General features: G+C 32.3%; 5 protein-coding genes across 6 annotated transcripts; all 5 read right to left on the bottom strand.

Annotated features, from left to right (window-relative positions):
- Positions 1-72,076: 72,076 nt before the first annotated feature.
- Positions 72,077-73,986, bottom strand: LOC149536728 (uncharacterized). The gene is made up of 4 exons (XM_089804953.1): positions 73,555-73,986; positions 72,639-72,734; positions 72,478-72,526; positions 72,077-72,380 (listed from the first exon to the last, which is right to left on the bottom strand). The coding sequence occupies exons 1-4, from the start codon at positions 73,924-73,926 to the stop codon at positions 72,301-72,303; spliced, it is 597 nt and encodes a 198-aa protein (XP_089661079.1). The 5' UTR covers positions 73,927-73,986; the 3' UTR covers positions 72,077-72,300.
- A 2,574-nt stretch (positions 73,987-76,560) lies between these two features.
- Positions 76,561-79,096, bottom strand: LOC149536727 (glutathione S-transferase F13-like). The gene is made up of 3 exons (XM_089807794.1): positions 78,939-79,096; positions 78,718-78,766; positions 76,561-77,326 (listed from the first exon to the last, which is right to left on the bottom strand). The coding sequence occupies exons 1-3, from the start codon at positions 79,080-79,082 to the stop codon at positions 76,881-76,883; spliced, it is 639 nt and encodes a 212-aa protein (XP_089663920.1). The 5' UTR covers positions 79,083-79,096; the 3' UTR covers positions 76,561-76,880.
- A 13,810-nt stretch (positions 79,097-92,906) lies between these two features.
- LOC149536726 (glutathione S-transferase F13-like) lies at positions 92,907-95,901 on the bottom strand. The gene is made up of 3 exons (XM_089807793.1): positions 95,743-95,901; positions 95,522-95,570; positions 92,907-93,519 (listed from the first exon to the last, which is right to left on the bottom strand). The coding sequence occupies exons 1-3, from the start codon at positions 95,884-95,886 to the stop codon at positions 93,074-93,076; spliced, it is 639 nt and encodes a 212-aa protein (XP_089663919.1). The 5' UTR covers positions 95,887-95,901; the 3' UTR covers positions 92,907-93,073.
- A 1,890-nt stretch (positions 95,902-97,791) lies between these two features.
- Positions 97,792-106,962, bottom strand: LOC149536725 (glutathione S-transferase F13-like). 2 transcript variants are annotated; one of them, XM_089807792.1, is made up of 4 exons: positions 106,805-106,962; positions 106,618-106,666; positions 104,369-104,846; positions 97,792-97,952 (listed from the first exon to the last, which is right to left on the bottom strand). In XM_089807792.1, exons 1-3 carry the CDS (start codon positions 106,946-106,948, stop codon positions 104,398-104,400), a joined length of 642 nt encoding a protein of 213 aa, XP_089663918.1. In that variant the 5' UTR covers positions 106,949-106,962; the 3' UTR covers positions 97,792-97,952; positions 104,369-104,397. The 2 variants fall into 2 exon arrangements, with proteins under 2 accessions (XP_089663918.1, XP_089663917.1); XM_089807791.1 differs by lacking the exon at positions 97,792-97,952 and having other exon boundaries at positions 104,257-104,846.
- Positions 106,963-113,490: 6,528 nt separating this feature from the next.
- LOC149536724 (glutathione S-transferase F13-like) lies at positions 113,491-116,197 on the bottom strand. Its single transcript, XM_089806449.1, has 3 exons — positions 115,902-116,197; positions 115,717-115,765; positions 113,491-114,283 (listed from the first exon to the last, which is right to left on the bottom strand). The coding sequence occupies exons 1-3, from the start codon at positions 116,043-116,045 to the stop codon at positions 113,835-113,837; spliced, it is 642 nt and encodes a 213-aa protein (XP_089662575.1). The 5' UTR covers positions 116,046-116,197; the 3' UTR covers positions 113,491-113,834.
- Positions 116,198-144,179: the final 27,982 nt, after the last annotated feature.

Below are 144,179 nucleotides of genomic sequence, written 5' to 3'. Positions count from 1 at the left end.
ATTTATTTTTTTAAATCAAATATTTCAACTAAATTGGTAGAATTGACTAGTTCATTCATATAGTATAATTTTTATTGTTATTTATATATATTTTTAAATAATATATTCATTAATATTTTTAAAATTCTCTTCAACTCTCTCTATCATTCTACTTTTAATTGTCCATGTAATAACATATCATTATCTTTTTTTTAAGCTCTCTATTATTATTAGTTCTCAAAGTGAGAATACTATGGCATTCATTAATGCAATTTTTCAATTAGATTAACCAATCAAGTCAAATAATTTAAAAGTTTATATGGAACTTACAATGTGTATATCTATTTTTTATTTTTCCTTATTTTATAAATGACATTTTGTGTTCATTCTATTGGACCACACTATTTTTGATAGGGATAAAAACAATTTTCCTTATCAAAAATACACATATTTTTTCCAACAACAATGATGTTGTCATGCATTAATCATAGTTTTATCTTTTTCACAATTGTGACAAATTAATTAGAGTTCCAAAAAGTAATTATTTTATCTTCCAAACTCACTACCAAGACATAAATGCATGTCTAATCGATAATAAATAAATCAATTTTTTTACCAAAGATTGTAAATATATCAATCTATTATTTTTATTTTTATTAACATCTTTTGAGTTTAAGTTTATTTAAAATCTTACTTAAAAACTAATTATCATATCATTTTAAAATACATTTATTTGAATTTTTTCTTCATAATAATTTTAAATTATTTTTTTCTAATTTTAAAACTAGTATAGATATCTTAAATAAATCTATCTAAAGAAATGTCGATAGATATCCACTACAAAATTATTATAATTTAATTTACTACACCTAAAATTATTTATATTTTTTTTATCTACATTTATTTATTTATCTTGATCGGTAAACAGTTGAAGCCTAGATTCATTATTGTTATTTGTTGTGATTATTTATCTTATGTGTTAAGTGAATTCGAAGCCAAGACCTCTCACATTAGAGGCTCACAAGTTAATGTTGTGTTGTAGGCTCTTGCCTTCATTTATTTAATTTTTTACTAACTTAAGATTTTTATTTTTATTTCTTAAAAATGGATGATTTATATCTCTAAATATTATAATTTAAACAAATATTGTATGTGATATTTATTAAATTATTTTTAAAAGTATATTCTATTTATAATAAATTTTAAACTTTTGACATGTAGATGGTTGTCAAATTTAACTAATAAGAGTAAAGTTAACAATAGTACATTTACACCATCCCACTTCACCCATTCTACCATTGTAGAATGTCTATTGACATTAATTAATTTTTTTAATCCTAAATTATAATTAAATTAATAAATCACAAAAGTATATTTTTAAGAATATAATTATTTGATAAATTTTTACTGAAATATTTATAAATTTTGTTACAAAAAAATTAAAATTTAGTTTTTAATGTTTTATATTTTATATTTTAAATATATTTATTAATTTTAGATTGTTCCTTACTTTTGTCAATTGTAAAATGCTAACTTTTTCCACACTTTGTTTAACTAGCTATTTTCCTCCAATCTTGTTTTAATTCTTTTTCATGGTTTAAAATTTGTAAAACTAATATTGTTATTCAAACTTACTAACTCTTTTGTTGGTTTGGATCAAATAGTCAACAATTTTTAATTTTTTTAATTTGAGTTTATATTAGAAAAGGTATAAATGAACACTTCATTGATTTAACTCAGTTTTATAATTGTTATTTAAATATTTTTTTAAATAACATAATCCTTAATCTTTTGTTTTTTTTTAGTTCTCTTCCAACTATTTTTATTTAGTGTCCCTATTATAACATGTCACTCTCTCTTTTAAATCTCTTCATATCCTTCGTATCTTTCATTTCTATCTATAAATCTCTACTATCATTATCTCTCTCTTTAATATGTCTTCATATATATAAATTTCTATTTTCCTTCTTTTCTAAATATTACGAGGAATATATCTCTTTTAACTCTCTCTTCATATATTTTACTCTCTAATTTCCTTCTCTTCTAACTATTGGCAGGAACTTTGACACAGTGCGTCTCTTGTTTTCTCCTACATTTTTATGTCTTTAGTTTCTTTATTACCTATACAAGTTTATTACTATTTGCAGTAGGTATTATGGTTTATTCATTTAAATTAAAGATTTATTTTTTTATTTTTTTCTAATTACAATAGTTATTTTTTATTTTCTTTATAAAATTAATATAGATGCAAATTTAATATGTTTATAAATAAATAAAATTAATCTACACCTCTTGCATAATGAATTTAAGAGCACTTTTATAAGATTTAAATATATGTAATTAAAAATTAAATTACTTATTGTTACTAAAATGTAATAATATTTTATATTTTTTATAAGATTATAATTATATTTGTGCTCTTAAATTTTAACTTTCATTATAAATATTATTATTCTAAATAATTTTAAATTATATAGAAAAATTATTACTTATATTATCATTATAAAAAATATAATAAATTAGTTACATGCAAAATTAAAACAATAATTAATTAAGTTAAATAGTTATATTTAAAAATAATTTAAATTAAATATTAACATGACATTTATAATTTTAATTATGCTGATAGGCTTTGTGTCATATTTTTTATAGAAAAGTTGTAAGACTATTTTCCAACCAGTTTGAAAATTAGATTAAAAAAATAATTTTGAAATACTAAGTTACCTTTCTTTTTAATAGTTCTTTTTATTTTATGTTTTCCTTCTAATTGAAAATTATAAAAAACAAAAGCTTTCAAATCAAATATCACAACATTGGATAAATGAAAAATATAAATACAATCTTATGTATCACATCTATCATCTTATCATTTTGACAAAATGTCTAGGATTTTTAAGAGTTTTTCAAAAGCTAGATTGAGCATCAAGAAATAGATTCATCTAGGAACTCTTGCAACAGATTTTTCCCTCTATTTTTCATTGTTTTATTTTTCTATCTAATAAGTGTTTGTGTAAATCAAAGCCAAAAACCAAATGAATAAAGGATATTGTGTTTGGTTGATCAGTTTTAAAAGGTGCTTGCAAATCTATGCATACTATGAAAATGTTGACAGTTGATCCTTCATTAGATTGTGGTCATTCTTGATGTTAGGAAGTTGTAGTTATCATCTTGTGTTAGGATATTTAACACAAATTTTATAAATTTTAGATATTTCATCTTAGTTTCTTAATTCTTCTTCTTCTTCATTGATTGCTCTCTTTTGATGTTTTATTTTTTTATTTAATACGTGTTTGCGTAAATCAAAGCCAAAAACTAAAATGTAATAATAATTTATATTTTATAAGATTATAATTATATTTGTGCTCTTAAATTTTAACTCTCGTTATAAAAAAAATTGGTGAATCTTGATATTTATATTAATAATAACTGGTTCAAAAATGACTCCCAGAGAAAAGATCCAGAAAAGAAAAACTCTAGCAACTGCCTGATACAAAAATGATGTAGAAGAAGAAAGCTTGCATTTAGAGATAGTATTGTGATTACAAAGAGCCAAAAACTCACATGAATACAATTCATTGTTTGGTGTCGGAGACAACACCAAGAGCCAAGCCAAAAACTATCATAAAAGTTTTCATCATTGATCTTCATCCAAAAATCCAATTGAGACCGTGATATTAGAAAAAAGTCATCTAATGCAAGTGCAATCTAGGACCTTGAACTGCATACAATATCTCAAAAGAACAAGTGAGATCCATAAAAGTAAAACAAGTGAAATCACAGAGAAGTCGTGATTTAATATCAATTAATATTTGAGAAGGGCTCAACAAGATTCTAAACATATTATTTTGCCATAATATTAACCAAGTTGGAGAAATCAAGGAGATTAAGTGGGAAAAGTAAAGAGTTAATATAAACCCCATCAATACCCAAATTAGCCAAACAATAAGCTAATACATTGCATTCTCTATAAGTATGCATGATGAAACATTCAGAGATAGAATCAAGAAGAGACCATAGTTGATGTGATATGTACTATATGGACCAATTATAGGCATGACGTTTAATACATGCATTAATAATAATGGATGAATCCCCTTCAACATGTAACTTAGATATAGATAGTGATTTTGCAAGTTCCAAACCAAAAAGAAAGGCCAAGGCCTTAGCTTTGTTATTAGTACTCAGAGGGAGAGGAGATGATTTTGTTATAATCACATGACCTTTAAAGTCTCTAATGACTATGCCATAGCTAGAGTTACATGGAATTCCCCTAGAAGCCCCATCAAAATTGAGTTTGTAATAACCCTCACTTGGGGGAATCTACTTGGTTTATGCTCGGATAAGAGAAACCTTGGATGGACATAATGGAGCAAGAAGATGAGGAAAAAGTGAACCCTTCCACTGATGAATAGCATAGCCATCCAAGGAGAAAAAATATGTTACCCTTATATCTACTTATTGTAGCATTAACAAGCTCAACAATTGATCTTTCTAATCCTTCTAGAAATTGAGGGATTGGAGATGATGTCTGTCTAAAATTCTCTTGTTTCTCTCCCACCAAAGTGTTCATACTATTGATGTAGGGATGCACTTCCTAAGACATGAAAACATTGATTCAGAATGTAAGATTGGCCATGCCTAGAATAAATCCCACAAAGAGTTAGGTAATGACATATGGAAATTAAGCTTATTAAGAACAAAATGCCAACAATCTTGGGCAAAAGAGCAATTTAAGAGGAGGTGATCTATTGTTCCCATAACTTGTAGATAGAGCAGACAATTAAAGGGATTGGAAATGTTCAATCTATGAAGTTGGTCACTAGTTAAAACTCGGTTCTTTAATGCAAGCTATGCAAAACTTCCTACTTTTGGCAAAACTAAACTATTCCAAAAGAATTTAATAGCATGATATGTGATCTGATTAAACTTATTGTGTTGAAGAGCTAAGTATCCTTGTTTAATAAAGTATTTACCATCTTTAGCCGGAACCCAAAAGAGGCAATCTAGTTGATTAGACATTAAAGCATTCCTTTCAGCTAATACGTGTTTGAAAGAAGCAACCTAATTGTGCGATATAGGAATAATTGAGGGGTCTTTCCAAATAACTAGCCCTATGAATCTATGTATAGCTGAGACATAATTAGAAAAAGACATCCCCCAAGCTTGAATTGCTATGTTTGAGAAATCCTTTAAGGAATCAATAGTGACAAGGGTGGGGTGTGGGGGGAGGGGTGGGCATTGTTCACTTCCCAAGATATGAATGAAGTAATAACTTATTGAGAAGCCATCATGAAATCCCAAATAACAGAGCCCTTTAGTGGGTCTAGGATAGTAAAAACCTTAGGGTTCCAAGTTATCTAAATATTTCTCTTGTAAAAGGTGACACATTTGGCAGAGAATTTGTCATACATTTGCCAAACTAGCTTAGCACCAAAATCCATATTCCCATTAGTAATATTGGGAAGTCTGACCCCTCCTATTCTCAAAGAGGTTGACATGGCATGAATAGAAATTAGAGGTATTTTCTTTTGTCCATTCATATTTTCTGACCAAAGAAAGGTATAGATTAAAGCTTCAATTTGAGAAATGATACCTTTGGGGGCTTGTAAAATGGAGATATTATAATAATTAGGAATGGCAGAGAGAATAGTTTTGATAAGAAAAATTATACCTAAAAGTGATAACCAAAAAACCTTCTAAGCACAAATTCTACTTTTGATACGATCAACCATAGATTTCCAATAAGAGGCTTTGTTTAATCCCATAAAAAAGGGAACACCAAGATAAGTAGAAGGCAAATGATCAAGAGGAAAACCAAGCAGATGGATTATTCTTTGAGTAACCAATTGGGATGTATTAAAAACATAAATTTTAGATTTAGTTGCATTGATACATTATTCCAAAACTTGTGTATATAGATCAATGTCTTTCTTCATACTTTGTGCTTCTTGATATGTAGATGATCCAAATAGTAAAGTATCATCAATAAAAAGAGAATGAGTTATGGACAAGAATGTGCCCATAATGTTGATACCTTTCCACAATCCCTTTTGATTAAAAGAGTTAATAAGCCTTCTGAAGGCCTCCACCATAATGATAAACAAGAATGGAGAAAGAAGGTCACTTTGATGAACTCCTTGGGAAAAGGCAAAAAAACTTGCTAGTGCTCCATTAATGAGAATAGAAAAATGTGCACCTAAAATGCAAGCTTTAATCCATTTACACCAACTAAAGGAGAAACCAAACTAACAAAGGACTAGAAGAAGAAAAGACCAATTCAGTTTATCATATGCCTTCATCATATCTAGTTTGGCAAGAAAGGCCACAATATTATGTTCTTTGATGTTATGAAGGGTCTTGTGGGTTATTATGGCTCCCTTGATTGTTTCTTGATCAGAAACAAAAACCCCTTGTTCTATCGATATAATTTTAGGAATAATAGGCTTAAGTCACAAATAAATAGCTATTGTGATAATTTTATAGATGGTATTACACAAAGAAATAGGGCAAATATTAGCAAAAGAATAGGGATTATTGACCTTTGGGATGAGAGCAATATTTGTGGCATTAAAGTTCTTCAAAATGGAAACATTTTTCTTGGATTCTTCAAGCAACTCAAAATAAATGACATATCAATATTTTTGGAAAAAAAATAATGAGGTGAACTCATTAGGGCCTGGTGCCTTATTAGGAGACATAGAAAAAAACACAACAAATATTTGAAAAATGGTAAATGGGGCTATTAGAACCAAATTGTCTTGTTGTGTAATCAATGAGGGAATGGAATCCAAGATCTCATCCACAAGGTGAGAAGGGGGGGGTGGGGGGGGGAGTCCTGAGGTGGAGGGAAAGTAAATTAGAGAAGAACCATATACTCTCATTTTGGATACACTTAGTGTTAAAAATCAAATTCCTAGATGGTCATGAATTGTAAAAATTTTGTTGTTAGCCTTCTTTTGTTTGGTAGATTCATGAAAAAACTTAGTATTTTGATCTCCTTGTTGAAGCCACAATTCTTTGAATTTTTGTCTCCAATACTCTTCTTCTCTCTTACATAAGTCAAACCACTCATCTTGCAATATCTTCTATCTTGAATGCATATCAAAATTTAAACCATGAAGTAAAATATGTTGATTAATCTCAACTAGTTTTTCTTCTACTACCTTTTTCTCCTCAAAAATATCTTTAAAACATGTTTATTTCAGATCTTGATAAGCCCAACATACTACATTTTCTTGTGAAACTGAAACATTTTGGTTCCTCGCTCTAGTAGAGCATCCTTCCACCATTGTTTTAAAAAGCCATCAAAATGGGGATGATGATACCAAACATTTTCAAACTTAAAAGATGGTTTGATAAGACTAGTAAGAGGAGAATCTAATGGAAGAATAGACAATTGAATAGGAAAATGATTAGATTTAGAATATGGTAATATATCTAATTGGATATTATAATTCGCCAATTTCAAACATTGTGAACACAGAAATCTATCCAATCTAACTACAATCTAGTGGAACCAAACTCTTCTATTAGTCCAAGTGAAAGATCCAACTTGTGGGTGAACATCAAATAGGTCATTATTATCAAAAAAGTCATTAAATTCATGGGTAGCTCTAGAAGGGGAATAATACCTCCATTCCTATCCCTAGGGTGAAGAATGACATTAAAGCCACCAGTGATAATAAATTTGGCACCTACTGATTGCTGGATAAAACCTATAAGAGTAAGCCATAGACTTTGTTTATCTAACGTAGGGGTAGGGCCATAAATATTAATCATTTGGGATGAAAGTTCATAAATAATCTAAATGAAAGAAAAGAAAAGAATGTGTGGTAGTACAAGTGTTTCTTCAATTTTATACCACCCCAAAAGAACACTCGGAATATTTTGAGACTTCTTGTTGGAGTGAGTTACTATTGTATAAACATTTCTAAAAAAAATGATGAAGAAATCGAGAAAGTAAAAGAAGAAATCATCAACAATTTAAAGTAAATGGAAGCACAAAAATACACCACATGGAATGTTTATAGAATAAATGAAATTGAAGCTAATATGGATTATAATGCATCATCTGATGAAGAAATGAACAATCCAGATGATGGAGAAATGAATGAATAGGAACTACTATCTCAAATGAGACTTGTTGGTACTATCAACGTAAATGATATTGCAATGCTAGGTCAATGTAATTTTGAAAACAACAACAATTAGGAAAAATACAATGTCTCACTACCTTTGCATGAAATTGCACCCAACTTTTTAGGTATAAACAAGAGATGCAAACAACCATAGATGTGCACATTTATAACAACAATTTATCTTTAGAACAAGAACATGCACTTACTATCATTAGACATTAACTAGCCATCTCTTCTAGTAAACCATTATATATCATCATACAAGGAAAAAAGTGAGTTGGGAAATACTATCTCATCAACTACTAATACAGGAGCATCTTGGGTTTTCTCGATGGCTACTTTGAATTTCATGGGAGGAGACTTGGTAGTTGCTTGGACTAATACTCGGTTGAAGAAGAGATGCTTAGTAGAGGTGGTTACTTAGTCATCTCTTGACAATTCTTGGTTGAGAACTTGGCGGATGGGTGGGCTTGGTAATCTCAGAGGTGCATGGTTGTTGAAGGAGCTTGGCATAGCTTGGGGGCACTTGATCACCAAAGGAGCTTGATGATGCTTCTGAGATCTCGACACACACTAGGAGCTTAGTGTAGCTTGGTTGTAGTGTTGCTCAAGTTGCTTGATTATTGAAGGGACTTGGTCTATGAAGGAGGACTTGACATATACTTGGTATCTCAGTTGGTTTGACCGAGTGGCTTGGTTAATGAGGGGCTTGGTTATGCTTGGTGGGTTGTTGTTGCTCGATGGTGGTTTCTCATACTCAATTTGGTCTTCACTTTTGTGTTACCCAAGTTATCTGTGAGCCACCTTTTGACATTTAATTTGTATATAGGTATTTAATTTGTGTTGCAGATGACTTGTGGCTTGCATGGACATTTAATGTAAGGGTTTATTTTAATTTGTATTGGGCTAGGCTAACATATGGCTTAGTTGGGTATAAGTAAGGGGTCTTGTGGAGTCTTTAGGCATTCATTCATTTAGAGAAGTGAGTAAAATTAACGATCATCCAACTTGGAGAAGAGGATGTGGTAGAAAAGAAAATTTTGAGAAACTGTAGTGCCTACCCTCATTTACATATTTTCTGGACATATTATTGTTTTGAGATTATCAGATGTTATGTTATGAATTCAGTTGGTATATGATGAGATCATTTAGACTTTACATTTTATGTATGCATGATGATCATTACATTGCTTTCAGTTATTGTTGATGTTAATTAGATGGTTTATTATCTCATGTGTTTTTATTATGGATACTTACCCCATACTTGCATGTGTATGGTGTGCGTGCTTTCTTATTGTATGGCATTTCTAATGTGGTTAAGGAAGGGAGTCATAGTCACCTACTTAGTCGAGATCTACACGATGCACCACTTCCTGCCATTGCCTATTTAGCTTAGCATTATATTTATTGTATGTACATGCATGGTTTTTCTGCAGGTTGCAGGTATCGGGTATCAACTTCCCTGAATTTGCTAGGATGAGCGTACCCTATTATGTTATCTCAATGATAAGAGAAGGGAGATAAATTCTCAAGTCCAAATCTCAAACCCTTAAACCAATTGTCCTAGTGAGGTAGGACAAGTATCTAGATATTTTACCCACCGAATGTGTCGGATGACATATTTCGTGATTTTTAACCCTTTAGACTGATTTTTTGTGAATTGCTCTATGATGGGTTTTCATATTTTATCTTGGCGGTCTATGGTGAATTTTCTATTAATTAAGTCTTAATAAATAGATTTAATTAATAAATTAATTATTTGAGAAAATTAATATAAAATATCATGATCTTTGATATTTTGATTATAATTAATTAAATGAGAATTAATTGAGGAAAAAGAATTAAATAAAAGAAAATTAGAAATTAAAATTAATAATAATTATAAAATAATAATAAAGTAATAAATAAATAATAATAATAAAAGTTATAAAAATTAAAATGAAAGTTATAAAGATTTAAATAGAAATTATATAAAAAGTAAATTGGAGTTATAAGCTTGCCTAGGAGTTAACACACCTTTTCATTTCTCATATGTCAACAACACGAGGGTTAGTGCATCAATTAAGCACATGGTGTCTACAACCCTATGACTCATCTAGAAGGTTGGAAAAGACACATGCTTAGTTGGTGACAGCTTCTAGCTATTTCTAGAGACATTCTAGGTGTTTTTTGAGAGCTCTTTATATTCAGGCATTCCTAGAAGCTTAGACATAGTGTTTGGAGAGCAATTGGAGCATTGGAGGACTCGAGAACTCTGAAGAAGGGAGGAGCTTGCCTTGCGGGTTTTCTGAGGAAGAGCGAATTAGCATTAGAATCTGGGTAGATTCTTGTGATTTTACTTATGCTATTTCCACATCTTGCATTCCCTGTCTTCTTCGTGTCTTCGATATGTCTTCTAAAGATTTTCCTATTTTAATTGTATGCATTCTCAATTGATTGGAGAAAACTTTGTATGCATAGATCTGAAAAGAATATGGGGCTAGGGTTTTAATTGTAGCCAAAATCCATTAGAAAATTATTGAGTGAATTTAGAGAGAAAATATTTATGAGAAACTCTTTAAAATTGTATATATATATTCTTTGTGGAAAAATATATATTTTTTCAGATCTGCATGAGTATACATTTTTATATTTATGCAATATTTAAATTGAGTTATGTTATGTGTTTTTTAAAAACACTTTGTTGTATGAAATCGTTTTTCAATATTTCGTTTTCAAAAAAATATAAATAAAATGTTATTATTATAATTACATATATATATATACATATATATATACATATATACACACACACACACACACACACACACACACACACACACACACACACATATATATATATATGTATTTATGTATACATACATACATACATACATACATACATACATACATACATACATATATATATATATATATATATATATATATATATATATATATATATATATATTGTAGTGCCTGCCCCTAAGTCGCATTTCTGTTATCATTGCCAAACTCTTTTAGGCCAATTTATGTTTGATGATTAGTATTATTATTTTAGAGATTATCAGATGTTGTTTTACACTCAGTTTATTATATGATGAGATTACTTGGTACTCTATATTTCATGCATGTATGATGATTATTCAACGGTTTCAGTTATCGATGATGATTAGTTAGATGGTTTATTATTCCATGTGCTTCTTATGGATACTTACCCCATACTACATGTGTATGGTGTGTGTGTTTGTTTTATTTATGTATGGTGTTTCTGATGTGGTTAAGGAAGGGAGTCGTAGTCACTTGCTAGTCGGGATCTACACGATGCACCACTTCCTGCCATTGTCTGTTTAGCTTAGAATATTGTGTTTGTACATGCGTGGATTTTATGCAGGTTGCAGGTACCGGGTATCGACTTCCCTGAATTGCCAGGATGAGCGTACCCTATCGCATTGTCTCAATGGTAAGAGAGGGGAGATAAACTCTTAAGTCCAATTCCTAAACCCTTTAGCCAATTGTCCTAATTGATAATTAGGACAAGTATCTGAGTTAAGTACCCTCCGAATGCATCAAATGATGTAATTTCGGGATTATAACCCTTTTTGTTTTGGTTTAATATGTGTTTTTCTATGTAGGGTTTTCTTATGTTGCTTTATAAGTTCTTGGTGTATTTTCTATTAATTAAGTCTAATTAAAAAGATTAATTAAAGATTTAATTTAATGGAGAATTAATATGATATCTTTAATATTTAATTAATTGAGAAATTAATTAAATAAAAGAATTAAATTTGGAAATTAAAGTTCAAAGATAAATTTAGAACAGGATAATATTTATTTAATTTAATAATAATATATTTAGAGTTCATTTTTAAATAAATGTTAAATATTATTGTTAATTAAATTAATTAAATATGTTATCAATTAAGTTTCTAAAATTATTTTAAAAAGTTGAAAGATATTAAATTATTAAGAATTCTAGATCGCATGATCTAAGCATGAGTTTAAATATGAGAATTAAATTAAAAGATTAAATAATAGAAATTAATAATGTTATTTTAATTTCATGAAGTGCACATGAGATTAAAGTAATAAATTAATTTAAAATAGAAGTCAAGTAGAATATTAAATAAAGTTATTTAATAAATCAACTTAATGTGCATAAAAGATGAATGCAAAATAAAAGAAAAGATAATAAAGGTTAATTTGGAGTTAACTCAGTTGTGCAAAGAGTCTTCTCGGGTGAACGCACAATTAGTGCCCTGATTTGAGGAGAAAATTGCTTATCACAACTTTGGGGGTTCATTCTTGAAGGAGACGAATTGGGACACGTTTTTGGACGAAAATTTTTGGGAGACTACTTTTGGAAGCGAATTTCAGAAGGCTGATACCAAGAAAGTTTTCCAGAAGAAGGTTATTGAGAGGAGCGAATTCTCTTACAATTCCTGGAGATTGCATAATAGCATCAGGATCAGGTAGGGTCTTGTGTTTTTGTTTATCAATTAAATACGCAATTATCTTTCTTGTCTTCTTTGTGTCTGGGGTTTGTAAATCTGAATTCTCTGTGATGAATGTTTAAACATTACGATATTGGAATTTATCAGATGTTTGTCAATAAACTTCTGTATACATGAGATTTAAATGAGAAAGGGTTGAATCTAATACCGAAATTCTAAATTAGAAGTTCTGATTGACTATATTTCTATACCAATTTAATGAAAGAGGCAATTCTTTAATATATTTATATATTATATATTAAGGAGGAATTGAGTTAGTTTATATATATATATATATATATATATATATATATATATATATATATATATATATATATATATTTATTTATTTATTTATAGAAAACGATTTAAAAACAAATCGCTGTTTTTTTTTTTTTAAATAATAATAATAATAATATTCATAAATATATATATATATATATATAAATTAATGTTTTAAGTGGGGGGGAGGGAATCACCCGTACCCACCCCCACTGCCGACGGCCGACAGTACCTGCATCACAGGTACTACGACGATAGGTACAGAGTACCTGCCGCCGCAGGCCTGCGGCAGAGCCGACGGGCTTTAAACGTATGTATTAAAGTTTTGTTTATTTCATTTTTTTTATATATAATTTTATTATTTATAAAAAAAAAAAAATTATTATTATTTAAAATTTTTAATTAATAAATTTTTAATATATTTTAATTAATAAATATTTTAATCTTTAGTAATATTTAATTATTAAATAATAATACATTTAACATAGTTTGTGAATATTAATTTATTAATAATTTTGGTTAAATATTAATAAATTAACAATTAATGAATAGATTAAGATAAGTAGTAGAACAAGCAATTATTGATTAATTTAATTAAAATTAGTTTAATTAAGTTAATTAATAATGAATATTAATTGACTAAATTATAGATTTGGATTATTGATCTAATGAAAGTTATTATAGAAATGGGTTAATCATAAAGGGTAGTTGTGAAAACCTAGTTACTTGAATTCGACATTAAACTGAAACATAAACCTTACCTTAACTCAATTATATACTTTCAAATCCAATCTCTGAGACTTTGATGTTTTCTATGTGTTCTCTATATTTTGGGATTGTTCTAGTATTGACCAGTTTAGGTTGTTACCAGAGGCTCGGGGTTGTGAATGTGATGTCATGATGATTTGGTCTCGATCTTTCTTAACTCGACCATGGTAATGTGATGAAGTGCTCTATGACATGATTGTATTTACTGTTTGTTATTGCTTTCCAATTTCCTTGTGTGAAGCTGAGATGTATGTATTTAAGATACCTGACTTAACCATTTTCGAGTCTCGATCAGTTATATTTGATAACCATTTTTGAGTCTCGATCAGTTATACTTGGATTGCTTTTCGGTCGCTTGAGAGGACTGAAGTGGTGGTTATGTTCTTGATGATGTCATGTTTTGACTTGACCATTTTGGAGTCTTCGAACAGTATTGTAATTTACTATTGAGATACTTTCTGGTTGCTCATTGGAGAACCATTGGATTTTGTGATTTATCATTGATGCCTTCAGTTGCTGATAGAGAACTGTCATGATCATATGATTATTATTTGATGCTTATCTGTTGCTCATGAAGAACTGATGTAATTTTGTGGCTTATCTTTTTATGATGTTTTTCAGTTGCTTGTATAGGACTGAGGTGATTTTATTATGATTCTTGATTTGTAATTTCATGAGCCTAGGGTAGGTTATCTATGTGTAGTGTCGGGAAGTGGCTTGCAATGGGGATCGGGGCCCTAAGAGGCTGCTTGGAGTAACCCATTATAAGTTGATTTAATAAGTAAAAACATTTACATAAATGGGAGAAAATGAACCTAACAAGATAACTGTATGTTCTCTCCCATGCCTTGAGTGCTAGTACAGACTAGGATGGGGTAGAGAGAACGCTTAGTTACGACCTTTCATTCCATAGTGTGCCTCATCAGTACGAGAGGATACTAGTGGCCGCAGGGATCAGTAGGGACCCAGGATTCCTAAGGGATTGCTCGGGTAACTTCTACGTGACTTTTGCGATGACACTTTCCCGCTTGCATATTAGGTTTCCTACGTGTCTTTGTGGTGCCTCTGGCTCTAGATGTCTATCTATGTTGGAACCCTTGAGTTAGTATACTTTTAGGATTTCCCAGACTTAGAGAGTACTTGTGTTTTGTGTTTTGATACCTTGTTTGGGACTTGAGACTATCTCCTTAGCGCGGTGGGAGTGGACCATTTAGGTTCCACGCGGTCGAGTGGTAGTGCTTTTACTCTTACCATTGAGATCCGTTCCGTGGTCACCGTGGCTGGAGTTTTCATGATTGGCATTTACCTTCACTATGTTCTTGGATTATTATGATGGATGGTTAGATTTTATGATAGATGTTTTATCATTATGGATGTATGGATGTATCATGTATGGGGAATAGTTTCATATATTTTTACTGTACTTTGTATCATGGATTTGAGGATGTTGTATATTTATCTTTACATATGTATATTCTTTTAAGCCTTTCATACCCTGTGACTTGTACAGTGGATGATTGAGCATTCCGAATTAATTTGCCGAGAGGCATTCGGAACAAATGTATATTATGGACATGGAACTTTTTGATTATTCTTTCATATGTATGTGATAGTTGTTAGACTTAGAATTAATTAAATTTAAACGTGACTCAACGTCTTGGGATCTTTAAGAAATGTAACTTACAATGTATGTTGTCGATGATTACATGTTATTGCTTCTGCTACTATGTGTTTGATGTGTATGTTATACCTTCTTACTTTAAGAAAAAAAAATGTTTAGCAAACTTAGTGAAACTTTAAGTTAATTCTTTTGGATCCCTTGGCGGGGCGTTACAGACACACACACACACACACACACACACACACACACACACACACACACATATATATATGTATGTATATAAGCATATATGTATATATGTAATTTATAATAGATGATTATTGTATTAATAAAAGGGTTGTATTAATAGAGCATTACTTTTAATACTAATTATTTTTAAAAGTATTATAGTGGAATAATATAAGTTCAATTTAATGATTCTTAATTGGGAAGACGAATTGGTAAATTCTCGACAATTATTTAAAATTGATGGGGGTCTTTTTCAACTAGTGTTTATATAAACAATTCATCATTAGAATAATGGAAGTTAATTCTAAGGGTTTTAGGGAGAAACTTTTATCTATCAATACAATACATGGGTTAGGTGAAATGTGAAATTTCTCCACTTGATATCCAGATTGGAAAACGTAAACTGAAACCTCCACATTTAAATTCATGCATGTAAATTTAGCAAAACCAAAACATGTGTTTGCATTACGTATTCTTTATGCTATTTGCTTTGGGTTTTGGGTTGACTAGTGTTGACCACTTATAGGACATCTACCAGAGGCTTGGAGGTTATGTGATTGTGATGTCATGATGATGTTTTAATCTCGATCTTTATGAACCCAACCATGGTTATGTGATGGAATGCTCTATGTAATGTTTGTAATTACTGATTTTTATAGTTGAGATTCTTATGTATGAGACACTTGACTTAACCATTTTTGGTTCATCGATTAGTTTTCCTTGGTTATTTTCTAGTCGCCATGATGGGACTGAAATGTGGATTTATTCTTGATAATGTCATGTTGTGACATGTTTGAGTCAACCATCTTGGAGTCTTCGATCAGTATGAATGAGATATATTTTGGTTATTGAGAACCAATGGATACTTTTGATTATCAGCGATACTTCAATTGCCAATAGAGAGCTGTTGTGATCATGATTTTCTATGGATGCTTGCTCATGGAGATTTGATGCTTTTATGCATATTTGATGATTTTATTATGGATTATCTTTTGTGATTTTGAGATTTATGATTCCATGAGCTTAGGGTAGGATATCTGCATGTAGTGTCAGGAAGTGGCTTGCAATGGGGGCCGGGGCCCTAAGAGGCTGCCAGGGTAACTCATTGTAAGTTGGTTTAATAAGTGAAAGCATTCACACCTAATACTAACTAAATGAACCTAAAAAGATAAGTTTTTTGTTCTTGCCCATGCCTCGAGTGCTTGTACATACTAGGATGGGAGTAGAGAGAACGCATGGTTGTGACCTTGCATTCCATAGTATGCCTTGTCAGAATGAGAGGATACTAGTGGCCACATGAAATCAGTATGGACTCATGAAGTTTAGCTAACTTCCAGGGTAACTTGTACGTGATAAATGCAATGACACTTTTCCGCTTGCATAGTAGGTTCTTACATGTGATTGTGTGCCTCTAGGAATTAGATGTCGATTTTGTGATGGAACCTTTGAGTTAGTATACTTTTAGGATTCCTGGACTTATAGAGATTTATGCTATGTGTTTGGATAGCCTGTTTGGGACTTGAGATTATCTCCTCAGCACGGTGGGAGTGGACCACTTAGGTACCACACAGTCAGGTGGTAGTGTTTTTTCCACTCTTATAATTTGAGATTCATTGAGACATCGTGGCTGATGCGTCCTTCATGATGATGGATATGTATCCTTTCATTGATGATTAGCATATGTTAGATGTAGTATATGATAGGAGTGACATTCCTACTATGTTAATACCGATGATCTCTTCGGTGATTCAGAATGTTACGCATGGAGGGATGGCTAGGGCCCACGATGGTCTAATGATGATATTAACTGTTGAGAGGAACTGTGCACTTAGTTTATTATGTTTGATTTTTATGATGGATGTATATCTTCTATGATGATGTATCATGTATATCATGTGATTATCTTTACTTTGATGTATCATGGATTAGAATAGGATGATGTACTTTATTTTACATATGTATATTCTTTTAAGCTTTTCATACCCTGTGACATGTACAGTGGATGATTGAGCATTTAGAGATGTAATGTATAAACATTGGACTTATCATTATTATTTCATGTGGTTGTTATATTGGATGGATTCAATAATATTAATTGACTTAGATGTAATTGAACGTTAAGGGATCCATAAAGAATGTAATCTGTTATGTATGTTATATTTACTTTCAAATGGACATTGCTATTACTTCCGTTATTGTGTATAAGTTATATGTGTGATTTGCTTTCATGTTTAAAAAAAAAAAATGCTACCTAACTTAGTGAATTCTAGGTTAATTCTTTGGATCCCTTAGCGGGGCATTCCATTTGGTATCAGAGCCCGAGTTTCTACATTGGGAGCTCTGAGTATTTTGGAACAACTAGAAGTTTGAACTATTAAGTGTATCTCTTCAACTTGAAACTAGGTGAACTGAAATAGAACTTGAACTATTACTTGTATATTTTTTTTATACTTCAACACTTGGTTTCAAAATTGAAAATTTTACTTAAACCTAAACATAGAATTTAACTTAGTCTATTGCAAACATGTGTCTTTTGATTATAATAGTACTTTGTACTATTGTAGGATGGTATCTAGGACTAGGTCTTCTGTTAGAGGCCATGGTAGAGGCCGTGGTCATGGCAGAGCTTTTAGTGTCCATGAGTTTGCCCATGAGGGATCGGCTCATGAAGAGAGTAGAGGAGAGCACACTAGTAGGCAGCAGGAAGAGAGCCGTAGAGAGGACCAAGCTGAGTCTGAAGAGGTTGGTTTGAGACAGATGATGCAGACTATTCTAGAATGTCTACCTCTTGTTCAAGAACAACCCAAAGCACACCAGACAGAACAAGAGCATAGACCTAGATCTAGGAGTCCTCGGAAGGATCGTCAGAGGTCCATTGTGTCCACTCAAATAAAGGATCTTTCAAGATCCAAGGTTAAGCCTTTCAATGGGCAAGGTTCTGGTTATGTGGCCAAACAGTGGCTTATTTCCCTCGACAGGATTTTTGCCATGCAGGATTTTGACAAAAATGTTAAGGCAAGATTTGCGATCACTAATTTAGAGAATTTTGGGGCCACTTGATGGACAATTGAGGAGAAGAAGCTGGGAATCGATATGAGCAGTGTCACGTCGGAACTATTCCTAGAAAGTTTCTGTGAACGATTCCTACCAGAGGAATGGAAACAACAAAGGGCAGATGAATTTCATAATCTCAGACAATACACTATGTCAGTGACCGAGTATGAGCGTAAGTTTTATGAGCTCATGTCTTTTTTAGGATTCAGTGAAAATTCAGCTTAGTTTACACAACATTTTATTAGGGGTTTGAACAACCGTATAATTGGGGGTGTCAAGGTATTTGAGCCAAAAACCCTCAAGGATGCAATACGTCGAGCTATCCTTGTTGAGCAGAGTGTCAACCTTGGTCAAGGAGGTTTTTTAGGAGCACCAACAACATCAGGATCTAAAGGCAACTACAATTCAGGTGGTAACAGGAAGTCTTCTTTCTCTAAGGGGAAACAATATTAGCAACAGTCTTAGCAGACACAGCAATAGAAGGGATCGAATTCTTAGGCTCAAGGTGGTGGCAAAGGTTCTAATTCCAAGAACAACCACAATACTCAATGCAATAAACAAAATTAGCCCAATCAACCAGCTCAGAGTAGCCAGTCTTTCGTTAGCAAGAACAGTCGCCAGCAATCAAATGTACCACCTATGGGTAGGGGATCTGGCATAAATATAGAATGTTTTTCATGTGGTCAGATTGGACATTATGCAGCTCAGTGTCTATAGCGAGCACCTCAGTTTTTAGGACCTAGACCTACAGTTTTAGAGCCTACAGTTGGTGATGCAGGTAGAGCTCATAGAGTATTTGCAGCAGTTGATCACCGTCAAGCAGATCATCAGTGAACAGTGGTAGAGACCACAGGTGCTATTTGAGGTATATCTCTTTCAGTATTGTTTGATTCAGGAGCTACAGATTCATTTATTTCACCATCTATAGTTTCTAAGTGTAAGTTGGATGCAGTGAAGCAAGTTCATGGTTGGCAAGTGGAACTAGCCTCAGGCATTAAGGTCTCCACAGACTCTGTAGTTCATAAGTGTGGGCTTAGCTTGGGAAGCTTTGCTACTGCAGTGGATCTTCGAGTCATACCCCTTGGTTCCTATGATGTGGTTTTAGGCATGGACTGGCTTGGATCTCATAGAGCCAGTATAGATTGCAGGAAGAAGACTATTATGTGCCAAGATGATCAAGGGAATGATGTGAAGATAGTTGGGATACCAAGGCCTATATCTCTACGGATGATTTTTGCTATGCAATTGAAGCGGAGTTTCCATAAGGGATGTCAGATATTTGCTGTTATGATAAATGATCTTGATGAGGAAGATCCTGTGAGGAAAACTTTAGATCACCCAATTTTACAGGAGTACGCAGATGTCTTTCCAAGTGAGGTTCTAGGCATGCCTCCAAAGAGGGACATTGATTTTGGTATTGATCTGATTCTTGGAGCGGAGCCTATCTCTAAAGCTCCTTATCACATGACTACATAGGAATTGGGTGAGCTACGTCTTCAGCTAGAGGAACTTTTGGCCAAAGGGAGCATTCAACCTAGTGTATCACCATGGGGAGCTCCAGTGCTCTTTGTGAAGAAGAAAGACAGTTCTTTGCACCTTTGTATTGATTACAGACAGTTGAATAAGGTGACTATTAAGAATAGGAATCCTCTGCCTAGGATTGATGACTTATTTGATCAGATCAAGGGAGCTACAGTATTCTCCAAGATTGACCTTAAGTTAGGATACCACCAGCTTTGCATCAAGTAAGTCGATATTGACAAGACCGCTTTTCGAACGCGCTATGGGCATTATGAGTTCACAGTGGTACCTTTTGGGTTGACTAATGCTCCATCAATTTTTATGAGTTTGATGAATGGTGTGTTCCGATCTTATCTGGACAGGTTTGTACTTGTGTTCCTTGATGACATATTGATATATTCTAAGACTCAGAGGGAGCATGAGGAACACCTGCGGTTGGTATTGCAGTGTTTGAGAGACAATCAGCTTTATGCCAATGCAACTAAGTGTGAATTCTTCAAATTAGAGATTTAGTATTTAGGGCATGTCATTTCAGGTGATGATATTTCAGTGGATCCTGCAAAGATTCAGGTGATAATAGATTGGTCTACACCGACTAATGTGTCAAAGATCCATAGTTTCATGGGTCTAGCTGGTTATTATTGCATATTTGTCCAGAACTTCTCTAGGATAACACATCCTATCACTTCTCTTCAAAGGAAAGGAAAGAAGTTCGTGTGGACAGAGAAATGTGAGGAAGCTTTTCAGAAGCTCAAGGAGCTTTTGACGAGTGCAACGATTTTAGCTGTACCTGATCTAGAAGGTGATTACATGGTGTGTTTAGATGCTTCTCTTGAAGGGATTGGGGTAGTGTTGATGTAGAATGGATGGGTGATTGCGTATGAATCACGCAAGCTCAAGGATCACGTGCTAAACTACCCTACGCATGATCTTGAGTTAGTAGTAGTAGTTCATGCTTTGACAAGGTGGAGACATTTCTTGTTGGGGCATAGATTTGAGCTACATAGTGATCATCACAGTCTTCAGTACATTTTCATCCAGCCTAATTTGAATGCTCGCTAGAGGCGATGGATGGAGTTTCTATGTGAATATGATTTTGAGGTTAAGTACATTCAGGGTAAGGAGAATGTGGTGGCAGATGCTTTGAGTCGCAAGAGACATGTGGTATCATCTATGACTCTTAGTGTGGATTTGAGGAGTTGGATTCTTCAGGCACTTCCTATAGATTCTTGGTATCAGGAAGTGTGCAGAGAGATAGATTTAGGAAGACCTTTGGAAGGTAAGTTTGCAGGTTACGTTCGAGAATCAGATGGTCTTTTGAGAAATTTGGGGAGGATTTATGTGCCATTATTGGATGAGCTTCGCACCTTGATTTTAGCAGAAGCCCATCGTACACCTTACTCAGCACATCCAAGTGTCAAGAAGATGCATGCTAATTTGAGACGTTTGTTCTTTTGGTCTAGGATGAAGCAAGATATTTCTGATTTTGTGGCTAGGTGTCTTGAGTGTCAGAGAGTTAAGGCAGAACATCAGCACCCGACTGGACTTTTGCAGCCAAATCTCATTCCTTCTTAGAAGTGGGATATCATCTCCATGGACTTCATAGTAGGATTACCTATGACTGTTCTTCATCATGATGCTATCATGGTCACCGTTGATCGGTTGACTAAGGTGGCACATTTCTCACTGATCAGGTCTTCCTACATAGTAGCTTCTGTAGCTAATATCTTCATGCGTGACATTGTGAGATTACATGGTATTCCTAGAAAGATCATTTCTGACAGGGATCCTGTATTCACATCTGCATTCTGGACATCGTTGCAGCATGAGCTTGGAGCACAATTAAACTTCAGTTTGACATATCATCCAGAGACTGATGGTCAAACAGAGAGGGTGAATCAGGTTTTGGAGGATATGTTACAGATGTATGTGATGGATAGGCAGACACATTAGGAGGACTATCTCTACCTAGTGGAGTTTGCTTACAACAACGAGTATCATAGTTCTATTGGCATGGCACCATTTCAGGCATTATATGGACATCCTTGTCGTACACCATTGAGTTGGTATAGCCTTGAGGATCACATCTTGTTGGGTCTTGAGATGCTTCGTGATATGGAGCAATAGGTAGTGTGTATCTGTGAGCACTTGACTATTGCACAGGATAGGCAAAAGAAGTATGTTGATGCTCATAGGACTGATAAGCAGTTTGTTGTGGGTGATAAGGCTTTCTTGAGAGTGCATCTGTGAAAGAGTCCAATCCGATACGGAAAGGGTTCTAAGCTAGCACCTCGCTTTGTGGGACCATTCGAGATTCTAGAGAGGATTGGCCCGGTTGCTTACCGTCTTGCTCTACCACCCACCCTAGCTCGCATTCATGATATTTTCCTTGTTTCAGTGCTTCAATAGTATATTCCTGATATTGTACATTTTTTTGATTGGAATGCGTTGCAGGTAGAGGACTGGCAGCTGGCTTTGGAACCAGTTCATATTCTAGAGCAGCGAGAGTTGAACCTCAGGGGTCAAACCATCGAGCAGGTAAGGGTCCAATGGGAGCCTATTGATGATTCTTCAGCTACTTGGGAGGATGCAGCTAGATTATGGCAGCTATATCCCTACTTGTTTGTAGGCTTCCAGGAGTAAGCCTAATTCAAGGGGGGGTGGATGTAGTGCCTACCCTCGTTTACATCTTTTCTAGACATATTATTGTTTTGAGATTATCAGACATTATGTTATGGATTCAATTGGTATATGATGAGATCATTTAGACTTTACATTTTATGTATGCATGATGATCATTACATTGCTTTCAGTTATTTTTGATGTTAATTAGATGGTTTATTATCTCATGTGTTTTATTATGGATACTTACCCCATACTTGCATGTGTATGGTGTGTGTGTTTTCTTATTGTATGGCATTTCTGATGTGGTTAAGGAAGGGAGTCGTAGTCACCTGCTTAGTCGGGATCTACACGATGCACCAGTTCCTGCCATTGCCTGTTTAGCTTAGCATTATATTTATTGTATGTACATGCATGGTTTTTCTGCAGGTTGCAAGTACCGGGTATCGACTTTCCTGAATTTGCCAGGATGAGCGTACCCTATTATGCTATCTCAATGATAAGAGAAGGGAGATAAATTCTCAAGTCCAAATCCCAAACCCTTAAACCAATTGTCCTAGTGAGGTAAGACAAGTATTTGGATATTTTACCCACCGAATGTGTCGGATGACATATTTCGTGATTTTTAACCCTTTAGATTGATTTTGTGTGAATTGCTCTATGATAGGTTTTCATATTTTATCTTGGAGGTCTATGGTGAATTTTCTATTAATTAAGTCTTAATAAATAGATTTAATTAATAAATTAATTATTTGAGAAAATTAATATAAAATATCATGATCTTTGATATTTTGATTATAATTAATTAAATGAGAATTAATTGAGGAAAAAGAATTAAATAAAAAAAAATTAGAAATTAAAATTAATAATAATTATAAAATAATAATAAAGTAATTAATAAATAATAATAATAATAAAAGTTATAAAAATTAAAATGAAAGTTATAAAGATTTAAATAGAAATTATATAAAAAGTAAATTGGAGTTATAAGCTTGCCTAGGAGTTAACGCACCTTTTCATTTCTCATATGTCAACAACACGGGGGTTAGTGCATCAATTAAGCACATGGTGTCTACAACCCTATGACTCATCTAGAAGGTTGGAAAAGACACATGCTTAGTTGGTGACACCTTCTAGTTGTTTCTAGAGACATTCTAGGTGTTTCCTGAGAGCTATTTATATTCAGGCATTCCTAGAAGCTTAGACATAGCGTTTGGAGAGCAATTGGAGCATTGGAGGACTCGAGAACTTTGAAGAAGGGAGGAGCTTGCACTGCGGGTTTTCTGAGGAAGAGCAAATTAGCATTAGAATTCGGGTAGATTCTTGTGATTTTACTTATGCTATTTTCGCATCTTGCATTCCTTGTCTTCTTCGTGTCTTCCATATGTCTTCTGAAGATTTTCCTATTTTAATTGTATGCATTCTCAATTGATTGGAGAGAACTTTGTATGCATAGATTTGAAAAGAATACGGGGCTAGGGTTTTAATTGTAGCCAAAATCCATTAGAAATTATTGAGTGAATTTAGAGAGCAAATATTTATGAGAAACTCTTAAAAATTGTATATATATATTCTTTGTGGAAAAATATATATATTTTCAGATCTGCCTAAGTATACATTTTTATATTTATGTTGTATAAAGCTCTGCGTATATATATATATATATATATATATATATATATATATATATATATATATATATATATATATATATATATATATATATATATATAGATTTATTTAATTGAAAGTCGAATGTTATAAATGATATACTGCAGTGGGAACAAATAAAATTGCATCACAATTTAATTGAATACGTTTTTAAAAAAAACATTAATCGAAATGCATTATGAGAAAAGTAATAAAAGTATATATTTTGTTTATGCGCAGTGGGAAGGACGAAACCCGTGCCCCACGCGCTCTTCGGTGTGCGGAGTACCTACCATCACAGGTACAACGACATCAGCAGGAACTACGTACTCGCTGCCACCGCAGGCCCTACGACAACAGAGCTCTGCATGCCGCGGCAACAGTATTTAAATTGAGTTATGTTATGTGTTTTTTAAAAACACTTTATGTTATATGAAATCGTTTTTCAATATTTTGATTTTTATATATTTCGTTTTCAAAAAAATATAAATAAAATGTTATTATTATAATTACATATATATATATATATATATATGTGCATATAAGCATTTATGTATATATGTAATTTATAATAGTTGTATTAATAGAGCATTACTTTTAATACTAATTATTTTTAAAAGTATTATAGTGGAATAATATAAGTTCAATTTAATGATTTTTAATTGGGAAGACGAATTGGTAAATTCTCGATTATTATTTAAAATTGATGGGGGTCTTTTTCAACTAGTGTTTATATAAACAATTCATCATTAGAATAATGGAAGTTAATTCTAAGGGTTTTAGGGAGAAACTTTTATCTATCAATACAATACATGGGTTAGGTAAAACGTGAAATTTCTCCACTTGATATCTAGATTGGAAAACGTAAATTGAAACCTCCACATTTAAATTCATGTATGTAAATTTAGCAAAACCAAAACATGAGTTTGCATTACATATTCTTTATGCTATTTGTTTTGGGTTTTGGGTTGACTAGTGTTGACCAGTTATAGGATGTCTACCAGAGGCTTGGGGGTTATGTGATTGTGATGTCATGATGATGTTTTAATCTTGATCTTTATGAATCCAACCATGGTTATGTGATGGAATGCTCTATGTAATGTTTGTAATTACTGATTGTTATAGTTGAGATTCTTATGTATGAGACACTTGACTTAACCATTTTTGGTTCATTGATCAGTTTTCCTTGATTATTTTCTAGTCACCATGATGGGACTGAAATGTGGATTTATTCTTGATGATGTCATGTTGTGACATGTTTGAGTCAACCATCTTAGAGTCTTCGATCAGTATGAATGAGATATATTTTGGGTATTGAGAACCAATGGATACTTTTGATTATCAGTGATACTTCAGTTGCCAATAGAGAGCTATTGTGATCATGATTTTCTATGGATGCTTGCTCATGGAGATTTGATGCTTTTATGCATATTTGATGATTTTATTATGGATTATCTTTTGTGATTTTGAGATTTATGATTCCATGAGCTTAGGGTAGGATATCTGCATGTAGTGTCGGGAAGTGGCTTGCAATGGGGGCCGGGGCCCTAAGAGGCTGCCAGGGTAACTCATTGTAAGTTGGATTAATAAGTGAAAACATTCACACCTAATACTAACTAAATGAACCTAAAAAGATAAGTGTTTTGTTCTCGCCCATGCCTTGAGTGCTTGTACATACTAGGATGGGAGTAGAGAGAACGCATGGTTGCGACCTTGCATTCCATAGTATGCCTTGTCAGTATGAGAGGATACTAGTGGCCGCATGAAATCAGTATGGACCTGTGGAGTAGGGCTAACTGCCAGGGTAACTTGTACATGATAAATGCGATGACACTTTCCCACTTGCATAGTAGGTTCCTACATGTGATTGTGTGCCTCTGAGAATTAGATGTCAGTTTTGTGATGGAACCTTTGAGTTAGTATACTTTTAGGATTCCTGAACTTACAAAGATTTATGCTATGTGTTTGGATAGCCTTTTTGGGACTTGAGATTATCTCCTCAGCATAGTGGGAGTGGACCACTTAGGTACCACGCGGTTGGGTGGTAGTGTTTTTTCCACTCTTATCATTTGAGATTCATTGAGACATGGTGGCTGATGTGTCCTTCATGATGGTGGATATGTATCCTTTCATTGATGATTAGCATATGTTAGATGATGTTATCTTATGCTTATATTTGCATGTTAGATTTAGTATATGATAGGAGTGACATTCCTACTATGTTAATACTGATGATCTCTTCGGTGATTCGAAATGTTATGCACAGAGGGATGGCTAGGGCCCACGATGGTCTAATGATGCTATTAACGGTTGGGAGGAACCATGCACTTAGTTTATTATGTTTGATTTTTATGATGGATGTATATCTTCAATGATGATGTATCGTGTATATCATGTGATTATCTTTACTTTGATGTATCATGGATTAGAATAGGATGATGTACTTTATTTTACATATGTATATTCTTTTAAGCTTTTCATACCCTGTGACATGTATAGTGAATGATTGAGCATTTAGAGATGTAATGTATAAATATTGGACTTATCATTATTATTTCATGTGGTTGTTATATTGGATGGATTCAATAATATTAATTGACATAGATGTAATTCAACATTAAGGGATCCGTAAAGAATGTAACCTGTTATGTATGTTATATTTACTTTCAGATGGACATTGCTATTGCTTTCGTTATTGTGTATAAGTTATATGTGTGATTTACTTTCATGTTTAAAAAAAAAAAATGCTACCTAACTTATTGAATTCTAGGTTAATTCTTTGGATCCCTTGACGGGGCATTATAGAAACCTAGTAGCTAAGGGTTGGGAAACAAGAAGATTTCTTGGTGGGCTTGCAAGCACAAGTTGGGATCTTCCTTGGAGGTTTCTACTAGTGTGGATTTGGACTAGCTAGTGTTGGGATTGGATCTTGAGGGTTCTCGCAGAACTGTTTGTGTAATTGCTATTGTATTTGGCCAGAACTCGGAAGGCCTTATAGTCAAGCACATTGCATGTAAACAAATATAATTTTATGAATAAAGAGTTGAATTTGTTATTAAATCTTGTGTTGTTGTTGTGTTTCCACTGTGTGGTTATTTGTAGGAATCTAATTTACCTCCAATAGGGGTATCCTTAGATTCTCACTACATCAACTATATAAGAACACAATATAAAGAAAAGGATAATAATGAGTAAACCTAATCCTTGTTCTTGCTCCAATAGGAATATCTGCATTTAATATACAAGACTCAAAAATACATACATGCCTAAAGATTCTAATCAGAGACATGCAATCCCTCCATACACAACCATTAATATCTCTACAAGAAGAGATGAGCAATATAAGATATGTTCTCATCGAGGAGATGAGCTTCATTGGACAAAAGATGCTTTTAAAAATTGATAGTAGGCTTAAGGAAGCAATACCTCAAAATCAACATCTTTTCTTTGAGGGTATTAATATCATACTCATATGTAACTTTGTACAACTACCATTTATGATGGGAAAATCTATTTATGCATCTTAAATACAACTACAAAAAATCTATGTTGCAAATTTAATACAGTTGTAAAATTATAAAAAAATTACAGACAAGAGAGTGACAATAAAATACAAGTATAATTTCAAGAAACCTTAAAAAATATGTGCAACATAGAACCCAAAAAAATGGTTTGGGAATTTTTAATGACACACAAACAAGAACCTAACAAAAATTAAACAATAATGTTTTGACCTATTCATACACTTATTCCCAACAAATGAACTTGTAACAATACACAATAGAAAAAGGTTGCAACAACTATAATAGTCCACCATGGGATAACAAAAAAACCAAAACATCATACCAACACAACCAATAACATGATGGAATGACATGAAAATTCCTCTATCGATGACATATGCTACTAGTATACACAAATCACAAGGTTTGACACTCAAGAAGACAAAAATTGATATTGATAAAGTTGAATGCCAACACTAGATTGGGTAAAAAACATACAAGGTCTTTGGATACAACCACTATTCTCTTTTGATTGCTATTCCAAAATGAAAAATTATCCATAGAACATTAAAAGGATAAAAGAAGAAACTCATTTGTAATTTCTCTCAAAATAGAAAGGAAAGGTATGGCCAACTGTTGATTCCTATAGTTTGTTTTCTATTAGTGTCAAACACGTAGTTGTTTATTTGATAGAGTTGGTCAATCATCACTACAACTGAGCCATCTATTAAAGGTCGATCAATTTATTTAGAAGTGTTCATATTTCAGTTAAGGCTGAGCAATTGTTATTACTGAGCAATTTTATGGTCATTGAGTGCTCCTATACATGCCAAGTAAGACAAAAGTTAGTTTTTGTTGAGCAACACAACACCAGTTCATGTTGAGTTATATAGTGAGAGTCAAGCATTCAAAAGCTGAGGGACAACATGAAGATCAATCATGACCAAGAGTAAGAATGTTCATGTGTTGAGAAAGACAATATTGACATATTCATTTTGAATTGCACAAACACTGAGATAAATATTTTTTGGCTGACTTATTGTGTATTTTAATGATTGAGAAGTAATTTAAGGAGATTATTACACATTTTGGCATGGGTCATTAATCCCTATGCAAGGTGTTTAACCAATCAAAAAAATGGAATCTTTAAGCAACAAAAGGGAGAAAAATGGATTGTTGATCTTGATCTAGAACCTTCTCTAATTAGTTATATTAGGAGGATCCAAACCTTATTTTTAGTATGGTGAGAGTGTATGCACGTGTGCAAGGTTTGGATGCCTTGGAAAGAAAAGTTTGAAGGTGGAACAAGCCAAAGTGACCAAGAAAAGTAGCGAAGTGTAGAATTTTTTTATATCAAATCGGAGAAGGATCAGATAGTGGAAAAAGGAGATCCCTAATCAAGCATTATAGTACTAATCGTAGGATCGAGTATTGATACATTTTAGCAAGTGAATTAGGGCAAATCTCTTAATAGAGTGATCCTAACAAACCTTTGTAAATCTCCTAATAGAGTGCTTACTTTGTTGTAAGTTTTAAATCATTTAATCAAGGTAGAATGAAAAAGTATTGTAAGCTCTTAGCAGGGCATACCCCTCATAGGGTAGATCATCAGAAGTGATCAAAATTGCCACCCTAATAGGTGAACTTTCTTAATGCAGTAGTGAAGATCTGTGGGTATCATCCCCACCCCAGTTTTACCTTCACGTTAGAGGGTTTTTGGGTTACCAAATCTTTGTGTTATGTGTTGATCATTTACTTTCATGTTTATGGTTGTGATAAGTAGATGAGATTGGATACATCATTGTGTTCTATATGTTAATGTGATTTTTGATATTGATGAGATAAGAGTTAGTGGTGAAATATATCAATTTGATAATTTTTAAAAAAGTTAAAATTTTCATAGATCTTGATTAACACCCCCCCCTCCCCTTTAGTATCTTGCTTTCCCAATAGACTTCCAACACCAAAAACATCTACATTGTTCACACTATTAAAATCGTAATCGATACTTAATAAATACTTATTACTCACAACAATTTGACAGACACTACATTTTACCCTTTATACATCATTATTTGTTTAATGCTTCTAAAAATGAATTCCTCATTTTTCAATTTCAAATTCAATGTAGGAAATACTTTACAAAGTTTGCTAAGTATTTAGAAATAAATACTTACCAACTTGTTGCATTAATTTTTGCACTAGTAGAATTTTGACAAATAAATGACTATGCAACTAAAACTATTAGTCACAAGAATAAAAATTTTAGTCATGTGACTAAAAGTGATCAAATTCTACTAATATTTTATAATTTATAAGTGACTAAATTGGTCATAGGGTAAAATCCAAGGTTAGATAACTTGATAAGTGACTAAATAAATGACTAAAAAATTGGTCACCAATAATTAGTCACCTATATAAATGACTAAATGAATAATTGATTTTTTTTAATATTAAATTCTTTGTAGATTTATAAATTTGGGTTGTTTATTATTTATTTTAATGTTTATCGAGTAGCATTTTCATATTTTGGTTATTGGAGGCTTTTGATATCATGTATAGTGATTCAATTACATCCATGGTTTGATATCCTGATATATGAAGAGGAAAAAATTTGTGCTTTCATAGATTCAGAATCAAAATGTGAAACACAATCACAAATCTATGCTATGGATATCAGATTTGCATGCAAAATTCATAAGGAAATTGACTAAATAAAGGTTTAGAACATAATAGTAAATCAAATATCTCACAAATAAGTTCTAAACACATAAGAATAATAGAGAAGAAATCAACCTCTATATATGAATAATAAAAAATGTTACTATATTCTATATGTCCAAACAATCAAGCATGATTTGCAAGGTGCAAAATCATGACCAAAAGTCATAACATTCAACAACGAGGTGAAATATAATAAATAAGCCTCAAAACTCTTGGTGTTAGATTACAATGAAATCAAGAGATAAGAGGGGCAAATTGACATTAACATCTAGTTGGCTACCCTAAAACTCTCCTAGACCCAAGTGGAACTAATATAGTACCTTGAACTCATGTGAAATTGTTCAAAACTAGCCCAAAAACCTCAAAAATATGCAAAAATATGATGAATTGGTCATAAGTCATCTACAACCCTTAATATTATATTATATTATATTCTTTTAATGTTATAATATACTATATTCAAATTTTTGTATTATTATATTTCTAATTAATTTTGTTAACTTTATAAGCTCCTTCATATCATTATTAATTTATTAAATGTTTATAAACTCTCTTTATTTGTACACCCTTAGTTCATTGTAAAAAATTGCAATAAAATGGACTATTCAAATAAATTTATTCATTAAATTTATTTTTACATAAATCTAACTCTTTCAATATGTTCAATAATATATTTGATTTCAATCTTTCTAATTTTTTAAAATAATTTAAATATAGATGAAATCTCTTTAAAAAAATATGTTTTGTTTTTCTATAATTAAGTCGATAGGCTTTATGTGGCAAAAAAATTAATTATGATGAAAAAGTTGTTAGCCTAATCAATTTTCTATTCTATAGTAGCTTTCCTTGTTAGTCACTGTGTGAGAGCAACACCATTTTCCCACCCAATATCTTATTGACATGGTTTTTTTAATCATTTCTTAAATTTTTTTTAATCTTTTTGGCTTGAATATTGTCCCCTATTAGTTTTTGCATGGTAGGTGGAAAACAATTCCACCCATGGGTCTTGTAGTGGGTGCAGATTTTTCACCATTTCAAAGTCTATGTTTGGCACTTGTTTTACCTTGCCTATAATCAGATCATTTTACATTTTATGGGTAGATTAGTTTTACAAGGGTTCAAGAATTGTGTGATTCATATTACTAATTGTTTATTTTAATTCTAGTTTATTAAATTGAAATGTGAAACTTGTACAAATGAGAAAGAGAGATTGTATTTAATGTGTGAGGTCAGATCACATAGATTGTATTTAATGCATGATGCCAGATCACATAGGTTGTCTTTAATGTGTGAGGTCAGATCACATCTTAATTTGATTTCGTTGTTCTCATTATTTTTAAATAGGTCTCATTAATTTTAGTTCTGTACAGTATTGCTGGTGATTTTTTACTTTCTTATAATTATGATTTTATCTTTCTTAAAATAAAAAATCTTTTACAAATCATACTTATTTTTAAAATCAATTCTAGTTTTCTTAAATTGAAATTTAAAATTAAAATACAAAATATTTCAAGATGCTTATCTAATTTTTATTTCTATTTAGATTAGTTTTTCTATTTTTGTTATTAATCTTGTTCCTTGCCACAAAATAAAATCTTTATTAACATTAATATGTATGCTTTAATATACATAATCCACAATTTTTTTTTATTTTTAAAAATATATTTTAATATACATAAAATCTAAAGGAAATCATTTTGTTTCTTACAATTTATTAATTATTTTCTTAATAGATTTTGTTGATATATTTTAAAATATTTTGTTTAGCTTATTTCTTTCACGGTCTATCATAATTTAATATAATTTTACATTAAAATATTATTTAATATAATATTTTGAATATCCAATTGAAATAATATTTCACCCTTTCTATTTTAAACATTGACATAATGATCTTCATAATTATCCATAAAAAAACATTTATAGATAGATATCTACATAACTTAAAGTGTATCTATTTGAAAATATCAATTCAAATTCATCATAAGATAATTTATATAATTATATAATGTTTGTTTGGAGAACGAAGTATACTACAAAATATTTAAAATTAAAATTAGAATACAAAATACAAATAAATTATAAATAATTATATAATGTCTTTTGCAGATGAAATTTAAAATTAGAATACAACATATTTCAAGATGTTTATCTAATTTTTATTTCTATTTAGATTAGTTTTTATATATTTGTTATTAATCTTGTTCCTTGCCACAAAAGGGTTTTAAAAAATGAAATCATAATAAAATCTTTATTAACATTAATATGTATGCTTTAATATATATAATCCAAAGTAAAAAAATTTAATAAATTATTTTTTAATATACATAAAATCTAAAGAAAATAATATTGTTTCTTTTAGTTTATTAATTATTTTCTTAATAGAATTTGTTGATATTTAGCTTATTTCTTTCCTAGTCTATCATAATTTAATATAATTTCATATTAAAATATAATTTTATATAATTTGTTGATATATTTTAATATAAAAAAGATTAGACTGATAACTTTTCCTTAATATTATCTTATATGCTTGAAACTTTCTTTGTGTTGTACACACTCATAAAAATATACAAGAAGAGAAATCACCTATCTTGCACAACCAAATCACAAAATTTGGTATCCTCCTACCTCGCATGGAAGTTGCGCTACCTAAAAGTGTTAGTCTTATAAATGATTATTAGTGTAGGTATGAGTGCCAACAACAAGCTTCCACTCATATGCATGGTTTTCTATGGCTTCTAAATGCCCTAATGGACATGATCAGTGGGAACAACCAATACAAATTAGATCAGGCAAAGAAAATCATATTTTGAAGATCAATGGTTACACTTCCATTATTAGGTTGACCTTTTATTTGTTGATCTTATGTGCTAACTCTATTTGGAGCACTCAATTGTAGCATTTGAGAGATTCAAAGAGCTAGATTAGAAAAATTTCAATTGAAATTGTAAGCTTATTTTTCATCAAGTTTATACCATTATTTTGGTAGGATTGTAGTAAATATATAGGTTTTGATTTTAACTATTTGGTAACACTTTTTAGAGATTTAAATGGAAGATTATTAAATTACTTTCACTACAATAATTTTTTTAGTTTCTTGTTCCATTTATTGCATGAATGAATGCCATTTGTGTTGGTAACTTTATAATAAATACATGGGCCTTGATTTTGACTATTTCTTAACTCTTTTTTAAGTTTACATAGAATATTTATCTAAAATTTTAGTTTGTCTTTCCTATCGACTCATCATTGCATGCACAAAAGCATGCAATTGCTAGTTCTATTTTTTCCTTGAAAATAACATCAATATGCAATAGTATATAAGGCAAGAGCCTACAACACAATGGTGAATTGTGAGCCTCTTAATTGAGAGGTCTTGGGTTTGAATCTACTCTAACTAATAATCAATCAAAACAAATAATAATAATTAACCTTGGCTTCGGCCTCTTACGGATCGAAAAAACAAATGCAATGGTATATACATGTTAATTGATGGTTGTCTCATGCTAATACACAAATTTTGTACCAAAATAATTTTATATGATTATTTCTATAATATTAATGTACGTTTAATTCTTACTTTTACTATCATATCGACTTACACCTTGAACCCTTGAGGTGCAAATGCTACTTTATAAGATCATTGCCCAAGTAATATTAATTACAAAATATATGCAAAATAAAAAAATATCTTTTAAAATCTTAATATATAATATATTTATTATAATATTTAGATTATAATGGATATCACTATTAATAAATATTAAATATATTAGATATTTAAGCCCACATATTGATTTTTTGATGTTGCACTTAAAAAAATCTTAAAAAATTGAAACCTTATTCTTCTCATACTTTCCTTTTAGCATTGTAGTTTGTTTCTTTTTAAAAACTTGACTACGTGAGTAGGGAAAGAAAATAAAATCAATTACAATAATAGAAATATTTAATTATGATATAATATTTAATGTTATTGTTTATACAAACTAATAAAACTAACTAGGGCTCTGTGGAACAACAGTCCCTGTCTTGTGGGAAAAAATAGATGTATTAAAAGGTACATCATACTAAGGGAAAAGATGGTAAATTTTAGTGCTAGTTTAAAAGATAAAATTTATAATTTGTATGCAGATTTAGGACAAAAGATACATCACAAATCAAAGGAACTCAATGACACGACTATGGTATTTTAATTCTACCAATTGATTGGGCAAATCCTAGTGTGTAAATTAGCGTTTTCCTCTACTCACATTCAATTGAATGAAATATTTTTTTAATTTCAATTGCAAAATATATCAAATCAAAAATTGATATCTAACAAAGGAGAAATGCATATTTATATGTAAAAAATAAACACATTTTAGCTATGGTTATATTTGTGACAACATTGACTCAATTAGAAAACCTGAATTTTTTTATATTAATTTAAAGAAGATATTGAAGGTAATATTTAATAAAAACATTATTGCTATCACAAGACATGACCAAGCATTCCAATACATAGCCTTTATCTTTAACATGAAGCTTGATTTGAGGAAGTCACTTACTCTCACTATCATCATTTCTCAAAAAATTTCTTGAATGATTATATGTAAGTTAACATTTTTCATTGATGATTATATGTGATTACAAATATGTAAGTTAACATTTTTTTGCTTGTAGGAAGGCTACTTCTATTATGACTTGTTAGAAAAGGGTTTCAATTTGTTTGCAACCAAGCTTATGGAAGGAAGAAATTGTGAAATGATTGTTGTTTAATCAATTATCTACAAAGATTACAAAAGTACTTTTATAAAACTATATTCATCATCACCTCACCTTATTATTAAATATTATATTAAATCATCATACCACTGAACAATCCTAAATCTATTGGTTTTTAAAAATAATTAATATAAAGAAGATGTCAACTAATAAATATTAGATTAAATTATCATACCATCTACTAAATGAATTTAAAATCTTTGAACTTGAAATTTGAATTTTAGTATATTATTAATTTATTAATAAAAAAAAGACTATTCATCAAAAAAGATGGAAGTATAAATTGAAATTTAATTATTATCAATTATGAATGAGTTGGAAGAAAACACTTCTAAAATGTTTGTACATTGCGAACAATCTATTTCTTTATACAAATCTTTATAAAATGTGCCATTAGAGCTTCAAAATTCCAACTAGCCTACAAAAATCAAAACAAAATCTTAACAATATTCTCACTTATTATCACAATCAAATCAAGAAATCTGGAAATTTAGCACTTCAACACTGTTATCCAAGACAAATTTAGGAAATATGAAAATTTTGTGGTCCTCACCATTCACTTAATATCACAGTCCACATTCAGAAATCTTTGATGTTCTCACATATGATAAATATCACAATCAAATTAAGCAATTTCTAATGTTTTTACTCAATAATAAAAATCATAGTAAGAAATTGACAACGTTCTCACTTATGATAAATATGATAAATATCAAGCAAATTTAGAAATCTAAAATAATTTCACTTAATAATAAAATCATTGTTGAATTTAGAAATACGTAATATTATCTCTCAATATTATAGAGTCAAATTCAGAAATCTATAATGTTAACTGTCGATATAAACTCTAAAACTCTCATAACTTTTGACAGTGATACTAATTGTAATTACAGAATGTCTTTCAACTATTCTAAACTTTTGGATTTGCTGAATATAATTTTGGGAAAAGGTGAATCCCTAACCACTCATAAAAAAATATTGCAGTTCAACACATTGAACATTACCAGATCGAAGCAAGCCTAGAGGAGTTTCGAGAAGGCAGGTGAACTAGAGTAGATGATATTCGCAGTATCATTATTTATGGAAAAAACTGTGTAAAACCAGACAAATGAATTTGTTATCACAAAAAAGTTGCCATTAGAACAATATAAATTACACCTAGATAAAGCCCTGAAAAATATTTTCAGATTTACAAAAAATGAAGAGAAATGTAAACATCAGCATGTGAATAATTATATCTTCAAAATTGAGATTGTAATGAGGAAAATGGAGAGAAAATCATACATTTGCAAGCGAGCAGTGGTATTTAGTAGCAATAGGGCCAATAAGAGTATCAAGAGTTAGCTTGTCTCATCCCGTAACAATGGCTGAATCAATGAACAAAAACTCGTTTGCATGCATTGTTATTTAATTTTTTTAAGCTGGGGTCTCATGGGCACCTGCTTGCTTAAAAATAGAGCGGTTGCCGCTGAGCTTTTTTAGGAACATTTAAAGGGGAGCAGTCTCATGGGCATGACATTTAAATTTTCTTTAAAAAAATAGCTCCTAAATTGAAGGAAATATTAAAAATATAAATTGTTGTTTTTAGAATTTTTGGTAGGTTGATTTCAATTTAGAGGGAAAATGAAGGGTAGGTTCTTGCCAAGTGGCAGAATTCTTCCCTAAATAGTAGGGGCTATTTCCAGCCCCCCCCCCCCCCCCCCCCCCCGCACCTGTTTTGCATCTGCTCAACTAAAAAGTAGGGGCTCCTAGTTAATAGGAAAAGATTCGAAATTAAGCTTTAGCCCCCCCAAAATATTATCATGGAACCTCCAGCTCCTTAAATATAGAGCCCAAGCACCCCCCATGGGACCCCTGGGTCACAATTATAAAAATATATGAGTATCAAGAGTTTGATTACAAACATGGTAACCTATGGCACACCTTATGACCTTGCCATTTGTCTTCTGAGTTGTTGTAAGATATGCACATGCAGATACATGTCCTTCTCAGAAACCTCCAAGTTTACACATTAGAGCACCTTGATCAGAGTGCAATAAATTTGATATTTTTAATAAAATAAATAAATAAGACTACTAGGAAAAATCCAAATAACCAATCAAAAATCAGAAATTAGTTGTAAGAAAAGTCACTTTAATAAAAATATTGTTTAGGAACATAGGTTTAATAGATTTTGAACTATTTTCAACAACAAACTATGCTAGAAATGCAATTGAAAACTATAGTCTCTTGTCTTAACGACAAGGACTAACAAGTGAAATAACATGTTTTCTTATTATGTAGGAGATAATATTTTGTCAAAAGGTAATTTCTATTTAGTATCTTATTGTTGTATGTGCTTTGATTGAAGTCATTGCTTTAAATCTTTGTTGATTCAAATCTTCCTAATTGTAAATGATCATATATCTTGTGTTGTTTATTAATCATTTGTGGTTTCTCTCTTAGTTCATTTTCATCCTATAATTGTTGGAAGATTTGATTTGATTAACATATGTTTTCTGTCTTATTCTTCTTATTTCTTTCATGAATGAAGTCTTATGTATTTCTTTGATAGAATATAAATCCAAACATTTGGTTTGAACACTTACCTTATGTGAATGGTAGCAACATATGTGTTTTTCCAGTACCATTTAAAGGTGTGCATTTCACGTGGTGATGATTTTCTTGGTGCTTATTTTGTGTGGCTTTACATCTCATATTAATTTTATGAAATGATAGTACCATTAGCTTTCCTTCAATTCTAGTATTCTAGTGTTTGACTTTTTTAATATGCGATAATGTGTGAGTAAAATATATTGAGAAAGATAGAGAATATATAGAATGTAAGATAGACCCTTTTTTTTATTGTCTTATTTTTACATACATGTTTTTTAGTTTTATTCAAATACTTTTTTTATTGAAACAAAGTAATTAAATAAAAAATATGAGTGATTATAGAAGAGTTGTACATAACAACATTCTATAAGTACAATAATACTTGATGTGCTTTAATAAAACTAAATCCTTGTAGAATGAGTATTTAAGATAGTAATTAACTCTTTTTTTAATTTTTAAATGAAGGAAACCATATTAGAAAGGGATTTGATTATAGCTACTTTCTTTAAATTTAACATATGCCTTTTTTTTGTGTACTTTACTCTTATACATTTAAAAAAATATTTATTATCAACTAAGGAAGTTTCTTTATTAAATTTAAGAAAAATCATATTTCCATATTATAATATAAATTTGTGTTATAAAATATATAATAATTTCTTTGATATTTTACTAACACTAATTCACAATGTATGATCATATTATTTGTATTGCTATTATAAATGTCGTTAGAATGGTTTATTAGACCAACTTATCTTGATAATTTACTATGACCACTGTAAGATATATAACTCCAAAGACCATATTTTCCTTCATTGGAGATATTACACTAGTCTTTATTAGTGAAAAAGTTTATCATCATCTAAATGCATTATTTTACCTTCCCTTGAGTTCAAATATCTATTGAATGATTTTCCTATACCAAATTTTGTCTTGTATAGAGTACCCAAGTTTTAATAACTCATATATATTTGAATTAAGTAGATCACAATACATAAAGAATTATTTATGGAAGCAAACCTTACAAAGGGTTGCATACTTTCCTATCTACAATTGATATCTTTAATTTAATTTGTATATTTTTTCAATTAATTTCTATAATATATTTTATTGAGTATAATTTAGGTAATTTTTTTATTATAAATTTATATTGTACACAATTATAATGATCTACTTTGCATGTTTTATATATAACACATAAGATGCTATATATAATAATTATAATTAATATGAAAATTAAAGGGGACAAATTATATGTTATTAAAATATTTAACTCATGGATAAAAATCACCCTGAAATGATTTGAAAGCCTAAAATTCATTTTCATGGGATCATTTTTTACAGCTTAGTTTTCTAGAGGTATTTGATAGGACACCACTATTTCTAGGGTTTGCTAGAGACTGGAGGAATCTCTATGTGAATGGGAGATACCTTGGAGCTTTAATGGAGTTTTTTCACCTTCCTCTCGTAGAATATGCCCATTTCACAAGTATTTGGTGCTCTTTAATGGCTTTCGCGCTATTTATGGAAATCCTTTGCAAAAATAAATTTGTATATTTCAAAGATCTATGTCTCTCTATCATAATAGTTTTGAGGTTCTAAGAAATCTCTTGTACTTGAGTTGCATGTTGTTCTTTATTAAACATGTCTATTTCTTGCAGATTTTTATATATCATAAAACCCCAAATGGGTTTGTATATATATATATATATATATATATATATATATATATATATATATATTGGTTTGTATATATTTGACATTGATGTATGTGTGCCTAGTTAATATTTTTAGTTTGGAAAAAAATGATTTGAAGGTTGTCATACCTTGCATCTTATGCTAACTAATTTCTTCTTTCTATGCTACAACCTTTATATGTGTCCTTGTTGTAATCTATTCCCCTCTACCACATCGTTTAATAGTTCTAATGAACGTGTTGTGGGCTATGAATCAAATGGGGTTCTATAGCCTTTTTAAATAAAAATATCTGATGCATATTTCATTTCTATGGATCATTTTTGTAACATTCCTATGCTTCTTCTATTCATTTGTGTAAATGACATACTCACTCTATTATGAAAGCTTCTATGGGTGCTATTTGTTGTGTATATTGGGTATTCATTTTTATAATTATCATGTACACTAGGTATTTTCTCTTCTCAAAACCATCCTTTATTTTATACTAGCATGACTTTGAGGCTAAATCAGGGTTTCTTTGTAGGTAAAAAAAAAAAGGTTTATTTGTATCTAAAAATATGTAAGTTCTCTACTCTCTATTTTGGAATAGACATATGGTTTCTTTGTTGTGGTCTCCTCTTTCATATCATAGTACCTTTTGCATATTTTGAGGTTATTTAAGTCACACTATGATTTGAGATGAGAAGAGAGCTCTTAGAATAACACTATATTTAAAGCCTTTGCTAAAAATGTGTGAAATTTTGAAAGAATTGTGTAAGTACATTTGGATATTATTTTCTAAAAATGTGTGAAATTTTGAAAGAATTGTGTAAGTACATTTGAATATTATTTTCTTGATATAGAAAATATGCTTAAACCTATCGATTAATCATGCATTGCAAGGGTAATTTTGATGGTCCATTATATGTTGAAAGAGGGAGATTGTTGAAAATAGATTGATACAAGTATGATAAATGTGTTTCAATCATTGTTTTTTCATTGATGTCAAACCTACCTTTTTTCTATTAAGACAACTACTTATATGATTTAAGTACTATCACTTATTTGATTGATGAAGAGGATTTAATCAAAAGATGTAACAATAACACCTAGAGGAAAGGTTGAGTCATGATATAAAAATGGAGTACAAGAATCAACTAAGATAGTGATATCATAGTGCATTGATAATCTACTTAAGGTTGCAAAGGTTAGTTACACTAAGCAAGTTTAGAAGAACAACTAAAACAAAGTTTTTCTACCAAGCTTGACAGAATGGATAGTAGGTGCCAAGCAAAGTTAGTGCAAGCTGAGAAAAAAATTAGTTGGAGCTAAGAAAAAGTCTATTCTAGTGTATGCTGAGAAAAACAGTGGCTATCAAGTAAAGTTTAGTTGATGTCGAGCACCAGTAAACTTTAGTTTGTGTCGAGTAATTTTACAGAGGATGCCATGCAATGTAGTGTGTGCCAAGCATCAAAAGCAAGATAATGCCGAGTGTCAACATTATTAGAAAGATCATGAATTCAATGGATCTGAGCTAACAAGTTTATTTTCTTGGATTATGTGAACCTAGTAGAAGATAAGATTGATGAGCTGGTGGCACAGAATTAATGGAAATTTTTTTTGAGGTCAATTCAAAGAGGATTGAAGGAGAAGTTTCTAGAAATGAAATGAATGAGGGGTAGATTCATTGAATCCTACCTAATCTATCCTAACCCTAAATTGGACAATGGAGAATGAATGAAAAAATATCTTAATTCTCTATTTATAGGGATGGTTGATCAAGAGCAAGGGTTGTCATGTGCGAGAACCTAAGGAAGACAAGGAGTCTAGGGTATTGCTTCATCAAGTGACCTAATTGAAAGTCTGCATTGGCATATTAAGCAAGAAGGCTTAAGGGTATGGATGCTTGAAGGGTGAACAAGCTATTAGAGCTTAAATGTGTGAAAGCCAAGCAAAATGCAGGACTAAAATATAGATCTATAATCTACAAATGGGGTTGTAAGTTGTTATCAGATCAAGCCTTACTGTTACTCTTTAATAATTGTATTAGTTTAGGGTAAATCCTTTGGATTAAGGTTGATCTAATAGTCATTTGTAAATCCTTTAACTGGGTGAGATTCCAAGTGAGTGGTCTAAATTCCTCTAACGAGGTTCACTTCTAACATGGTGATTTAAATCCTTTAATAGGGTCACATTTAACAGTGTGTATTGTAACCTTTAACGGGATTGGCCTTTCATAGGGCATCACTTCAAAAGAGTGAAAAAGAGTAGCATGTTACTGGTGGTTTTTTCTAAATTGGGTTTTCACATAAATCATTGTGTCAAGTGTGTTGATTGAATATGTTATGTTTCATGTTTACATTTTTGTAAATTGATTTGACAGTAACCTACAAGTTTTAAGTGACTGCATAATCTTATGGATGCATGCATGATGATAAATGTTTTATGGGTTCACTAAGTTGTGAAAAGTTTTATTTATCCATTTGGACTTTGGATAACTAATTCACTCCCCCTCTTAGTTATTTTAAATAATTCCAACAATTGGTATCAAAGCCATTTGCTTAAGAGGACTAGTTTGAAGGTACTAGAAGCACAAAGATCAAGATGTCAAAAAGGGAAGTACCCAAGCTCAATAGAGATAACTTTCTTGCATGGAAAAGTTTAATGTAGCTACACCTTGGAGGACTCGGAGATCATGCACAATCTACCATTACTATTGAGCATGTTGATCCTATTGGAACCCTAACTACTAAGGATCTAAAAAAGAAGAAAGAACACAACTAGGAAATGTAGGAGATTGCCTCTACCCTAAGCTATGTTGAATTTGATGATATCAATGTGACATATATCAGTCAAGTTTGTTATTAGTGACACAAACTTATTCAAATTCTATATAGCTACTGAGCTTATTGAACAATTTGTAGTGTTTGCCATGTAATTCAGTAGCCACTGAGTTCTATAGTTGCTACCAAGTCTTTTGGACCAATCCCAGTGGTTACCGAGCAGATTTAGTCAGTGTGAAGTTCAACAGTTCAAACTGTGTATTTTAGTGTATACTAAGTTTATCAGTCATTATCGATTTCATAGTTCATATGATGTGAAGCCAATGTTAATCGAGCATTGCAGTATCTACCAAGTTCACAGTTCATGTGATGTGAAGCCAGTGTTAACCAACTTACTTTATGCTAACCAAGTGATTTAGTGTTTGCTAAGTTGCACAATATCTACCGGGTCACCAGTGTAGACTGAGTTCAAAACTACCTAAAAGTGATCAGTATGGACTAAGCTTCTACATCTATTGAGTACATGATGATGCCAGGCATTGAAAGTGGATGCTGAGTATCAGAACCTCACTGAGTCAATCTTCAAAAATTGAGTATCTTCATGTGAGTCGACTTTGTAATTTTGTAATTTGGATTGGTATATATATGTAATGTATTGTATCATATCCAATGAGTAAGAATGTGAATGTGATCATATGTATTGTAATGTGAATGTGGATGCAAAAAGTTCAAGATATGAATGTAGTATATAAAGGAGTAGCAGAGAAGGTGATCAATACACCTAGGAATCTCTATTAGAAAACTCAATTGCAAGTTAGAGATCTACTACTTCACTCTAACAAATGAACCAGTCAAAATCCTTTAACAAGGTAGACCTAACAGTCTTTCATAATTCTCTTTACCGAGTGCATACTTCATTGTATGTTTGTAAATCCTCTCACAAGGTGGACCTAGCAATCCTATTTACTCCTAACAGGGTAGATCATCAAAAGTGATCAATGTAAGCCTTAAAAGGCTAACTTTATGCTACAGTACTAAAGTTTGTGGGTATCATCCCCACCCCAGTTTTACTTTCTATTTGGAAGGTTTCTGGATCAACAAATCTATGTGTTCAAGTGTTATGGATGCTTTCATGTTCTCAGTTTCTCATGCATGCAATTAGATCAGATGTGATGAATTAAGTGCTAATTGATTCATTGGATTAATTATTGAAATTGTTAAAGTTTTAGAAGTTATTGATTTACCCCTCCCCTCTTAGTAACTTAGCATAGTCTTGAATATTTACAACAACTGGTATCAAAGCTTTATGGTTCTCAGGAGAAAGTTTAACAACTTGTGCAAAGATCAAGGATATGGAGATATTCAGACTTGACAAAGCTATTGACAATGAAAAATTGGATTTGGAAATAGCCATTGCCCAACTCAAGGAAGCTAAGGAGAAACTTTCCCAATCCCTGAAAAGAAGAAAGGAACTTGCAAATCAAATGAATGATCATCTCTACATTGAAGAAAGAATTGAATACTTTCACCCTTCAAGCAGATCAAATGAAGCAAATGATGTAATCAAAGAACTCCTAGAGAAGAATGGTTCCCTACAAGAAGAAGTAAGAAAACTAAAAAGAGAACAAGAATTTCAGTCAGTAAGGTTATGTGAAGTCCTGGAATAGAGAAACAAGATAAAAGAAGAGATGGATGGAAGGAACAATGAAATCCAAAACCAATCTCTTCAGCAAGTAGACCTTATTGATCAACTCTCCAATGCAAATGAAGAAATCACGAGTCTAAGATTTGAAAATGAAAGAATGAGGAATGATCTAAATTCTAAAAGGCAAATCAATGAAAGAATAAAAAATGATCTGAGATCTGAAAGAAAAATAAATGAAAGATTGAGAAATGACCTAAACACTGAGAAGCAAATCAATGAAATATTGAGAAATGACCTAAACATTGAGAAGTAAATCAATGAAAGAATGATGAAATCTCAAGCAGACATGGATCAACTGAATGAGCAAAACTTCTATAGGAAAAAAGGTAAAGCAAGAATTGGATACAAAGAAGAAGTTGAATCCTCCAAAAAATGTGCTCAAAAGAATCAAAGACCTACTAGCAATCACTGTGGTAAGATAGGTCATGCATCAAACAAATGTTGGAGCAATGGAAAAGAAAAATTCAATAGAAAATGCTATAATTGCAATCAGCATGGTCATAGGGCTCATGAATGCTAAGAAAAACCAAGATTTGAAGGCAACTATCATAACTGTATGAAACATGGACACAAGTCATCAAAATGCAAAAAAAAGACATTGAATCTTGCAGAATAGATTGTGAGAGCAATATTTGGTTGGGATTACAATACTTGGTGTAGATGTCATTACTATGGAGAATTTGGACACATTGGTATGAATTGTGTTAAACATCATATGAGGAAAAGAGATACCACTAAAAGATGTTTCATTTCTATAGAACTTGGTCATCTTGCCAAGAACTATATGAATAGTAGTAGAATTGAAGATGAGAAGAAAGAAAAGGCTAATAACATATTAAAGTAGATGAGACAACAATAGATTCCTAAGTCTACCAAGGATACTAGTCCGAACAATGATGGTCAAGTCACTCAAGAATTGGGTGACTCTACCATTCCTAATTAAGTTCTCAAGGAAGAACTTGAACTAGGCTATCAAAGAAGACATCCAAATCAGTTCTAGTTGAAAGGTGGAAAAGATCCAAATTCGTATACAAGATACAAAGGGATCACTAAGCAAGATCAATATCAGTTATTATCGAGTTACCTTCTCTACCGAGTAAGGTTGGGTCATAGACTCTATCGAGCAAGGTTGGGAGTAAAAAAGACACTTATGGTTATCGAATTATGGAGATGTTGCCGAGTAATCAATGTCATATATTGGATGATAGTCTGTCAACTTATCTACCTCTATACTGAGCATTAATGGTGAAGTTTTATCAAAAGGCATGGAATCAAATTCATTTCTTACTATGATTTTTTGAGTGCTATAAAGAAGAGCTATTTTTAGTGTGATCAAAGCGACTTGAGAAAATTTCTTGCAAAAGTTTTTTGAAGTTCTCTCAAGCTACCGAGAAAAAATGGCATCTAGTAGTAGCAAGGTCAAGAAAGGGTCTAACATGTTGGTTCGAGGAGTTGAATGGAAAGTGTTAGATTTCAAATTAGCGCCTGCGGTTGCTAAAACCCTAGACCCAAATGGAGCACAATCCCAAATCCATCCTAAGGTACTTCTTGTTAATGACATTCATACTCATTTTAAATGTGCTATTCAAGAAATTGGTACTTTGGAGATAGATGATGCCCTAGGTCAGTTATGTGTTGATGGAACCTTGAAACCCGAGCATCAATATTTGGAAGAAAAAGGATTGACACATATTCCCCATATGCCCTAAGAATTTCAAATTAAATGGATTAGGTTTATCCTTAGCGGGATGCATAACAAATAGTTGTGGTTAGAGTAGCCAATTCTGATAACAAAAAAGATGCTTCATCGAATCACTGGCCTTCCTGTGCTTGTCAAAGCCAAAACAATGAAAACCCTAGGTCGAGCAAAGTTGGAGAAGAAAACCCTAGCCAAGTGGGATGGCAGAGGTATGAAAATAAGTAATGTTATAGATGCAGAATTGTAATTTGGAATTCATGTTATTACGAATAAGATATATAGTTCAAGTCATTTTAATAGCATGTCATGTAAAGCCGTGGATTTGGCATATAAAGTGGTTAAAAACAACCTATCTTATGACCTTGTCGACCTATTGTTGAGGTAGTTCAATAAAAACATGGAAAGTATTAGAACATCAAAGAACAACCCATGCAAATTTGGTTCATTATTAACCTATTTATTCTTTTATGTTTAGAAGTTCTTCCCTTCTAAAGGCACTATAGTCTGGAGAAAAGATGTGCTTGTACTTTATCAAATAAATGAATATATTATAGAAATGGGTGAGAACTATGCCAATATCATGAACAACTACTTCAATGTGTTCACAGAGAAAATGAACAATAGGTTCAGGATATAAAAGAAGTTAGTTGAAGACTACAAGGATGATGTGTGCTTCATGGTGGACAGTGAAAAGGTATATATCCAAGTAGTGAAGCCTAGAATTGTGTGGGTGAAACCTCTTGGCTATGAGGTGAATATTGATGAGACAAAGGACATCATTGAAGCCCTTGTGAATGAACATGTTGATCCCAAGGCCCCTTATTTTGGAACTTATGAAGAAGCTAAGGCCATAATTGAGCTAGAAATAAAGCTCCCACAGGTGGTTAACAAAGAGAAGAGAAGGATAGCAAAGCTGAAATCAAGTGCACCTCTCTTGTTAACCAAGGGAAAAGGTGAGGATGTGGAAGAAGTAGAGGATGTAGAAGAATCTAAGAAAGAAGAACCTTTGGAGAAAAAGGGCAAGGTGATTATCACCAAGCCTGTAAAGTCATCTACTACAATCTCACAAGGAGGTCACGAAAGAAAGGAAGTGATATTGTATTCAACAAATCTCCACCCACCTTCTAGGACAAGTTGAAGCAATTGGAAGGAGAAGCAAGAATAGAAAACTTTAAATCTTTGAAATATGAGATTAGGACTAAGGAAGAGTAGAAGAATTTGAAGGCCTAGTGCTTAACAAAATGGTTAAGTGGAAGTACTCACCAGACCAGATTGCTTCTCAAGTCTCCAATGAATTTCTAGAGAAGATAAAGCCAAGATGGGATTTTTCTATTCAAATAGTCAAAGACATATATGCACAAACCTTGAGGAAATTACTACCAAGCATATCAGATGCTGAGGTGAAAGAGTCTTTAAAGAAAAATGAAGAAAAATTGACTCTAAGGTTTAATACTTGTTTGATTTTGATCAAGGACATAGAGCATGTTGTTAAAAATGCTACAAATACTTGGAAAAATATTTATCATCTTCATAAACAAAGTGAATTTCCAATTGAAGTAAAGGATATTGATGATGAAGAAGGTAAGGAGAAGGATGAGGAAGAAAATGTTGAAGAAGTGACTCATTTTGATAATGAGGAAGATGAAGAGGATCAAGGTCTAGAAGCTACCGAGGAAGAAAAACAAGATGATGAGGAGACTGACCTAGTCAAGATAGTTGTAGTAGTCATTGCTTCACTTCCTTACTCCCCAAGAAAATGATTGACTACATCAAGTATGGAGGTAGCTTCAACAAGTGCAGTTGTGACTACTACTGATACATCAAATGTCCAATCACTCTTTTCCCCAACTCAACTTAGCATATCATTGAAAAAATGACTTCCACTTCATCTACTGAGCTGCAAACTCCTTCATCTATTAAATTGATTTCTTTAGTCTTTACTTCTACTATTTTGACTTCTTCAGTTTTGAATACATCTATGGTAAGTTCTCTAGTTTTGTCTACTTCAGTTTTGGATTCTACAATTTTGACTTCATCAATTTTGGATTCTTCAAGCATCTCTAAAATTATTCCATCAGTCAGTATAGTATCAGTTTTTACTACAAGTCCAAGTATGTCTACTATTGTTTCCATTTTGGGTACAAAAGAAATAAGTGCAAGGACAGTTGAGCCTAAGGTTCAACCAAGTACAATTTTTTTGGGGAAAGGAAAGGAGATAGAGGATAACATAGATTTGGATGAGGAAATAATAATTCCCAAATGAGATATTTACAATCTTTCTATAGACCAAATGCACATATTTGGTGAACTCAAGAAAAAGGCTAAACAAAAAAGATTAAGAGAGGAGAGAGACAAAAAGTATAAGATAATAGATGATGCCAAGAATATTTTGACTGAGGCAATAGGAATTGAGGTTGATTCTTCTCAACCTATATTATATCAGCTAGGAGAAGTAGTCCAAAAATTCAATGAGGAAACTGAAGGTCAAGATAAGCTAGCTAAAAAGGCTGAAAATAAATTTAACAATAAAGTACTGGAGCACATTGCTCAGCAAATAGTCATTTATCAAGTTGAGCTTTGAACAATTTTGGTCAATCTTGAGGTGTCCTATTCAAATGTGTCATCACTTTTTGGGAAACTATGTGATGTCACTAAGTATACAAAGGAAGTAAATGACAAATTGTCCAAAAGTGATATAGATCTTAAAGAAAGTGCTTAGCAGCTACAACTTGACCTTAGTTCAAGCTTTGCACATTTCAAGAAGATCAGATTTTTGTCAGACATGTAAGCTGAATTGATAAGAGAAGAAGCAAGGATCCGTTCAACATTGATTGACACACAATATATGATCCTTCCAATCATGGATGCTATGTAGAAACACATTGTATATTTAAAGACTCTAATCCATGATAACAACTTCTCTATTATGGATCACATGATTGAACTATCAATAGAGGTGAAAATTGCAATTCATACATGCAAGGACTTGCAAGAAAATTGGGATAAAACCTTGGCAATCACCCTCAAGGTACACTCTAAATTCTTATCTCATTTTGGTGTCTCTATGTAAATAAGTTATAATAAATATTTGGTATTACTATCAAAAAGGGGGAGAAATGTCATATGTATATAAGAGAAAAGTTATATTGAAGAAAAGCAAGACATGTACATAGAGAGACACATAGTATGGCAGAGAAATTTTCCATGGTGGAGAACTTCTATCAATAAGACATGTTGTATATAGAAAAAGATGTATAGATACTGTATATACTTACAAAGATCAATTTTGAAAAATATCAAAAATATATAGTATACTCTACTGAGCTAGTATTACGTGGTGATGTATATAAGGTATTCAATTTTGGGCTAATAAGTGTTTTTGTCACTAATGCCAAAGGGGGAGATTGTTGACATATCAGTCAATTTTGTTATTAGTGACACACACTTATTCAGACTCTGTATAGCTACTAAGCTCATTGAAGATTTTGTAGTGTTTGCCATGTAATTTAGTAGCCACCGAGTTCTACAATTGCTATCGAGTCTTTTGGACCAATCCTAGTGGTTATCGAGTAGATTCGGTGAGTGTGAAGTTCAACAGTTCAAACCATGCATTTTAGTGTATACCAAGTTTATCAGTGGTTACTGAGTTCACAGTTCATGTGATGTGAAGCCAATGTTAACCGAGCATTGTAGTATCTACCAAGTTTGCAATTCATGTGATGTGAAGCTAGTGTTAATTGAGTTACTTTATGCTAACCAAGTGATTCAGTGTTTGTCAAGTTGCACAATATCTAACTAGTCACCAGTGTAGACTAAGTTCAAGACTACTTGAAAGTGATCAGTATGGACCAAGCTTCTACATCTACTGAGTGCATGACGATGCCAAGTATTGATAGTGGATGCTGAGTATTAGAACCTCACCAAGTTAGTCTTCAAAACCTGAGTATCTTCATGTGGGCCGACTTTGTAATATTTGTGTTAACTTTTGTCATGGCTAACTTTGTAATTTTGTAATTTGGATTGGTATATATATGTAATGTATTGTATAATATCCAATGAGTAAGAATGCGAATGTGAGCGTATGTATTGTAATGTGAATGTGGATGTAAAAAGTTCAAGATATGAATGCAATAGATAAAAATTTATAAAGGTCATGATAGTATAAGGAGCAAAAAAGATGTATCTATCACAGAAAGGTTATCAATACACTAAGGAATCTCTATCAGCAAACTCAGTTGCAAGTAAGAGATCTATTGCTTCATCTTAATAGGTGAACCACTCAAAATATTTTAACAAGGTAGACCTAATAGTCATTCATAAATCTCTTTACTAAGTACATACTTCATTGTATGTTTGTAAATCCTCTGACAAGGTGGACCTAATAGTCATATTTGCTCCTAATAAGGCAGATCATTAGAAGTGATCAATGTAAGCTTTAATAGGCCCAACTATATGCTGCAGTACTAAAGTTTGTGGGTATCATCCCCACCCCACTTTTACTTTCTATTTGGAAGGTTTCTAGGTCACCAAATCTACGTATTCATGTGTTATGGATGCTTTCATGTTCTTAGTTTCTCATGCATGTAATTAGATCAGATGTGATGAATTAAGTGCTAATTGATTCATTGGATTAATTATTGAAATTGTTAAAGTTTTAGAAGTTACTGATTCACCCCTCCCCTCTTTGTAACTTAGCATAGTCTTGAATATTTCCAACAATCAAAAGTCTTGACAGTGCAAAGAAAATGTGGGATGCTTTACACACCATCTATGGAGGAGACAAGAATGTTCTAAGAGTCAGATTTGAAAGTCTCAGAGGTAAGTTTGATGATATGATAATGCAAGAAGGGGAAAATATTGCTCAAGGATAAAAGATGTTGTTAATGCAATAAGAGGAGCTATTGGTAAAATAGATGATGATACTATACTAAGCAAAGTTTTGAGAAGACTACTTCTTATATATGCTACTAGAGTTTCTACAATTCAAGAACTGAGATGTATACTAGGGAATGATCTAGCTCTTGAAGGTTTGGTAGGGTAGAGTCACTGCTTTTGAGCTATCCAACTTTGATAACTACAAACTTGAAAATATTGAATCTACTTTCAAAGCTAAGCTATCATTGAAAGAACCTAGTGTGAAGAAGAAAAAGACAAAATATGTGTCCAATGACAGTGATATAGATGAGGAAGATGTAGATCAACTTGAGGCACTACTAGCAAGGAGATTTCATAGAGGTAAAGGAAAGTTTTAAGGTAAACTAGCTATCATTTATTTCAATTGCAATAAGGTAGGTCATATTGTTGTTAGATGTCCTGAGAAGAAGAACTACAAAGGCGATGACAAGTATAAAAGTAGAAGAAATGAAGACATCAAGGATTACAAAGACAAAGGAAAGAAGTCTTGCTACATTGTTGAAGAAGAAACAAGAGATGAATATGATGAACATGATGATGAAGTGGTGTATGTTACAATAAAGGATGAATCTGATGAAGATGAGGCAACTGCACTTGTGTCTTGTGTGAAGAAGAATGACAAATGGATCATCGATAGTCGTTGTTCACATCACATGACTAGAGATAAAAGTAAGTTCATTACCTTAAATTGTTATGATGTAACTAGTGTAATATTTGGTAATGATGCACCATGCTTGATAAAAGGAAAAGGTTATATCAAAATCACATAAAATATTTTATGTGACAATGCTTACTATGTTGAAGGACTTAACTATAATATGTTGAGTGTGTCACAACTGAATAATTGATGTAAGCTTGAGTTTGAAAATAAGATTACTAAGATATATGATACTGAAGGAAAATTGATTGGAAAGGGTGATCAAACAAGGAATAATCTATTCTACCTATATATAGAGGATGCTACTTGTTTAATTGTAAAATTTGATGATGTGTGGCTATGGTACAAGAGGTCATGTCATGCTAATTTTGATAACTTGGTCAGTATTAGTAACATAAGAAAAGTTAGAGGTTTGCCTAAGTTGAAGAATCCTAATAATATAATGTGAAAAAAATGTTAGTTAGGCAAAATGTCAAAGTCAAGTTTTAAGAGTAAAACTCATACCTCTACATGAATACTAGAAATTGTTCATATGGACTTGTGTGGACCAATTGAAGTGCAAAGCTACAAAGGAGATAAGTTCATTATGCTACTTGTTGATGATTATTCTAGAATGATGACAGTTATGTTTTTGAAATAGAAATATGATGCTTTCCAAATGTTTAAGTGGCACTTAGCAAGAGTTGAGAAGGAAACAGGTAAAATTTTGAAATATTTGAGATCTAACAAAGGAGGAGAATTTACATCAAATGAGTTTGAGATGTTCTGTAATGATAGAGGAATCAAAAGACATAAATATGCCCCTAAAACCCCTCCACAAAATAGAATTGTTGAAAGGAGGAATAGGTCTGTGATCAACTATGCTAGAACACTCATGATGGAGAAAAATGTTGCTTTGAAATACTAGAGAGAAGCTATAAGTACAGCTGTCTATATCTTGAACCATGTACAAGTCAAGAAAGGTAATCATTCAACACCTTTTGAACTATGGTATGGATGCTCACCCAATGTAAAATATTTTAAAGTATTCAGAAGCAAATGCTTTATTCTTAAATATTTTAGGAATGGTAAACTAGATACAAAAAGTAAAGAATGTATATTCATAGGTTATTCCACAAGAAGTAAAGCTTATAAGTGTTTAAATACTAACACTAACAAAGTTGTGGAAGGTACAAATATGAAATTTGATGAATACATAGAAGTATATGAGGCTGAACCTATGAGGGAACCAAAAGAATACAAATCATTTGTATACTTTTACAAAGGGATGATTGCTAAAGAAGATGTTGCAAATCAAGTTACAAACCAACATCAAGTTTTGGTAACTATCAAGTCACATACTATGAATGCCAAGTTGCATTCAAGAACTAAGCTACATTCAGATGCTGAGTTATAGAATGAAGTTGAGGCACATTTTGATTTTGAAATTAGTATACATGAGAGAGGTATCAAACTACTTGAAAAAGATATACATAGTGACTTTGAAGTTGAGAGACAAAATGAAGAAACCAGAGTTGAACCAAGATTGTCTAAATATGTCAAGAGACATCATCCTTCTACACAAATCATTAGAGATAAAGATGCTAGACCAATGAAAAGAAACAAGTTGAGAAATGATACATACTTGTTGAGCATGAAAGAGCCTAAAATAGTGAAATATTCCTTAGAAGATGTGGACTGGAGTAGAGCTATGGAAGATAAGATTGAACAAATTGAGAAAAACAAAACATGGACTCTAGTTCCTAGACCAGAAGACAAAAACGTGATTGGCACCAAGTTGGTATATAGAAACAAGGTAGATAAAAATGGTGAAGTCACAAGGAACAAGACAAGATTAGTTTGTAAAGGATATGCACAAGAAGAAGGAATTGACTATGGAGAAACATTTTCTCCTATTGCTAGACTAGAAGGAGTGAGAACTCTTCTTGCTTATTCTACATACAAAGGTTTCAAAGTTTATCAAATAGATGTTAAATTTGTATTTCTAACTGGCATATTAGAGGAAGAAGTTTACATAGAACAACCATAAGGATTTTTTGATGTTAACAATAAGAACATGGTATGTAGATTAAACAAAGCTCTATATGGTTTGAACAAGCACCAAGTGCATGGTATGAGAGACTTCATAATTATCTTGTAAAGATTGGATTTGAAAGGACTAATGATAACATCAACCTATACATGAAGACACAGAAAGGAAAAGGTATTTTTTTATCTAAAATTTTTGTTAATGATATCATATTTGGAGGACAAGATGTTTTATGTAAGGCTTTTGCAAATGAAATGAAGCAAGAATTTGAGATGTCCATGTCTAGAGAGATCAAGTTCTTTGTGGGTTTACAAGTACATTAGATGAAATACGGTATATACATCACTCAGTCAAAGTATATCAAGGAGATATTGAATTTTTTTGGATTGGAGGATTCCAAACTAGTAAGTACACCTATGGTGATAAGACATAAATTGTTAAAAAATGATGATTCATCTGAGGAGAATCAAACATTATACAGGTCAATGATTAGAAAATTACAATATGTAGTACATAGCATATTGATATTGCATTATCTGTAGGGATAGTTGCAAGATTCTTTGCTAATCCTGGGGAGAATTATTTGATGGCTATAAAAAGAATAATGAGATATCTAAAAGGAACAAAGGAATATGGTCTATGCTACAAGAAAAAAAAATTGAATTAAGAGCCTATATTGATGTTGATTGGGCTAGAAACATTGATGACAGAAAAAACACCAGTGGAGGAGCATTTTTCTTAGGCAAGAGGTTGGTTACATAGACTAGCAAGAAACAAAACTACACTTCACAATCTATTGTTGAAGCTGAATATGTTACTGCTACTACAAATTGTACAAACATTGTATGGATCAAATAGCTACTCAAAGGTATGAAGGAAGAGATTACTGAATCAATGATACTTTATTGTGATAATATAAATGCTATAAATATATCAAATAATCTTGTGATGCACACAAAGACTAAGAACATTGCAACCAAGTATCATTACTTAAGAGAATTAGTTCAAAATAAAGAGGTGAAGACGGAATATGTTAACACAAAAGAGAAAATTGCTGATATCTTCACAAAAGCATTACCTAAGGATTCTCATGAGTATCTAAGAGGTAAACTAGGGGTGATACCCCTATCAAAGGCTATCTAAGTAACAAAAGGAGTGCCTTGCATCAAACAAGTTGATTGGCATATGTTACAAATTGATTTAGTGTATCTTACTTTAGGAGCTACCTAAAACAATCAAAGAGCTAAAACTTCAAATTAGTCACAAACAAGGTGACTAAAAGAGAAATTGAAGAAGTTCATATTTGGATATTAAGATGACAAGTCTTTGGCATTGTTGTCAAAGAGGGAGAGTAATTGATTAGAAGATATATATAGGATAAAGGGAGATAGTAACTGATCATAAGAGATGTTGAAGAAAGATATGAGAGAGATAGACATTGAACAAAGAGGGAGAAATCCTTACACACAGTATGAGGGAGGAATTCTAATTGTAGAGAAAAGTAAATATATCTTTTGATTACATCTACCTAGTAAGAGGAAGATAATGTACAGGGAGATATAAGAAGTAATTTAGAGGGATTCATAAGGATGACACAATAGAGTTTTTGTAACCTATTTAGAAAATGAAAGTTTTTGATAGAGGGATAGATTTTTAAAGTTGATAATAGGGGGAGAGATTTCAACACAAGGAACTATTTTATTTTTGGTATTGTGTTGGTCTTATTGTTCTAACTAAGTTAGTTTGGTTGATCAATTTGGTTTTCCATCAATGCCAAAGAGGGAGATTGTTGAAAATAGATTGATACAAGTATGATAAATGTGTTTCAATTATTATTTTTCATTGATGTCAAACCTTCTATTTTTCTAGTAAGATAACTACTTATATGATTTAAGTACTATCACTTATTTGATCAATGAAGAGGATCTAATCAAAAGATGAGACAATAATACCTAGAGGAAAGGTTGAGTTATGATATAAAAATGGAGTACAAGAATCAGCTAAGATAGTGATATCATAGTGCATTGATTATCTACTTAAGCTTGCAAAGGTTGGTTACACTAAGCAAGTTCAAAAGAACAAATGAAACGAAGTTTGTCTACCAAGCTTGACCGAATGGATAGTTGGTGCTAAGAAAAGTCAGTGCAAGCCAAGTAGAAAATTAGTTGGAGCAGAGTAAAAGTCTATTTTAGAGTATGCCAAGAAAAATAGTGGATGTCGAGTAAAGTTTAGTTGATGCTGAGCACTTATAAACTTTAGTTCGTGCTAAGTTATTTTATAGAGGATGTCGAGCAACGCAGTGTGTACTGAGCATTAGAAACAAGTTAACGTCGAGTGTAAGCATTATTAGAAAGATCATTAAGTTAATGGATCTAAGCTAACAAGTTTGTTTTCTTGGTTTATGTGAACTAGGTGGAAGATAAGATTAATGAGTAGGTGGCAAAAAATTCATGGTAAACCAATTTGAGGCAAATTAAAAGAGGATTGAAGGAGAAATTTCTAGAAATGAAATGGAATGAGGGGTAGATTCATTGAATCCTACCTAATCTATCCTAACCCTAAATTGGATGATGGAGAATGAATGAAAAAAGATCTTAATTCTCTATTTATAGGGATAGTTGGTTAGAAGCAAGGGTTGTCATGTATGAGAACCTAATGAAGATAAGGATTCTAGGGTATTGCTTCATCCAGTGACCTAACTGAAAGTCTACATTGGCATGTTAAGCAGGAAGGATTAAGGATATGGATGCTTGAAGGGTGAACAAGCTATTAGAGCTGAAATATGTGAAAGCCAAGCATAATAGAGGACTAAAACAAAGATCTGTAATCTACAAATGGAGTTGTAATTTTTTATCAGATCAAGCCTTATTGTTACTCTCTAATAATTGTATTAGTCTAGGGTAAATCCTTTGGATTTGTTATAATTCTTTAGAATAACTGGGGGGGGGGGGGGGGTGTGAATCAGTTATTCAAGGTCCAAATGCCCTAATAATTCTTTTTCTCTACTTTTAATGAATCCATTCATCCAAACTTAAATCAACCACATTTACAAGTTACAATAAATCAACATGTAGAGGTAAAACATGAAAGATCAACATATGACACAATGATTTACGTGGAAACCCAATTTGGGAAAAATTACCAGTAACATGCTACTTGATTTTCACTCTTCTAAAGTGATGCCTGGTTAAAAGCCTACCCTGTTAAAGGCTTACAACACACTGTTAAATGTGACCTTGTTAGAGGATTTCACCAAACTATTAGGAATGGGCCTAGTTAAAAGACTCTTTGAACATTCACTTGGAATGTCACCCTGTTAAAGGATTTACCTCATGGCTATTAAACCAACCTAAGTCCATAGGATTTAAACTATCTGTTACAATTGCTAGAGAGTAACAATAATGGCTTTTTTTGATCTGATATAACTTACAACATACTTTGTAGATTTCAGATCACACTTCAATTCTATCCTTTTGCTTGGCTTTAATCACTTTAGCTCTAATGCTTGTCTTCTTCTCAAGCTTTGTCTCCTTGAGTCTTCCTAGTCATCATACCAATGCATCCATATTTGGGTCTTCTTATTGAAAGAGAGTAACTATGCTCTCTTTCCTCCTTAGCACCTCCTTCAGCATTTTATGCTTTCATGCTTGACCGCCTCTCTCTCTCTCTCTCTCTCTATTTTCTTCATGAACTTATGTCTCCTTAAATAGAAATCTGATTTTCCTTTTTCGCTCAATTCTCCCTCTCCAATTTTAGGGTTTCAAATGGATTAGGTAGGATACAATGTATCTAACCCATGTCTTGTTCTTATTAAAAACTTTATCAATTGTATCTTTTAAAAATGTTCTACATGGTGTTCTGTGCCACTAGCTCATCAATCTTATCTTCCATTTAATTTACAAACTTCTAGATAACAACCTTGTTGGCTTAGATCTGGCAAATCTTTGATTTTCAAAATAATACAGCAACTCGGCATCATTGATTTACTGGTGCTTGGCACCTCTGTGTTAATCGATACTATTGGTTTTTTGATGCTCGACATCTGTTTCCTGGATAGCTCGACACCTGAAGTTCACTCGGCATCTAAAGTTTACTTGGCACTTGATAAATTCTATATCACTTAGCATCTAGAGTTTACTCAACACTTGTATCACTCGGCATCTAAGGTTTACTTGGCACTTGTATCACTTGACATTTGAAGTTTACTCGGCACTTGTATCACTCGACATCTAAAGTTTACTTGGAACTTGTATCACTTGACATCTGAAGTTTACTCGACACTTACTCGACTTTAACTAGGAATCTGTTTGGCACCTACTAGCTTGCTCGACTCCCTCTGTCTAATGAACTTTAGTTAGGCTTTACAAATGTCTTAGCTAAAAACCTTTCATCTCTGATATGTTTCAGTGTGCTCATTCTCTGTGTCTTATAGTATGTCATCAACGCACTTTTTCATCAATGGCTTAGTTGATCCTTGTACTTCATTAAAACATCATAACTTCAACCTTTCTCTTGGTGTACTAGTTACATCTTATTGATTGCCTCCTTCTTGTCAATCAACTAACTGATAGTATTTGGATCACTAAAGCAATTGTCATTCCTGCAAGTAGCAAGTTTGACATCAATGAAAAAATAATGATTGAAAACATTCTTTACCAGTTCCATATGATCATTCTAACAACTTTCCTCATGATCTTTTCAATCATTTCCAACAGGATTAAGGTTGACCTAACAGTAATTTGTAAATTCTTTAACTAGGTGACATTCCAAGTGAATGGTCTAAAGTCCTCTAACAAGGCTCACTCCTAACAGGGTAATTGAAATCCTTTAATAGGGTCATATTTAACAATGTGTATTATAACATTTAACAGGGTTGGCCTTTCACAAGGCATCACTTCATAAGAGTGAAAAAGAGTAGCATGTTAGTAGTGGTGTCAAGTGTGTTGATTGAATCTGTTAGGTTTCATGTTTACATTTTTGCAAATTGATTTGATAGTAGCCTACAAGTTTTAAGTGATTGCATAATCTTATGGATGCACACATGATGATAAATGTTTTATGGGTTCACTAAGTTGTGAAAAGTTTCATTTATGTATGTTTGGACCTTGGATAACTAATTCACCCCCCCCCTCTCAGTTATTCTAAATAATTCTAACAATATACCCATAAATAACTCTATTAGAATAATTTTGTTTCTCACAAAATCAAGTGGCCTTATACTATTTGGCCCCTGCTTCCTTTAAGTGTTATATAAATGTCATTACTTCTATCCATTTAATGTGTAAATAAGTTAGCCAACTAGAACATTAAGCAACATAGTCTTCCTAAAATGTGAAGATCTTATACTTGTAAGTAGATGCCTTGGTTTTTCTTTGCCACTAACATTTATAAGTAGAAATCTCATCTATAAAGTGCCACAAAAGATTATCATTATCATTTCAAATATTTTTAGGATAATAATGCATGGAAATCCTAGATGACTAAGAACATGCAAAACATACAATAGAAAAATAACAAAATCCTAGATGACTGACAACATGCAAAATACAAAATAGATAAATAACAAGAAATAATTGAAAATTTCTTTAAGCTCAAGTCTATATTTTAAATGTTTGAGAGAAATTCACAAATCATTACATATATTCCCATTCCTATCTACAAATATCAATAACCTAGAATTATCTCCATTAAGGTATTTGTCTCCTCTCAACAAAAAACCATAGGGTTAATGGAAAACATACTGAGCATTCAACATGACATGAAAATATAAATAAAATAGTCTATTCTCTTAGTATGTCTAAGATTTGGTCATTTTTTCTTCTACTTCATAGTCATAAAAGGGGAAATGGTGAGTATATGAACCAAGTGGAGCTCCTGTTAAAACTTTATCCTTCATTAACTATAAGGCAAACTATTCAATGCTTGATGTTGATCTAGTTAATCAAATTGTATTGCTTCTGTATTAAGATTATGTGAATATTTTATGCAAATACTTCAAATCATATACTATGATACAGTTGCTCAAAGTATGCTTATGTATTGAGCTTCATTAACACCCATCTCTTTACTAGCTTAATAAGTTTATAAACTAATAAACCATGTATAAAATATATGTATTATAGATGAATTTTCAAAAACATTAGCCATAGTTTTTGGAAATGGGGAAGGTGCAAGTCTTACATTGCTTATTTTTCTAATTGCAATAAGAAAAAGAATGAGTTTTACTATGTTTGGGAAGCCAACTACTCAAGTTCTCCACAACAGTTCTTGGCGATTTAGTATAAATTGTATTATGGTAATGTCCAAGTCAAAAGTCAATATGGGATACAAGTCATCACTTGTGAAGACCACAAGATATTTTTTTTTTTTGCATTTATACTATATTGTCCACTTCTTGTATCTTTGGCTTTCAACATCATGAATAAGAAGTGGAGTAACAAACTACATCAAGAGTACAATCAAATTACACTAGGAAGACAAGTAATGTTGTAATAAGCTCTGGTGAAAATAATCTTGGTAATATGACAAAGAGACTCCTTATATCTAAGATTCCTTGCATAATTCTCTATTCTATTTAGCATTGGCTATCTCAATAAGATAAGATCTGCCTTCAATAAAACTAGATTTGTATCAAAGATAATAATCTCTATTTGACATTTTTAGTGCATGCTTACAAATTAATTTCACCAAATTTGAAAAGGAAATTACATCATTTTTGGGCTTCATTGTTTATTCATAAATTTTTCAAATTTTTAGGAGGGAATTACTTATGATTGGTTGTAAAAATAATGTTTCTAGGTTTATAGAGGAAAAATGTTGTTGAGATGGCTGATTGAATATTAATCATGATTATTTGGATATTTTTCCTAGATTTTTTCTTCTTTGAGTATAGTATTCTCAAAATAAAAATTCTATTTTTTATCTATGGTATTCATGAGCATTGATATCTTGATTGCAATCTTCTACTACTCAACAAATGGAATGCCCATCAATATAACCAATAAATATAGAGTTTAATGGTAATTTTTTAAAGATCAATAACAAAAATGCAAGGTTGTAGCCAACACATAAGAGGAAGATCACCTCCTTTACTTCTTGAAATCTTTTGTAACTTGTAGCATTCACTATTAACAAGTCTCTAGACACAATCAAAGAGCTACAGACACACCAAGGACAAACATTATTGTTTAATAGTGAAGTCATTCTATAGAGAGAGATATTTAATGATTTTCCTATACCAAATTACTCCTTTCACTATTATACAAAACAAGAAAGGGGTAAATAAAAGGTTTACTAGGCGTTTCAAAAACAAATTAAAGGTATATTACCATACCACATTAATGCCTCCTCAAATTTTACAAATACATTATTTTAAAATTACAGAGTAATTTTTTGAAGAAATATTTTTGAGGTGATTGACAAAAGTAATGTAATAACTAACAATAAAAAAATGCAAGCTTGAAAATGATAGGATAGCAAATGAAATTATCCATGTTTACACCAGTCTACTTGTTCCAAATACAACACATCAAGGGAGAGAGAGATAGCATAAAAAGGGTTGCCTAGGTATGGAAAATTATATTCGTATTATTCATACAAATAAGCTTGTATATTTTTGGCTCATTTATTACCATATAGTTATTACTACTAATCAAATGCTAATTTGAATCTCCTACATATCAAATAAAAAAAGGGAAATACTGGAGATTTACTTTGGGCCTTTTGAAAGAAAGGTCTATATCACTTACACTTAAATTTCTACTAAAAATTTATAAAAACACAAATTATAATGGAACTTATTTGTTTTCTATGTAGAGTTATTTACAACTTACAAAAAAAAAAGCACAAATTGAAAGTAGTTAGCTCTCTCACAATTCAACATCAATTGGCATGGTCATAAAACCTTAAAAATCCTCCAAAATGAAAACGTACAAGGTATATTTTTCTTCTTAAACAACAATTCTTATATTTTGCAACCAAATTAATGTCTATTTCATATTTACATATGCATAATTTTTAATATTGTACATTATTTTTCAAATACAAGATAATTTAAACAAGAATGAAAAAAGGAAGGTAGTACCAAACATTAGGAAAAATCTTGCTTCTCAATGGTGGAATAAATGGATATGAGTTGGATAAGTTGTTTCTATCACAAATAAACTATCAATGATATTCAAAATTAAGGTTACAAAACTAAACATTGACTACTACAATTATAGTTCACTGAGTCATCCAATATGCACAAATTCTTGTGTTGTTGCAAATCAATTGGAGTAATCTTCATGCACTAGGGGAATGTACCCAAGGACACAAATCTCTTCCTTTACGCCCAAATTGGGCATTAGATTGTCTTTACACTCTACTAAATTAATCCTTCCTCTAATATATGCACACCAAAGAAGTGTCATTTCTTAGATTGTTTATGACATAGGCTTTTGTTTGACATTGTTATCCTACAAATTCTTATATCATTTGAGTATAATTATTATGTGTTATGTCAAATTTAATGGGAAACATTCATTAAATTTTTAAAGAAATACAATATAAATCCATACACGAGTTAATCTATCATTGATCTACATAATCATGCTAAGTGAAAATCAAAAGGTCATTCCTTGACAAAACAATGGTTTCCAATCTTGTAATGACTTCAATATCTACATTTCTATAAGAAAACTAACTAAAAAAGGAAAGATTGACAAAATTAGGTAATGTAGGTAACTCTACTGGGGCTATGGATGCTTGACAAGCAGCAGAGAAATGCCATGTGGAAACTGAGACAATATCATCCTTAGGCCTATGAATGCCTTAATGGCAACAAGACACTACACGATTTGATATTAGGAATGATCAAACTATGTAGCTTACCATGAAAATGGATTTCAAACCATGCTCTCTCCAAAGAGGAAGGTTTAATTCACATGCACACACTAGAATGAAAGCTATGTTCAAAGCCTCTAATGGAATGGCATATGAAATCTACCTCTTTATATATGAACTTATAGCTTGAAAATGTCATTACTAATCTTACCCACTAGGCTTGTCAAATATTACGCATTATAGTTACCACCACACTCTTCCCTTTGTTTGTATAATTATTTATCTTTTCATTAGATATGCCACAATTCTTGAACTTTCTTGATTATCCATTAATTTAGGTACTTCTTTCTTCCCATGCTTTAACCACCATTTCACACCTCATATTTCTCCATCGAAGCCTTAGGATTGCACAAATATGTAAGAAAAAAGAGATTTCATGAATCTAAAAAAGGTAGCCTTCATCGATACATTCTAGAGATATTGAGTACAACAACCCATTGTAGTATAGTTGCTAACAAACTTCTTATTGCATAATGACAAATTTTATGTGTATTTAATTAAAATATATACAAACTATTACTTTAAGATACAGGGTTATTGCATAATCTAGTAGATAACAATAAGCATATTTAGATTTATATTTGACGATAATATACAATGTCATGTCCAAATATTATAATTTTAAAATTGTATTCTAATTACTATAACAAATGCATTGATATTAACTTAATATTTACTAATTGGACATGTAAACAAAATAAATATCAGAAACCCAAAGAATACTTGCTTTTCCAAAATATTGCCAAATAAAATAATTGTAAAAAAAAATCTCATTCTAACTATATAGTAATGTTTCTTTCAAAGTCATACAACATAAAGTAACAACATCAATTCTATTTAAAGATAAAAAAAATACTCCAACACAAACTTTGACCAATGAATCAATATTTACATATTGATCACACACAATAACTATTTTATATTTAAAAGTGAATTTTAATTACTTCAATAATTAAAATATTTTCAAAGAGATTAACTATTTTAATAAGTTAAAAATTATCAAAATTGTCACATCTTAAGTTTCCTATTGACTGTTCCCTTGCACCTCTAATGGTGCAAGTGCTAGTGTAATATATATGAGAAGTACTATGCCATTGTGTGGAACTTGTTAGTCTGGCTTTTAATTGGGAGACTTATGTTTTCACTTCATTTTAAGCTAGGTATTAAAAATTAATTTTTAAAGAATGTTTCTATTTTTTATTGACTTTTTAAATATTTTTCTAGATTTTTTTTTTCATTTTTATTAATTTTTTAAAAAAAGAGTTATGTAACCATTGTGAATTCCCTTGCACCTCTAATGGTGCAAGTGATAGTGTAATATATGTTGGAATTACAATAGGAAAGGTAAAATTCTGCTGGGGGGGTGGTGGGGTGGGTGGGGGTGAATCAATGCTTCAAACTTTGACCCATAAAATATTCACCGCACAACCATCTTAGACATTCAATAAGTAAACTAAAATACCATGTAAAGTATGTAAAGAAGTAAACATTCACACATATAACACAAGATACGATTACCTAGAAACCCTCCAATGAGAAGGTAAAATTGGGGTGGGGATGACACCCACAAATCTTCACTACTACAGTAATAAAGTGTATCTAATAAAGGTTACAATGTTTGATCATGAACCATGATCTACCCTATGAAAGGTTTGCCCTATTAAATTCTTACAAAGGCTATTAGGTCTCACCCTGTTAAAGGATTTCAACACCCTATTAAAAGTGTGTCTAATTAAAGGACTTCAACTCACAATGAAGTAAGCACCTTGTTAGAGGATTTCAATATAGCTTGTTAGGACTACTTTGTTAAAATATTTAACTGATTCACCTGTTAGAATGTCTCAGCATTGATCCTATGATTAACACTCTCATGTTTGATGATAGATCACCTCTATCCTATTGTGTACTTGATCCTTCTTGATCATATGTCTCTCTATTATTCACTATTTCCTTCCTTTGTTCTCCTTTAACTGATTCTGCAATACAATTTAGATCATAATGCCTTGATCATCATGAATATCTTGGTTTGTGCATGCAAAATTCTCCTTGATCATTCATTCATTCCCTTTCATGCTCATAGAAATTTTAGGGTTCGTCTTCCTTAAGAAGACCTAGGCAACTTAGGGTTAGGTATGAATCAATGGTTGCAATTCATCCATATTGCTGCTTAAACCTTCCCTTTACCTGATTGGGTGCATGTAATGCATAGGGATTCCTACTTAAGATTCGTTCTTATCACCAAAATATCATAATTCAATCTTTAAGTCAGCTCAAAAGTGATTTGCATAGTCATTTGTGCCAATACAAACAACTATGACAAAATTATATTACTCATCATCTGAAGTCCCTGTGCTTGGCACATACTGACTTCAATACTATCACTAGGCATCTGAATGACTCGGCATGCACTGCTTGCTTGGCTCCTGAATCAGTCAACACATACTGTCTTCTTGGTACTTGAGTGACTTGGCATTCACTTTTTACTCAACATGCTCTAACTTATATGTTGTGCTCGACATATGTTATTTGTTTAGCATGAACTAAGTAAATTACTTAAGTGTATAGACACTCACTTATCAAAATCAATTTGAGATCAACAATCTCCCCCTTTGACATGAGTGTCAAAAACACTTGGTCATGTATTGATACTTTTATTCTTATGAGCATAACATAATTGACTATTTGGATTCTATTCACAATTTCAAAATATCAAATTTTTGCAACAACTTATACCTCAAAAATCTCATAACTCCCCTTGAGTTGTTTGATCTGTTCTATTCTATATTATGTATCAAAATCTCTCCTACTAAGTAGATTTACCTCAACTATTGATACTCTTTCTCTATGTTGACACTCTTTCTCTACCTTTACTCTTATTCTCTCATTGTTGCTCCCCCATAGCTCTTACCTCCTCTTTTTTGACACTAATGTCAATGGGTTATACACTAATAGTGTGTTTGTCCAAAAAGGATTTATGGACCTCAAGAATAATCTTAAGAGCAACATCCCAATTGTCACAAGCTACCTCCAAAGACTTAATTTGGATGGCTAGCTCGACAACAAGGTGTACTAGGCCATCTAATGTAGAAAGATTGGGGTCTTTCTTCATAAGTGTTTCTACATAACCTAACTCTTTTTGTGGAATCTCCATGTGAGGAGTCAATGTAATCTGGATGCTTATGAATTTAGCCCTTATGTTGGCTTCATCTGTAGATAGTGCTGGTAATTGACTTTGGGTTTGCAATAGGGTCCTGAAGTGTTTCTCACTTTGAGCTAGAGTCATGGGAAATTTAGCTCTAGCTGATTGCATTTGACTTTCCAAGCTCTAGATGTGATTCCTTATCTCTTGTATGGAGAGTTTAGGATTACATAGTTTGGTGTACAGAGAGAAAATGTTCTCTAATATCTTCTTCACACTTTCTATCTTAGTTTCCAGTGCAACTTGTGTAACTGCTATTTCACTAGATATCTTCTCATTTACTTTACTTTGAAACTTCTTCACAGACCATTCTAATAATTTAGAATTAGTATCAAGGTTTGTATCACTTATTCTTTCCACTATGTTGATCAATTGTTAAATTATTGGCTTTGTTTCATTTGGAGTAGGTAGACTAAATGCATCTAAGAAAATTTCGTTGATCTCAATCAAAACTTGCTTCTAAATATGCTCCCTTATGAGCAGTTCTTGATGTTTCTTTCTTGCTAGGGCTTCTTGAAGTATACCCCTCTGCTCAATTGTTATTGTTGTAAGATCAAACTTGGGCAATATAATTTCTTCATCTAGGCTAAGATCTCCATAGGTTATTACCTCTTTTGCCTTTGATGAACTAGGACTCAACATTGAGAATTGCAGAGGTGTTGCATCTATGCTTAGCCTCTAAAGAGTTTGACAAGAAGGAGTGCTAGATTCTAGTAAAGTTACCAGTGCTTGAATTGCTACTAGCTCCTTTGGCTTGGGTGTCAAATCAATCTCTTTAGGCTTGTCCTTTTCTACCTCATTAATTTGAATTGTACCTTGTTCTTGTGCTATAGGTGTAGGTGAATATACCTGACCTGTTTGACTCTGTGTCTCCTTAGTGACTTGTGTTTCCACCTTATCCTCTCCAATTATCTTAACCTTATTTGTTGCAACTTCTGGTACAGTTTCTAAGACTAGAGTTCCATTTGTGTGTGTACTAATGGTGCATTCTACAGTCTCCTTCCTCTGATATACAACCAAGGGTTGTGAAGGTTGTACAATCATAACTTGAGGAGTGAATGTAGGTAGTTCTTGTACTTTGCCTCCTCCCTTGTAGTTATAGTCACTAACTTCTGAATTTCATCTATACTTACCAATATAGGGTTGTCACATAATTTGGCCTATAGTGTGGATTGGTCAAGTATCTTTTTCAAGTCTTCCTCTATTAGGGGATTGATGTTCTGAGCATTAGAATAAAAAACATCCTTTACTATAATAGTTTTAGTATTTACACTCATTACCTATGGAGGGTTGACACTCAACATTTGTGTATCTTATACACTCTGTTCTTGTCGCTACTCTTCCTCGGATGTTGCTTGATTATCTATATTCATATTAGTGCCTCCCTTAACTATGCCTTCTTCATTTTCATCATCTTTATCATCTTTGACCTCAATAGGTTCTTGTTCACCTTCTTTCACTATAGCTAGTCCATATGTGATCTTCCATATTTGTTTGGATTTCTTTACAACATCCTCTATGTTGTTATGTTGTATGCTAAATGTCCTATACTTAGGAACAAATCTAACATCATATATCTTTATGGCTTTGGATATTTGTGCCTTGCCGAGTTCTGGCATAACTTGGGCAAGGGATGTCTCCCTAATTTTCCTTTCAAAGTTCAAACAATAATGCCATTTTTTCTCAACTCTTTCATATAGAATTTTAGGTATGGAGTTGGCAATTTCTAGAGGAGCCTTCTTAAAAGTAGCCATCATGGCATATATTGCCTCCTCCACTTGATTCTTCTCAACTTTTCCAAGATTTTCAAAATAAATGTGAGAGAAACCTGATAAATCATCATTGTTTCTAACATTCTCACATAAGTTATCTAGATCTAAAGATGGATTATGACTCACCACTTGGAATTGGTTGTTGTCATCAGATTCAGTCCTTTCCTCATCAGAATTAGCCTTCACAACATATTTTATTCTAGGTCTTTTATGTGCTCTACCTTCCTACTCTGTAGACTTGTCTACCTCTTTATCCTTTTGTACAATGACTCATGTACTAGCCCTTGTAGTAGGTGCTATTGGTTTGGGCTGGCTTGGTTTAGCAACCTTTCTAGGTCTTATCACTACTTGTGCCTTGGCCTTTCTCTTCTTCTAATTAGTAGGAATAGGTGCTTCTTTGACTTCTTCTTCCTTGGCACCTTCTACAGTCTATGTTTCTTCCTCTTGTTGATCCTCACCTTGACCTTGTGTCAATGCTAGCGGTGCTTGAATCTAAGGTTTCCTCTTGTTGATCCTCACCCTAACCTTGTGTCAATGCCAGTGGTGCTTGAATCTAAGTGTCTTCTTCCTCTTCATCCTCTTCCTCTTCTCTGTCCTCCTTGGCACCTTCACCAAATTTTTCTTTTAGTTTTTTCACTAGTTTATCCTTCTTCCTAATCATAGTAGTAGTCTTCAAGTCCATATTAACCTTTGATTTAGCCAACTCATAGTTACCAAAAGCTTTGACATATTTGTCCACTTCTTCTATAAGTAATGATGTGATTGCTGTAGAGGCCTCATCAATATTAATCTCATAACCTAATGGCCTTATCCATCTTACTCTAGGAATTTATTTTTGAACAAATGTATGATCAAAATCAACTAGGAAACAAACATCATTATAATATTTTTCCACTAATGACACTAGAATTCTTAATCTCTTCTGCATAGATTGTTTAAAATCCTCAAAATAACTAGTCATTACCAACTCAAAGTTATCACCTAATTGTTCAATGAACTCTCTTATTTGAACTACAAAAGACCTATTTGTCTTCCATGAAATAGAACCAAATGTAGGAAACATGTTTTTTACATAAAAGAAGATACATACCAAAATAGATCCAAATTTACATTGAGCACTCTTTGTTTTCCTTGTTGCTCCCAAATTTTCAATCAATTGTTGTAGTTGTAGCTCAACAAGATCATATGTATGATCCTTCTTCACAATCTTCTAGCCCATATCCACTGTAATGTAGGGTACACTATTTAATGTGCTTGATTGATAAAACTCATGTACAATTACCCTCACTACAAAAGCTATTAGGGGATCTGTGATTATGTTTATAGTCATTCCTCTCTTGTTCCACAATGGCCCCTATGTTCTTTTTAATAAATGTTCTTTTTAATAACTTCTTTGGACTCACTTCTCATATTCTTTGGCCAATCTAGGGTTGGATACCCTGTTACCCTATGAATTATCCTCTTTGTGATTTTCATTGTTCCATTATCTACCCACATTGAGCTATCATTTTCATGGTTTGACTAGTGTAACACAACTTTCTAGACCATTCAACCTCTCATTTTGATATTCTTTTATGATTTGACTAGTGTGTGATAGACCATCAAGCCCCTATTACACTCTCTTTGATAGGTGGAACTAGCATGACACAATTTTCTAGACCATTTCCCCCTTCTCTCTCATGTTCTTCTCTCTCTATCTGGATACCTTAGTGCAACATAATTGCCTAGCCTATGTCATCCATGATTGTATTTTCCTCTCCTCCATGATTTCATAACATAGTTCACACTCTTGTATTTGACTAAATCACATAAACTTAACTTATCTTTGAAGTGTGCTCTTGCTCTTTTCAGGTGACCACTTGTGCTCTTGCAATAGATTTTTTAATATAATACTAGTGGTTGATCAATATTTTCTCTAGAAAGATCTCTTTAACTAGTTGACTTATAATCTTAGTAAGCTTTAGGCTTTTGTTGTTGTTTTCTAGGTCTTTGCATATGGATATATGAGTTTTTAGATCCTTAGTTTGGAGGTTCATATCATTAAGCACAACAATGTATTATCTCCTTATAGTTTTCCCATGATTCTCATCTTTGTCTCTTCTTTCTTCTACGTTAATGTGACCATGATGTCAAAAGATACTCCCACTAAAGTGGGGGCTAAATGTATCATCCTAAAAAGTAAGCACCCTTATTAGGTGCTTATTTTTAGCCCAATTTTAGTATGCATGGGTTCTTACATTGTTGTTATGTTCTTCTATGACTTACTAGAGCTTCAAATTAAAATTATTTATTCAAAATTAGCTCTTATTTCTAAGAGTTCTCCTCTTTCCCATCCAATCTCACAATTCGTTTCCTCGGATAGGACCTATTAATTTATTGTTGACTTTTTGGATTCTTTCCAACCTCACAACAACCTATATTTTTTGTCGCCGCTTCTTTTCACCATCCTTGACATCCCCATGAAATGTAAGTTTGATTTACTTGGGACAAATTGCCATTGTTGACTGGTCTCATTGGATTTGGACCCAAGTTTTTCTAGGAGTTGATGATGGGATTTTCTTCCAAGATTTTGGTTTATAGTCAACTTGGATTAGATTTAAACCCCAAAATAGACCCTTTAAGTATAGTATAAAAGGACATCATCTTCCCTCATTTGGCAAATCTCAAACAATTGCAAGTTATTCATAATTATGCACAATCAATCGAATAATCAAGAGGATCCTTGAGATCTTCAAGGAAATATTCTTCATCTTCATCAAACATTTTGGAAAACTGCATCCATCATTCAAGGCTTTTCTTTTATGATTTACAAATAGGTTTTTGTGCAGTCCAAGCTATTGCATCGACACTCATGATCATATCCAAACAAGAATTGCATCATCAAGGTGCAAGTTGATTTAAGTTTTAGATCTAGCTTCCATTTTATCTTTCTTTATGTAATTTCAATTCAATTTAATGGTTGATTCCTATATAAAGATTTTAAAAAGGAAAACCCCTTTCCCTAACCTTTTTCCCATCTTTTCCCCTATGTGTAGGAACAAGTTGCAAAGTTGCACAATTTTGGAATAGGAAACTACAAGAAAAACTAGAGAGAATCCAAAAAATGTAATCAAAATTGTCAAGTTAGAAGTATTGGTGAATTATACTTGGGTAAAAGTCAAGTTTTGATGTGTACCTACTGTTGTGATGAGGAGCCTAATCAGACTCAGAGGTTTATTCAATGCGGTTTCCCCTCAGATTATTTCTATAAGGGTAGATGGGTTCAAGGGGCAATGCCCATTGTGGGGCCCTAGGGCAGTGCCCCAGGTGTGCTCCCTGTCACAATATAGGGTGGGTTTGAGGCACAAAACCCTCGTGAGGGTTTTTAAGGGCAACACCCCCAAAGCCAAAAATGAGCCTACTATTGCAAAAGGCGTTGACTGTTATTTTTCTATTGGATGACTTATTATAGACCTATAAGCAGAAAAATCTTGTATAAAATGGCTTAGGGTTAGGGATTTCACAATGTATGGTGATATTGTAGCTTCTTGTGGCAGCATTAAGTTGCAAGGGATTGTGGATTGTATTAACTGGATAATAATAATATTGGACTTGATGTTAGTGGATGAAGCCCAGGGATTGGGTGAACCATGTTAAATCCCTGTATCTTATGTTCTCTTCTGTGCGATTTATTATTTTATGATGGTGGTTATATTTGCATGTTATTGTTATTTATGTTTGTGGTTAATCCTGACACCTACCATTTTCAACTCAACTTTGGTAGAGAGTTAGGTCATAGTCTCAAAATCTCAAATTTGTATTTATAGCTCATTCTGACACTTTGACAGTGAGAAATTCAAGTTTGAAAATTCACTTTTCCTATTACATTTCTAGGTGCATTCAAATTTTTCTCCATCCTCTTCAACATCGATTTTCTCAATCGATCTTGATCAAAATTCTACTCTTATCTAGTCTTGTTCACACCAACATCATTCCTATCCTTTCAATTCTAAAGGAATCAAAATCCTTCTAGCATAGCTATTGCATTGGCATCTCTCAAATGGTGTTGGCCATATCTATCTTGGTGTAGTTTTGCATTCCAATGTGTACTATGAATTGGGGAAAATAACCATCTTATATGATTTCCCATTTTATATTATACACAATTAACATTGCAAGTATATTCGTTCAACATAAATACTCCTTATGTGATAGGTTGAAAATAATTACTAGCAACCAATTCTATTATCTATACTAATTTTAAATAACATAATGCTAAAGCCCTAACCCAACTAGATATATAGAACAAATGCACAAACTCGGTGCAAACTGAAGACCAAATACAAAAAAATACTAGGTAAAATACTTTGAATGGAAATACATTGCAAATGGAAGAACAATCATACAATGCAAGTTTACAATAAAATAAAGTACCCAGAACAATTAGAATTTGAAGAATATTGTGTTAAACAATGCCTTTAAAGAACACAATAATCTAACAAATTAAACCAAGATTTTGCTTAATACTACTCCAAATTTAAATATCAAAATGATGGAAAAGCCCTAGCCAAACTAGGTATACAAAACACTTATATTTAGAAGACCATATGTACTAAAGAAATTTGTCATACCCATAAAACTCTTGCATTTATAAAACTCTATGTAAACTATCTAAAATGACCCCTAAAATCTCCAAAATGTGTAAAAATGGATAATTCCAAAAAATAGAATACTAAGTACTTACATTAGCTTACTACTCATACAACTAAGTTAACAAACATGAAGTTTTCAAAGCAAATATTATGAAAAATAGTCACCTTTATTGCAATTTGGTAATAAAATAAACGACGGATAGAAAAATAAAACAAAAGATACATATTTATTAGTAATTGAGCAGTTATAAAAATACTAAAAGTTGGGAAAAATAATAACTTTTATTAAATGACTCCTCTTATTTGTCTGTACTTTCATCAGCATCCGAACAAGAGCTATCCTTTATTCTGGCACTATTAACAGAATGAAAATAATACTGCTATTTATTGCCCTAGAGTATCAATATGCTTTACTACAATTTATAACTACTGGGCGTAGCGGGAGCGAAGGCTCTCCAAACTCTTCTCCGCTGAATTGAGTATCTCCGGAAATGAAGTTTTGCAAACTGCAGAATGATAACAATTGCTTTTAACATTAAATTAATCGTAGAGTTTTCTAATAACTGTAAGAGCGAGATTTAACAAGGAAATCTATTTGCTTACTGCGAGAGCCAGAGGCTTGTGCTTCGGCAATTAGCTCCGCGAAAGTTGCCTGTGCAGAAATGTTAATATGCTACTAAGCAGCATCTTGATTTTACATTTAACATCCTATATTTACAAGGAAAGACATTTCAGGAAATTTCTGCAGAGTAGCAGATTTATACCTGGATCTCTTCAAAGTCTTCGCTCAGCCGACCGCAGAGCTTTCTGTACTCCCGATCTGCTTCTTCTGCACGCTGCGTGGAAGACTGCGTTTGAAGCTGTACAAAAAAAATCGTCTGCGCTTTAAATTCGTCCAAAAATTCCACTTAAATTCAAGATTCCTCTTATTTCCAGTGCTCAAGCAAGCAAAAACTTGCGGAAGCGAAGAAAATAAATGCAAAATATACGCCGTTTAATTTAATTTATCAGATTTTCACTCTGTAATCGTATTTTGTGAGAACAATTTTCAGAATCGAAGAAACTTGAAGGTGAAGATATCGTAACTCGTGAATCTATCTATAATTTGATTTAATTTGGATTGAACACTTCATTTTTAGCACCTTTCAAACTATTGAGGAAAAAAATGCGAAACATCGGTGAAATACGAATTTATCTTCAGTTCAGGCTGTAAACTTAATACTTGCAGTTGCTACTCAGGCAAGAATCTGAGAGAACTAAAGACGCGGGAAAAAATACAAAAGAAACTAGAAACTTCGCTTAATCTGGTTCTCACACTCGATCAAATTAAGATCTACAGAAGTGATTATAATAAAAAGTAAAACGCTCCAGAAGTATATATTTAACTGCAATTTCTCTCGATTTGGATTCCACGCCTAATATTTTACCTACGAACATAAATCTACAGAATCAAAGACATTTTTATTCCTGTGAAGTTAACTAAAACTAGACTCAATTCACACTTCACTCTCAATAGTTGCGCCTGTAGCAAAGATTTTTACCAGATCAAATGTCGAAAGCATTTGTATTTCACAAATTTAACTACTTTCACTTAAACTAGACATAGCACTGGTCTTAAGCAACTGTTCTTTTACACGAAGCGAAGAAGATGAAAGCAAAATTTAGCAAAATTTAGCTAACCTTGAGTCTTTTAGCGAGCCTGGATGAAGAAGCTTCTAATTCCTTTGAAAGTGCAGCATAAGTGTGGTCCATTTCTCTTTTCATTGACTCCAAGCGATTCGAAGCCACGTCCCTGAGATCTGAAACGGTGCATACCTTTGGAGTGGGGTTATTGGTGGGTGAATTGCGGGGCTCAGATTTAGGCGTTCGGAGCAGAGAGAGGTTGACATTGAAACCCTCTGTGATATGAGCAGAGGCAGAAGCTATTTTCTTAGTTTGGAAAGGGCGAGGAGATGACAAGATAGGCAAGGGAGAGACACGATTGAGCACTGCTTTGTCGTTGCCATTGCCGTTGCGCTTGCCGGAAGATCTTGCTGTCATTCCCTTCTTCATTTACGCTTGCTGTTTCTCACTGTCTTCCGAGATGCCTGAAATATTTTTCAAACGAATGATCGTCCATTCTAGTTTAAACTCGCTTTTATAGACACCCGGGTCAAGCTTTTCTTTTAAATTGATTAAATAAGATATTTCTACCGGGGCAGTTATCCACCCTACGAATTATACTTAAAAGTTCAAATATTGGTTTTTTTTTCTTCAGATTTGTAGTCATTTTTTAACAAATTACTTTTTAATATTAACTATTGAAATCAAGAAGAATTCATATTTATTGAGTTTTTAAAAAGTCAAAAGTGCAATTTATTTGAAAGATAGCTATTTCTATAAGTATGTCAAATTATATATATATATATAAAGCTGACTCTCAATTCCAACTCACTTCATGAAGCTCCTTCATGCAAAACACTCTCTTGGGATTGAATTCAAATTCCTCCTTGCAAGACAGCAAACATATTGTTTCTCAATATTATCAGTGCAAGACAAAGTCTTGTAAAAACTCCGTATAATTTGTTGCAGTGTGTCAAAGATTGTAAGACAGAATATAGTCTTCTTAAGATTGTCTAGTGATTGGTTTGTACATCAATTTTTTTTTTTGCTTATAAAATTGTTGTTTTGTACAACCCTTTTCTAATTACTGTTATTTGTAATTTAATTAATTTTTCTAATTAATAAATATTAATCTTATATAATATTTTGAGGTCTATCTAAAATTTCTTCTTTTGAAAGTTTACTCTTTTTAAAATCTTATGATAATTTATGACAAAAATGTTCATGTGTAGTCATATAATCACCAAATTAGGTCTCTAGAAATAAATCATTTAAAAAGGTCTCCATCTTTTTTTCATGTTCAATAGAATTAAGGTGCATGTTCTTTATGATGTGGTTATATGTAAGAGACTTCAAGATCTAATTAATAGAATGACATCTTGGAAGAAGGATGAAAATGTAATAAAGATACAATAGAATCTTGTTCTAAAAATAAGAGTCTTTACTTTTTAGCCATCAATTGTTGGATGACATCTCTAGGGTGGGGTTACATTTTCCTCCAATAGCTTAGGATATGTTTTGTCATAAATCTTGTATTTACATTTCTCACCATTCAATATCTTTGTTAAAAAATCAATGAGATTACCAATTTCTTAAAAAAGTGAACTTCAAATTTTAAGTTCTCAATACTATTATTTCACCCTAAAAATTCTTAGCAACACTCACTAAAATATCTTGCAAAGACAAATTTTATTGAAAATAAAAATGTTTGAACTAAGCTTAGTCACATTTGTTTTCTCTATAGGCTATTATAAGGTGTGTTTATTTTTAAGGCACAAATTGATGTTTTGGCTTAACATAAAACATTATGAAATTTATTGTTGAAAGAGACATGAGAGGACTACAAATGATATGAAAAATCTTAATGAAGGTATAGCTGGTCTAAGAAATGTCTAGAAAATGGACGGCAATAAGCAATGTCTAGAAAACAATCTTTAAAATTCAATAGTGTTTGGTTAAGTATCTAATTTAATGGGTGTTAAGAAAATTATTAGCATACTTATTTCATACTAAGGGTCTTACTCTTTCATCTACCTAACTAGTTGGTCAATGAAAAGTAACACTTTTTCCACAAGAAACAACTTGAAAATTATCATGCAAGTATTCATAAGAGGAAGGCCATTTGTAATAAATCCCTAATAAATGCTACTATTATTAGTACATTCCAAAAAAACTAAAGTCATTCCCTTTACATTCTACCTTAATACATTCTCATAATATGCAAGTTCAATTATATATGTCATCTCTAACAGATGATTACTGAATTATTAAAATAATAATAATAATAACAAGTGGAATCAATATTTTATCCTAATAACTTGAGTCTTCAACATTCAGTTGGGAAATGGAGAGAAAATGGAGAGCATTGCATGAATATTTTTCCTCCAACCATAAATTGACAATCTCTCATATAGCTTCCTATTTGAAACTAGATTTCACCCTTCATAGAAGTAGCAAATAAAAGGAATTCTTGGGGTCGAGCCATCCAGCATTAGTGTTCTATACTAATATAAATAATCCATCATATAATCTCTATATAACCTCTAGTCATGTATGAGACATGGTTAATTTGTAGCTTAGTCATGATGAACTAACAATGCAAATGATGATTTTTCATTTCTTTGCCCAAAGATTTTATAAATACATATATGCTTACATGTTGACAATTATTTTTCTTAAGACATTGCCAACAAATAACAATCATTGACATATATAAAGATCTTATCATAAACAAAAGTTAGTAAAATTTAAATTCCTTTCTTAATTTCATAAGAAATTAGAATTCAAATGATTTTAGTAATTTGTTTTCTATACACATGTTCCAACAATAAAAATATTGAAATATAACATATATTAACTATGATACTAAAATCCATATATATATAGAGAGAGAGAGAGAATCATAACTAATGTAAATTTCCAGTCTAATCTAGTGGATTGAAAATTCAGAACAACCATGGACATTTATTCACCTTCGATGCCAATGTATTTCTTATCAAAATCAAGATAGATTATCAATATCACATATATGAAAAGGATAAAATATAAAATGCTAATATTATTGAGTCAAATTTTCTGGATACATTCTGATACACACAAAATTGATGCTGAATTGATATTTGAATATTATTTACATTGATGTTTGAGCATCTTTATATAGTCTTATTTTCCCTTACAACAACTACTTACGGAAATAACTTCTCAGCAACTATATATTGAACTGATTTTATTTATCTAATCTAAACACAGAAACTAACCTAATTAATGTAATAAATCTAACAATATAAACAATGCTCTCAAACTTTCCTCCTTTCATTGGAATTATTATTATTAATATACTATAGTTCCTATTTCCTGTAGTAAGGGAATAGTTTTCAATCAAAGGTAGAAGAAACTCGTATTTATCACTTCATGATCTGTGTCACTTTCTGCCAGGCAGGTCGGGCAGAGATTCTTTGCCACCATGCATTCACATTTGGCCTGCTGCTTATCATCTTTCCCTTTCCTGCAACATGCACCAAGTAATGAATATATGGCAGATGATGAAGATCTGCCAAGCTGAAGAAATCCCCTGCCAAGTAGTTGTGTTTAGCCAGCCTCTCTTCATACACATCCAACACTTTGTTCAGCTTCTCCATGTTGGTCTTCACTACCTCCTCATCTGTCTTTCCTCCTCTCATTGGAATTATGACGATCTGCTGCACAATTGCAGAGCTTGGTACACTGAACTGATGTGCCTCCACCTCACACCACACATCCACCATGGCTTGCTCTGCCAGTGTACTTCCCAACAGATCACTGCCCTTTCCTTGCTGCTTCTTGCTCACATATCTTGTGATTGCTCTGGACTCTGTTTCAAGGAAATCAATGAGTTGTAAGGAATCTCAGGGCCTGAATTTAATAGCCTTATGGCTGTACCATCTTTATAGTTTGTTAAGATTTGAAAGGTTAACTCTGAATAAGAGCAACTGAATTGGGTCACCAATTAAGGAGGAGATAAACAATTTTAAAACCAAGCAACATTTAAGCCTCTTTCAGATGAAAGAAATTGATGTAAACTTTAATGGAAGGGTTTTACAGTGGAGAAGCAGTTGGAATCAGAGGAGATATTCTAGTAGTTGAACATTTTTATTTTGTATAATACAAAATGTTTTGGGATTAAAAAAATTGGGTAGATGTTTAGCCGATAGTTTTTTCCAAGTTCACATTATCAAATATTGGTTCATTTTAATCTGATTTTATCTGCTCAGTGATTGGGTCACTAGTTGAAAAAGAGATACAGTGCTAAACACCCAAATTGAAATTCAAGCAATATAAATATTTCTCTCAGATGGAGAAGATCGATTTTGATGGAAGAGTCTCAGAAACAGCAGTTTTAATCTGGGAAAGAAAATCTAGTAGTTGAACATCTAAAAAGTTTAGTCAGAATTTCAAAACATTTTCAAATTTTTAGTTTATTTACCAAGTTCCTTCCTTATAACTAAAATTTCGCATCCACAAAGTCCAATATATGTTAAATTGATTTCTAGCGCCAATCAAGCAAATAATTTCATTCTAAATGCCTACTCAAACAACACTAAAATTTCTTTCAGATAAAGAAAAAAGATTCGAACGTATAATTTGAACACTGCACAAATACTTGAAAATAGGAGAGAGGGTTTAGTAGTTGAACATTCTATCTTTGAGCACATGAAAATTTCAAATCACTTTCAATTTTGGACTATAGCTTATTTCACAGTCTTCTGTTTATAATTGAGATTTTATGCTCAAATCATCAAATATGATGATACATCAACATTCTTTCCATTGAATGTCTTAAAGAAAGCCACAAAAAATAGTTGAGACAGACAAATATATATTATACATGGGTGCTGATGTGAAATCTCATGATTTGTTTCAATTAGATAAACATGATATTCATAATTAGCACTAACAACTTTCCTAATAACAATAAAATCACAACAAATTATTAAACATCAGATCGACGAATACAATCCCAAAAATTGAAACATATTGATCTTTTCCTAAATCAAATTGTAAAGAGACCAATGGATAATAACTTGAATTATAATGTTTACCAAAAGCCCTAATCACAAAAACTGTCAGTACCTCAGAAACAGATATCTTAGAGATACAACAGGTGGTTCTACATTTCAGTCTTGAAACTTCCATTTAACCAAATGGATATTCCAAGAAAACCAGTGACAACCAGCAAGAAATCAAAACTGCAAACATCCTTACCAAATAAGGTGAGGTCTCCATCTTGAAGTGCAGGGATCTGTCCAAAGGGCTGCACAGATCAAATGAACAAATGAAACCAGAGTAAAATAAAAAGGTCATCCCCAAATAAGTTTTAAGATTCATACACAAAATAAACGAAAAAGTCTCTTGATCCATACACCTTATAATAAACACAACTAGAATCACACATAGAAACATTCAAGGGCACAAAAACAAGTTACATGGAGTTCCAGATGAGGTTTCTGTTTGTGGGCGCCTGCCATGAGATTAACAGGGATGAGTTCATACTCGAGCTCCTTTTCATGACAGCATGCCAAAACTCTGGCTGTGCATGTCGAGAGAAGAAGGCCATAAATCATCACCATTTTGTTTCCAACTTGAAGATTTCTCTGCTTCTTCAATCGTCTTATATAGATAAAAATTGTTTTCTAGAATTCACACAGTTTTCAAGCCAGCCTCACACTTATCGTGAGTTTACTTTTTCACTCACATTTTTCATTTTTCCGGAAAAGAGGGAAAATGCGGACAGTTGTTAATATCTTGTCATTTCTAATGCGAATGCACATTTCCATGTTTCTGAAAAGATATGATTTCATTTTGAAATTAAATAAGAACATAAATCATTTCGGGTCTTTGCACCGGATGAGGCCGGTTTCTAAAACATTTGAATCTGTAATCCTTGTTTCCATTTGTGTTCCAAATAAGGTCAACCGATCACTCTAGTCTTGAATTATATTCCCAGTGTCGTGGCGTCATATGTTTGTAGGCCTTCGTTAAGTTCAAGTCATTTTGTATTATTGTTACATCGAGGTGACTGAAGGAATATTCTAGTCTATTGCATGATGTTTGAGGAGTTGGAGGAAGCTTTGACCAAGAACATGAAGGAAGTTGTGTTAAGAGAAGCCAACATTAGAGCACATGCCTTTGATAGGTTGAGTGGCTTTCTAACTTAGGAAGAAGAAGCTAAGGATATATATATATATATATATATATATATATAAAACTTATTAAGATCAACATATTTATGGGTAAAGATTTTCTAGCATCGTAAATTATAAGCATGTACAATTTATATTTAGCTGACACCCACTTTAGTGTTTTGATTCTTTCATGTATTATAGGATGTTCCTATCCATGTAATTAATAATTTAACAAATATAAGTCCTTGAATAGTTTTAGTTTTGTATATGGGTGCTAAATTATGAGTGTGCCCTTTTAATTATTTGATACATTCAATTATCATTTGTATACATAGGTTATATCATCATGTGCATGGCATGTTTCATATGCTTCTACTATAAAATCTCAATTTCACACGCATTTTTATAATCTTCATGTACATGTTGATGTAAGAGCATCCTTGGGTCATTGAAAATCTTATTTTAGGTAGCAATCATCCCAACTGGCTTGTTATCTTATGTGTTCCTTATGGCATGGTCTTGGCATCTTAAAGATCCTATGTCTAGCTATGTGGATTATTCCATCATTTTTGGATAAAGTTGTCTTAAGATTGGTCTAATCCTATATTTGTTTTCCTATTCTAATGGTCAAATTTAGCTCGTGAAGAAGATTCATGACATATGATGTTAATTGTCCATTGTTCTATCCTTTTATATGCATGATCAAAACTCTTGTATTTTTCCAAGTCATTATGTATGATCTATTTGACGATGTTCTTTTGGATTTACATCCTAGCCTATATACTATGATACATTTCCTTTATCTTGGTGTTCATTGGATAAGTTGACTTATGACAAGTGATCTTGTATATAAGTCGAATTGATATATACAAATGAAAAGGTTATTTTCTATAAGAAGCATTGAGAGGGATACATAATGTTTCCATATTAAACATCCTTTGATTATGTAGGGATATTAAAGTGATCATCACCATATTGACAAATGGACTATCACTCAAAAGGAAGAATGATGGGGATGGCCCTAGTTCCCGTCATACTTTTTGGTTAATGTTGTGGTTTAGAATTAGGACATAAACTATATGTTTTTCAATTAGATTGGCATTATGTGGTATCCACCTAGATTTTCAATTTGATATCATATACTAATGATAGATATTGCGGATTTTTACCTAGGGATGAAGATAATGAGCTAGGTGAGGATTTAGTGAAAAAGTTATCTAAACAGATATAATTCACAACTTGCCTTTGTTTATGTTGTGCAATAAGAAGTTCAGGATCTACTATATAATAGGAATGCGACAAGAATATTAGACTTTGTAATGTAATATCTATACAACAAGAACATAAGGCTCCCTTGCTACAAGAAGGAAACCCACATAAAACTAGGGGGAAAATATAGATTTAGATCACAATTTAAATGAAACAACAAATAATTTGTGCTCACTAATAACTAGAATGTAATGTGATTGAACTTCTCACCATCCAATGTAATAAATTGATCACACCAATCGGAGAATCTATGAACAAAAATCTTACACAACTGCCTTCTCAAAATACAAGAAATACATTTTAACTACATAATAGCTTAGTTTAAATAATATTGGAAGTAATCAAGTTGTAGATACAAGGTGTACACAGTCTCACCAAGTGTCCCCAAGAGTGGGAACTTCTTGGTTTGTAAGGTGAGTTTGATGAAATTGATTATCCCCTGTAAAGTCTAATTCCCCTTCACTAGTAATTTAGTATTGTAATTGGTAAAAGGGATCAATAGAAACTTGCAATAACACATGGAATCTTAACCACAAAGAGACAATGCTAGAGCAATTAACATTCTTAGAAAGCATGCAAATTAAACAATAAGCACAATCATTCAAACACAATGAAACCAAATCCAAACAAATAATGCAAACCATATGAAATCCTTCCTTGATGTTCTCCTTCTCATGCAATGTGGGCTCTCAAGATTGAGCTCGAGAATGTACTAGCATAAGAATTAAAAGCACACTTTGTTACCAAAATTAGAGATACAACTCTATATTTATAAGAATTTCAAGTGTTTTCAATCAAGAATCCATGACTGATGGGATGATTGGTCATGATTGAAGAGTGAACTCAAAGTGGGTAGGAGTTTAACTCAATTGATTTCCATGTTAACATGACTGATTGCTCCATCGGTTCAATTTAGAATGATTCATTACTTGAGAATAAATTGATCAAATAAGTGATTTGATTGATTAGCCAATGGAATAGATTGGTGAGATAATAGAATGTATGAACGAGTTAACTGGTTTAATTGATTAGAAGATTGAATGAATAGATTAGAAGATTGGTTTGGTTGAAGGCTTCACTAATACTAAGGGGAGAATTAACACTGTCAATTGAATAGTCAGAATTGTAATTGAAGAATGAACTAAAAGTCAATGTGAGTTAGATTTTTGGAAGAATAAACAAGATTAAATTTTAAAAAAAATCTATTTACTGGCACATGTGGGAATAATAAATAAATATTTATTTATTTATTTACTTGAGAGTCCAATATTTAGTTGTGAGTGGAGATCTGATTTGATTATTACATAAATGTAATAATAAGAGAGAGGGAATATTAATTAAATAATATAGTTTACTTAATTATAATTAGGTAGGGTATAATTAAATAAAAATACTTATTTAATTACTATAGGTGAATAATTGATTAGATGTTAGATAGTTAAAGTAATTAATTAAAATTGCTTATTATGAAATTAAGGAGAAATGTTAAATTTGAATTTAGAATATAGTCGAAAGACACAATTTTATAAGTGATAAAGATTATTTAATAAATAAAGAAGAATGTTAATAAAGTCACTTGTTTAGAGGACTTGGCCATCATTTAGTGTCTAGAAGTACATTAGAACTAAGATATATCTTTTGCACATACCATAGCACGCGCGTGCGCACGCACACACACACACACTGATAAATTGCTCATTTATTTAGGAGAGATTATAGTTTATTTGTTATGACCTGCAACCACTAAACCAAGACCATTGATAGTTTTAGTTCAATTGCAATTCCCTAACAAACCAAAATATAATACTATAGCATTTTGGTTATAGGCCTTAAACTAACATAAAATTAAGTCTATTACATTCTTGATTTGGCCACAAAACTTGCAATCTTACAACAAATTTTATACTACTATGCATAATTAGGAAAAACCTTAAATTTCTTGTCACTTTCCATTGTTTCTTTTATCCCAAAAGATTTCCATTCTTGAAGCAATGCCCTATTTCATACCAATCAAAGTGTTATCAATATCTCTATAGTTGATGTTAAAGAAGGCATATTTTAAGTCCCTTATATTTAATAAACATTCTTTATTTTCCTATACTACTCAATGACATGAGGACTAGGAAAGATAACAAAATAGATCTTAAAGGAACCAAAAACAATCACAAATATAGGCACATTTAACCCCATCATTTCCCCCTAGCTTAAGAAATTTGCACGTCCTTATGAAAATACAAAGCATATTATTTCTTTACAAACAAATTTTGAGCAATGGCAGTGATCTCGTGAAGCTAGGCAGTGATCTCCTGAAGCCAGGTTGACTTCATCTCATCCATTCATTGTTCAAATTCTTGAAGAGCAACATGATTTTTTGTCATCTTCCCCAATTCCCTTTTCACATTGTCTAATTTTTTAATTTTTTTTTGTTGTTTATTGAGATTTATTCTTGTAACTTTTCTTTTAACTTTTGATTTCTCTCTCAAGCGATTGTTCAATCATAAGATACTTTTCGATCATAAGATACTTTTTCATTTTTCTTTTGCTTCTTTCTATTTAATCTACCATAGGATTTTCAAAACCTTAGTAGCAGGAGGTTCCTTTGATGTTAAAGATTTTGCTTCTTTCTATAGGCCAAATATGTCTTCTACATATATGTTTTATGGAGGAGTAGATGCAATATCCTGATCAAAGATATGATCTAACACAAAAATTTCTTCTATCTAAATAAAAATATCATCTTGGCAACAAATATTTACTTGAGTATAACAAGATCATTCTCAAGACAACTCACATAAAGAAGTTGGGCTTTTGAGAGATAAAGATCTTTCATATTGGTGTTAAGACTTGATAGCTATGTGATTGGGGAGCCTTGAGTTGCCTCAAATTTCATTCCCCTTCCTTGAGCATACATATTCATTCACTATATGATTTGACTCTTATTGTAGATTACTTCTAAAAGATAACAAGAAGGTATATGAAGATGGAAGTTGTTGATTTTGTGAGTTTGGATAGCCTTTGACATTTTTTTCTCAAGCCTCTCAATGCAATTTGATTTCAATTCAGATGATGAGCTTCAACAACTTTATAGGACACAAGTGTCAACAACTTATTTGTATGTATGAAGTTAGTGGAGTAGCATATTTGTGACAACATTGGGTAACAAGACTTTTTGTGTAGACAACTATGTTATTATTCTAATTTTTTGCTTAATCAAATAATATATTGTGTTTTCGATTTTTTTATTTCCAGTGAAAAAAAAGTGCTTTGAGCTCAACTTTAAGATAAGTATCATGTTAGGTGCTAATTTGATAGGGAAGTAAATCCTCTTAGAAAATGATAACAATTTGAATCCTTATAATTAACTATTTTTTATTTATTTTTTATCGATAAGAGGCCGAAGCCAAGATTAATTATTATTATAATTTATTAAGTGCGATCGCAAGTAGATTCAAACCCAAGACCTCTTTAATAAGAGGCTCACAATTTATGATTGTGTTGTAGGCTCTTGCCTAACTATTATAGATTAATTAAATATTTTAAATCTAAAGAATAAAGATGCAAATAATCAAGTATTGATTTTTCATTTCTTTGGCCAAAGATTTTATAAATACATATATTTGACAATGATTCCCCATAAGACTCTGCCAACAAATAAGAATCATTGACATATGTAAAGATCTAATCATAAACAAAAATTAATAAGATTTAAATTTATTTTCTTAATTTAATAAGATTTAAATTTCTTTTCTTAATTTCATAGGAAATTAGAATTCAAATGATTTTAGTAATTTATATTCCAATATAAAATATTTAAATATAACCTATATTAATTATGATACTATAGTCCATAAATGTATATCTATAACCATATATAAAGAATCGCAGCTAATATAAATTTCCAGTCTACATGCATCCATTGGATTGAAAACTCAGATCAACCATGGAACATTTATTAACTTTGATACCAATATAGTTCTTATCAAAATCAAGATACATTATCTATATCACTTATATACAAGTGCCACATAGTGGTATGTATTTGCCGTAATTTATAATAGCTCAATTAGATAAAGTAATAAAGGTAAAAATTTGGTAAAATTTAATATTATTTTATTTATATTTAATTAATATTATAAAAATTGATTAATTTAAAAAAAAAATTAAATTATACTTTTAAATTAAAAAACTAATTTTTTATTTAGAAAAAAAAAAATTTAAAAAAATTATAACTAAAAGTAATTTATAATTAAATATAAGTGTCATCATTCTATTATAACTAATTAAATTGTATCTTAAAGTATTAATATTTTATTTAAACTAAAAATATTATAAAAATATTATTCATAAAATATAATCACAAGTTATTATAAAAGAAAATTAATTAATTAAAATAATTTTATAGTAACATATTATTTATATAATAGTTTTACATAACAAAATATTTTCACATTCTAAAATATAGGTAGTACTTCCTCAAAATCTATTCCTATAAGACCCAAATTTATAAGCCAATGAAATTCAAAAAAAAAAAAAAAATTAATTTTAAAAATTAAAAATCTCATAAATAAACATTACAAAAATTAAAAGTTAAAATTAAAATGATAAATACTTACATCTAATTGGTTCAGATAGAAAAGTTTAATAATTGGTTAAGTACAATTGATTGCAATAGTATAGCCTATGACAAATACAACAATGCTCTCAAACTTTCCTCCTTTCATTAATTCTTCAATTTTGCAAAGTTAACTTTTCCATGCTTGTTTCCTCCAACATAATTGATCACAGTAATTCCAAATAGTTTTAAATATTTTTATTCCTTCAATTCTGTTAATTAAGATTTTTCATTATAGTTGGTAAATTTATTTATTTTTAAAGTGTTTCTTTTATTAAATTTTAATTATCTTTATTTTTTTTGGTTTGTTTCAATTTAGCAACATTTAAGATTTCATGATAAAAGATTATTTCAACAATAAAGGTCTCTCCATAAGGACAATTCAATACTTTTTTTTTTTTTTTGATGAATAGTGACCTTTTCTATTAATAAATATACTCAGCTTACAATTCACCAAAAAGAGGTCAGGGGATACAAGGTCACTTCGCAAAAGATTTCACACGGCCGAAGCCAAAATAAAAACATGGCCATAGTTAGAATCAAAAACTATTCATCAAAAAAAAAAACATATAAGGCAACCTCAAGGTGCCAAAGCAGTGACAACCGAAGGTGGTGGATCATCTTTATCTTGAAAACCCCAATCATCTTTGGGGGGGGGGGGACTGGGAACAGTCCAACCATCGTCAATAGCAGCAGCAACAGTGGCAGCCTCCGCATGAGAAATCGCCAAGTCCAAGTAAGACCACTTCCCCGAGTGTGCACAATGAGAACCAGGAGGAGGAGCCAGGGACCAACCAATGCCACCATGGGGTGAGGAAGCTAAGCGGTGCCTCCATCCACCATCACCACTACTGGGAGAGTGGCAGCGAGAAGCCTAGGAGCACGAGGTGTGTGAGGGGCGGCCGACGGAGTGGCGCCGAGGACGGCGGCCGCGGGGCATCGAGGTCTCCATTGAGGCATCAGGAGGAACTTTGGGGACAGTACAAGGAGCATTGCCCCAATGATTGAACAACTCTTGCAGGTGAGCAACTTCGAGTGCAACTTTATTAGCTTGCACCTGAATCTGCATAATTACATTATTACAAATGCATGCCTTAGTATGCATAGCAATGTTAACATCCAAAAAACTATGTGTGAAAAGAATAGCATTCCTATCTTTCCACAGAGAAAATAGGATCTCCAACCTGAAGGTATGCCAAATCTGGGTGAACTTCCGAAGAAATCTGGGAGAGTCACCCAGTAAAATCATATGCCAAGAGAAAGACTCGGGTCTGAATGGCTTGAAAAAATAATGAATCCAGTGCCAATAATTCTGAGCAGGCTTGCAGAACCAAAAAATATGCAAGAACGACTCTGGTTGTCCACAAAAGGGGCATCTAGGGTCAGGAACCCCAATGTGTTTGAGCTGAGGCCCTAGGGGAAGACCTTGGAAGGCCAAACACCAAGCAAAATGTGCAATGTTGGGTTCAGTTATAGCATTCCATATGGTGTCAAAGCATTTTCTCCATTGAGAAAGAGAAGATTGCAAATTTCATTTGTGTTTTAGCATATCCACCTTGGGAAGATGAGGTGAAAGCCATCTGTAACCCAAACTTAGCTTGTACTTAGAAAAAGGAGTGGCAGGAAACCACCTCCAGTCAAGCCACCAAGGGCGAACAAACTAAATCCCCACTTTATGAACTAAGTGAATAGGAATGGAAGAAAGCAGAAGGTCAAAAATCTGTCGGTCTGAATGGACAAGGTGGTACTGTACTTGCATATCTTCCTAGGTCCTGAAACTCATGGTGACCCGTGAAAAGAGGTCCTTAGGAGTTCTGATGCCATGTTTGAAAAAAGGCAAAGCAGTGGCCCCTTGAGTCTTGGCAAGGGGAGTACCCTGAATGGAAAATAGGGGAGACCACCATATGTTATGCTAATTCAAGGAGAGGCCATTTCGGAATTCATCTCCAACCCATCGAAGCCAAGGCTTAATAGCCTCCCAGGCTTTCTAGATGCTCTTGATGACGAAGGAGCCCTGAATGACCATGGGCTCATGCATAATGAGAAGGGTTTGGAAACCAATCCCCTTCCAAGTAGGCCTGTTGACAGGGAAGCCAAAAGAAATGCAGTGTCGAACCAGAATCTTCCAAGCTTCATCTCCTGAGAGAGCCCTAATAATCCATTTTGCACAAAGAGCAAGGCCTTGTCTTCAAGTGGAAAGCAAGCCAAGACCACCAGACTCTTTTGGGAGACAACAAAAATCCTAGGCCACTCTGTGAAAGCCATGGTGATCAAAACCAAAGGCCCAGAGAAAGTCCCTAAGCAATATTTCCAGCTTCATGTAAGAAGCTTTGGATGGAGCCCAGCAGGAGGAGTAATACACATGAGTGGCTGCAAGAATCTTAGAGCAAATATGGAATTTTCCTGCAAGGGAGAGTGGCTTTGTGATCTAGTAGTCAAGATTTTTGCTAATCTTAGCCAACACAGCATTCCAAAGTTCCACAAGGGATGCCTGGAATGCAAAAGGACTGCCAAGAAAATGGAAGATTTCTCTGTGAGCAACCCATTTCCACTCAAACTAGCTAAGCCAAGGTGGAACTGGCAAAAAGGACTCACGGAAGCAAAGCATTTTATGCCATTGAATGGTAGAACCAGATGCTTGACAAAAGGTGTCTAAGCAACTTAAAGCATTATTGATGTTTTCTCCATCCTCTAAAAGAGTGAGAAAAGAATCATCAACAAAATGTCCATTGACTAATTGGGAGGATGATTCAGGAAACGAAATGCCACGAACTAGTCCTGAGGACATAGAATGTGCAAGTAAATATCCAAAACCTTTCGCAAGAAGGACATAAAGCGCAAGAGCTAGTGGACAACCTTGTCTGATGAAACAAAAAAATCCAAAAGCCTCAAATTGCGAATTGTTGATGGTAATGCAAGCATTAGCATCCCCAAAGAGCATCTCCATGGACTGGAAGAAGTTGGGGCCAAAACCTAGAGCCTGGAGCATAGCCAAGATGAAGGACCATTCAATTGGATCATAGGCTTTAGCAAAATGTATCTTTAAAAAGATGGCCTTCTGATTGTACTTGCGAGCCCATTCCATTCCCTCCCAGATAGCAATGATGTTGTCAAGAATATATCTGGACTTGATGAATCCAGTTTACTCTGGTCGCACAATTAAGGGAAACATGTACTTGATTTTGAGAGAGAGTTCATTGGCAATGATCTTATATGACACATTCAGAAGGGTAATGGGTCTCCAATTACATATGTCCTTTGGATCACCAGCTTTACGTATGAATTTGATACTTCCTTTGTTTATAATAGCTCCTAAGCTTTTAGAGTGATAGGCTTCAAGATAAACTTTGTGCATATTAGGATCTATATGCTCCTAGAGGTGTTTGTAGAATTCACAAGGAAACCCATCACACCCAGGGGACTTGTCATCCGCCATGGAGTAAACTGCCTCTTTAAGGTCTCAGAGGGAAAGAAGTTGCTCACAGAAAGCATGTTGCTTAGCTGCTAGATGGTTTGGAGTAACAGAAATACACTTTCTGAGAGCTTCCTCTTGAGCAACTGAATTTCCTTGCGAAGCAAACACGTTCTCATAGTGATGAACAAATGCTTGCAAGATGGCAGGGAGACTAGATAGAAGAGCATTTCCTTGTTTGATTTTTTTAATCCCAACATTGGTATGACAAGCACGAAGAGCCTAAAAATAACTCATTCGAGGCTTTGTCACCAACCTCCAATTAGTGGAGACGGGCTTTGATTTGGGCTCCCTGCATAGTATAATTACCAGAAATTTGTTTGTCATGGCGAAGCTTGGCAAGCTGAATTTGCAAGTCCACATCAAAGGGATTGAGGGTGAGGGCCTCAGAGGCTTTTTTGAGGGCAAGCGTGCTGGCTTCACATGACCATTTATGGAACATAGCCTGTCGCCCATAAATGCACAAGAATCGAACAGTTCTGGTAATGGCATCATTCCACCATTAAATCCATCCCCTTTGAGAATGTGGATGTGGCTCCAAGTTCCAAACACGTAGGATGTGGGAAATGGTGGAAGCATGCATCAACACAAACGTGTTGAGGAAGAACTGAGACTTGGCCACTTTTGGGATAGCTATTTGCCAAGAAATGACAAAATAAATGGTGTAGTGGTCAGATAACATCACATCTAGCAGGGGAATGATAGGCAAATCTCGATCCTTAGAAAAAGAGAAAAAAGATTGTGCACTAATCATAGCATGATCAAGGCATTTTAATATGCGGCCAGAGCCAGCTTGAAAGTTGGACCAAGTGTGCCAAACCCCACTATACTAGCAGTGGTTGGTATTGGGATCAAAAAGGCCCAATTTATTGCACATGTAATACCAAGCTTGTCTTTCCCCAACTGTCCAGAAAAAAGGTAGAATATCGTCTTTGTCAGAGGCCACTTCAACCATATTAAAGTCTGTACACATAACCCAAGTAGCTGGAGGCAAGTTGTTAGCCAGCCAGGCCTACATCTAGGATCTTTCCACAACATCATTGGAAGCATAAACATTAATGACTCCAAAAGAATGACTGTTAATGGAAAGCAAAAGCCAAATAATTCTATGTGTGGGGTCAGAACCATGAGAAATAATAGCAAAATGAAGGCGAGGTGATAGGAGAGTAACTACACCACCTTGGCTAGCTTCATGTTGGGAAGAAAATATCATGCCATCTTGCCAAATTACGCGACAAGCTGAAGAAAGCATGAAACTAGAAATTTTAACTTCTTGTAGATAGAGAAAATCTAAATTACCAAGTCTATGATGGACATCCCAAACATAGTACTTTCTGGGGAGGTCTGTGAGACCTCAAACATTCCATGATAGGAAGTTCATGAGAACTCTTCCATATCATCTTCGTCCTCAAGAGAGGAGTAGCTATTCTGCAAGAAGGTATAAACATGGTTGAAGTTGGACGAAAAACCCTCTAGACTTATAGCTTGACGTTTCACCTCTAGTATCTCTGCACATCCAGGAGGACTGCGAGAATGTCACGTCACTGGTGGTGCTATGGAAGAGGTAGCAAGAGGAGTTCGCACTCCAGCCAAGGCAGAAACCCTGGTGGCTGCCTTAATCCCCAGCGAGCCAACAGGGTTTGAAACCTGCAAAACTTCGAAAGCAGTTCCTTTGTCTGTCACTTACGCCCCTATGCTAATTGGAATTGACGCTCCTGTAGGGATAGGAGGAACCGAGGTGACCACAGCATAGGACTGCTAGGGGGGCAAGGGATTCAAGGGAGCCTTGCCCTTACGCCCAATAGTAACCCATTCTTCTTTTTCCCCTTTGGCCTATTTGACAGGCACCTCTTTAGGTGTGGCTTGACCCTAGGCATAGCCAAAGGGCAGTCCTTGATTTTTTGTTTCGTGGATTGGCACCTATAATAGGTGTTGGGAAGGTTCAAGTAAAGCACCTTCTGAGAGAAGGTTTTAGTCCCAATCTAAATTTCCATAGAATCCTTGAGATCCTTGGAAAGATCCACCTCTATGCAAACACATCGTTGCAAGTGGGCATTGAAGAATTTATCAGGCTCCTTGGTGAAAATTTTGCCAAGGGCTTTGGCAATGGACCCAATGAAAGGCTAGCAAGGCAGGGGTAAACATGGGAACTCGACCCATACAGGAACCCTAAGCTTTTTATCATCCGAGACTATGAAGTCTCGTGACCATTTTTGAAAACCAAGTAAGGAAGAATGCACAGACCATGGCCTGTTGTTAAAGACCACGTCTGCCTACAAGGGGTTAGCGAAGTGAAATAAAAAAAAAAAATCTTTGGTAAGGTTTTGCACAGCGTCAAGGCAAACTCCATGAGGAGTCCAGCTCTTGTTAACCCATTCTCAGAGCATAGCTTTAGGGGGAGTCCTACCCACAAAATAACCTATCAAGGTGTGTTGTTCTAACCAGTCACATGCAGCGTCAAATTCTTGCAAAGGAAGGATAATGTTAGGATTACCTCGTGAAAAACCTTCGGGACAAACTTGCGCAAATGTTTGGTCTGTGGAGGCGCCATGGCAGACCGAAGCTGCAGTATGAACACCAGAAACAACTGGTTCACCGCTGGCCAGAGCCATTATATCCTAGCCTTAAAAACTCCCATAGTAAATGCAATGTGACAAGTGGAGCTAACAGAGGGAAAGTTCAGACGAAAAGAATTAGTTTTGACAATAAGAATTTCTATCAAATTTGAGAAAAGGGAAATTCGAGAATAAAGTTATAAATATTGCTTTGATTAATATAAACTATTGTAAAAGCTTTGAAAATTAATGGTAATTACATTTTATATATTCTAATTTATTTATTATTATATTATAATTTTGTTCATTTTCTAAATATGAATATTTCACTAAATTGATATAAATGATGGACACTGAGTAATTTTATTATATGAAACATCAAAATTATGATTTTTTTTTAATACATACAAATGATTCGATTCAGATTACTCTTTAATGTAATTTAATATAAATGGCATGCATTAACTTATCTTAGAATACAACACAACGGTAAAAAATCAATCACATCACATAATTAATATGAATCTTGGCTAACTTATCTCTTATGCGTGAATGATAGACATAGAGGTGTAAGCTAGCTCAAACTATACATAAATCTTTCTAGAAAGAAATGTCTTTTGAACAAAATGTGAAGCTTGATTACATAGTTAGAAGATATTTTACTGGTTCATTTTTCTAAAAAAGTAACTAGTAATTTTTTTTAAGTAATCAGTAAAAAATCACATGATGATATCTATCCAAATCTCAAAGTCCAAAGAATAGCTCAACCTTTTCCCATTTAGAGTTTTATTCTATATATACACCTCTTTTACATTTGGAAATTTAAAACAGGACAATCCCCGATTTGAGAGTCAATGCATAACATTGGAATAAAATAATATGATACAAATTTATTTCTAATCTAACGTATTTATAGTTTAAAATCTATCCAATCTTGGTAGAAGATAGATTATTCTAATTTCATAACATTATTTAGTTATTTATCAAAATAATAATAAGTTATATATTAAAATAAATTTAATTACAATCTATATATATTTCTTAGATTGAGTAATTATTTTAAAATAATAGTTATCTTGTTAAAAACATTATAAAAAGAAAATGTGAATAAAAGATAGGCATAAATTAGTAATATTTGTAAAAATCACAAACTCCTTAAATATGTTTCCGAATCAATATTCATATATTCTAAAATATTCTAAAATTCATATCTGTGTTTGCTAATATCTAAATTTTACTTTTTTAGGATTTACTTAAAAAAGATCTATATTTACTGGATGAAGATCAAATCTCAAATTCATATCTGTGTTTGCTAATCTCTAAATTTTACTTTTTTATTTTTTACTTTAAAAAGATCTATATTTACTGGGTGAAAATCAAATCTCATATCACCAACAATCATCCACAGAAGCATGCAAGTGCTAGTTATGATTATTATTATTATAGTTCCTATTTCCTGTATGATTATTATAGTTCCTATTTTCGGTAGAACAGAATAGTTTTCAAAGGTAGAAGAAACTCGTATTTATCACTTCATGATCTGTGTCACTTTCTGCCAGGCAGGTCGGGCAGAGATTCTTTGCCACCATGCATTCACATTTGGCCTGCTGCTTATGATCTCTCCCTTTCCTGCAACATGCACCAAGTAATGAATATATGGCAGATGATGAAGATCTGCCAAGCTGAAGAAATCTCCTGCCAAGTAGTTGTGTTTAGCCAGCCTCTCTTCATACACATCCAACACTTTGTTCAGCTTCTCCATGTTGGTCTTCACTACCTCCTCATCTGTCTTTCCTCCTCTCATTGGAATTATGACACACTGCACCACAGTTGCAGAGCTTGGTACACTGAACTGATGTGCCTCCACCTCACACCACACATCCACCATGGCTTGCTCTGCCAGTGTACTTCCCAACAGATCGCTGCCCTTTCCTTGCTGCTTCTTGCTCACATATCTTGTGATTGCTCTGGACTCTGTTTCAAGGAAATCAATGAGTTGTAAGGAATCTCAGAAGAAGATATCATGCTAAATCCCTATCCAAACAACATTACGATTTCTTTCAAATTTGAGCAAAAATGATTCTAGTGGATGATCTTGCTACTAAACAAATTGTTAAATTAGGAGGGATGATCTCGTAGTACATCTTATTTTTGAAGATGTGACAGTTTCAAATAACAATGAATTTTTTACAAAAGCTTATTTCACAGTCGTCTTCTGTTTGTAATTAAGATTTTAGGTTCATATCTTCAAATATGATTCTACATTAACATTCTTTTTATTGAATGTCATAAAGAAAATAAAACAATAAAGACAAATATGTATTACATAAGAATGCTGATGTGAAATTTAATGACTTTTGTTGGAATGTGTAATTTCCCCCTCAAATAAAATGTAAAAGCAAAATAGAGTATTCTAGAAATTCCTGGATTACCGAATAGGGTTAGGTAAAGTTCTAAAATTTATTTATATTTAGGTAGTTCTAGAAAAGTCTATTTGTCCTATGTCGGCTAATTTAGACAAAATGGTTAATGAAACATATTACTGCCGCAAGACATTGAGTATATTTTCATTTTTGCTTAGTTTGTCCATCTACCTTTCACAAGGTGTATTAGAGTTATTGACAAGGTGTATCAGAGTTATTGTGGGTTTCTACAAGTGGTATCAGAGCTAGGGTAAGAAAATCCTATCACCATTTGTGACAAAGGAATCAAAGCCAGATTAATTGGGAGAATCTTGTCACCATTTTTGATAGAAACAGCTAATCAAGGGATAGCTGAATAAGAAAGGAATTTGTTTGTCACCAATTGTAATAGCAAAGAGATTTTTATTTTGTAGAACAAGGTTATTTGGAAAACCCTATCACCATTTGTGACAGATGAAGCTATCAAGGGGTAGTTGTAAGAAGAGATGAATTTGATCAAAGTTATTAGTGAATCATGTCATTGACATTTGTGACAGATGAGGCAAGACTATCAGTGGATCTTGAGAAAAGAGAAAATCGTTGGTAGCCAATTGTTGACAAAATATTTGTCAAAATTAAAGGCTGCAACCTTGGAAGATACTATTCATGAAAAAATTAACAGATACAAAGATTATCGAAAAATGGCATTTTGGCATCAGGTAAAAGAAAGGATTTGGATTTGTATGCAACAATATTTGAGGTTGAAAGATATTAGTGCCACAGCACATTGAGTATTTTTTCATTTTAGTTTAGTTTGTCCATCTGGCTTTCACAAGGTGTATTAGAGTTATTGACAAGGTATATCAGAGTTATTGTAGGGTTTCAATTAGATAAACATGATTTTAAAAATACCTTCAACTCTGCACAAAGAAAATAATATAACATGAGTCATACTCACATACTAATAAACAAATACGAGAAATTACTAGAAAACTACAAAGGATAAAACATTACAAAAATCATTCAGTAGATGATTTGATTCTTTTTAATCTAAAGGATATATTTCACACAATTATGAATACTCATTCTATCAGCGCCAACAACTCTAAAGTCACAACCATAGTACTACATTACTAAAATTATTAGATATCAAATCAACAATACAATCACAAGCAAGAATTGAAACATGTCTAACTACTCGATCTTTTCCTAAATCAAATTGTAAAGAAACCATCCATTGAGAAGTGTCAGCTATTCTCTTGACAAAATGTATTCAATAGTCAAAATTTTCAAAAAAACAATTCAGATCTCCGAAACCGCAGCAATTTTTTCTCAGATTTTGTAATGTTTTCTGCTATTTATCATTGATATCAACTTAAAATACATTTTGTCTGAAGGATAACAGCGTGCATTGGGAAATAGATAGTATTATAATGCTTATCAAAAGACTAGTCACAAAAACTTTCCATAGTTCCGAAACAGATATCTCACAAATACAATAGGTGGTTCTACAGTTTACTCTTAGAACTTTCATTAAACCAAATGCAAGAAATCAAAACTGCAAACATCCTCACCGAATAATGTTAGGTCTCCATCTTGAAGTGCAGGGATCTGTCCAAAGGGCTGCACAGATCAAATGAACAAATGAAACCAGTGTAGGAAAAAGGTTCATCCTTAAATAAGTTTTTAAGATTCATACACAAGGTAAACAAAAAAATCTCTTGATCCATGCGCCTTATAATAAACACAACTGGAACCACACATATAAACATTTAAGGGCACAAAAACAAGTTACATGGAGATCCAGATGAGGTTTCTGTTTGTGGGCGCCTGCCATGAGATTAACAGGGATGAGTTCATACTCGAGCTCCTTTTCATGGCAGCATGCCAACACCCTGGCTGTGCATGTCGACAGAGGAAGACCATAAATCTTCACCATTTTTGTTTCCAACTTGAAGATTACCCTGCTTCTTCAATCGCCTTATATAGATAACAATCATTTTCTAGAATTCACACAGTTTTCAAGCCAGCCTCTCACTAATCGTGAGTTTACTTTTTCACACGCATCTTTCATTTCTTTGGAAAAGAGGGAAAATGCGGGTAGTTGTTAATATCTTATCGTTTCAAATCCGAATGCACATTTCCATGTTTCTCAAAAGATATGATTTCATTTTGAAATTGAATTAGAACATAATGAAAATCCTTCTTTCCCTTTGTGTTCCAAATAAGGTCAAATCACCATATTCCCAGTGTGGAGGCGTCATATGTTTGTAGACCTTCATTAAGTTCAAGTCATTTTGTGTTTTTGTTACATCGAGGTGATTGAAGGAACATTCTACTCTATTGCATGATTTTAGAGGAGTTGAAGGAAGCTATGATCAAGAACATGAATATTAGAGCACATGCATTTGATAGGTTGAGTGGCTTTCTAATTTAAGAAGAGGAAGCTAAGGTTATATATGTGGGAAAACTTATTAGTCCTTGTCTTATATAAGGCACGGAACTAATGTTTCTGATAGACCCTTTGTTGTATTTGTATTAACTTTTATCACAAAAAATGAATGTCACATTACAAAGTCTATAAGGTTCGTTTTTAAAAAATAATTATGAAACACTAATTTTGATTTTCTGATTGGTCGGTGAGTAATTTTTTGGGGGTTTATCTATTTTTTTTTTTAATGGAGGGTTCAGACCAGCGAGGCACAAGGCCTGTGAGCTACCAACCAGCGAAGGCCACCACTTGAAGATTTAGAAAATTGGTACGGGCCCACACGTGCCTAAAACATCTTCGACTTAGAGCTAAAGACTGAGGGGCATCCACGTCATCAAAATCACTCAAGGCACGATCCCAGCCTCATCCCTTATGGTGTCGGAGCCTTGCACTCAGCAAGTCTTGATCCTTGGTGGGCTCTTTGTGAGCCATTCAACTTTACCAGTAGACCAAGGGCTCATTGACTTTATGTGTATTTTCATAAATAGAAAAATCAAGAAATTGAAAGGTGGTGCTCTTATGGCAGTGCTCCTAAAATAATAATAGATTTTTTTTGGCAGCGAAGTTTCCATAGCATCCTCATTTACCACGGGTACCTGTTCATTTACCACGGATTCCTGTTCATATATGTATATGTAATAAAAAAAGACCACTGAAATGCTCTGATACCACAGAAAGACACTATAGACATAGCAACATCGATAAAAAAAATATTGTGATGTCATCCGGCCAGGGCTTCAAAGACATATTTTCTATAAAGTTGGTATTGTAAGGCAAGGATAACAAAGAAATGAGTAAGAGTGCATAGGGTTTACTGTATGTGTTTCTACATTCTATTTTTTCCTTTCCGCCATGGCAGTCGGTCAAGTTGTTTGCAATCAATTTTTTTAAAAATAAAATTCCTATGTTTTTTCATTGCTTGAGAAGTAAGATTTTAAACTATTTGTGAGACAAACTTCTAATAGTTTGTCCCATATTTTCCAAAAAAAATACACAAAATTACTAAATTATGAGGCTCTTAGAAATCTTCTCATGGTCCTATATGACTTTTATTGAACTTCAGAGGAAAATACTCATGTTGCATTGTGCATAGGGATTTTTTGTCTAAAGCTAAGCTGTAGGGTAAGCGCTTCTACATTTCTCTGTATAGATGGGTATTAGGGTTATACAAAAGTTTGGCCCGTACTACAAAAAAATTCTGAGCACATTCTCTCTGAAAAATGAAATATACTATGAGATGTGTAGGTCTAAATTTAAAATAAACTAGCTTATCAGTCAGATGTGTAGGTCTGAATTTAAAACAAACTAGCTTATTAGTCAGAGACCCCAATGTTAAAATCTTTGCACAATATATAGGGATAACTACTTGATTTTTTTCATTAAAGAAATTATATATATCACAAGCCATTGGCCCCTCTTTCGAATAGCTTTTGGATTCCTTGATTATTGCAATTCAAATTATGGTCTCTAGGATGGTAAGGGCTTCGTTGTTGAACTCTTTAACATGGAGCTACCTGCCAAGAAGAAGAAACAATAATTGATAACATTTTTACATATTTTGCTCTTACTGGATGCATTAACCCTATGGCCAATCTTCCTTTAATAGACCAAGAATTGTTGTAAAATGTATTTTTTTTAATCTTGAACAAATAAATATAAATATTACAACAATGTACTAATTCATTTCAAGCAAAAGAGCTAGGTTTACATTCATATGGAAACCAAAATTTCCGTTTTGGCCAAAAAAACACACTTAATCATCTATGAATGCAACTACTGGATATTAAAAAACGTTTACAATATATTTGTACCCACAAATATAGTAAAAGAAAATACATATCTCTATTTACATATAAAACATTCAATGTTTATACTATAGAACAACTTGCATACATAACCAAGCTTCAAAATTACTTCGTAATGGCTCATTTAAATCCACTGTATAATAGTTTGTGAGAGACAAAAACTTTGACTGCAAATTCATTACCATTACCAGATAATGGTGTGAAGAAAATGGCCAAAATTCTTAATAGTAGTATTTTTTTTATATTTTCATTTGATGAACAATTGTTCTGACATTTGTAGATTACGGTTAAAATAGATGTAATAATTTAACCTTCACTACATATCGCTTTCAAATGGTGACAACTATTGAGAAAATGTAACAAGTTCATTCTCTGGAAAACTTAATAATGAACTTTCATATATTATATAGGTAATTGCACCATTGATACATTTTTGTGGGGGTTTTTAATTTTTTTACAATTAAAAAATTGGTAGCCAATCAAATAAAGGACAAACTAATAATAATAAATTCTAAATGTTTGGCGGAACACTTAGATTTAACTATTTTATCTTTACTCCTAATCGAAATTATTTATGTTTTCTCACAATTTAATTATGATGTTTTTAAAAAATATATATATAGAATTTTGTAAGAGACATTTAAAAAATAAAATAAAGAAGATTATTTTTTAAACATTTTAAAATTAAAAATAAATTATACATTTTAAGTTTATATTTTGTATTATATAAAGTTAATTTATTAAAAATTAATAGAGTAAATTCATTAAAGGAGTATAAGAAATGAAATTGTGTAATATAAAATTATAATACAGAGTCATAAAATGTGTACTATGAATCTATAATAAATATAAGAATGAGTATTTTGAAATGGTAGAGTTGATTTGAATCGTATTTAATCTATAAAAATATTCACACACTAAAAATCATCAACAGTTCACACACACACATTAACAACTTCTAATCAGACTACACAAGTTTTCCAATATCATTGATGCTTCCATTTCTCTAATGATCAACATACTTATAGGTAAAGATCTTCTAGCATCTTAAATTACAAGTTTGTACAATTTATGATTAATTAGCACCTACTTTAGTGTGTGTTAGTCCTCTCATGTACTATGGGATGTTTCCATGCATGTAAGTAATAATTTAACAAATATAAGTCCTTGAACAATTTTAGTTTTGTATATGGGTCCTAAATTATGAGTGTACACTTTTAATTATTTGATACATTTAATTATCATTTGTATACATAGGTTCTATCATCATGTGTGGCATGTTTCACATGCTTCTACCTATAATATCTCAGTTTCACACACATTTTTATAATCTCCATATACATATTGATGTAAGAGCATCATTAGGTCATTGGAAATCTTATTTTAGGTATCAATCATCATAATTGGCTTGTTATCTTATCTGATCCCTATGGCATGGTCTAGGCATCTTAAAGATCCTATGTCTAGCTCTGTGGATTATTTCATCATTTTTGGATAAAGTTGTCTTAAGATTGGTCCAATCCTATATTTGTTTTCCTATTCTAATGGTCAAATTTAGCTTGTGAAGAAGATTCAAGACATGTGATGTTAATTTGTGCATTGTTCTATCTTTTTATATTCATGGCCAAAACTCTTTTATTTTTCCATGTCATGATGTATCTATTTGAGGATGTTCTTTTGGATTTAGGTCCTGGCCTATATGTTGTAATACATTTCCTTTATCTTGGTGTTGATCGGATACATTGACTTATGATTGGTGATCTTGTATATAAGTTGCATTGAGATATACAAACAAGAAGATTCTTTTCTATAAGAAGCATCAAGAGGGATAAATAATGTTTCCATATTACACATCATGTAATTAGGTAGGGATATTAAAGTGATCATCACCATATTGACAAATGGACTATCACTCAAAAGGAAGAATGATGTGGATGACCCTAGCATCATACTTTTTGGTTAGTATTGTGGTTTAGAATTAGGACATAGATTATGTGTGTTTGAATTAGATTGGCATTATGTGATCTCCACTTAGATTTGTCAATTTTAGGTCATTGACTAATGATAGATAGTGCAGCTTTTTACCTAGGGATGAAGATAATGAGCTAAGTGGGGATTTAGTGAAAAAGTTATCTAAATAGATCTAATTCAGAACTTACCTTTGTTTTTGTTGTACAATATGAAGTTCGGGATCTTCTATATAATAGGAGTGCAACAAGAACATTAGACTTTGTAATGTAATATGAATACAACAAGAGCATAAGCTTCCTTGCTACAAGAAGGAAAACCACATAAAACTAGGGGGAAAATATAGATTTTGATCACAATTTAAATGAAATGACAAACAGTGTGTGCTCACTAATAGCTAGAATGTAATGTGATTGAACTTCTCACCATACAATGTTAGAAATTGATCATACCAATCAAGGAATCTATGAACAAAAATATTACTTAGCTACCTTCTCATGGTGCAATATAAGAAATACATTTTTAACTACAGAATAGCTTAGTTTAAATAATACTGGAAGTAATGAAGTTGTAGATACAATGTACACACAGTCTCACCAAGTGTCCCCAAGAGTGGGAACTTCTCAGATTTGTAAGGTGAGTTTGATGAAATTGATTATCCCTTGTAAAATCTAATTCCACTTCACTAGTAATTTAGTATTGTAATAAGATAAAAAGAATCAGTAGAAACTTGCAATAACACATAGAATCTCAACCACAGAGAGACAATACTAGAGCAATTAGGATTCTCAATAAATAAATAAAGGATGCAAAATAAACAATAAGAACAATCATTCAAACTCAATGAAACCAAATCCAAACGGATAATGCAAACCATATGAAATCCTTCATTGGTGTTCTCCTTCCCATGCAATGTGGGCTCTCATAATTGAGCTCAAGAATGTACCAGCATAAGAATTCAAAGCACAAATTGTTACCAAAATGAAAGATAGAACTCTATATTAATAAGATTTTCAAGCATTTTCAATCAAGAATTCATGATTGATGGGATGATTGGACATGATTGAAGAGTGAACTCAAAGTGAGTAAGAGTTCAACTCAATTGATTGCCATGTTAACATGATTGATTGCTCCATCAATTCAATTTAGAATTATCTGTTAAGAGAATAAATTAAATAGATAAGTGATTTGATTGATTAGCCAGTGAAATTGATTGGTGAGATAATAGAATTCATGAACAAGTTAACTGATTTAATTGATTAGAAGTTTGAATAAATAGATTAGAAGACTGGTTTGATTGAAGACTTCACTAAATATTGAGGGAGGAATTAACAACGTCAATTGAATAGTCATAATTGTAATTGAAGAATGAACTAAAAGTCAATGTGAGTTAGCTTTTTGGAAGAATAAACACGACTAAATAAATAAAATAATCTATTTACTCACACATGTGGGAATAATAAATAAATAATGTCTTATTTATTAACTTGAGTCCAATATTTAGTTATGAGTGGAGATTTGATTTGATTATTACATAAATGTAATAATAAGATAAGGAATATTAATTAAATAATATAGTTTACTTAATTATAATTAGGTAGAGTATAATTAAATAACAATAATTATTTAATTATAACATAGGTGAATAATTGATTAGACATTAGATAAGTAAAGTAATTAATTAAAATCACTTATTAAAAAATTAAGGAGAAATGTTGAATTTGAATTTAGAATATAGTATAAAGACACAATTTTTTTAAATAATAAAGATTGATTAATAAATTAAGAAGAATGTTAATAAAGTCATTTGTTTAGAGTAACTTGCCATCTATTAGTGTATGCAAGTACACAAGAACTCAGATATATGTCTTGCATACATCATAGCAAGCATGCACACACCCACACAAAGATACATTGCTTAGGAGATATTATAGTTTATTTTCTATGACTTATGACAAATAAACCAAGACCATTAATAGTTTTAGTTTAGTTACAATCCTCTAACAAACCAAAACATAATACTATACCATTTTGCTTGTAGGCCTTAAACTAAAATAAAATAAAGTCTATTACATTCTTGATTTGGCAATAAAAGTTGCAATCTTAAAAAAAAAATTAGACTACTATGCATAATTAGGAAAAGACTTAAATTCCTTATCACTTTCCATTGTATTCTTTAATCCCAAAAGATTTCCATTCTTGAATCAAAGTGTTATCAATATCTCTATGGTTAATGTTAAAGAAGGCATATTTTAAGTCCCTTTAATTTAATAAACATTCTTTATTTTCTTATACTAATCAATGACATGATGACTAGGAAAGATAACAAAATAGATCTTAAAGGAGCCAAAAACAATCACAAATTTAGGCACATTTTAACCCCATTGTTTCTCCCTAGCTTAAGGAATTTGCATGTCCCTATGCAAATACAAAACCTACTATTTCTTTACAAACAAATTTTGAGCAGTGGCAATGATCTCCTAAAGCCAAGTTGACTTCATCTCATCCATTATTTGTTCAAATTCTTAAGAGGAGCGCGAATTTTCATCATCTTTTCCAATTCCTTTTTCACTCTTGTCTTATTCTTCTTTTTGTTTTGTTGTTTATTGAGATTTATTCTTGTAACTCCACTTTTAACTATTGATTTTACTCTTGCAATTGTTCAATCATAAGATACATTTCCTTTTTCTTTTTCTTCTTTATGTTTAATCTGCCATCTGATTTTCAAAACCTTAGTAGCAAGAGATTCCTTTGAAGTTTGAGATTTTGCTTCTTTCTATAGGCCAAATATGTCTTCTATGTCTTCTAAATGTATGTTGTATGGAGGAGTAGATGCAACCCCCCAATCAAAGATATGATCTAACACAAAAATGTCTTCTATCTAAATAAAAATATCATTTTGGCAACAAATATTTACTTGAGTATTATCAACAAGATGTTGGTCTTTTTAGAGATAAAGATCTTTGATATTGGTGTTAAGACTTGCTAGTTAATTTCATTCCCCTTCGTTGAACTTACATATTCATTCACTATACGCTTTGACTCTTATTGTAGATTACTTCTAGGAGATAACAACAAGGTGTATGAAGATGGAAGTTGTTGAATTTTTGAGTTTGGATAGTCTTTGACATTGTTTTCTCAAACCTCTCAATTCAATTTGATTTCAATTCAGATGATGAACTTTAACAACTTTATAAGGTGCAAGTGGCAAGTACTTTGAGCTCAACTTTAATATAAGAATTGTGTTAGATGCAAATTTGATAGAAAAGTAAATCCTCTTACGAAATGATAAAAATTTGAATCCTTCTAATTAATATTTATAGATTAAAAAAATATATTAAATCTAAATAATAATGATTCGATTAACCTTATACCATTTTCTTCCTCAAATAAGATCATTGATTTATAATTACAACATTTTTAAAGGAGACTTTTGTAAGAAAATTAACAAACCATTTTACATGTGTAGTTGTGACATGACATAAAGCCTCAATGAAGGAATGTAACACCAACTATCAATAATTAATGTGTAAAATTATAGTGCATGCATGCTACTTTTGTATATTATTTATAAAAAATTTAATGTGTTTTTAAAGTTCTATGTGTTTATTGCCTCTATCCTCCTCCTTGATAGAATTTTAAAGTAAGATATGAGATTTTTTTGGTTGTCTATTTAAGTAAGAAAAAATGTTAAATCATCCACATCAATTTATATTTTTTAACTAAAAATTAAGATTTATATATCTATAAAATAAGTCAAGTCTATAGTTGAATTGATGATGGATCACTCAATTTGATCGTGAAATATTAATGAAAAACATAGACAATTTAAACATAAAACTTGCACTTGCATGGACTTTGTAGACTAACAAATTCCTAACAATATATTATTAAATGCAACCCCTAAACTTTATGAAATTTTAAAAATTCAGTGAGGTACACATGAGATGCAATCCAAAACTTCATTTGGAAAAAAAACACAGATCAAAGCAAAAACTTGCAACTCAAATCAATATTTCTCCACCCATTTTAAAAGAAACATGTATTTATAAACTAAGAAGTCATAGTAATATTTATTTCTAAAAAACATAATAGTCTCATAGTCTCATGCTATTAAGAGATATCAACATTTAACACTTTTAGTCTAGAAATCAAACCTTAGTGTGTGATGTTTAAGCCGTCCAATCTATTTCTTCATGTTTTGTGAGACCTTTTGCCAAGAAGGCCGAGTAGAGATTCGCTCCCACCAAGCACTAACATGGGGTCTGCTGGCTATGAGTTCTGCCTTTCCTGCAGCGTTCACTAAATAATGAGTATATGGCAGATGGTGTAGATCTGCCAAGCTGAAGAAATCTCCTGCCAAGTAGTTGTGTTTAGCCAGCCTCTCTTCATACACATCCAACACTTTGTTCAGCTTCTCCATGTTGGTCTTCACTACCTCCTCATCTGTCTTTCCTCCTCTCATTGGAATTATGACGATCTGCTGCACAACAGCACTGCAAGGGGGATTGTATTGCTGTGCCTCCACCTCACTCCACACATCCACCATGGCCTGCTCTGCCAATGTACCTCCCAACAGCTCTGTACCCTTTCCTTGCTGCTTCTTGCTCAAATACCTTGTGATTGCCCTGGACTCTGTTACATGCAAAATGAACAGTTAGGAGGAATCTTAAAGGTTAAAATTTCATAGCCATATGACTTTACTCGACTATAATTACTTAAGGCAACTTTGAATGGATAAGTCTTAAAAGAAGAAAAGCGCTTAAGTTAGAGTCAGATTTAAGCTCTAATGCAAATTTGTAAATTGTAGAAGAAGCAAGACTCTAAGGAATTCCTTTCATTTATAGAATTTGAATTGATTGGAGGAAGCCTGAGGAAGTCCTTTGGTTTATAGGATTTTGATTGATTGAAGGAGGCCTAACTTGGTACGCTATTCTATAGGCATTTTGACAAAATTGGCAAATCCCAAAATATGAAGGGGAGTAACAGTTACTACAGAAGTAAATGGATTTAAGGATTTTTTTTTCCAAGATTTAGGCTCTAACGATAATTTCTTAACTGTAGAGGTGATATTAAGAAGCAAGATTTCAAGGTCTACCTTTGAACTATAGGATTTAAATGGATCGAGGAATAAGACCTAATTAGTTGGTACACTCTCATTTTAGCCATTTTGATGAAATTGACAACCCCATGAAGGGGACTGCAGAGGCTAAAGTTTTTTGGGTTTTTTTCTTGATGATAATCTAAGAGATATTTTCAGTAGAACAGTCAACTGTTCCTGATTTTATATAATCTGCTTAGAAAATTAGGAATGACTCTTTATGAGCGAACCAAGTTACAGCCGTTACCATAGATCATAAAAACAGAGTATGTTTAGCCTTACCCTGATATTTTTCAGTTTGAGTTATACTATATATAAAAATTGTTTTTAGATTTATTTTTCAGTTTTCAATTCACATTTCAAATCAAATCCTATCATCAGAGATGAGCAAACCAAGTTACAGCCGTTACCATGGATTATAAAAACAGAGTATGTTTAGCCTTACTCTAATACTTTTTCAGTTTGAGTTACACTATATATAAAAATTGTTTTTAGATTTATTTTTCAGTTTCCAATTCACATTTCAAATCAAATTCTATCATCAGAGAAAAACAAAAAGAGGAGAGATTAAAACAAATTCTGAAACAGAATATGTTTAGCCTCACTCTAATACTTATTCAATTGATTTGAGCCGTCAAAGAGGATATACTATTAAAATGAAGTGTTTTCGAATTTATTTTGTCAGTTTTCAACTTTCATATTTCAGATCAATATCTCTAATCTATCATCAGAAAACACGAGAGGAGAAATTACAAAAGTTTGATAAAACAGAGTATGTATAGCTTCACCCTAATACTTGTTCAATTGATTTGAGTCATCGAGGAGGAGAAACCATTAAAATGAAGTGTTTTCAGATTTATTTTGTCAGTTTTCAACTTTCAGATTTCAGATCATATTCTTTATGAAGTTTGATAAAAAACAAAAGATCTCGCAGTCAATTCCAGAACAGTTCATTCTAAATCATATTTACAAAGAAAACCAGTCTAATTCCTAATTGTCTACCCAAGCAGCATTAAAGCCTCTTTCATAAAAAGAGTGGCCCTAGTCGAAGACTTTTACTCTGAAGAAGCCATTGAAAATAAATCAAACTATGAGAAATCAACAAGTTACGGCTCGAGAAATAACTGAAAGCTTGATTATAAAGAAGAATTGCCAAAAACCCTAATCACAAAAAGTGAGCCAGAGATCTCACAAATACAATAGCGGCTTCATAAATTTTACTCTTCACAATTTCATAAAACCAAACGGGTGGTCCAAGAAAATCAGTAACAACCAGCAAGAAATCAAAACTGCAAACATCCTTACCGAATAATGTTAGGTCTCCATCTTCAAGTGCAGGGATCTGTCCAAAGGGCTGCACGGATCAAAAGAACAAATAAATGAAGTGTCAGAAAAAAAATGTCATCTCCATAAAATTTTAAGATTCGTACACCTTATACTAAATGCTTTTGGAATCAGGTATAAACCCTTTTTAGGGGAAAAAACAACTTACATTGAGATCCAGATGGGGTTTCTGTTTGTGGGCTCCCGCCATGAGATTAACAGGGATGAGCTCAAACTCGACCTCCTTTTCTTGGCAGCATGCCATCACTCTGGTTGTGCAAGTGGAGAAAGGAAGGCCATGGATCTTCACCATCTTGAATCTACGCTGAAGATTTTAGTCCTTCTCGGATCACATTATATAGAGTCTAGGAGGTTTAATGGGTGTGGCTATCTAATCCTGATTTTCCTTACTATCTGTAAAACAGGGTAATTAAGAGTAGTTGAAAAACATCGAGACATTTACAATGCCTATTATGGTGAAAAAGACTGTTTCTCTCAGAAATTATCACATTTCTTTGCGGTGGACCTTCAGCTTCATGAGGAAGGTGGGAAACTCGTGCTCCGCGTGATGATGATTGGGAAAGATGAAAGATGTTAGGCGGCCAAATCTTTTGGCACAACAAACGGTCTTAATGGAGAAATGATAGCTTTAAATTAAACACACATCCATTTATAAGAATCCAATCATAACCAAAATAATATCTTTAGTTAATTATTTTTAATTATCAAGAGGCTCTTGTTATGTTTGTAAGAGGGTGAGAGGAAGAGCCACATGCAATTTGGACATAAAGAGGGAGAGATAGAGGTTGAAGAGAGAGGGTAAAGATCATATCATAAATATTTATAAGATAAAGATACGTGAAAGAATTTCTATTTGAATATCTAATGAGGTTCGATTAGATTAAAGAAATAAAAGGAAATTATTAAAAAACCACTAGACATGGCTCACAATCATTCAATTTTATCATATGTCAAGAAGGGTCTATTAAGAACAAAGTTGCAATTAGTAGACATACCTCCTCATTTTCTTTCCATAGAAGCCTTTGAATATCTCCACCAAACTGGATAGTTTGGTACCTTCTTAAATGATATTTATCAAAGTTGCATGTTAAGCATTATCGTGATCATTATCTTTCATTTACAAGTGTTTCAAGGCCCTTTAATTTCATTGTTGGATTTTTTAGATGGTGAATTCATTATTGGACTTTTGAGGTACATTGATAGCTTATCCCACCACAAGTTCCTTGTATCATTATTGATGATGAAAACTACTCTAAAATCCCTAAGATTGCACCTCAAGACATAATAAACATTTAGATTTAGTCTTTCTCGAGGGGAAATGACCATTTTGCCAACCTTTACTTAGATATGTCTAAGTCTTTGCCTTAGCGAGAGGATGAGAGGGTTTTGAGAAGTGATTAAAGGTTAGAGATATGTTATTATTCCACAAAAAGATGCATCATTTTGGCCTTGTATAAACTTTTTTTGTTATGGCACATGCAAATGCCTACTTTGACTTGATTTATTATAGTCTCAATAAATGTGATGTTTTCTTTGAATCTATGAGTGTTCTAGTACTTCGAAAGATTTCATATGATCATTTTAAATTTTTCTAGCCATAGTCTCGCCAATGAAGATCCTCTCTACAATTCCACCAACTATGGAATAATGATGATATGTCATTTATTTGGGGACCTTGCCTGTCTAGTTTTTTTGCAAAATATTTTCTAACATTCTTGGTCCATTTCATATAATAACAAGAGAGGATCCATCAGTTCTTCATTAGCTCTACACCGAGCATTAGTTTGGTCCTAAGAAGCCTAGTTCTTGTAGCCTATCTCCAACGTGAATCTAATTGTAGAGAGACAACCATGTAAGTTCTCCTGCATTGGAAACAAATATTTGAACACCAACATTAAGTCTTTCAACCTAGTTGCAATTTCCCTTTTCTATATCTTATTACTTATCTTGATTGTATATTTTCCTAATCTATCTTAGCACCATGGGAGCTCTCTTTTTTCAAAGAGAAAATTCATTCATGAGAGCTCCCTCATTAGAATTTTGCATGTATGTTCAAGGAGCATATTGAAATATTGTATTATATTCTTTTATCCCCATTATATGTAATTATAGATAAAATTGTTCACTTTGTCTCCATAAGCAATCATCAATCATCATTGTGTGCATTCTATCTTTCATGTCGAGCAAGGTTGCAAAACCATTCCATGGATCATGCCTCTCATTATTGATCCTCCAATCTAGATACTTTATTATAATTGGGTGGCACTTCATCATGAAGTTCCATTGTTGTGATCTATTAAGGGGGTTGGCTTTGTTAGTATTCATTTGAGATTGTTGTCCAAATAATTTTTTGACTAATTTTACTTTTCCTTAATAATTCTATTCCATTGTGCATTTATCTTTTGTGTACTTTCTACCTTAGTTTTGCCCCAATGCTATGTTCAATTTTTGCATGTTTGATATGTCCTCCCAATTTTATGTCATCCTTAACTTTTTCTCATGCAATGAGTGGTATTTTCTTTACTTCATTTGATCCTTCACAAAAATTGCATTGTATTAAATTGAGTTCCATTTCTTCCTTCAATGTCAAGGCAAGACAACATATATTATAACAATTGTGATGGTACACTTGATCATGGTTACTCATTTTGCATGTATTAGCCATCGCTCCTTCCATGTTCTATTTTTGATTTTGTATTTATCTATCCTTTACACCCACAAGATCACTCCTACTAGTCGCTCAAACATGAGAGTGCTAGGGTACGTGCTACCTGTTGTTATTCAATGACAAAATGCAAAGCCACAATGTAACTTGTGTTAATCATTTTTTGCTAAATAAATAGACATAAGATACTTATGTTATTTATTAACCATCTCAAGAATTTGGCATATTCATCTAATATCTTTTTAATCACAGTTATTTTTGTTATCATGGGTACATATGCCTTAGAGTTGTCAACAAATGACTAGTGAGTAATATAGCAAATTTTGTGAAATTTTGGGTACTTTCCAACACCCAAGAATGACTTTGTATGTTATTCCCCTAAATAATGCATCTACCTTAATACCATTAACAAAGAAAATGACTTTTTGAACATTCATAACATGAGCCTAAGATAATCATTAAAGTAGTACAATAAACAATGAGCACATGAAACACCCATTAGTATTCATCAAAGTAGTACAATAAACAATGAACACATGAAACACCCATTAGTATTCATCATTGAGTGAGTTTCACATTATCTACAAATTTTCAAATTGAAGGATTTACTTTTATGCTTCTTAATTATTTTCTATTTATTTAATTATTTTTAGAGTAATCATTCATTTCAATTGTATATACATTTAAAATTGTCTTGTTAGGAAATATATTATTTCTTTACACTCCTCTAACTCCAAGTATATATAGTTTATATACGAATCCTTTACATACATTTACATTTACATAGTATATAATACCTCTAATTTTAAAAACAAAATTATTTACTTTCATTTTTTTAATTTTGTTATAGTACAAGCATCTCTATAAAAAGATATGAAGAAAACGTATATAAAGAAGACATTCCATCTAATATGAGTTTTCCCCAATGAATATATCACATTGGTCATCATTGTACTTCTCTTCTTTCAAATAGATATATGTTTACAATGCAATATTAAAATCCTATGGACAACTGGGCCATGTGGACATTTATGTAAGGCATATTTTAATCCTATTGAGGTAATTGGAAAAAATGCATAGGATGTTTTTCATTACATCTTTCATCTATATGGACTACATATATGCAAGTAAAAAAAATTAATACACATTATCTATCTTTACATTATTATTTCATATTATATTATAATTTTAAATTTTAGTCATAATTTTATGCTTTTTTCCCTTTAATTTCACAATCTAAGAAAATAAACTATCGTCAATTTCATTTATAATTTGATTTCATAAGTTGGAAGGAGACATTCATTCCAAATGAATCGAATTCTAGAAGACTTTCATTGTCCTTATATAACTATTTTTTTTTGGAACAGGAAGAGGTCGAAGCCAAGGTTAATTATTATTATGTATTTTGATTAATTATTTTTATTATTATTATTTATTAAACTTGAGTAGACTTGAACCCAAGACCTCCCACATAAGAGGCTCAATATTTACTATTGTGTTGTAGGCTATTACCTTAAAAAAAATGATCGATAAGAGGTCGAAGCCAAGATTAATTATTACTATGTGTTGTGATTGATTATTATTATTTTATTTAACTAGTTTCAATTTTGATATGCATGCATACCAATACATGCTTCTATCAAATATGTGGGTTCCCTCAATAGACTTAGTAGTCCAAAACTCATTCTACCGCATCTTATTATTATGCTTAGAATAATACAATTTTAGCACCCACAGAATTCACATACGCTAAATAGATTTGTAACTATGATTTTATCTTTCCAACAACATCACCATGACCACAAGCTTATCCATCTTTTCCAAATTTTACTTAGCACATTGGGTAAATGCAATAAGTTGAGTACCAAAACTCTGGAAGTCCTTGAGGAAAAATTGTTGTTGCTAGAAACGGGTACCCATTTATTAAAAAATTGGTACTCGCTTTAGGATCGGGTGTCTGATCCTAAATTCAAAAAATGGTTACCTGTTTATACCTGCTAATTTCAAAACATGCCCTCATTAATTCAAAATAGGTACCCATTTCTAAACGGTATCTATTTCTAAAAATTCAAAAAAATATTTTTTGGCACTTGAAAGCTTATTTTTACCTACTTTTAGAAACATGTACCCATTTTGAAATGTGTTCTCATTTCTTAAAATTTGAATTTCACATGCCATGGGTTGCAATGTGTTTTGGCTTGGTAGGACCAAGCCTGTGCTTGTTCTAGAAAATTTGGCAAAGGCACAAGAACATGAAATTTTTGCCTCATAATTTTTTAGAGGACTTTACAAATGAATTTTTTGACGAAACAAAAACCCATTATAGTACTATTTGTCTAGTTTCTAAAAATATAAATTGTATAGTAATATGACTTATTTTATTATTTTTACAATATTTATCAAGCCAAATTGGTACCTAAACTTCAAATAGTATGGTTAACTAAAATTTTAATAACTTTTTGATTTTATGTTTTTTGAAAAATGAATTATATGTCATCAATCTCCATAGAATGTACTTCAATATTAAAATTTTTTTTGAAAAAAAGTAAAGTTCTCATCAAATTATGGTGGTCATACACTAGAGGTTTTCAATATTCACTATATGGTCAAATAAAAATTTATGAAAAAAAAATTCAATAAAAAAATAAGGAAAAATACTCTCATCAATCTTTGGTGTGTTTTCCCAAAAGAAATTACAAAAATTCATTTTTTTGCTCCAAAAAAGGGTGGTCTTACATGTGTGGTATGATCCTGAAACAAACATTTTGAAAAAGTGGTTATTGAACATGCCTGCCAAAATGCAATTTCTATCATGTGGGTATTCCAACAAATTACATATTTGAAAACTAGACTTCAAGCACTACATTTTCTATTAGTCAAGTTTTCTGAGATTTGATCTTGATGTGCCTGCCTCAAATTTGAGACATTAAGTGATGGGAAATTTGAAAAATAGGAAAAACACTTCCACTTTTTGGCTAGAAGTGGGACTCAACTTCTTGCACCCACCCCACTATATTTTGATCTCCCAAACAACATCTTGGTCACAATATTGTTCACATTATTCAAATTTCACTTTACAAACTATATTTCATCCCTTAATTAGCATTGTGACAGATATGTTGTTTATGCACGTGCAACACCTATGCTACAAATTCTTCAGTAGGAAAAGAAGGATGTGAACCTAGGAGGAGACTCCAAGAAGCTCTATGAATTTTCTGGCGGATGATTGGACAAGGATTCTCCTTTCAAAGCTGGGGATGGATATGGCAAAAAATTAGACCTTTTGTTTACAATGTTTTGTCTCTTGTGTTGTGGATCTACTAACATAACCCAATAACCCAACTGTGAAAGTGGCTATCACTCTATTGTCTTATTTGGTTTTAAAAACTCTGCTAGTAGCTTTAGGATTGATCTTCATATTATAGTCTTAACGATGGATATTGCTATGAACATTATTAGTGTTAAGTTAGATAAGTACTTTAATTGGTTAAGTAGGTTTTGTGGGGATGAGTTTTAAATATTACATGTTGGGGTTGTAATTTTGTTGGTTAATATATAGATGGTTGTTTGTTGTTAGTGGGTTTCCCATCATTTTGTTCTTAAGGGCCAACCCCCTTGCTTTGACTGCTTTAATAACAAAAACATTACAACCACAATCTTATTCACCTTTCTAATTTTTACTTTGAAGAGTATGATTTCATCTCTCAAATACCATCATCACCACAATCTTATTTACCTTTTTCAAATTTTACTTCACAAACTATGATTTCACCTCTCAAACAACATCAAGACCACTATATTGTTCAGCATTCCCAAATTTTACTTTAGAAGCTATAAGGTCACCTCTTAAAAACATGCCCACAATCTTATTCACCTTTTCCAAACTTTACTTGACAATAAATAATTTTCAACATAGCTATAATTGAAAACATTATTAAGACACCACCTCCTCACATTTGTTTTTTAAATTTTTGTAACTGTAGACCTCTATATCTATATCTAACCTTACTTTTAATTTTAATTTTAAAAATTAAAAAGTATGTTGTTGACTAGTTTCAAAAGTTCTTTACCACCACTAATATCTATTCTTCCCACTCAATATTTTTAACAAGAATAACAGTAACATTAATTTATAATGAACATAACATTAATTAAAAAACATACACAAGTTAAACTTAAAAACTTGCATTTACATATATTACATAGAGTCTAACAAATTTGTTATAATATTTTATTAAATACAACCCAAATCTTAAAAAAATCATATGAGCTACATGCTCCTAGCAAATATACCATTAGATCCAATCCAAAACTTCATTTGGAAAACACACATATTGACCCAAAAACTTGCATCTAAATCTAACTGAAATCAATATTTTTCCACCCACTTTTAGGAGACTCTTATTATAATTTTAGGATTCATACTAAATTTTATTCTCGAACAACATAACAGTCTGATGCTATTAAGAGATATCAGCATTCAAACCTCACTGAAAAAACGAACAAAAGATGTCTATCTCTTCATGTTTTGTGAGACCCTTTGCCAGGAAGGTCGAGTAGAAATCCTTTCCCACCAAGCACTCACATGTGGTCTGCCGGTTATGAGTTCCGCCTTTCCTGCAGCGTGCACTAAATGGTTGGTAAATGGCAGATGGTGAAGATCCGCCAAGCTGAAGAAATCTCCTGCCAAGTAGTTGTGTTTAGCCAGCCTCTCTTCATACACATCCAACACTTTGTTCAGCTTCTCCAAGTTTATCTTCAATACCTCCTCATCTGTTTTTCCTCCACTCCTTGGAATTTTGACAAGCTGCTGCACAACAACAGTGCAAGGGGGATTGTATTGCTGTGCCTCCACCTCACACCACACATCCACCATGGCCTGCTCTGCCAATGTACCTCCCAACAGATCACTGCCCTTTCCTTGCTGCCTCTTGCTCAGATACCTTGTGATTGCCCTGGACTCTGCTCCATGCAAAATGAATGCTTAGGAGTAATCTTTTTAAGGTTTAAATTTCATAGCCATGACTAATTTCTCAAGGCAACTTTGAATGGATAAGTTTTAAAAGAAGAAAAATGCTTTGACAGATTAGCTACAGTGACATTTAAGCTCTGATGCAAATTTGTAAGTTGTACAAGTAATTTTAAGAGGCAACACTTCTAAGGAATTCAATGGAATCATATATTTACATGTATATTCTGAGGAATTCCTTTTGATTAATGGGAATTGAATTGATTGTAGGAGGTTTAAGGAATTCCTTTGATTTATGGTATTTGCATTGATTGAAGGAGGTCTAATTAGTTGGTACACTGTTATATATCCATTTTGATCAAATTGGCAAATCCCAAAACATGGAGGGGATTTAAACGGTCACTGCTCGAAAGATAATTCTAAGAAGCAAGACTCTAAGGTTTACCTTCGAACTATGGGATCTGAATCAATTGAAGGAGGCCCAGTTAATTTGTACTCTCATTTTAGCAATTTGGATCAATTTGACAATCCTATGGAGGTGGCTTAAACAGTCACTGCAGCGGTTAAACGTTTTAGGGATTTTTCTCTTGAAACAGATGATAAATGATAAGAGATATTTAAAGTAGAACAGTAATCTGTTCCTGTTTATTTTTTATATAAAACGCTTAGAAACTTAGGAATGACTCTTTATGGGAGAACCAAGTGATAGCAGCTACCATGGATTATAAAAACAGAGTATATTTAGCTTTATGCTGATACTTGTTCAATAAATTTGTGTCACACTATATGTTGAGAATTGTTTTTGGATTTATTTTTCATTTTTCACATGTAAGATGAAATTGTATAATCTATCATCAGAAAGAAAGCAAGAAAAGAAAAATTTCAAAAGTTTCACAGCACAGAGTAAATTTAGCTTCATCCTAATATTTGTTCAGTTGATTTGAGTTACCGAGGAGGAGATACCATTAAAATGAAGTGTTTTCGGATTTATTTTGTCAGTTTTCAACTTTCACATTTCAGACCGTATGCTGTATGAAATTTATTGAAAAAAAATCAAAAGATCTCGCAGTCAAGTCCAGAAACAATTGATTCCAAATTATATGTACAAAGAAAACCATTCTAAACTCCTAATTGTCTACCCATGCAGCATTAACTTCTTTCATATAAAAAAGATTGGCCCTCTGAAGAAGCAACCGAAAATAAATCAAACTCTGAGCAATCAACAAGTTAAAGCTCGAGAAATGAGTGGATGCTTGACTCTAAAGAAAAATTTACCGAAATCCTTAGTCACAAAAACTGAGCCATAGATCTCACAAGTACAATAGCCGGTCCTAAATTTTACTCTTCACAATATCATTAAACCCAAAAAGGTAGTCCAAGAAAATCAGGGGCAACCAGCAAAAATCAAAATTGCAAACATCCTCACCAAATAATGTCAGGTCTCCATCTTGAAGTGCAGGGATCTGTCCAAAGGGCTGAATGGATCAAAAGAGCAAATTGATGAAGTGTCAGAAAAAAATGTTATCTCCATAATTATTAAAGATTCGTACACCTTATACTGAATGCTTTTGGAAGCAGATATAAACCCTTTTTGGGGCAAAAACAACTTACATTGAGATCCAGATGAGGTTTCTGTTTTTGGGCTCCTACCGTGAGATTAACAGGGATGAGCTCAAACTCGATCTCCTTTTCATGGCAGCATGTCAGAACTCTGGTTGTGCAAGTGGAGAATGGAAGCCCATGTATCTTCACCATCTTCAATCTATGCTGAAGATTGCTGTGCTTCTCCAATCACCTTATATAAAGTTTAGGAGATTTAATGGGTCTGGCTATCTAATCCTGATTTTCCTTTTTATTATTTACAGCCCATTATGGTGAAGAATACTATTTCTCTCAAATATGATCATATTTCTTTATTTTCCTGTATCGCATCAAAATAAAAAATCCTCAACACTGTTCATTAGCATGTTAGTGGCGCGAATATCTTGGCGCACTTTTAGTCTGACTGATTGAAAAATAAGGTCAACGATAAATTTCATATTTTTTAATTAATATAAGCGGTAGGTATATTTTATTAAAAATAAATAAATAAAGTTAACCATATTCTAAGGGTCCTAACTTATCCATTTTGCCTCATTCATAGATAAGATAGGAAATTGATAGAAGGGAAGACTAGCGCATGTATTTTTTGTACAACCAACTTGCAATCACACTTCATGTGTGCAATGGTTATGGGTAAGAGGTGTGGAAAGTTAATTTTATTTTTTGTGTTTTTTTGAGTGTAATGATAGAAGAAAAGTATGGGAAAAGAAAAATAATGAATTAGTGATATATTTTCTATAGGAATTCAAATTGTGATATTGCTATCAAGATTTAACTATGTAATTTTTTGTTCAAACACATTTACCTATGTTTCAACAACAATGGTTCACAAGAGTTCATCTCTAATGAGAATGAATGAAACTTATTGATTCTAGCTCAAGTGTAGTTAACCAAGGATTTTCCGCCAAGGTTAATCCCACTTTTGTGGGACGCCATGTGCAATACCTTCAACAAGTGTTGTGCCTTAGGAACCATTCATTAATAAGCCCCTTAATTTCACCTAATTGATAAGTAGGAGGTATTATCGAAAACACATCAAATCATATTATTGCTATCATGATTCATTTGGTAGGTATGGAGTCAAAATCATTCAACAATGTTTCACAAGAAATTATCTTTCGTGAGAATGAATGGAATAGTTAGCAGTTATTGCATCTAAGTGATCCTAATACCTACTAAATGTTTGCCATCCTAGTACTATTCTAGCTCAAGTGTGCTTAACCATAGAGTTCCCTCCAAGATTAAGCACATTTTTCTTGAAACCTCATTTGCAGAACCTTTAACAAGTGTTATGCCTTATGAACTATTGATTATAAATCTCCTTAATTTTTTTTTTTAAAATGTGCTCCATGGATTGAATATAGTTAAAATATACATTAACTTCATGAAATAATAAATTTACATGACAACAATATAGCATAAATGAAAAGGCAGGATCTAGGGTTGAATAGATTTAGTTAGTTGAAGTCATGAAAGACATTAAAAGATTATTCATTTACACACAATAATGGAAACCTAGATTTGAGAAAATGGTTATCTTTCATAATCCTAAAGATTGCATGTTTTATGATCATTTTGGCATTAGAATCACACATTTTTGGTGATTGATTTTACACATATACAATGATTCAATATTTGCAGCAAAAAGAAAAGGTATGTAAAAGTAACACATGGTTAAGTTCATTTGCCTACTAGAGAAGATTGATGTATTATTTGAGATTTTGAAAGGTCTGAATTATATAATCTGGTGAATAGGGCAATAATTCATTGGTCTGATAAGGTGAACATTTCCTCAGCCTATGTATACATCTACCTTTATAGTGTAGTCTTCATGGTAAAGTGTATATGCATATTGTGAGGTGATTCCAATTGTTATGGGTTTTGGTATCTGAACTTCCAACATCAACAATATGTTTATCATTTGTTCTAGAATAGCTACAACATTGAGTTTGGGCACTTAAAATGAGAGATGTAATAATCTGACTATTCTTTGTTGTCGAGCCATCTTGATAATACAAATTTGAATTATAATATCAATCAACATATAGGTATCTTCAAGAACTATTATTATTAGGTATTATGTGAATTGAACTCATCTCATTTGTTTTTTGTTGTGAGTAGAATATTTAGGGGTTGAGATCATACGTTAAAAAATACTAACAAAGAAAATAATATTTACAAGAATGTGTATTAGAAAAAAAGAAAAAGAAAAAAAGCTATTCCATCCTTGGAGAAATTTAAATTCTAAAATAAAATCAACATAAAATTCCCCATTTTTAATATACCCATACTTTCATTATACTTTTGGAATTTGAAAGTTAAATAACATTATTATTCAATACAATTAGTTTATTTATTTATTTATCTTTTCAAAATAAAATTTCAAACCATAATAGAATGAAGATGTAATTTACTAAACTTGAAAGATAGCTTTGATGTTAGTAAAGCATGCTCTTATTATATTTAGTCAACTTTATTTGTGTAAGTCTATATTTACTTCTTCTCCTTGTTAAATTTATTCTCTGTCATTCATGTTTTTGGTGTGTATCTAGAAATGTTTCTAATATATTTTAGATTAAATTTTTTGATAGATAATGGGTTGAAGTTTAGATTATTTATTATTTATTAAAATTAATTATTGTTGTGTTAAGTTTGAATAGATCCGAGCACAAGACTTTCTAGGGAAAAAACTCACAATTATCACAAACAAAATATGATTTAAAATTGTTGGTGTAAATACGTATTTACTATTAACACTTACTTAAGTTTACTTAGGTTAATGCATTATTTTATTATTTATTTGGTGAGACACTTAGGAGTTTGCATACTTTCATGAGTTGTCATGTTGACAACACCGAAGTAAGTAACTCTAATTCAACACATGGTGTCTACAACACTGGAGTTTACATCATTAACTAAGTTGTCATGTAAACAACATAGTTATTCACACTTCTAATTTAGCACATGGTGTCTACAGCATAAATTTGTGTGCTACACCATTGTAGGCTTATCCTTTCATCATCGCACTTACTCATGTGCTTAATGGAGGATAACCTATATCTGGTTGACATGTACCTAGTTGTATGACTTATCATGATACTGATTCCTGTGCATTCTAGAAGCATTCTAGAGGCCTTTATATATAGGCACTCCTAGTGTACTTTCACATTGAACTGAATACATATCAATATTCTGATCATACTCTTTCTGGTCTACTATTGTGCTTGTGCTTGTGTTCTTTGATCTTGGGTGAATTTTTCCCTAAGGCAAATTTTTACATGGTATCAAAGCTTGGAGAATTTCTCTTCACATAGTTGTTTGAGACCATTGTTGCTTCAACACCTTGACCCAGATATGGAGTATCGTAGAAATTAGGAGCGTCTAGAGCCAGAATGGATCTTGCCATTGCATCCAGAACGTTGATTTGGTGAAAATTGACTATAAATTCGCCTACCCTAGGCCAAAGTCGATTTTGAGGCAATTTTTTTTGCAAATTGGCACCCGGAGGTCCGATTTGCAATTTCAGGTATGATTTTCTTTAGATTTGCAATTTAATTAATTTTCAGATCTGCTTTTTCCTCAACATTTTTGGAGCTATTTTTTAAAATAAAATGATTGCCCTTTGGGTAGCAAAGAAATTTTTTTGTATAAGTACCGGGTAGTCACACCTCGACCTTGTACTCTGCACGAAATATTTTTCGTACTGTAGGAATATTTCTCTCTTTTTTAGTGTGCACCAATGAATATTCCTCAACACTCGGTGGTACTGCATTTTTTGGTATTATTATATAAATCTAGCTGTCGAATCACAAAGTCTAGTCGGCAACTCGACACCGCCCTCAACACAACACAAGGGCTTTTTAAGACAACTTAGTTCTTGTGTGGATTGGCTTTTATAAGCCTTCACTCACACCTCCTGCTTCAATGTGGGATTAAACCCCACATAGCAGCCTACAAAAAGGAATTTTGACCTACTATTTTTTCCAAACGCACAGTAAACGATTAAAGTTTTCCAGCCTCGGCGCAGCTGCTCTCCTTCCTGATGCAAACACTCAGTTCTGACGAATGCAAAAGGTCTTTTCTGGTTGCTCTTAGCCATAGACTACTAATTGCCAGCTCAGGATACGTGGCTCCCTACCAATCCATCAATGCAACTAGTCTGCTTCGTCACCACATGGTGCCAACACATCATCTGACGTGTAGAGTCAGTGGACAACTCCAGACCTGCCTACGTCAGCAACTCGTGCCATGTAGTGTGACACACTGGGTGTCCACCTTAGCCAAGCCACGTTAGTGTATGACATTGACACGTAGGATTTGTACAATCTGCATGTACAATTTTGTACATTTTTGTACCATACGATCCAGTCAACATGCCATGTCATCTAGGGTGGCTATTTTTTTGTTGACGTCAGCCAGAGATGGTGTTAAATTTGACAATTGTTTGACTGTCATTCCTAGGCATTTTTCAATTACTGTGATGTCTGTTTGACTGTCAAATTTAATCTCGTAGTTTTCTGCCCAGACCCCTCTTCAGATGCAGTTTTGATTTGACACTCTCACTTTGAGAGGCCATAACCCAGTCATCCAAACTCCAAATCAGGTGCATTTTTTAATTTTGTGTAGAATTTCTTGAACTTTTTAGTGGTGGTTTTTTTTCTAATTTTGGTGCAAGGATTTGTCAAAAATTGCATTTTTTGGGGACTGTACTTGTTCAATCCTGCATTTTGTAAATTGAAACACTCCATATGGGCTCATATGGACACATTTTTTTTTTTTTTTTTTGAAAGTGTGTTATTTTTTGTCTACTTTCTAGATCTGCACTCATATCATAGGCTTGTCTAGACAAAAATATCACTTTTAGACTTAAGGCCTTTTCTGCATTGTAATGCTTTGATTACTTTTTAAAATTGTTGTACATCTAAGCTACAATACTTAGTGATAGATTTGGGCCTCAAAAGCAAGTTGTATACAACAAAATTAGAAGTTCACTTTGTACATTTTGACACGTGGCCTATTATACACACACTACATATAAAGTGCCAAAAGCATCTTTTTTTGGGGGGGTCTTTTGATTGAGTGAAAAGGGGGGTGTGTATTGTGTTTTGTGTCTCTCTTTTGTGCTCTTTTACTTTTCTGTATCATGGGTTCACCTAAATGTCTATTTCTAACTTCACGTAATTATTCTACATGGAAAGGTATTGCATGGAGTAGATTAATGGAAAAAGGTTTAAGTTTTTATGTTGATGGTACAATTCCCAAACCCACTAATGCTACAACACTTGTTGATTGGTAAAAACAAGACCAATAGGCTTTAGGAATTATCAGGGATTTGTGTACATAGAGATCTCTTCTTTCACATTTCTAGTTTCAAGGAATCCAAACCTATATGGGACAAACTTGAAGCATTGTATGGTAAGGTGGATGAGGAAAAGGGTTTTCAAATTGAGGACGATCTACTTCTATTGGATCCAAAGAACTTTGACACAATTCAAGATTATATCAACAAAGCTAATGAGTATAGGGCACTACTTAAAGATTGTGGTAATCCCATGAAGAATGAAAAGTTGATTCATCACATCCTAAAGAGGCTACCTTTAGAGTATGCTTCCTTTGTTTCGAGTTCTAACACTCACAGGTTGACCATGGGAAGTGCTTTCCAGAAGCCTACATTTGATGCTTTTTTACAGAGATGTTGATTCTTGAACAATCTCACTTGATAGATTTGGGACTTGGGTGAACCCACAATACTGGGTACCACTTTTGGGGGACGAAGGAAATTGCGAAATGATGAAAATTTTGCATGTAGAATTTTACATATGTTCGCCCAAACGTGCTAACTATGTTCGCGCGAACATATTAATAAGGTATTTTCACGCGAACATGTTAAGTTTAAATAAGGTATGTTTGCACGAACATACCTTGTTAATATGTTCATGTGAACATATTAGTAACGGTGATTTTGCAATTGAAATTTCACTTTTTCATTTCAGATCTTGATAAATTTGTCCTTTTTGCATGTTCGTGTGAACACAAATTATTAGAAATGTTCGCGCGAACACGTTAAATAAAAATTCTCGCTGTCGGATTATTTTTCCCATATGTTCATGCGAACATGGGTTTGCACGAACATGCCCAATATGTTTGCGCAAATGCCATGTTTGTGCGAACGCATAAAATTAGGAAAATTTTAACCCGTTTTCCTGTTTCTTTTTTTTTTTGCTCTTTTGACTCTCATAATTGCAGGAGAATGATCTCCTACTGTAAAATTAAAAATGTCAAAATGTGTTGCTTAGAGCAAGCTTTCCAATGACTATAATTGTAATACATATTTTAGTCACTAAGACTTTCAAATATGAGTTTAACTCATTATAAGTTCATTATCGGTTCATTACCGATTGAACATCAACCGACTTTGACACATCAGAAAAATTAGTAAATTAGGTCCAAAAAAATTTGAAAAATATGTAGGAACTAGCTTATTGAGATACCTTTCTCTTCAAAAAAAAAAAATTAGGTTCATGATATGTTGACTTCAAATTATCTATGTCAAATGGAACGTATGTCTGAATTACAATTCGTGTCACTTCAAAACTTCATAAACTATACAATATTCAACCAAAATAAATCAAACCAAATGCATCCTCTGGATATTGATGTTACAAATCTAATGCCGAAAGAATTACTTCATTATCATTTCTAAAAAAAAAAGTTATGTGTGTCAAACGGACTATCACTCTTTAAAAATATTGAATTTTATTATGTACCACTTTTCGGAGGAGATAAAAAAAAATTGATATAAATAATTATTATTATTTTATTAAAAAATATGGTTACAAAGTAGGAACAAAGTACTCAAAATCACTAGTTTATGTCATCTTGAAATTATTTATAGTTTTGGAGATATAGTCACTTGAATGTGACGTTTGTTGCAAAAAAATTGATTTCAGTGTCAAAATTGGTCAAAAAGTGGAACCCATTATTGTGGGATCACCCACTTCTCATGTCATCAAAGACCAAAGCATTGGTGGCTAGTGATGAGAACAAATCAAGTCAAGGAGGAAAAGGTTCTAACAAGAAGAAGAAGAAGTAGTGGAAGCAAAAATTACAAAATGAGACACAACAATCTTGCTCACAACAAGGTAATTCTTCTTCCAACAAGAAGGGAAACAGTGAAAAGAAGGACAAACTTTTTTGTGTATATTGAAAAAAGTCAAATCATGATGAGCATCATTGCAAGATTAAGAGAATCGATGGGTTGAAAACCTACTCAGGAAGAACACAATTCAAGTGTCAGGTACTTTCAAGGATTCAACTCCACCCACTTCAAAGGGAAAAGGGCAAGCATTTATGGAAAATACAAGTTCTTTATCAGAATGGATTCTTGATTCAGGTGCCTCCTATTATATGGGTTCTTCAAAGGGAGACTTTTCTTCATTGAAGCAGTCACAGGTACTGCACATCTTTGTGGGAGATGATACTAAAATGGAAGTTGAAGGGAAAGGACGTGTGGAGATGAAAAATGAGGAATTCAAAGATGTTCTCTATGTTCCAAACCTAAGCTCTAATCTCTTCTCAATTTACCAAATCACTCACCTTGGAGATGTTAACAAAGTTGAGTTCCTTCTAGATTCAGTAATGGTTTGAAGTCTAAAAGATGATTCATTGGTTGCAGTGGAAAATTCAATCATGAAAAGAGGCTTTATTCCTTCTCCCACTTTGTGCCTAAGTCTCCTTCTCAAGCCTTGTTAACTCAATCTAATTTACAAATCAAACTATGGCATGAGCGGTTTGGTCATCTAGCCTTCCGCTATCTTTAGCAACTTTTCTCAAAACACATGGTCAAAGGTTTACCATCAATCAACTTTTCTAAGGGCGAATGTTCAACATGTTTAGTGGATATCCATCTCAAGAAGTATGATAAAGGGAGGTCTTCAAGAGCACTAGTTCTTCAATTAGTTCACATGGTTTTAACAGGTCCTTTTGTAGTGACATCACTCAGCCAAGGCTGCTACATCCTTACTTTCATTGATGACTTCTCACACATCACATGGGTCTACTTCCTTCACCACAAGAATGAAGTGGTTGATAAGCTTCAAGCCTTCAAAAGTCATGTTGAATAGAAATCAAGGAAAGCCATCAAGGTTCTTCGAATGGACAATGAAAGCAGATATGTGTATAGAAGACTTAAAGACTTTTGCAAACTTGAGGGAATTTGTCTTCATAATCCACTAGTATTCAATCCACACAAGACAAATGTTGTAGCATTGAGGATTATAGTCCATGGCAAGTTGCATGATTAAAGCCAAGTCTCCCGATCCTACACTAGAAGTCAAAGCTATCAGTAGTGCCAATCACATAGTTAACAAGTCTCCTCATAATGCCTTAGATGGAAAGACACCTTTTGAGGCATTGTGTGGTAGAAAACTAGTTGTGAGTCACTTCAGAGTCTTCAGTTGTCCTGCATGGGCAAACATATCTTCTAGAGGATACAAGGCACCAGCACCTAGGCCTTGTACTTTCATTGGTTATGAAGATAGTGTAAAGGCATACAGACTTATGGATCCAAAGACTCCTGAGATCTTTGTGGAGGAGGATGTCCATTTGAGGAAAGTTCACCCAGCCTATCCTTTAATCCTCTCCACACTTCACATACTATGGAAACTAATAGTGAGAGGTCATATCGATAGTTGCAATGAGAGGTCATGACATCAATATAGTCCACATGCATATATTGCCACAGTGATAGGTCCAACACAACAGGATACACTTTGTCTTCCTGCTCCAGCAACAGGGGATGACTACATGGTAGACATTGCAGGTTTGTTCATGGAGTCACACATAGCAGACTTGGGAGACATTCTTGATAATTTACATATTGTCTTTGATGAAGATGATCCATCTACAGTTGTTGTGAGGGTTCACTCTAACCCTCATGTCCATTCTCTACATGATCGATCTTCATAGATTGACATGATTGTGGATCCTTATGAACAATAGTTGTCAGAGATCTCTTTATTAGTTGAGGAGACTATTGGTTCTTTCGAACAAGTTCTACAGACATCCTTGCTAGATTTGCACTTGTTCTTTTCAACACTATTGGAAGGGGCGACCATTAGCATTGACATAGGGATAGTTGAGTAGGTTTTAGGGCCACCATACATCTTCGAGATTGTACCTTTGCTATTATTTCTTCCAAAGGGGAGGAACATCATTCAACATTCATGGACCAACTTCTACCTTATAGTAGCAATCACTAGTCAACATTCTTCATTAAGGGGGGGACTACCTTGTCTCTCTTCCTCTTCTCTTTTATGGGGGGTCTTGCTTACTCCATCCATCCATGCATATTGTATTTTCATCTCTCTTTTTGGGGGAGGGTTTTTCCCATGAGGTTTTCCTTCTTTCTTCACTTTATGAGAGATTGCATTTCATTATGTACATTGGCACCTCACATGGCCTAGTAGCTGAGACCCATCATCCATTTCATCCTAGTTTTCATATGCTTAAGGGCATTCCCCTGAGTTGCACTTAAGGGGGGATGTTGGTGTAAATACATATTTACTATTTAAACTTACTTAAGTTTATTTAGGTTAATGCATTATTTTATTATTTATTTGGTGAGACACTTAGGAGTATACGTACTTTCATGAGTTGTCATGTTGACAACACCAAAGTAAGCAACTCTAATTTAGCACATGGTGTCTACAACACTAGAGTTTGCATCATTAATTGAGTTGTCATGTAGACAATACAATTATTCACACTCCTAATTTAGTACATGGTGTCTACAACATAAATTTGTGTGCTACACCTTTGTAGGCTTATCCTCCCATCATCGCACTTACTCTTGTGCTTAATGGAGGATAACCCATATCTGGTGGACATGTGCCTAGTTGTATGACTTATCATGATGTTGATTCCTATGCATTATAGAGGCCTCTATATACAAACACTCCTAGTGTACTTTCACATTGAATTGAATACATATTGATATTCTAATCATACTCTTTTTGGTCTATTGTTATGCTTGTGCTTGAGTTCTTTGATCTTGGGTGAATTTTTCCCTAAGGAAAATTCTTACAATTTTTTTTTGAGAAATATTCTTGTTCAAATGACCACATTTAATTTAACAAGTACATTTCTCATTTATGTTCTATTATCCATAGTGCGTAGAACTTGATTGGTCTAGTATCTTTGAATTGGAAAAAATATGTAGCATTAAGAAATAGGCAGATCATCCAGTACTATGAAATGGTTGTCATGTAACTTAGAGAATAACACTTAGAGTGAGATAAAATTTATCAATGATGGTGAGCTATGATTTCAATTTTTAGAGAGTACAACTTTTTTTTTCTTACACCTCTTATATTCTAGAGTGGACCAACTCCAAATGAAAGAGGAATAGTTTTGTAGCCTAAGTAATCATTTTGATTGGTACAAACCATTACTTTTCTTTTACCAATACTTTTTCCCCTTTTTTCGATTAGTTCAAAAAAAATGAATAGATAAAAAATATGCCCTCATATAATAGATTGGACCAAGTGAGAGAGAATTAGTTTTGAAACCTAAACAACCATTTCAATTGGTACAAGTCATTTTTCCTTTTTCTTTTTCTTTCTTCTATATTAATTCAACAAAAGCATTTGGTGGTTTATAAAAATGCAACCAATCTATTCTAGATTGGACAAGTCTTAATGTGATATAGTGATTTTTTTGCCTTAAAGATCTATTAATTCAATTGGTACAAGCCACAACTTACCCCTTTGTTTTTCCTTTGATTCACCAAAACTATTGGGTGGATATAAAATACACCCTAATATTTTAGAATACACCAACTCCAAATTAGAGGTAATCACATGGTTAAAATAAAAAATAATATAAACCAAACAACTAAAGAAATTACATTTGATTTAGGTAATTTTCATAATTAGCCGATAGGCTTTCCTTTTGAGATTGCTTGCAACTGGAATTTGTCTCACATTGACAAATATTTGTTGGTAAACCATTTACCATTTATGGCTTGAAGTGATCTATACACATCTTGAATGATAGAATCATATCCAATCTGCATTTATTACATCACATCATTAACTGCAATCTTCCTCCACACGTTATTTCTATGTTCCTCCCCACATTATTTCTCAATATTACACTTACGATTGAGTAGGGCATGTTTGTGTGAAGCAAGAATTTGGTAGGTAAGGTTTGTACAAGAAGATGTAGTTGTTACTCTATATGTGAAAGGGGAGAATTATAGTAGTTTAGTGAATGGATTTAGTGATGAGATACACCGTCAAAATTATAGTGATTTGAATTGTGCACCCAAGATTTTTTGGTTGAAGGATGTGATTAGCTCCTAAAATGAACAAGAAAGATATCTCTAAAGCCTTGTGTGTAACTTACTATTTGAGGTTCCAGATAATTTTCTAGTTGTAGTTATATAGCTACTTTTATTGAGAGTTATTACAAACTATTTCTTTATAACAGTTGTAGTGATTGTGAAAAAAAGTAAGAACTTAGGAGCAACAAAGGATAGTAGCTCTTTGAAACAACTCACTTTCATCTTTACCCTTTCATAGGAGTGAATAACCATGGAATCATAGTTATGGAGTTTCTTCGCATTGTACACAATATTGCTTTCCATTGCTTCAACAACTCACCATTGCAGGCCTCCATGACATTTCCTTGATAATTTTTCTAGGATCTAGATCATGATTTGGGTTTTTATTCTCTATGTTGTATCTTCTCCCAATTCTTAACATTATGTTATTTCATTGACCTTTCTAGATATTTGGCCAATTGTCCTTTCTTTATGTGACCAACAAACTGCATATTTATAAATCCATTCCATTTGGTTGTTGCTCTTTATGATGTTCTTGACAACTCTATTAGGCCTTTCTGCTTTCACAACTATTTTATTATCTTATATAGAAAAATCCTGCTAATAAAGTAGAGCATAACTATAACAAAACTAAACAATAAACACAAATTACATAGACCATGAATTAGAAGATTCACCAAAGTTGGCTACATCTATGAGAAAAGCGAGATTTTTTAACAGTAGACACAAATTTCATATAGACCATGAATTATAGAATTAGACGATTCGCTAACATTGGCTATGTTCATGAAAAGGGAAGATTTTATTAATTCTCCTTGAATGAAGGAATGAATGATTGAAATGCACAATCAAAAGAATAGTTGAATTAGAGTGAAGAGCAGTGCAGATTGCACTTCACAATTGGAAAATCTCATCTTGTGTCTGACTCATGCTACAAATATCTCACCTTGAAGCTTGAAGATTTCACGTACCTTGGTTTAATGGTTAGTGTAACTTTAACTCTCCATTGTGTTCCTAGGGGTTGGGTTGCCTCATATTTAAATAGGGCCTATAAATGGACCTTGCCCTGGCTATAGACAAGAAAGGGCTTGATCCAAAAATCTTCCATATACAAAGTACCCTACCTCCATATCTTGGTTGGGTCACTTCCATAGCTATATGATACATGCCTATTTGTATTTGATAACTCCAGGATGAACTGTACAACTTTTTTTTCATCCCCCACTAGATCCACAAAATCTTTACCCATAAGCAAATGGAATTGAGGAAATTCACTACTTTCATGGGGGATTAAGCTCTTAAATATTGACAATTATTGTAGCCCTTCACTTGCAGATAATTAGGGATCTTCTCGTTTAGTTTATCCATGTATAATGGGTCTCTAGAAATATAAAAGAAGAAATACCAGAAGACCCATATCCACATTTGGCAGGCTTCTTTCTCATAGCCTATTATCCATGGACAAGGTCATAGAGAGTACAAAGACGATGGGATATAGGCTAGAATTAGCAACTACATGGAACTCATGTCATGTTAGTTTTTAAATAGTATATACACATGTAGATTTAAAATGACTAATGTCTTATCCCAAAATTTGGACTAATAACTTCTTGCATGTAATACCCCTCCTCTGCTACCATTGTAGATTTAGTTGTTAAGTTCTATATGAATCTTCTATAGATGTGTTAGCCCTTATTTGATATTTGAAATACAATAATTTGATATGTTGAGTAATTGATTATCAAGGTTGTAACAATTTCCTACTTGCAGTGATGATGTTTTAATTGCTATTAGTTAGTTAATGAAATAACTTTTATGAAGATGACATATGGTGTGTCATAGAAAGATGTTTATTATGTCCTCATGATGATGAGATGTTTGTGTTATAATATGATGTTATTTATATTTAGGATTTACTATTATACTTACCCCATACTTGCATGTGTATGGTGTATGTGTCTATTTTACATTTATGTTTGACATTTTTGATATGGTTGAGGGAGGGACTCGTAGTCACCTGCTAGTCGAGATCTATAGGATGTACCACTCCCTACCATTTTCTATTTATCTTAGAACATATGCGCATGTATATGCTCATATTTTATATAGGTTTATAGGTTTTGGGCATCGACTTCCTTGAATTACTAGGATGAGTGTACCCTATCATAATAATTCAATGGTAAGAATGGGGAGATAATGTTCAAGTCCAATCGCACCCATAACCTAATTACTTGTCTTGATAAGGAGGACATGTATCTAACTTTTCACCCTTTTTAAACCCATGAGTTTATCTTTGCATGTGTTGTTTAATTTTGAGTTTTGGTCAACTTTTGTAATCTCATTTTTATGTGGATTACACTATGTGATTTATTTGGTAAATGCTTTAACTATAATATTTGGGTTAGTCATATAATATTGAGAATTATTAAATATTATTTGATTACATTTTTTTAAAAAAATATGATAATATTTAATTAATTGAAAACTAATTAAATATGTGCTTTAATTTAAAAGAATTAATTTATAACTCTAAATTCGGAAAATTAGTTAAAGAGAAACTAGAATATGATGGTATTTAATTAATTAGAAATTAATTAAATGCGTGCTTCAGTTTAGAAGATTTAATTTAAAAGTCTAATTTAAGGAGTTGGATAAAAAGAAAAGAAAATATTAAAAGATTAAAGATTTGATATTGCTTTATTATAACTATTTAATTAATAATAATAAAATTTGAGTTGTATTTAATAATGAGCTTTGATTATTATTATTAATTTAAATAATAAACTATGCATTAAATAATGCTTGCACTAATTAATGAAGTGGAGGAAAAGAAAATAAAATAAAAATTTAATTGAAAGGTTCTTAGTGCATGAAAGGATTAAATAATAAAAGTAATTACTATTTAATAAAGTTAGCGACTTTTGAAATATTGGAGAATAGAAACCCTAGTTAGGGTTGTGTTTATTTATAATGGGGTTGGTAGTTCATTTGAGAGACACACAGGTTTGGGGGAGCAAAATTTGGAATTGGATCAAAAGAATTGTTGAAAGTTTCAAAGGGTTTGGATTTGCATGCGTTCACAGATTGTCTCAGATTTTAGCTGTAGTTTTGAGGTAGGGTTTGAAAACCCATTGTAGAATTTTATTGAAAGATCTATTTACTTTGTGTCCTCCTCGGTGCTTGCATAATGCTTATTAATTTATTGTATTAATTTTTGGATAAAGAATTATGTCATAGATCTTGAAAAGAAAAACTTATTGAAGGAATTAAATCATACGACTAAAAACTATGTGTTTTCTTATATTCTATTTACAGTCCTGTGATGTTTATTTTCGTGATAGTTTTCTTTGTGGGTTGTTCAGTTGGCCAAGTTAGGATGTGCACTAGAGGCATTTTCGAGATTTTTTTTATGATTATTTGACTAAATTTCATGATGTATTTTATGATTCAAATTGAGATTTCTTTTATAAGATTTCTTTTGATGAGCATTTGTGAGAACTTGAGTTTTGAGAACCATGGTTATTTTCAGGATGCCTATTAAGGAATTGAATTTGATCATTATTACTTTTGTGGTATGATACACAATTGTGGCTTGTGAGTTTTGAGAAGGTAGTCTATGTGCATGTTTATGGGAGTGGCTTGCAATGGGGGTTGGGGCCCAAAGTGGCTGCTAGGGTAACTCATTGTAAGTTGTGTAATAAATGATAACATAGTAATTAAAATATTTAGAAAATATTAAAAAGACAAGTTAGAGATTTTGCCTCGCTCATGCCTTGAGTGCTTGTATAGGCTAAGGATGGGAATGAGATGATACTTAGTGAGAGGTATGACTAGTTTGTTGTATCTTCATGATAGGGTATTTTGGTTCCGCATATGTTACATTGAGGCTTCAGGGTTTAGAGTGATTACTCTAGGGTAACTCAACACTTGAGGGTTTGGGGTCTAATGAGAGATGAGTCTAGGGTAACTCAAGTAATTTGACCATGTGATGACACTCCCTAGTATGTAGCTTGAATCTCCATTATGGTTTTCTTATATATGTCTCTAGTGGTGTACTTGTTGGATATTACTTCTGATGGTGTTTTATTGTTGGATGTATTTATTGTTGATGATTTACTTTCATTGATGACAACTGGTGATCTGTCAGTTATTGTGCTTTTTCCATTTGAGACTTGGTTTGGGAATAGATATTGTTCTAGCGTTATATCTCTTTATTTTGAGACTTAACTTTTACTTGGTGTTTGATGTTGACCTTTGTATGTGATGTATGATTGGTTGAGCAGCTTGATTGACTTTGGTTATCTTTCTATATTAGTAGTGTGATGTTATCCTTGAGGTAGAGTTGGCTATCAGGATTCCTTAGCTAGGATTGTTTTATGATTTAAGTATCTGTGTTTGGATCATAGATTATCTCTCCTACATGGTGGGAATGGGAGCCTGATTAGGTGACCATGTGGTTGGGAGGTAGTGTCTTCTTGCCATTTGGGTCCCCCCTACATTACTAGTTGTTGGATGCTCAATGGTGCAGTTGTATCCTTTAACATTTTTATTCTTATCTTGGAGACTTCTATTCATTTGATGTATATATGTATCATGTATTTTGATATCCTATGGGATATTGTATTGTATATTGATGTAATTGTATCTATTTTCACATACTATGTGACATGTGCAGTGGATGTTAATCATTAGGTGGACACTTTCATATTATCAGTTGTACTTATGCATTTGCTTATTCAATAATATATTCGTTATTTCTTTATGATCAAGAGACTTTGCACTTGAGACTTAAATTAATTAATAAAAACATTCTAATGTGACTCAATGTGAAGGAACCTTTGAGGAATGGAAACTGTAATTGTAATTGCTTATGCATATTTATATATTTCTTCCACATTATAACTATCTTTTGTTGTTTAAACTTTAAAAAAAAAGTTTAGTAAACATTGTAATATGTTAGGTTTATTTCTTTTGGGTTCCTGAGTGGGGCGTTACATAAGGTATTAAAATTCAACTTTCAACATTGGGAACTTTGGGCATATTGTGCGCCATCATTTAATAAGTATTGAAACTTGCAAGAAGATTAAACAACAAGACTTATCCATAGAAAATATAAACAACAAAATAGGAAAGAATATAACTATGAAAATAAAACTTGGATTCATCACACTTGGTGTTTTAAATGTTATTTTGTGATTGCATATTTTATCTTTGGTATATTAGTAGTGATAGTCAGCTTCCAAGAGTAAGCCTAATTAAAGGGGAGCAAGATGTAATACCCCTCCTTTGCTACGATTGTAGAGTTAGTTGTTAAAGTTATGTATGAATCTTCTATAAATGTGTTAGCTCTTATTTAATATTTGAAATGCAATAATTTGATATGTTGAGTAATTGATTATGTTAGGTTGTAACAATTTCCTACTTGCAGTGATGATGCTTTAATTGCTATTAGTTAGTTAATGAAATTACTTTTAAATGATGTCATATGTTGTGTCTTAGAAATATGTTTATTATATCCTCACGATGATGATATGTTTATGTTATAGTATGATGTTATTTATATTTAGGATTTACTATTATACTTACCTCATACTTGCATGTGTATGGTGTCTGTGTACGTCTATTTTACATTTATGTTTGATGTTCTTGTTATGGTTGAGGGAGGGAGTCATAGTCACTTTCTAGTTAGGATCTACACGATGTACCACTCCCCACCATTTTCTATTTAACTTAGATATATATGCACATGTACATGCTCATATTTTATATAGATTTGCAAGTACTAGGCATCGACTTCCCTGAATTGCTAGGGTGTGCATGCCCTATCGCAATAACTCAATGGTAAGAATGAGGAGATAATATTCAGGTCCAATACCAGCCATAGCCTAATTACTTGTCATGAGAAGGAGGACTCATATCTAACTTTCCACCCTTTTTTAAATCGTGAGAGTTATCTTTGCATGTATTTTTTAATTTTTAATTTTGGTCAGTTTTTGTAATGTTGTTTTTATGTAGATTTCACTATTTGATTTATTTGGTAAATGATTTAACTATAACATTTGTGTTAATCATATAATATTGAAAATTATTAAATATTATTTGATTAAAAAGAAAATATTAAATATGAGAATATTTAATTAATTGAAAACTAATTAAACATGTGTTTTAATTTAAAAGACTTAGTTTAGAAGTCTAAATTTGGAAAATTGGTTAAAGATAAATTAGAATATGATGATATTTAATTAATTAGAAATAAATTAAATGTGTGCTTCAATTTAAAAGATTTAATTTAAAATTTTGATTTAAGAAGTTGGATATAAAGAAAATTAAAATATTAAAATATTAAAGATTTGATATTGCTTTGTTATAACTATTTAATTAATAATAATTAAATGTTAATATTTCTTTGTTCTAACTATTTAATTAATAATAATTAAATTAGAGTTGCATTAATAATGAGCTTTAACTATTATTTATTAATTTAACTAATAAACTACGCATTAAATAGTGCTTGCACTAATTAATAAAGTGGAGAAAAAGAAAATAAATGAAAATTTTAATTGAAAGGTTTTTGAACTATGAATGAAAGGATTAAATAATAAAAGCAATTATTATTTAATAAAGTTAGTGGCTTTTGAAATAGTGGAGAACATAAACCCTAGTTAGGGTTGTGGTTCTTTATAAGGGGGTTGGTAGTTCATTTCAGAGACACATAGGTTTTGAGGAGCAAAATTTGGAGTTGGATCAAAATAATTGTTAAAAGTTTCAGAGGGTTTGGATTTGCATGCATTCATAGATTATCTTATATTTTAGTTGTAGTTTTGAGGTAGGGTTTGAAAACTCATTATATAATTTTATTGAAAGATCTATCTACTTTGTGTCTTCCTGGGTGCTTGCATAATGTTTATTAATTTATTGTATTATTTTTTGGATAAAGAATTATGTCATAGATTTTGAAAAGAAAAACTTATTGATGGAATTAAATCATACGACTAAAAACTATGTGTTTTCTTATATTCTATTTATAGTTTTGTGATGTTTATTTTTGTGATGGTTTTCTTTGTGGGTTGTTCAGTTGGCCAAGTTAGGATGTGTACTAGAGGTATTTTTGAGATTTCTTTTATAATTATTTGACTAGATGTCATGATGTATTTTATGATTCAAATTGAGATATATTTTATAATATTTCTTTTGACGAGCATTTATGAGGACTTGAGTTTTGAGAACCAAGGTTCTTTTTTGGTTGCCTGTTAAGGAATTGAATTCGATCAGTAATAATTTTGTTGTATGATGCACAATTGTGGCTTGTGAGTTTTGGGAAGGTAGTGTATGTGCATGTCCATGGGAGTGACTTGTAATGGGTGTCGAGGCCTCAAGTGGTTGCCAGAGTAACTCATTGTAAGTTGTGTAATAAGTGATAACATAGCAATTAAAATATTGAAAAAATATTGAAAAGATAAGTTGGAGATTATTACTCACCTGTGCCTTGAGTGTTTATATAGGCTAAGAATGGGAATATAATGATACCAAGTGAGAGGTATGATTGGTTTGCCTCATCTTCATGAGAGGTAATTCTCGTTCCACATGTGTCACGTTGAGGTTTCGGGGTCTAGAGTGACCAATCTAGGGCAACTCAATGCTTGAGGGTCAGGGGTCTAATGAGAGACAACTCCAAGGTAACTCAAGTAGTTTGACCATGTGATGATACTCCCTAGTATGTAGCTTGAGTCTCCTTCATGGTTTTTTTTAATATTTCCCTCTAGTGGTGTACTTGTTGGATATTACTTCTTGTGGTGTATTTATTGGTGGTATTTTATTGTTGGATGTATTTATTGCTGATGATTTACTTCCATTGATGACGGTTGGATATTTGTTAGTTATTATGCTTTTTTTTCGTTTGACACTTGGTTTGGGAATGGATATTCTTCTAGTGTTATATCTCTTTATTTTGAGACTTGATTTTTACTTGGTATTTGACGTTGACCTTGGTACATGATGGACGATTGGTTGAGCATCTTGATTGACTTTGGTTATCTTTCTTTATCAATATTTTGGTGTTATTCTTGAGGCAGAGTTGGCTATCAAGATTTCTTAGCTATGATTATTTTATGATTTGAGTATTTGTGTATGGATCATACATTATCTCTCCTGTATGGTGGGAGTGGGAGCCTGATTAGGTGACCATGCGATCAGGAGGTAGTGTCTTCTTCCTATTTAGCCCCCCCTTACATTGCTAGTTGTTGGATGCTCATTAGTGAAGTTATATCCTTTATCATTCTTATTCTTATCTTGGAGACTTCTATTCATTTGATGTATCTATGTATCATGTGTTTTGAGATCCTACGAGATATTGTATTGTATATTGATGGACTTATATCTATTTTCACATACCATTTGACATGTGCAGTGGTTGTTATTCATTAGATGTGCTTTCATATTATTAATTTTACTTATGCATTTGCTTATGTGATAATATATCTGTTATTTTTTTATGACTAGGAGACTTTGTACTTGAGACTTAAATTAATTAATACAAACTTTCTAATGTGACTTAACATGAAGGAACCCTTGAGGAATGGAAATTGTACTTTCAATTGCTTATGTGTATGTATATATTGCTTCCACATTATTGCTATCTTCTATTGTTTAAACTTAACAAAAATAATTCACTAAAAATTGTAATATGTTAGGTTCATTAGTACATTTGGACCCAAATTGCAATGGCCACTCATCACTCGAGTGATAGTACCATGAATTGGCTCCCATCAGATTTGTGTCAGACTTTTGCTATCGCAAATTACGATGATAAGGGCATTTGTCGCAACTGCGATGGATAAAGGTGTCATACCTTGAAACATGCAAGGGAAAGAGTTCATTTTCTTGTTCTCCCAGTTGTGATAGTAGATAGTCACAATTGCAATGGTATAAGCTTCTAGTATGTTGTTGGACTAATGACTAGTTGTCAGAGTTGCTCGTCACAATTGCGATAACTGTGTGACAGGCATGCTATGGAAGTGATGGTTATTTGTCAGTATAGTCCATCACAATTGCGATAGGGATCTAATGACAATGTGTTTAGTGTGACTTCTATCTGCCGGAACAAGCTATCACCATGTTGATGGCTTATTGAATTATTAAAGTTGCATGAGTTAAGATTCTTTTTTAAATGTGGCTAGGTAAGGTTAGGGAAATTCAAGCTAATAGGCCTGCACTGTTTTAGTTCTATTATTTTCTTAAACCATCACATCAGACCTTAGCAATGGCTGGTTATGGGTAATCTCTCCTTTCTCTCCATGAGACAAATTTTGATGATTTCTTTGTAATGTAATCTTCCTGACATAACCCAACATAATCAACATCTATATCTAAAATGTTGATGCAAAAATATGGCACAATTGAATCCAAAATATTCATATCTCTAATACAAAATTAATTTTATTATCATTAGTTAGTTGTCATGCAACCATAGGTTAATATTGAGTGTCACTTGGTTTCTAGAATAGTTTAATATTCTCTATTAATCAAGGCCAACCATGTGAAGGTGGAAGCTCATTTGGCCCCACCCACCCCCTCCCCGTAACATCTAAATTTCTCATTAACATATAAAATCTTTAAGAAATGATCAATCTTTAAAGTACAAAAAAAGGTTCCAGACCAACAAAAGTGACATCATTTTCCCATCTTCTGGTGCATGTCATTTTTTCTATTGCATCCAAAATAAGACTCTGCCACTCTGAATTAAGAATGCATGTGCAACTGTATTCTATATGCATGGACAATAGGAGCTGAAAAAACTCAGCACATTTACATTTATTTAATAGGTCTATGCAAACCTCTAAAAAAATGCAAACTTGTTGGGGTTTTTTCAGCTCCATCTGATGTCGTATGCATATGAATTGAGTTTGCATATTGAACTATGTCATTCCTCTGCATTACCTAAAACCAATAGCTTCACATAGCTAGTTACCGTACAATCATAGGTTAATGTTGAGATTCACTTGGTTCTAAGAATAGTTTAATATTCTCTACTAATCATGGCCAACCACATAAAGGTGGAAGCTCATTCCCCCCCCCCCACATCTAAATTCTCCATTAACCTCTAAAATCTTTAAGAAATGATCAATCTTAAAGTACAAAAAAGGATCCAAACTTGCAAAAGTGACCTCACTTTCCCATCTTTTGGTGCATGTCATTTTTTTGTCGCATCGAAAATAAGAATCTGTCACTTTGAATCGAGAATGCATGCACAACTATGATCTATATGCATGGACAATAGGTACAGCTAAAAAAATACAACACGATTACATTTATTTAATAGGTCTATTAAGTTTTTAAAATTATAGACCATCATTAACATTAGAACTCTAGATGCTATGGCCAAGAGAATGTTCGTGATGGTCTATAACTTAAAATACCTAATTAAAGACCTTTAAGAAAAAATGCAAACTTGTTGCATTTTTCAGCTACACCTGATGTCGTATGCATATGAATTGAGATTGCATATTGAACTATGGCCTCCTTCTACATTGCTTGAAACTAAGAAATTCACACAATTAGTTGTCATTCAATCATATATGGTTAATGTTGAGCTTTACTTGGTTTTGATAATAGTTTAATAGTCTCTACTAAGCAGGGCCAACTATGTGAAGGTGGAAGCTCATTTGGCAAGTTAACATCTAAAATTTGTAAGAAAAGATCAATCTTTAAATTACCTAAAATGTCCTCATCAGTGCCTCCTACTACTCTAAGGGAAAATCCATCTTCATTTTTCACAAGCAATTCATCACAATTCTTTACTGATTCTCATACATCTAACATGGGTACATCTAGGAATGTCTTCATTGCCTCTTACATAAAATGAATCCAATATTACAAAATGCCCCCTAAGAAATAATAGTTCAAGTGAAATGAACACATGAAAAATAAGAGAGAAAAAGAGGAATATACTTACCAATAGGCATTGCCATCAAATTTGTGGCCATGCTACATATTGAGTGAGTTTTATTTATTTTTTGTTGTGCCAAGATCTCTTTGTTTATAGACATCTATACATACATAGACACACACATATATTTGTTTATATACATACATACATATATAGAGATCACAAGGGAATGACAATGAGAAGCAGAGATCACAAGGGAACAACAATAAAATACAATGATCACAAGGGTACATACATACATACATATACATATATACATACATACATATATATGTATGTATGTATGTATGTATGTATGTATGTATGTATATGTATATATATATATATATATATATATATATATGTATGTATATATATATGTATGTATGTATATATATATATATATGTATGTATATATATATATGTATGTATGTATATATATATATACATATACACACACACACACATACATACATACATACATATATATAAATATGTATGTATGCATATATATAGATAGATCTTTTTTAAGGTGCTAAGTGACTTACCTCAAGATCCTCCACAAAATTAATGCAGACTAGGAAAAATGGGCAGAGTTTGCAAGAAATTTTACAAAAATATATCATAGAAGATATTTTTAAAAAGAAACAAGCTATAACCCAATTAAATGGTTCTAGTTGTTGATTAACTAGGTTGATTACAAATTCTTGTAGAACTATCATCAAATTAGGTACAATAAAATGAATGAGATGTAGAGATCACAAGCGTAGGACAACAAGATGTAGAGATCATAAGGCCATGACAATGAATTGCAGCAATCACAAGGGCACAATGAAATCCTGGATCTCTACTAATATATACATAAATACATACATACATACATACATACATACATACATACATACATATAAAGGTGCTTATTACATCTTAGAACAACAGAAAAATTGATCTAGTTGCATACATATTCCATAATCTAAATAATAAAACAATAAAAGTCACTCAACCCGTGCTAAGTGAGTTACCTCAAAATCCTCAAAATCTTGCACACAAATAATGCAGAGTTAATGGGCAATATATATATATATATATAAAATACCCATTAACAATGACATTAACTCTACCCATTTTTCTTGGTCAATATATACATACATACATAAATACATACATACATATACATACATATACTTACATACATATATACATACATTCATACATCTTAATCCTTTGCATGGTTTAGAGGTAATGTCTGTTGGAAATATAAGAGGAGTAATTGAGAGGGGGGGTGAATCAATTACCAATAAAATAAATCCCAGATCCCTTAGATGTCAACTATAAAATTCAGACTGATAAAATAGATTATTGCTAATACTTGGTAAACACACAGAGATTGCTATAACTTGGTAAATGCATAATGTGAATTACTTTAGTCAAGATCTTATTTGCAAGCATGAAAGAAATAACATGAACACATGAGACACTAGGATTTAACGTGAAAACCCAATTTGAAAAAAACCACCAATGTAACTAGTTACTGCTTTTCACTCTTTTGAAGTGAGTCTTATTAGGAGCCAACCCTGTTAAAGGTTACAAAACTCACTATTAGGTGTGACCCTATTAAAGGATTTAATCACCCTATTAGGAGCAGCCTTGCAAAAGGTCTTGAAAAAATTCAATGGAATTGCCACCTTGTTAGAAGATTTACAAACGGTTGTTAAACCAACTCTATTAAGAGATTTTAGATCACTGCTACAATGGTTAGAAAGTAACAATGAAATGAACTGATTGTGATGCAACTGAATTTCTAATTACAGATCTCTACTGTAATGCCCCGCTAAAGGATCCAAAGAATTAACCTAAAGTTTCACTAAGTTTGGTGGCATTTTTTTTTTTTTTTAAGCATGAAAGTAAAACCATTCATAACTTAGTAGCGAAGGCAATAACAACATTCCACTTAAACATAAACATACATAATAGGTTTCATTCTTTATGGATCCTTTAACATTGAATCACATCTAAATTAACTAATACTAATGATTCCATCTAACACTACATCCACATGAAATAATAATGAAAAGTCCAACATTCTTAAATTACATTTTCGATTGCTCAATCATCCATTGTACATGTCACAGGGTATGAAAGGCTTAAAAGAATATACATCCATGTAAATAAACTACATCATCATACTAGCTCTAATCTATGATGCAATAACATAAACGAAACCATATACCATACAGGAACATCATCATAAAAGATAACTGTATATCAAACATAATTAACTAAGTGCACGGTTCCTCCCAATCGTAAATAGCATCATTAGACCATCATGGATCCTAGCCATCCCTCCATGCGTAACATTCCAAATCACCGAAGAGATCATCGGTATTAACATAGTAGGAATGTCACTCCTAAATCATACTACATCATATGCAGAAAGTAATCTAACATGCGAAGTAAAGCATAAGATAACATCATCTAACATATGAAAATCATCAATGTAAGGATACATGTCCACCATCATAATCCATGAAGAAAGATGCCAACAAGGAATGCATCAGCCACGGTGTCTCAGATGGATCTCAAATGGTAAGAGTGAAAAAGCACTACCACCCGATCGCGTGGTACCTAAATGGTCCACTCCCACTGTGCTGAGGAGATAATCTCAAGTCCCAAATAGGTTATCAAATCACATGGAACAAATACTCTCTAAGTCTAGGAATCCTAAAAGTATACTAACTCAAAGGTTCCAATCACAAAATCGACATCTAATCCCAAAGGCACACGATGACATGTAGGAAACCTACTCTATAAGCAGGCAAGTGTCATCGCATATATCATGTAGAAGTTACCTTGGCAACTAGCTTAGGACTCCATGGTTCCCTATTGATCTTTATGTGGCCACTAGTATCCTCTCATAATGAGAAGGCATACTATGGAATGCAAGGTCGCAACCAAGCGTTCTCTCTACTCCCATCCTAGTTTCTACTAGCACTCGAGGCATGGGCGAGAACAAAACAATTATCTTTTTAGGTTCATTTAATCCCCATTTAGTGTAAATGTTATCACTTATTAACAAAACTTACAATGAGTTACCCTGGCAGCCACTTAGGGCCCCGACCCCCATTGCAAGCCACTTCCCGACACTACAAGTAGATAACCTACCCTAAGCTCATAGAATTATAAATCACAAAATCACCACAGTCCTATACAAGCGACTGGAAAGAAATACAAAAAAATAATCCATAAAAAGAGCATCAAATCTCCATGAGCACATGAAAAGCATCCATAGATAATCATGACCACAACACTTCTCTATTAGCAACTGAAGGTATCACTGATAATCAAAAGTATCAATTGGTTTCTAATAACCAAAATATATCTCAAAATCATACTGATTGAACACTCCAAAATGGTTGAGTCAAACATGTCACAACATGACATCATCAAGAAATAAATCAACATTTCAATCCCATCATGGCGACTAGAAATTAATCCAAGGATAACTGATCGATGACTCAAAAATGGTTAAGTCAAGTGTCTCAGATACATATAACTCAGCTTCACTCAAGAAGACTGATGAGCAATAACAATTAGTAATTACAAACATCTCATAGAGTATACCATCACATTTCCATGGTTGGGTTTATAAAGATCAGAATCAAAAGACATCATCATGACATCACAATCATAACCTCCGAGCTTCTGGTAGACGTCCTATAACTAGTTAACACAGAGTCAACCCAAAACCCAAAATAGAAGCATAGAGAAAACACAATGCAAACACATGTTTTGGTTTGCTAAAATTACATAACTAAATTAAGTGTAGAGGTTTTCTGTTTTCTGTTTGCAAGTATACTTCAAGTGTATAGGATTAATCATTTGACCTACAAGTCAACCCATTTATTCCCTCGATAACATTATCCTTCCATTATTTAAAATTACATTCTAAGAATAACTTAAGGGTAAATATTTACTCATTAAACTAATCTTCTTTGACCCTTAATTAAATTATTCTCTTCATTTGCTAAGATCCATGTTACTAACTGAATAACTCTTCCTTAATGTTACTTCAACTTTTCAACATAAACAAAGGATCATTATTCATTTAAATATAAGAAAGCCATTTATCAATCTTTGAATAAGAAGATTATAACTTTATTAAAATGATCAATTAAATCAATCAATTAACATAGGTACACAATCCATGACTTTTATCATTCTAATAATACTTAATTAAAACTTAATTTAAATATTACTAAAACTTAAGTCTCTTGATTAAATCATCACTAACAACCATTAAAATATCTAAAGTCTTTATTCAAGTCATTAGAATAAGACTTATCAACTTCAATGTATATACTTCACAACTTCGCTAGAGGAATCAATATTAGCATATCAATTAAACTTTATTACATAACTTAATTATTAATTAAATCTAATTAACTCTAATTAATTAATTTAATTAATAATTACATAACCATACCAACAACCCAAAGAATATCAGTTGATTAATAACTAACTATAATTTAAAAGTCAACTATAATCCAATTCTCTAATATTAATAGTTCAATTATATTGGAAATCTTATCTATAAATCTATAATGACCACATTCGTCATTTTTTTTTATGAATACTAATATTTCCTTAACAAATTCGTATTATCGATAATCATTTCTATTAAGACTCTATCGCACAACTTAATTATTAATATCATAGTTATAATAACAACTCAATGTATATCAATTGATTAAAAATCAACTATACTCCAAATCCAAAATTAATATCTTTTACAAAACTTCAATCTTTAAATAATCTCCACTAGATTAACTCTAATCGGATTAATTGATAACTATTTAAACCATTTATACTATTATTTATTAGTAGTTTGTTAGACCCAACAAACATTAATAAATAATAAGCTCATCAAAACTATAGATAATTGATCTTAAAGAAACCTTACAAAATTTCATTGGTTAATATTTAACTAACTCTTAGCACAATTAAGGTGTACCAATAATCTATTTAATAATAATACAAAACGTATTATTAATAATATAATAACTCAAATCGTAGCAATGTTATAACAATGACTCCTTATCAATTAAATCTTAATCCAATATCATTAAAGTCTCTTAATTTAAATCAACATAATATAAATGACCATCTCTTAATTATTTAATACATATATTAAATAATATTTAATATACATTAAATAATTAATATTAAAAGTCAACCATTAGACTCAATTTTCTAATTGTTTTAATAATATTTTGTTTATATAAACATTATTTGCAAACGTCCCCCATTAAATTTAAATAATAAATTTTGACATGAGAATTTACCAATTAATTTCATAAACATCTTTTCTTCATAATCCAAATCAATTAATTAAATCTATATAGTTAGACTGTAATATTATAAAATAATTCATTATTATAAAGGATGATCCTTTAATTCAAATCATTTATCAAATTATGATAATTATTAATTACTAATAACACACACACACACACGTACATAAATATATATAAAATGATTAATATTAATGATAAATATTTTAAAATGTTTTAAAAAATTCGAAATGGAGAAATCCGATTTCATTCTCATCAAATTGCATACATATAACACACACACACACACACACACACACACACACATGAAGCACCGCCGTCGGCACGTGGTACCCTGCGGTCGCAGGGCCTGTGGTGACAACAGGTACTTTGTACCCACTATCGTCACAGTGCCTACGCCAGCAGGTACCCACGAGGACAGCGAGTACGGGGGTGCGGGTTCTGTCCCCCCCCCAAAACTATGCAATATGATATATTTTTATTATTATAATATTTTACAAAAAATGTTTGTTATCCACTGCGATTTGAATTTTCAAATGTATACTTTCCGCAGCGACTTTAACATGCGGTTCATTATATATATATATATATATATATACATACACGTATGTGTATATATATGTATGTGTGTGTGTGTGTATATATATGTATGTGTGTGTGTGTATATA

This window comes from Cupressus sempervirens, chromosome 10 (assembly GCF_028749045.1).
Source record: "Cupressus sempervirens isolate cs-2001-9-10 chromosome 10, ASM2874904v1, whole genome shotgun sequence".
Lineage (NCBI taxonomy): Eukaryota > Viridiplantae > Streptophyta > Pinopsida > Cupressales > Cupressaceae > Cupressus > Cupressus sempervirens.
This window is presented reverse-complemented; position numbering and strand designations above follow the sequence as displayed.

Bases quoted from the DNA above. Each gene is read 5' to 3' on its own strand.
- LOC149536728 (XM_089804953.1), bottom strand. From the start codon at position 73,926: ATGAAGAAGGGAATGACAGCAAGATCTTCCGGCAAGCGCAACGGCAAT. The intron at 72,735-73,554 runs GTTAGCTAAATT...TTTTTTGTACAG, and splicing joins GGCTCGCTAAAAGACTCAAG to CTTCAAACGCAGTCTTCCAC. The intron at 72,527-72,638 runs GTATAAATCTGC...ATTTCTGCACAG, and splicing joins AAGACTTTGAAGAGATCCAG to GCAACTTTCGCGGAGCTAAT.
- LOC149536727 (XM_089807794.1), bottom strand. From the start codon at position 79,082: ATGGTGATGATTTATGGCCTTCTTCTCTCGACATGCACAGCCAGAGTT. The intron at 78,767-78,938 runs GTAACTTGTTTT...TGATCTGTGCAG, and splicing joins AACCTCATCTGGAACTCCAT to CCCTTTGGACAGATCCCTGC. The intron at 77,327-78,717 runs GTAAGGATGTTT...TCCTTGAAACAG, and splicing joins TGGAGACCTCACCTTATTTG to AGTCCAGAGCAATCACAAGA.
- LOC149536726 (XM_089807793.1), bottom strand. From the start codon at position 95,886: ATGGTGAAGATTTATGGTCTTCCTCTGTCGACATGCACAGCCAGGGTG. The intron at 95,571-95,742 runs GTAACTTGTTTT...TGATCTGTGCAG, and splicing joins AACCTCATCTGGATCTCCAT to CCCTTTGGACAGATCCCTGC. The intron at 93,520-95,521 runs GTGAGGATGTTT...TCCTTGAAACAG, and splicing joins TGGAGACCTAACATTATTCG to AGTCCAGAGCAATCACAAGA.
- LOC149536725 (XM_089807792.1), bottom strand. From the start codon at position 106,948: ATGGTGAAGATCCATGGCCTTCCTTTCTCCACTTGCACAACCAGAGTG. The intron at 106,667-106,804 runs GTAAGTTGTTTT...TGATCCGTGCAG, and splicing joins AACCCCATCTGGATCTCAAT to CCCTTTGGACAGATCCCTGC. The intron at 104,847-106,617 runs GTAAGGATGTTT...TGCATGTAACAG, and splicing joins TGGAGACCTAACATTATTCG to AGTCCAGGGCAATCACAAGG.
- LOC149536724 (XM_089806449.1), bottom strand. From the start codon at position 116,045: ATGGTGAAGATACATGGGCTTCCATTCTCCACTTGCACAACCAGAGTT. The intron at 115,766-115,901 runs GTAAGTTGTTTT...TGATCCATTCAG, and splicing joins AACCTCATCTGGATCTCAAT to CCCTTTGGACAGATCCCTGC. The intron at 114,284-115,716 runs GTGAGGATGTTT...TGCATGGAGCAG, and splicing joins TGGAGACCTGACATTATTTG to AGTCCAGGGCAATCACAAGG.